Source organism: Grampus griseus (genome assembly GCF_964374135.1).
Source record: "Grampus griseus genome assembly, chromosome: 3".
Taxonomy (NCBI): domain Eukaryota; kingdom Metazoa; phylum Chordata; class Mammalia; order Artiodactyla; family Delphinidae; genus Grampus; species Grampus griseus.
This window is the reverse complement of record NC_139019.1, coordinates 117286172-117430350: the sequence shown is the minus strand read 5'-3', so window position 1 is coordinate 117430350 and position 144179 is coordinate 117286172. Positions and strand designations below refer to the sequence as shown.

At 40.2% G+C, this 144179-nt stretch overlaps 7 protein-coding genes across 14 annotated transcripts; all 7 read right to left on the bottom strand.

The window, feature by feature from the left end:
• Window positions 1–10649: 10649 nt before the first annotated feature.
• On the bottom strand, window positions 10650–13046 carry LOC309819596 (protocadherin beta-15-like; the record flags this gene model as incomplete). The annotated part of the gene is made up of 1 exon (XM_082649933.1): window positions 10650–13046. Exon 1 carries the CDS (start codon window positions 13029–13031, stop codon window positions 10650–10652), a length of 2382 nt encoding a protein of 793 aa, XP_082506059.1. The 5' UTR covers window positions 13032–13046.
• Window positions 13047–15654: 2608 nt separating this feature from the next.
• Window positions 15655–27394, bottom strand: LOC309819878 (uncharacterized protein; the record flags this gene model as incomplete). The annotated part of the gene is given in 3 exon segments (XM_082650329.1): window positions 15655–15687; window positions 15691–18104; window positions 25000–27394. Coding segments are annotated over 3 exon segments (4842 nt in total).
• Window positions 27395–36542: 9148 nt separating this feature from the next.
• On the bottom strand, window positions 36543–116569 carry LOC309819610 (protocadherin beta-3; the record flags this gene model as incomplete). Of its 8 annotated transcripts, XM_082649954.1 has the most annotated exons (3): window positions 36543–38857; window positions 69346–69578; window positions 116430–116554. In XM_082649954.1, the coding sequence occupies 3 exons, from the start codon at window positions 116552–116554 to the stop codon at window positions 36801–36803; spliced, it is 2415 nt and encodes an 804-aa protein (XP_082506080.1). The 8 variants fall into 8 exon arrangements, with proteins under 8 accessions (XP_082506080.1, XP_082506074.1, XP_082506075.1 ...); XM_082649948.1 differs by lacking the exon at window positions 69346–69578 and having other exon boundaries at window positions 36543–36925; window positions 114280–116569; XM_082649949.1 differs by lacking the exon at window positions 116430–116554 and having other exon boundaries at window positions 36543–36915; window positions 67404–69700.
• LOC309819611 (protocadherin beta-7-like) lies at window positions 48758–51140 on the bottom strand (the record flags this gene model as incomplete). Its single annotated transcript, XM_082649956.1, is given in 7 exon segments — window positions 48758–48802; window positions 48804–48865; window positions 48868–50241; window positions 50244–50306; window positions 50309–50501; window positions 50505–50870; window positions 50874–51140. Coding segments are annotated over 7 exon segments (2370 nt in total).
• On the bottom strand, window positions 72301–74725 carry LOC309819625 (protocadherin beta-6-like; the record flags this gene model as incomplete). Its single annotated transcript, XM_082649975.1, is given in 2 exon segments — window positions 72301–72978; window positions 72981–74725. Coding segments are annotated over 2 exon segments (2394 nt in total). The 5' UTR covers window positions 74697–74725.
• LOC309820932 (protocadherin beta-4-like) lies at window positions 86534–103786 on the bottom strand (the record flags this gene model as incomplete). The annotated part of the gene is given in 4 exon segments (XM_082651996.1): window positions 86534–86629; window positions 86673–88625; window positions 101336–101392; window positions 101394–103786. Coding segments are annotated over 4 exon segments (4455 nt in total). The 5' UTR covers window positions 103743–103786.
• Window positions 116570–120084: 3515 nt separating the features above from the next.
• Window positions 120085–122481, bottom strand: LOC309819627 (protocadherin beta-2; the record flags this gene model as incomplete). The annotated part of the gene is made up of 1 exon (XM_082649978.1): window positions 120085–122481. Exon 1 carries the CDS (start codon window positions 122476–122478, stop codon window positions 120085–120087), a length of 2394 nt encoding a protein of 797 aa, XP_082506104.1. The 5' UTR covers window positions 122479–122481.
• Window positions 122482–144179: the final 21698 nt, after the last annotated feature.

The following is a 144179-nucleotide window of genomic DNA, read 5'->3' as shown; positions in this document are numbered from 1 at the left end:
ATCATTTAGGAATTTCATTCCGTTTTGACTAACATAAAACTCCCACAAATCAGCAAGGGGCTTATTTCTCTCCTGGGAGAGTCTAGAAATAGGCAACACAAGGACAGTATGGCCACTCAACAATTGCAATAGGGGAGCAAACTTACTCATTTGTTTGTTTTCTTTTGCTGCAACATGTTATGACTCAGGAAAAACAGAGTCACTGGAAGTATTAGGAGAACTATGTGCTCACTATAGAAATTAGACCTTTCAAAAGTGTGGAGAAGAGGTAATCAGAGGATTGGAGAAAGTCTCTAAACACAATATTCTGAAACAGTGGTATGAATGGACAGTTTTGAGTTTTCAAGGAAATTCAAACAGCTGTGCACATCTATCCACCAAAGTAGGACCATGAAGGGTGAGCTCATGGAGATGTTTGTGGAAACTGCTACCTCTAAGGTGACTAAAGTGCTTGTGATTGGCTCAGGGTTGATGTTATTCTGCAAAGACAGTAGTCAGGAAGATAAGCTTGAAGTTTGGAACTTCTGAACAGTTCTGGATCTGTCTGTCAATCTGTTACTTCCACATCATTTTGAGATTAATGGCTTCTTCATTTTTGCATTTCAAATCTCATGTAGCTTCCTCTTTTGTCTAATTCTAACCATACAGCAAGAGGATTCTAGACAATGTAATTCTAAGCTTCATATAACATAATCCAGCACAACCATCATTACCGCTAACTTTCACCCTCATGGTTCCAAGTTCTCTCTTTTCAACTTGAATTGTTGTGTCCAACTTAAAGGAGGAGCAAAGTACAAAAGGTTAAATTACTGAGTCTGATGAAACCATCTTTTTTTGATAATTTTGAACATTTTTTATGTATATCAACTACTTATTAACCAAAACAATTGTTATATACTACACTAGCCACAAAAATGCTGAAGATACACCTCTCAACAGTTAAGGTCAATAACCTGAAAATTTCTAAGTTTTCATGGTAAGGAAGAAGGGTAGAATAGCTACCAGGTAGGCAAATCCCAGTGTCTGCCACAGTAGGCCAGAAAGAAAATCCCAACAAGTACCAAAGTCAATATCCCGAGGACCACATGCATTGCATATAGTGGAAATTAATTAGAAACAATAACAAAGCTAATTTCAAATACACTTACTTGCATGTTAAAAAATACACTTTACTTCAGTCTGAGATTTCACAATGGAAATGAGACAATATACATAGGTGAACCACAATGAAAATAATACCTTTTGAAAGTTGTGTGAAATAGCTGAAAGAGTACTGGGAGCAAGTTATTGCCATAGAGGTTTATATTAGAAAATGAAAACTATAAAATATGAGCTAGGGGATCACTTCAAAGATGAGAGACACACTGATAAAGCAATTCCGTATTTATAACATTTGAAACATTTCTCCTCTGTTATTGCTTTCCTTATGCCTAACAAAGAAGAGATGCATCTGAAGGTTTTCCCACATTGATTACATTCATTGGGTTTCTCTCCAATGTGAGTTTTCATATGTTTTTGGAGTATTAGGGAAAACTAAAGGATTTTCCACATTCTTCAAATTCCTATCTCCCAGTATGAGTTCTCACAAAGAATGAGAAAGACCTGAAGGCTTTCCCACATTCTTTACATTTATATGGTCTCTCTTCAGTGTGTGTTCTCATATATGCCCTAAAGTGTTAGGAATTATACTCTCCCACACTTATTACACTTATATGGTTTCTCTCTAATATGAATTTTCACACAGGTTTGAAAGAATTAGATACAAGTTAAGATTGTCCTACACTTCAAATACTAATAGGATTTCTTTTCAGTGTGAGTTCTTACAAGTTTCCTAAGTGATGAGGAACAGCCAAAGGCATTCCTGCATTTCGTATATTCACAGTGTTTCTCTCCAATTTGTGTGATCATATGTACAGTAAAATATGAAGAATAAAAGAAGGACTTGTCACATTGTTTACAATTATAGGGCCTCTCTCCAATATTTGTACTCATGTGGTTACTAAAAGAGGAAGGGAATTGTGCATTCCTTACATGTGTAGAGCTCATATCTGGTGTTTTCTCATTTGTAGAGTAATCTTTGAAGAATAAGTGAAGGTTTTCCCACATTCCTTACATTCATAATGCTTCTCTCCAATTCGAGTTCTTATGGGTACTTTAAGGGATGTAGAAGAAATAAAAACTTTCTCACATTCTTTTACATTCATTGGGTATATTTTCAATATGAGTTCTCACATTTGCAACTAAAGGATGAGGGACAATTGAAGATTTTTCCACATTTTTTACCTTCATAGAATTTTTCTCCAATGAGAGTTTTCACATTTTCTTAGAGATGAAAGAAATGGAACGCTTTTTCACATTATATAAATATGAAGCCTATCTCCACTGTGAATTCTTACATGTATAGCAATGCATGAAGAATGAACAGAAGCATTCTTACATTTTATATATTCACAGTATTCTTCTCCAGTGTGAATTTTCACATGAGTCCTAAGATACAAAGAATAGCTGAAGAGTTCTCTACATTTCTTACATTGTTAGCATTGTGTCCAGTGTGTCTTAACAAGTGAATGATTAATGAAGGCTGTCACATAGCTAGTGAATTCACAGGATTTCTCTTCAGTATGAGTTCTCTTGTGCACATTTAAGTGCAAATTAAGAAACAGGCTGAAGGCTTTTCCATATTGATTACTCTCATTATAGTTCTCTCCAGTATGAAACACCTTCCACATAGTAGATTTTAACGTCTTTCTGAAATATTTTCCAATTCGATTTTATTCACAGAGATTCTCCACCATAAGAATTCTTAAATATCTCTCCTGTGTCTGAAACTGATCTGTGCCATGGCAAAAAGGATGATAATTATGTAATAGGAAGCTTTTCACATTGTAGATGAAGTAGTATAATACTAAGTTAAGGTAGACCATGATAAGTAAAGGCTGTATATTCTTATTCGTAGGGGCAATACCTCCCAAAATGTTACAGGTAAAAAGTCAATTTAGGACATAAAATGGAATACCAAAAAATACAGAATTAAGCCAAAAGAAAACAGAAAACAAACAAAAAAAAGGAGTGAAAACAGAGAGTGTGAATTAAAAAATTCAATAGACACAATTATATAAATAATTATATTAAACATAAATAGAATGCACTCTCCCATTACAAGGCAGAAATGATAATACTGGAGAAAAAAAAAAAGATCCAACTCTATGTAGTTTACCAAAGATGAACTTAAAATATAAAGACAGGATGAAAGCAAAAGGATGAAAACAGATATATTATACAAACCCCAAGCATAAGAAATATGGATAACTCTATTAATATCAGATTTAAAGTATCACTAGAAACTAAAAGGGATGTTTCATAGTGCTTAATGTCAATTCAACAAGAAGATAAAATAATCCTACTGATGTACACATCTAACAACAGAGCTTCACAATACATGAGGTTTAAAAAAATGCTAGAACTGAAAGAAGAAACAGACAAATACACAGTTATAGTTGAAGAATTAATATTTTTCTCTCAGTAATTGATAGAACATGTAGGAAAATGTGGTAAGGATAAAGAATATTTAAACAACATTATCAAAGCAATTTGGCTTAATTGATATTTACAGAACACTACACACCACAACTGTAGAATACGCATTTCCTTCAAGTACACATGCAAAACTTATCAAGGTAACCCATATGTTAGATAACAAAAACAAAACAGCAAAACTCAATACATTTCAAAGGATTGAAATTGTACAGAGTAAGTTCTCAGACCAAAACAGAATTATTTTGGATATCAAAAATAATATCCCTGGATATTTGGAAATTAAGCAATACTTCTAGTTAAGCAATAGATCAAAGAAGAAATCAACAGGGAAACTGTAAATAAATTCAAACTTAATGGTAATAAAATCACAATGTATCAAAATTCATGAAATGCAGCTCAATTAATGCATAGAAAGAAATTTATAACTTTAAATTATATATTTATATATTTTAATCTGTATTAGAAAAGAGTCAACGATCTAAGCTTTCAGAGAAACTAGAAAAAGAATAGAAAACTAAATCTGAAGTAGGTATAAGAAAAGAAATAAAAACGTATGAGTGGAAATCAATGAACCAGAAAACAGAAAGTAATAGGAAAATAACAAAGACAAGGTTGGTTTAAAAAAAGAAAGATTAATAAAATTGATATACTCACTGCAATACTGATAAAGGCAAAAGGAGAGAAAACATGTTTACCAATAACTAGAAGGAAAAAGGGGTACCACTACAGATCCTAAATATATTGAAAAGATAATAAAGGAATATTATAAATAACTTCATGCCAGTGTATTAACATCTTGGGTAAAATGGACAAATTGTTTTAAAAACACAAGTTACCAACTGACACAAGAGGAAATAGAAACCTGGAATTGCAGCATATCTATTTAATAAGTTCACTTTGCAATTCAAAATTTCCCCACAAAGAGAACGGTAGCCACACATGGCTTCTGGTAAATTCTATCAAATACATAAAGAAGAAATAATAAATATCTTACACAACCTCTTTCATAAAAGAGAGGTGGAATAAACAATCGTCAACTCATTTTATGAGACCAGTATAATCCTGAAACTAAACCTGACAAGGGGATAACATGAAAAAATATAGAGAGACAAATATCCCTCATGAACGTAGATGCAAAAACTCTCAACAATGAAGTGGCAAATGTTATCCCCCAATAGATAACATTTTTCACACTGCTGCATGCCACCTGGAAGAAAAACATATGAACAGTTTGCCTGATGAATCACAGCCATACAGGTACTCTTCCGTTCCCAGTCTGCAGGACTCCAGTTTGTCAGATCTCCTTGGATCTTTGTATTCTTCTACTGTTGCTGCTGCTAGCTCATATTCAGAATGGAGATGGACTTGATTCAGATCTCACCACTCAGATTTCAGCTGTGACTACCAAAACTACTGCTATGATGGCCATTTGAACTGGCAAGATGGAAACTACCAAAAGGACCAGGACAAGGGTAAGGCGTCTCAGAAGCAAAATTAATGGGTCACCCAAAAACTTAGTAGTAAAGATAGATACTACTTAATGCAATATTCTAAAAAGTCAAACTTAATGAAATAATTCATGATGAACAAAATATTAATATTTTAAATAAAGACAGGATCCAACCCTACACTTGCAGAACTTGGCCTCACCCTAATTCCAGCCCTGACACATCCTGACATCAACTTTATTGTTTCCTGAGCCCACTGGGGAAAAAAGGACCAAGTCTGGGCTACACTTCCCTCCCCTGGGCTGCTCCTTCAAGTCCAAGAGGGCTACTAAGCTTCTAGATCCAATAATTCTGGCATTGTTAAATTTACAAAGAGAAACATCCTTCACTTCGCAAATATAATCTATTTTAGGATATGTTAGTAATGGCAATTTTATTTATTTTCATTTTATTTATTTATTATTTTTTTTTTTGCGGTACGTGGGCCTCTCACTGTTGTGGCCTCTCCCTTTGCAGAGCACAGGCTCTGGACGTGCAGGCTCAGCAGCCATGGCTCACGGGACCAGCCGCTCCGCGGCATGTGGGATCTTCCCGGACCGGGGCACGAACCCGTGTCCCCTGCATCGGCAGGCGGACTCTCAACCCCTGCACCACCAGGGAAGCCCAGCAATTTTATTTTTTAATTTTTTAAATCACATTTCCTTTTTCCATGCAAATTTTTATTTTTTAAAATTTTATTATTTTTTTTGGCTGCGCTGGGTCTTCGTTGCTGCGAGTGGGCTTTCTATAGTTGTGGCAAGTGGGGGCTACTCTTCGTTGCAGTGTGTGGGCTTCTGATCGCGGTGGCTTCTCTCTTGTTGTGGAGCATGGGCTCCAGGCATGCAGGCTTCACTAGTTGCAGCATACGGGCCCTAGAGCACAAGCTCAGCAGTTGCAGCACGCGAGCCCTGGAGCGCAGGCTCAGTAGTTGTGGCACATGGGCTTAGTTGCTCTGTGGCATGTGGGATCTTCCCGGACGAGGGATCGAACCAGTGTCCCCTGCATTGGCAGGTGGATTCTTAACCACTGCGCCACCAGGGAAGTGCCAGTAATGGCAATTTTATGACATACACTTATGCACTAAAGGGAAAAATATCTTTACAGTGTGGAAAAGCTATGGAAAAGCATTGTTAATCTGGTATATCTCTCTGCATATATACTAGAGATGCACCTCTACCATCTGCTAAAGCTACTCCCCTAGACACACACATACACACACACTCAAATGTACACATATACAAACATACACAAATACACAAACACTCTGGGTGAAGCTAAGGCGTTCTAAAACTTCTTGAGGCAATTCCATCATGTAACATGATAGATTTTTATTGATTTTTCATGATTATGCTGATAACCTGGAAGGAATGCTCTTTTCAAGGTATTCCAGATCAGTCCAAGAAAGACATAAGTAGGAAGACTTTGGAGATGCCTTTAAATTCTACACTTTACCAATATTTGTAAAGTAAGACAGGAAAGGAGTAATGGCTCCTGACACACTGAGGCCTCAAAACACACATCTCTGTGTACTGAAAATGTTAGGAATTTCTGATCCTTCCATCAGGCATATTCTACCAAAACATGTAGACTGCTGATCTTCTTATGAAGATTTTCAGGACTCATATTTAGTCAATTTATTTTACTAAGTAAAATTTTTGGCTGTGCCACTTCCCTGCCAGAGAGGGAAACAAGTGTTCTAAACTTCCAGTCGTCTTGTAAGGACACCACTGATGCAGGTTAATAGTATAGCTGGCATTTATCAGGTCACTTTCTCATTCTATTTTCCAAAACTCAACTTTTTGGGTTGCTACCAACTAGGAAGATTCCTTTGAAAGTTCAATTATCTGTGTGTGTTTATATTAGTTAAATTGAGAAATGACTGAATAAAGATATAAAGTCAGCCATAGTAACTCAGAGTACTGTCCCTTGATAACACCTAAGGGAAGGTAAAACTATTTTTCTGACAAACATCTCATACATCTTAAACAGACAACATAGGACCTAGTCAGACAACTGTGTAAATCAACCTTACTCACGAGGAGGAGAGATGTGTCAGCTTGGAATGCATTTGTCTGTAATCAACAGAAAACCTGACTACAGTTGTTTAATCACATAGGGGTTTATTTATAAAGTGCAACATAAAGCCTGGGAGAAGGTAGCACAGAGGTGTTGCAGCAGCTTGACAATGTTGTAAGAAATTCAAGGGCTTTCCACCTTATCATACTTAGTATATAACCTTTGTTCTATGGTATTCATCTCATGGTTGCAAGTTGGCTGCTTCAACTCAAGGCTTACTCATCAGTACCCATGCCAGTTAAGAAAAAGGAAAATGGGCAAAGTCCTAAGGAACATGCCACCTCAGATTACCCCTTTCAAAAATATTTCCCTTAATCCCAATTCCCAATTATACTTTTACATCAGTAGCAATAACAAAGTTATATGACACTCCTACCTGCAAGAGATTATGGGAATATGAATATTTTGGACTAGAGTAGGGGAAGGAAAAGAAAAATGGGCTTGGAAATGGCTTTGTTGGTAGCCATTTGTATTCATGTCTTATAGCTGCTGTAACAAATTACCATAAACTTAGTGGCTTAACAACACAAAATTATCTTACCGTTCTGGAGGTCAGAAGTTAAACTGGGCTAAAGTTAAGGTAGAACTATATTCCTTTCTGGAGTCTTTAAGGGAGAATACATTTTCTTGCCTATTCCAGCTTCTAGAGACTGTCTGCATTCCCTTATTTTTGGCTCCCTTCTATCTTCAAACTCAGTAATGGCTGGTTCAGTCTTTTTCACAGAACATCACTCTGATACTGACTTTTCTGTTTCCCACTTCCACTTCTTATTAAAGGCTCTTGTGACTACACTGGACCCATTTGGATAACCTAGGGTAATCTCCTTATAAGGTTAGCTGATTATCAACCTTAATTCTATCTGCAACTTTAATTCCCCTTTGCCACATAACATAAGATATTCACAGGTTCCAGAGATTAGGACATAGATACTTTGTGGGGCCATTATTCTCCCTACCACAGTCCACCCTCTTGTCCCCAAAGATTCACATCCATCCCACATAAAAAATATATTTAAGGTCCTCAAAGATCACATCTCATTATAGTATCATCTCAATGTGTATGCCTAGTACAAATATTGTACACCTGTGACATCACTGGCTTTCTCTTCAGAACACACTTTCCTAATTTTAGCATCTTTTACAATCTGAATAGGCTGAGAATTTCTCAAATCATCATATTCTGGTTCCTTTTTGCTTAACAGTCCTTCCCTCAATCTATTTCATTCTTCTCACATTTTACTATAAGCAGCAAGAAGAAACCACATTGTACTTTCAACCCATGCCTCCTCAGCCCAAATCTCCTCAGCTAAATATCCAATTTCATTGCTTACAAGTCCTTTTCCTCCCACATTTCCACTGCAGGACACAATTCAGCTAAGTTTTCAGCCACTATGTAGCAAGGATTCTATTTCCTCCAGTTTCCAATAACATTTTCCTCATTTCTTTCTGAGCCCTCATCAGCAGTGACTTTAAACTTTTTTTTTTTTAATTATTTATTTATTTATTTTTGGCTGTGTTCGGTCTTTGTTGCTGTGCATGGGCTTTCTCTAGTTACGGCGAGCAGGGACTACACTTCGTTGCGGTGCACAGAGTGCGTGGGCTTCTTGCTGCGGTGGCTTCTCTTGTTGCAGAGCACGGGCTCTAGGCACCCAGGCTTCAGTAGTTGTGGCTCGAGGGCTCTAGAGCGCAGGCTCAGTAGTTGTGGCACACGGGCTTAGTTGCCCCGCGGCATGTGGGATCTTTCTGGACCAGGGCTCGAACCCCTGTCCGCTGCATTGGCAGGCTGAGTCTTAACCACTGTGCACCAGGGAACATCCATATTACTACCAAGTCTCCTAAGGTTTTGATTTAGGTAATCTATAAGGCAATATATGTTTTCTCCACCATACTCCTTACTTCCCTCTGAGTCTTCGCTAGCAGAGTTATTAACATCTGTATTTCAACTAACAGTCTGTCCAAAGCAATCTAGGCTTTTTCCATCACGTGCTTCAAAATTCTTCCAGCCTATGCCTGCCGCTCAATTCCAAAGCAATTTCCATATTTTTAGTTATTTGTTACAGCAGCACTCCACTTCCAGGTACCAACATCTGTATCAGTCAGGGTTCAACCAGAGAAACAGAACCAGCAGGAGATATATATTAAGAGATTTATTGCAAGGAAGTGACTTACTTGGTTGGGTGAGCTGGCTAGGCAAGTCCAAAATCTGTAGAGCAGGCAATTAGAAAGAGCAGGCTGGAAGTCTGGGGCATGAGAAGCTGCTGCCCACAGTCAGCCTTTCTTCATCTCAGGGAAGACTCAGCTCTGCTCTAAGGCCTTTCAACTGACTGAATCAGGCCCATCCAGATCATCTAGGATATTCTCCCTATTTTAAGACTAACTGATTAGCAACCTTAATTCCTCTGAACCTTAATTTCCTTTTGCAATACAACACAGAATATTCACAGGTTCCAGGGATTAGGATGTGGATGTCTTTAGGGGCCATTACTCTGCCAACCACACCATTCTATAGTATCCACTTATGAGGCTCCTGGAGATAGAGGAGTCCTGACAACAGAGCTGATTATTTCTTCAAATCATTCAACTCCCTCACCAACATATCCTTCACTAAGCTTTCTTTGGTTAAGTAATATTAATTCTACAATGCATTTTCTTTCAAATTCCCTATTAACCAGAACAATGTCATCATCCAAAGGCAAGCAGATATTGGAATACTGTGTCATCAAAAGCTCCTCTAGGCCCAGAATTTGGAGCTCACTTGAGAATTCATCTACAATAGCAAGGGACAATTGCAGGCAATGCATTACTTGGTCACGTCTAAAGAACTCCTTAAACATAGTCAACCTGGTATCAGTAAACTCTTTAACAGGATCACAACTTCAGTTAGATATAAGGAAGAATTTACAAGTATTTTCAACATTAATTTAGATGAGAAAGAATAGATGATAAATATATACTTGCATGAGATAACATATGCAATGTTTCAGAGTAAAAGTCCAATGATTACAAGTGTGATTTTTGAAATAAATAGCATGAAATTATACATATTGCTGCCTATTGGTAAAACAAAAATCCAAACAGAGCTTGGAAGAAATTGGACATAAGTAAATATAAATTGATTCCTCTCCAAACAGAAGACGGGTTATAGACAAGTCTAACTGTGTAAATAATAAAAACTTAAAAAACTTCCAGTAATTAAAAAATGAAGTATGATAAAAAGGGATCAGACATTTTTATGTAGTGTCATATAGTGAGAAATGTACTTTTAAACTTAGAATTACTTTTATTCTGAGAGGCTAACTTTCATATTATCATTTAGAAATAAATACTAAAAGTTTAATCAGAAATATGAAATTTCCTGATATAAAATTTTTACTAACAATAATTGTAAAAATAATTATAGGACAAACAGGCCAACAAAACAATGAGTAGTATTACTAAGAAAAAACAGAAAAGAAGACAGACAAGTAGCATTAAAGATTACTACTAGGTTAAAAAAGGGAAAGGTGTAGGAGACAAAACTAATGTTTGCATTGGGGAAGTTTTAGATACCTAACTATTCTGGAAGGTTGAACTTCTTTCTGACTTCCTCCCAAGGTCCGATTCCAGAATATTGGGGAAGACAGGCTTCAAGAATTTGAACTCATTACTCCCAGAGCCTCCCGTCAGACACACCTCGTACTGGTAGCTCTGGGACAGGGTCCCCGTGCCGCTGACGTCCACCAGGTGGCCCGGAAAGGGACCCTCGGGCACCGAGCAGCGACCCACCGAGGCCGTCCCGCCCCTCCTGCACAGCCGCGCCGCGACGAACACCAGCACCGAGAAGACGAAGAGCGACGACACCGACGCCAAGGCCACCACCAGGTAGACGGTGAGCGGGGCGGCCGGGGCCGCGTCCGCCGCTTCCGCTTCCGGGGCCGGCAGGTAGGGCTGCGAGAAGCCGTCCACCAGCAGCACGTGCAGCGTGACGCTGGCCGAGAGCGGCGGCTCACCGTTGTCCTTGACCAGCACCAGCAGCCTGTGCTTGGCCGCGTCGCGCTCGCTCAGCAGCCGGGCCGTGCGCACCTCGCCGTTGTGCGCCCACACGCCGAACAGGCCGGGCTCCGTGGCCTTGAGCAGCTGGTACGACAGCCAGGCGTTCTGGCCCGAGTCGCCGTCCACCGCCACCACCTTGGTCACCAGGTAGCCCGCCTCGGCCGCCCTGGGCACCAGCTCGGTGCAGGGCGCCGAGGCGTTCTGCAGCGGGTACAGCACGAAGGGCGCGTTGTCGTTGTCGTCCGCCACGAGCACGCGCACCAGCGCCTGGCTGCTGAGCGCGGGCGAGCCGCGGTCGGCGGCGCCCACGCGGAACTCGAACGCCCGCAGGGCCTCGTAGTCCAGGGACCTCAGGGCGAACAGGTGGCCGTTGTCCGGGTTGATGGACACCAGGGAGGCCAGGGGCACGTGCGCGTCGAGGGGCGGCAGCAGCGAGTAGGTGACCTGGGCGTTGGCGCCCGCGTCTCTGTCTGTGGCGCGGACGCTGCCGATGTGCAGGGCAGGACTGTTGTTCTCGCGGACGGACAGGGTGTAGGAGGTCTGGTTGAAGGCGGGGGCGTTGTCGTTGACGTCGGACACCAGCACGGTTATGTTGTGCTCGGTTTTCAGTCTCGGTGTCCCCATATCTGTGACGGTGATAGTGATATTATATTGGGCTTTACTCTCTCTGTCCAGCGCCCCATTTGTTACTAGGGTGTAGAAGTTCTCTGCAGATGGTTTCAGGAGGAAGGGGAGATCATCCTGGATGGAGCAAGTCATCCTTCCGTTGTCCCCTGAGTCTCGGTCTCGAATCCTAAACAGGGCCACTTCTGTCTCGGGGGAATTTTCAGGAATGGGGTTGGTAAGTGATGAAATAGTTAGTTCTGGGGAGTTATCATTAACATCCATCACCTCAATGGAGACAGAGCATTTTCCAGAAAGTCCCCCACCATCAGACGCATCTATATACAGCTCATATGAGGATATTGTCTCAAAATCTAGTTTTTTAATTAGTCGAACTTCTCCTGAAATGCTGCTTAGCTCAAAAGTTGTGCTTATCTCTTGAGAACTATCAAAAAGGGAATATGATATCTCTCCGTTTGTTCCGGTGTCCAAATCCCTAGCTGAGACCTGGACAACTAGGGTGCCTACAGGGCTGTTCTCTGGGACCTGCACCTGGTAGTGCGTCTGTGCAAACTCAGGGGCGTTGTCATTAACGTCCAAGACCAAGATTCGGACCTGGGCGGTGCCAGACCTGGGCGGAGAGCCGCCATCCAGCGCTGTGAGGGTTAATCTGAGCTCGGCCTGCTCTTCGCGATCCAGCTCTTTGTCCAGCACCAGCTCTGGGTATTTCCTGCCGTCCCCCCAGTTGCGGGTGGAAACATGGAAGTAAGAGTTGTGACTGATATTGTAGTTTTGTATGTTGTTGTTGCCCACGTCCAAATCCTGGGCTGTTTTCAGAGGAAACACGGTCCCAGGAGGGCTAGTCTCTAGGATTTTCAGCGTCATTTCTCTTTCAGGAAACTCAGGAGAATGATCGTTTATGTCTCTCACCAGTAGCTCAGCTCGAAATACTCCCAGTGGTTTTTTCAGTAACACTTGGAAATGCATTACACATGGATCTGTGGGGCCGCACATCTCTTCCCGGTCCAGTTTCTCACTTAATATCAACTCCCCAGTCTGTAGATCAAGCTGCAGCCAGGGTTCGTTGTCCTCGGAGACCACCCGGGCTTCTCGCGCAGCTAGCTCCTCCACTCCCAGCCCCAGGTCCTTAGCAAGATTGGCCACAAAGGAGCCGCTCTCAGTTTCCTCCATCACGAAATAGCGACGGGATTCCCAGCCTGCCAGAGCCACTCCCAGCAAGAGAAAGAGAATCAGGACTTGCCTTTGTTTAGGAAAGCGCTCCCCTCCGGCCTCCATCTTTACTCCCACAAACGCCTTTCCAGGAACAGGGGCCAGCTCTATCTTAGGTAGCAATGGGACTGAGACAGTGGTGAATCTCCCAGTGGGTAACCTGTCCAGAAATGTCGGCGAGCAGCATTCTCTGGAGTTTTTGGTGCTGAGCTTTGCTTACAGGATTTTTTCTTCCGCTGGAGATCTGAGGTAGAGTTCGTAGCATTTCCTGGGCTTTTTTTTTTTTTTTTTTTTTTTGACGTCTTAGCCTGCAGCGCCATCATGCGTTATTTTCGAAAAGAATTGCTGCAATTGCATTCTCTTGGTATATAATAATCTAGATGGCTATTGGGAGTTTGGAAATGGTTTGGGGGAGATGATGTAATCAGAAAACCATGCAATTATAACTATTCATTCCTTCATTCAAAGGAGTGTGACTGATATCTATGTACTGGGCTCTGAAATACATCAGTAAGCAATCCAGACATTGTCCCTATCTTCTAGAACCTGTCGTCTGGGTGGGGTATTCTGAGGAGAACTGAAAGAAGACTTAAAAGTGATCAGTCATCTTGTAAAAATAACAATATATACCTATGTGATTTCTTAAAGTTCTCTCAGCAAAAAGTTTGAATTCCTCTAGATTTCCTTTCAAATTCTAGGCACCCTATGTGCCAGAATTGTGGTTTCCATTGGTTGAATCACATCAAGGAAAAAGCTATTAGTTCATTCCAATTTATAATACCCTTTCTATATAAGGTCAGAGATTTTATGATTTTATGAAACTTTCAAACTGTGGAAAAATGCATATGAGGGCACTTCCCGTATCTCCTCCTGCTTTTTCTCCCTAGCATTGGTCACCATCTTATACAGCATATATGTACACATTTAATTGTTTCTTTTCTGTGTCACCCTTGAGTTTAAGAACTTTGTTTTGTTCACTTCTACATCCATCAAGATCTACAATAGTTCCTGGCACCTAGTAGATACTCAACAAATATCTGTTAAATAGATCAATGAATAAATTAATTTTACAATTCTGATAGATGGATTCTCCTCCTAATGTAGAAGCCCCCTGTTTTGCTAACATCCTAGTTCATTGTATGAGCTAAATAAACAAGACAGCATGTTCTCAAGTGACTTTTTTTCTATGCTCCTTTGAATAGTAACTTGAAATAATTCAAAATGATCTAAAATGTTTTTTCACTGAATGACAAAATACCCTGGTTCCCCTAAGCAAAGGAATATATTTTAAAAAAGAAAGAACATAATAACAAGGCTATAATGAGCCTACAAATAAGGCATACATCTCTTAGACCACATTTTTACATTATCAGTGTTATTTTGCAGTAAAGCTATTATGACACTAATGATATTCAAAAACTTATATAATAGAATTTGCTAAGAATTTCTAATTTCTATTAAACACTCCAAAGACTGTACAGTTTGGATATATCCATCAATTCTTCTCAAAATTGTATATTCTAACAAACGCTTGTTCTTGTCCCTTACAGACTACTAATATTCCACAACCTTTTGATCCTAAATATTACATTAATATGAAAACCATAATTTTTAACATCTCAAATTAATAGTAAGGTCCAATCCATGCAAGCATATCTAAAAGTGCTTTTGATAAGAGAACAAATCCACTTAGCTATCTTATTTAGAGGGAAATTTATTTAAAAATTTCATATTTATTTCCAAAAGCTCAAGAGAGAAAGTACATTTGGGAGCGACTGGAAAATCCACAATGAGGCATCTCCTTCCTTTTTGTCTCTAAGTAGATTGGCTTTCTGTGCTTCTTTCATGTATTTAGCCAACATGGTATCACTTTCTTGCTAAGTTTCTAACAGAGATACTATAACCAGTTTCTAAAGTCATTTTTTTAAGCATAGATAATGAGATTGGGTCAGTTTGGATCAGTAATGTCTACCACCTTGTCTTGTTGTTTGAAATCACAGAGGGAGATGGGTCATATAAAATAAACATGGCTGCAACAGTACATTTTTACTGAAGAGAGAAGTTTCCAGAAAAAGATGGGGTGGGCTAGACAGACACCACAAAAGGAATCTATTATTTAAATATCCTAAAATAACCTAATAATCTTTCAATACTACTCATATATTATATACTGCAGGTTGATAAAAAAAGAGAAAACACCTTTAAGTATAGGATAAATTGTAGTCTTTTCCATTTAATACTACTGTGAAACAAAAACATGCCGTTTTTTCAGATATTTCTCCATTTAAAAGTTTAAGACAAGGAGGCATAATATCAGATTAAACAGCAGATTTACTAATAATTCATTATATTTGTATCATGCTCATGTCCTAAGTAACCACAACATCAAAAATTTAGAAAAAGTTTCTGGACAACAATCAGAGAATGGGTTTGGGGCCATCTTCAAATCAATAGTGCTTGATGATGAAAAGTTGAAAAACTAACAAATATTCATGACTTTTCAGTAATGAAGTAAAATTGAAAGTTCTTTGTCTCCATCAAAATAGAAATAATAGAGTAAGTATGAGTATATTCTCAAATAAAATTTCTAATCTCCTTAACTAGCAAAATGAAATCAGAAAAAAAAATCAAGAAATTCTTTATGGCCCAAAAGGCTAATGGAAACGGTATATTTAGAGAAAACTAACTTTCATCCCGAATGCTCTGAAAAACCAAAAAATTCCTAATTGAATCCAAAACCATTTATAAAGTTTGAGTTTTCCTCTACATCATTTACAGACTCCTGGTGATTGGAGGCAACAGACTTCAGAAAGTTGAACTCGCTGGTCCCAGAGCCCCCCTTCAGACACACCTCGTACTGGTAGCTCTGGGACAGGGTCCCCGTGCCGCTGACTTCCACCAGGTGGCCCGGAAAGTGGCCCTCGGGCACCGAGCAGCGACCCACCGAGGCCGCCCCGCCCCTCCTGCACAGCCGCACCGCGACGAACAGCAGCACCGAGAAGACGAAGAGCGACGACACCGACGCCAAGGCCACCACCAGGTAGACGGTGAGCGGGGCGGCCGGGGCCGCGTCCGCCGCTTCCGCTTCCGGGGCCGGCAGGTAGGGCTGCGAGAAGCCGTCCACCAGCAGCACGTGCAGCGTGACGCTGGCCGAGAGCGGCGGCTCGCCGTTGTCCTTGACCAGCACCAGCAGCCTGTGCTTGGCCGCGTCGCGCTCGCTCAGCAGCCGGGCCGTGCGCACCTCGCCGTTGTGCGCCCACACGCCGAACAGGCCGGGCTCCGTGGCCTTGAGCAGCTGGTACGACAGCCAGGCGTTCTGGCCCGAGTCGCCGTCCACCGCCACCACCTTGGTCACCAGGTAGCCCGCCTCGGCCGCCCTGGGCACCAGCTCGGTGCAGGGCGCCGAGGCGTTCTGCAGCGGGTACAGCACGAAGGGCGCGTTGTCGTTGTCGTCCGCCACGAGCACGCGCACCAGCGCCTGGCTGCTGAGCGCGGGCGAGCCGCGGTCGGCGGCGCCCACGCGGAACTCGAACGCCCGCAGGGCCTCGTAGTCCAGGGACCTCAGGGCGAACAGGTGGCCGTTGTCCGGGTTGATGGACACCAGGGAGGCCAGGGGCACGTGCGCGTCGAGGGGCGGCAGCAGCGAGTAGGTGACCTGGGCGTTGGCGCCCGCGTCTCTGTCTGTGGCGCGGACGCTGCCGATGTGCAGGGCGGGACTGTTGTTCTCGCGGACGGACAGGGTGTAGGAGGTCTGGTTGAAGGCGGGGGCGTTGTCGTTGACGTCGGACACCAGCACGGTTATGTTGTGCTCGGTTTTCAGCCTGGGGGTTCCCATGTCAGTGACGGTGATGGTGATGTTGTACTCGGCTCTTTTCTCTCTGTCCAGAGGGCTCTCTGTTACCAGGGTGTAGAAATTTTTGAAGGTAGGCTTCAAGAGAAAGGGGAGATTGTCCTGAATTGAGCAAACCATCCTCCCGTTGTCCCCAGAGTCTCGGTCTCTTAGGCTAAAAACAGCGACTACCATGTCAGGTGACGAATTTTCCGGTATGGGGCTGGTAAGAGATGTTATGACTATTTCTGGTGGGTTGTCATTCACATCTACAACACTAACTAAAATTGTTGATTTTCCTGAAAGGCTCCCACCGTCAATGGCCTGAATATTTATTGTATAAGACTTAATTAACTCGAAATCCAGAAGTGCTTTTAAACGGACTTCGCCAGAAATGGGATGGATTTCAAATGTTTTCCGTATGTCTCTGGAGACGTGGGAAAATGAATAAGATAGTTCTCCATTTAGTCCTGCATCTAAATCTGTAGCAGACACCTTGACGACCAAGGAGTCCAGAGGGCTGTTTTCTGGTACCAAAACCTCATAGACAGACCTCTCAAACTCTGGGGCATTGTCATTGATATCTGAGACCAACACACGCACCAGTGCAGTTGCAGACCTGGGCGGAGACCCACCATCCAGGGCTGTTAGTGTTAATCTAAGTTCAGGCTCCTTTTCTCGATCCAGAGGTTGGTCCAGCAACAGCTCTGCGTATTTTCTACCCGCCTCACTGTCTTGCAGTTTAAGATGGAAATGAGGATTGGGGCTTAATGTGTAGTTTTGAACAGCATTCTTTCCTATATCCAAGTCCTGAGCGCTATCCATTTGGAATGAGGTTCCTGGAGTAGTACTTTCTGAGATTTTCAGAAGTATATGTTTGTCTAGAAACGTGGGAGTGTGATCATTTATGTCTTTGACCCTAAGCTCAGCTCGAAAAAATTGCAAAGGATTTTCTAATAATATCTGGAAATTCAATATGCATGGCTCGGTGAGATCGCAAAGCGCCTCCCGGTCCAGTTTCTCATTTAAGATCAAGTTGCCAGTCTGCCGATCCAATTGCATGTATGGTTTATAGTCATCAAAGATGACTCTGGCCCCCCGCGCAGCCAGGTCTTCCACGCCCAAACCTATGTCTTTCACCACGTTGCCTATAAAAGAGCCGACCTCCATTTCCTCTGCCACAGAATAGCGCCAGGTCTCTGAACACACCAAAGACCCTCCCAGGAAAACAAAGAAAAGCAGCGCTTGCCTTATCTGCTGAGGGCTTCTTTCTCCCGGCTCCATGGCTCCCTGGCTCCCTAGCCGAACGTCTTTCCGCGGAAATATTTCAATTCAGTCTCAAACTGCTCCTCTCAGCTATTAGCCTGGACCATTGAGAATCTATAGACTTGCAATTCGGTGACGAGGGCGTTGTTGGCTCCCTAGCTTTCTCTTGAAAGCCTCTTTTTATCACCACTGCTTCTCTGGAGCTCTCAGTTCCAGTGGTTCACGGTAACCAGAGCATCTGATGGTACAAAAATTTCCCCATCTTATCCTGCAGCGCCACCACGCGACTCTGCGGAGTCTCAGGTTTTAAACAAAGCCAAATAAGTTTGAGACAAAATATTAGTTTATCTTGCGTGTTTGTTGATGACTCTGAATTATACTTTCTCCTATATTCCTATTTTCTTTTCTCAGTTTTGTTCTTGTGATGCTGTTACTATTCAGTCTTTAACACAATAAACCACAATCTCTAGAGCTGTGGTGGCTATAAAAAGCATATTTAAGATATAGTCCCAACCTCAAATAAGATATGCAATCTCTGTGAAGACAACACAACTAAACAACTAAAACAACTAAAAATAGTTAAGAGGACCTTTTTATGTAATTGACTTAGTGAGCAAGAGGTTCCCAGGAAAATTGGAAATGGGAACCAAAGATCTTAGTCTTCTTTAGATATCAGCAAATATGCTTTGAAAAGACAATAAAGATAATGTCATGTATTTAAAACTGAACTGGTATGTACAAATAATTGTTTTGGAGAGGCTGGACATTTCAGGCTGAGTAAATGGTACTGTTTATTTAGGGATACTCCATAAGTGTAGTCGAAAGTAAGTGCTCAACAGTAGTGAATAATGTAAGACATGTCCAGTTTCTGTCGACATTTTTAAAAAGTTGAACAAACTAGAACCCAGTTTAGTTGTGGAACTGAATTCTGTTTTGTAGACCCAGGACTTCCAGAGACATAATTCTAAGTATATTATCATCCATTCATTAATTTTTTCAGCAAATATTTATTGAGCATACACTTTGTGTTAGGGATAGAGTGGTAAACAGACAGACATAGTTTCTGTCCTGAAAGATGGAGGCAGAAAAGTGGTCACACATTTAAAATAGAGCATAATGAATGCCATGATAGCAAAAGTTCATGCTAATATAAGAGCATAGACGAGGGTCATCTAACCTGGATTTGAAGTAGAGGAAAGACTTTTCCGGAAAAAGTTAATTCTAATTTGATACATGAAAAACGAGTCTGAGTAATCCAAACAAAAATTGGGTGTGGGGTAAAATTTCCAGCAAACTAAAAACATGATTGTGCAAATCCAAAAATGAAAGAAGTATTTTGGAAGAACTGAAATAGGATCAGTATGGCTGAGCCATAGAGTAAGAGGAGAGAAATGGTGAGAGTTGAGATTGGAAAGATCAACAAGTATTTTGTAAGCCATGCCAGGTCATTTGGAATCTACATCAATAGAAATGTAAGATTATTAAAGTGTTTTTTTTGTTTTGTTTTGTTTTGTTTTGTTTTGTTTTTTGCGGTACGCGGGCCTCTCACTGCTGTGGCCCCTCCCGCTGCAGAGCACAGGCTCCGGACGCGCAGGCTCAGCGGCCATGGCTCACGGGCCCAGCTGCTCCGCGGCATGTGGAATCTTCCCGGACGGGGGCACGAACCCGCGTCCTCAGCATTGGCAGGCGGACCCCCAACCCCTGCGCCACCAGGGAAGCCCTATTAAAGTGTTTTAAATAGAAAAGTGACATGACCGTGTTCTTGTCTTTCAAGAAGATCATCCTGTTTCAGAGTTGAAGATAAATCACAGAGGAGTTGAGACTAGAGGCAAGGGATGGATTAGAAGTTGTTCCATTAATACAGGTAAGAGATAATATTGCTGTCACCTAGAAATGCAGTTATAGAGTTGTATTAGAATGATAAAGATAAAATATACAGGATATGGTGATTAGACACAGAGTAGAATAGGAAGGAGTAAAAGTCAATGTACTTTTTTTCAGGCTTAGGGAACTGGGAGAGTGTTAGCGCTATTAACTGATAGAGTAAACACAGGAAGAGGAGAAAAGAGGAACATGTTTAGAGCTGGAGAAGACGTTTAGTTTTGAGGAATAGAAAATTTTAATTTAAAACATGTTGAGATTGAGGTGTCCATAGAGTATCCATATAAATTGTTAACATAAATGATCTTACATTATATAAATTAAGTTGAGGAAAGAGGTTTGGGCTGCAGAGACAAATGTGGGATTTATTGGTATGAGTGATGATTGAAGCCCTTTGAGAAAGAATGTAAGTTGTAGATTGAGAGAAGTACGTTTGAATTTGTGATTTCAGAGGTGCAGCTCTAAAAGACTACCATCTTCAGAAATTGGCCATGGTCATATAGATCTACTAGACTAAGGTAAAATTAGATGTCACTAGGGATGAAGAAGGCTAGAAACAGAGTAGGTCAAACTCCTGGACTCAGAACTGTGGCAAGGGAGGGACAGAGTAAAACTATAAAGTTATATTTGAAAAATAGCTTTATACCACTTCTTTCCCATGATCTTAATTAATTTAAAACCAACTGACATCCAGTTGATTTGATTCTCTCATTTGATGACTCATATGCAGAGACTATTTAGGCAGGAAGGTTTACTGATTTCTTTCAGCACTTGGAAGGTATCTTTCTTTTAGTTTCCATTAATACTGTTGAGAAATTGTCAACATGGAACATAGCTTTCAGTCTGTCATGTGTTTAAAAATTAAGTGTCTTTTTCCTATGACTTTTCTTTAAAAAGAAAAGTCTTTTGAAATTTGTCTTGTCTTTCTGAAATTTCACAATGATGTTTCCAGGTATGGTTATCTTTCATTTATCCTGTTAGGTTTACTTGGGTCTATTGAATCTGTGCATTAAGGTTTTCATCAATTCTGGACAATTCCCAGCCATTATTCTTTCTCATCTCTCCTGAAATTCTGGTTAAATATATGTTAAACTTTTTTACTCTGTTCTGCATTTCTAACCACATCCTCCATATTTTCCACCTTATTAACCCTCTGAGCTATATGTGGGATAAGTTATAGTCTGACCTATCTTTCGCTCCACAAATTCTTTATTTCACTGCATCTAGTTTTCTATTAAACCTTTTATTCAGTTTAAAATTTTGATTATCATATTTTTCAGTTCTAGGAGCTCTATTTGGTTCTTTCCTAATCTTTCACATTTTATTGTTTCTTGTTCCATGTACATTTTCAGGTGTAACTTTTATTTCAGTTAAAGTTGTTAGCTTCTTATAGACTGTTTCTGATAATCAAAATATTTGAAGTGTTTGCAAGTTTATGTGTGTTTGCAAGTGTTTTATGTTTTCTGCTGGCTCTCACTCATGGTGTCATGTTTCCTTGTGCGTGCAGTTATATTTATGTTCAAGTTAAGAACATAAAAATTATTTATATGAATAATTCTAGGATTAAGATGAATAAACCTTCTTTCATAGAAGGTCTGCATTTGGTTCTATCAGGATCTGGGAGCGCTATTTGTCAATGACCACCTTAAATCAAGTTCAACACTAAAACTCAAGTTCAAGCATACAAGGGCTCATCCATGTCGTTCTGAGGATTCCGTATTTATTAAAGTGAGGGTCTTCTATCAGCTTCTCAGTTTGTCAGGCTTTGATTTCCTCCCCCATATACACCATCAAAATAGAGGTTCACATATCCCAGAATTCCAATTGTTCCCAAGGAAAAAAGTGGATTTGGGGCTGATTTTCTCTCTCTGAGTTACCTTTAAACATTAACTGTGACCTGACATATATTAGTGTTTTATTAGCTATTTTTTTGAGTGGAAGTGTTGGTGTACATAAAATGTATACCACCCTTATTAAAAAGGTAAATTCTCAAGGATATTGTTATGTCTTAAAATGACAAGCAAATTTTTAGCTTTCATGGAGTATGGGAAATTGATCTTATTGAGAGAATAGAGAAATAATGTGTTTTTTTTAAACCAACTTCATCTGATCAATACTAAATCAACTCTATAATGCTGCAATCAATTTAAACAATGTCTTATCATTGACATTGGTATAGCTCACACTTCTGTCTGCACTCCTATGTAGAAACACACATCTTCTTTCCTACATTTGTTCCTTCTTCTCTTCTTCCAATGTTTATATATTTGTATATTTCTATAAGTTTAAGATATTATGTATTATATGGATGTATATGGTATGTACAATAAATCTCAGGCTCTTTCTTCCTTTTGAAACATTTGGAATTTATTCATGTGGTCGTCTGTACACCTAGTTCACTCCTTTTGATCACTGCATAATAATCCTTCACAAACATGTTCCACATTTTATTTATCAATTGCTTTACTGATGGATATGTAGATAGACTCCTATTCTTTGCTTTCCCAAGATGAACATTATCATTCACTTCATTTTGTAAAGCTGTGTAAGAATTTTCTGGCTTATATGCCCCAAAGTAGAATTGCTGGATCATAAAGTATGTACATACTAAATTTCATTAAATACTATTGAAACTCCTTCAAAATGGGGTGTATATGCAATTTCCTATGGTTCCACTTGATGGAAATTTGTCATCTTTACTAATGCTATGGGTATAAACTGCTGTTTTATCATGTGTATCAGCAACTAATGAGGTTGAGTATCACTTCATGTTCTTCTCAGACTTTCTGTTTTCCCCTCTTTTGAATTTCCTTTCCCTTTTGTCCTTTTAAAAATATTCTATTGGCTCTCCCGACTTTCTGACTTTTGCTATCTGTAAGACTTATCTGAATAATCTAAATATTAATCCTTCTCAGTGAAAATGCTGCAAGTAGCTTCTCCCTGTCTGTCATCTGCTAGCTTGTCTGGGCTATCCTCTAGTTTTGAGGTAGTAATATTTGTCAATTTTTATCCTTATTGTTGGCACTTTTAAAACCTTGTTTAAGAAATCGAAATCAATAATAAGGTCATAAAGACATTTTTACTTAGACTTGTTACATTTTTTCCAATTAAATATTTCAAATTCACCTCTTAGATCCACATGAAGTTTATTTTTATATCACATGAGATAAGGATTTTGTTTCTTTATATAGTGAGCCAGTTTTCCCAATAACATTGCTAAGTAATCAGTCTCTTCCCCCCCACCCCAAGTGATTTTGACACCTCTTCAATCATCACCAAATCTTCTTATATAAAATATCTGACCTTGAATTCCATTCTATGTGGTAGTGTACAAGTTTGTTTCTGTATCATTCAACTAGGATATTTTGTTATCTACTCTTACTCTTATGCATAAGAAGCATAAGCTTTGCTTCTAATGACTCTGAGAGATAAAGAGGGCCCAAACATTCTTTTTCAGGATTGTACTGCTTAAATGTCTATTTAATAAAATTCTCAAAACTAGTAAATATCTGTTGCAACACAAAATAAGACCAGTAAAAACTGCATGAAGCAAATAAAAAAATTCCTAAAAAACTGGAATTTGTTTTACCCATTTCACAATGTCAAGCAAAAGTGCATTTTACTACATCATCTAGTCTATAATATTTAATTTTATGAGAGAAATCACAGAAATGTATATGTACAGTAGCTCTATATCCACACTACATTCTAGTTACCAAAGTGTCCACTGAACTGTACACTTATAGATTGGAGACATTATAATTTGGAACACCATGAGACATCTATAAACCATTAATATAGACCCATTCCTTCTTTATGAACATCTGAGAGAGGCCACAAAGTATTAAGGATGTTTTTATATTTACTTTTTAAAATCAATAGAAAAGTGAACCTAATTTATTTCTCTACCAGTTTGAATTTTCATTTTAATTTCTTAAGAAGTTTTTATCTGTACTCTTCTGATGGAGGAGTATTTACTCAAGATGATACCATGAACGTATGAGTTACGTAATGAACAACATAAAATAATACAAATTTAAACCAGCAAATGTGGTATATTGAAAGAAAACAAAATAGCAACATAAAATCCTGGAACATTATAAGACTCTTCCCAAAACAGCATCAATGACAACAGTAAAAAAAAGGAAAATTACTTAAGAAATCAATAATTTTCAGTGTGGTCACTTTTATCTTGTCATAATGTGAATTCTTGAAAAACACTATATAACAAAAAACAAACAAATAAGATACCCTACTACTGAATACTGGAGAGGTGGCACTTTTACCCTTTGTGATGAAAATTTTCAAAGGGAATAGTGCAGTAAAATCCAATATACTTTCCACCCAGCTTCAAGAGCACTTTTTTTTTTAACATCTTTATTGGGGTATAATTGCTTTACAATGGTGTGTTAGTTTCTGCTTTATAACAAAGTGAATCAGTTATACATATACATATGTTCCCATATCTCTTCCCTCTTGCGTCTCCCTCCCTCCCACCCTCCCCATCCCACCCCTCCAGGCGGTCACAAAGCACCGAGCTGATCCCCCTGTGCTATGCGGCTGCTTCTCACTAGCTATCTACCTTATGTTTGGTAGTGTATATATGTCCATGCCTCTCTCTCGCTTTGTCACAGCTCACCCTTCCCCTCCCCATATCCTCAAGTCCGTTCTCTACAACAGCATTTTTAATTTTTGCTGTATCTATGCTTTGATGAAATGTCTAGAAGTAAATTCATTGTGGCGTTTGCTCTTAATACTTGAGTTTGCACCTCCAAATAATAATTTCGTCTTGCATAACTATGCCATTATCAGAACAAAAAATTAGCAATAACTCCATTAATATGACATTTTGACCAAATATATGAAAAAGCAGAACAGATTATTTTTCCATGTCATTATAGCCACAAATAAAGATTTTTAAAGCAACTGAGGAGAACATGAGGAATGATAATGCATGCAACTACCGTCCAACGTAAAATCTATTACAGATTGACAAAATGGATCCACAGTTTGCCAAGAATGACAAAATATTATAAGTTTAAAGTAAATTATTTTATTGAATGTTGAATCCAAAGCTATTCCTAAAGTTCTCATTTTCTCCTATATGCCGACCGGTGTCTTGGACTGGAAGATTAGGGATAATCGGCTTCAGAAATTTAAACTCATTCGTCCCAGTACCTCCCATGAGACACACCTCGTACTGGTAGCTCTGGGACAGGGTCCCCGTGCCGCTGACGTCCACCAGGTGGCCCGGAAAGGGGCCCTCGGCGACCGAGCAGCGACCTACCGAGGCCGCCCCGCCCCTCCTGCACAGCCGCACCGCGACGAACACCAGAACCGAGAAGACGAAGAGCGACGACACCGACGCCAAGGCCACCACCAGGTAGACGGTGAGCGGGGCGGCCGGGGCCGCGTCCGCCGCTTCCGCTTCCGGGGCCGGCAGGTAGGGCTGCGAGAAGCCGTCCACCAGCAGCACATGCAGCGTGACGCTGGCCGAGAGCGGCGGCTCGCCGTTGTCCTTGACCAGCACCAGCAGCCTGTGCTTGGCCGCGTCGCGCTCGCTCAGCAGCCGGGCCGTGCGCACCTCGCCGTTGTGCGCCCACACGCCGAACAGCCCGGGCTCCGTGGCCTTGAGCAGCTGGTACGACAGCCAGGCGTTCTGGCCAGAGTCGCTGTCCACCGCCACCACCTTGGTCACCAGGTAGCCCGCCTCGGCCGCCCTGGGCACCAGCTCGGTGCAGGGCGCCGAGGCGTTCTGCAGCGGGTACAGCACGAAGGGCGCGTTGTCGTTGTCGTCCGCCACGAGCACGCGCACCAGCGCCTGGCTGCTGAGCGCGGGCGAGCCGCGGTCGGCGGCGCCCACGCGGAACTCGAACGCCCGCAGGGCCTCGTAGTCCAGGGACCTCAGGGCGAACAGGTGGCCGTTGTCCGGGTTGATGGACACCAGGGAGGCCAGGGGCACGTGCGCGTCGAGGGGCGGCAGCAGCGAGTAGGTGACCTGGGCGTTGGCGCCCGTGTCTCTGTCTGTGGCGCGGACGCTTCCGATGTGCAGGGCGGGGCTGTTGTTCTCGCGGACGGACAGGGTGTAGGAGGTCTGGTTGAAGGCGGGGGCGTTGTCGTTGACGTCGGACACCAGCACGGTTATGTTGTGCTCGGTTTTCAGCCTGGGGGTTCCCATGTCAGTGACGGTGATGGTGATGTTGTACTCGGCTCTTTCCTCTCTGTCCAGTGCTTTTTCTGCAACTAGAGTGAAAAAGTTCTTGAAGGTCCGTTTCAGAAAAAATGGGAGGTCATCTTGAATAGAGCAAACGACCCTCCCATTTTCCCCAGCGTCTTGGTCTCGGACACTAAAAAGAGCCACAAGGGTCTCTGAGGCGTTCTCTGGAATTATCTTTGTAATTGATGACATGGTCACTTCTGGTGGATTGTCATTTATATCTATTACTTTAACCAGAAGAGTGCATTCTTCCGAAAGACCCCCACCATCTGTTGCCTGAATATTTATAATGTGTGACTGTATTGCTTCAAAGTCCAAGTGTGATCGCAAATGAACTTCCCCAGATAGTGGATTGATTTCAAATGTTTTACGAATATCTTCTGATGCATGAAAAAATGTGTAAGATATTTTCCCATAGTTTCCTGCATCCAAATCCTTAGCAGAGATGGTGATAATCCAAGAGCCAACAGGTGTGTCCTCCAGGACCTGCACCTCGTAGAGCCTCTGAGGAAACTCTGGGGCATTGTCATTGATGTCCAAGACCTTGATGAGGACCAAAGTTGTCCCAGACCTGGGCGGGGATCCACCATCCAGTGCTATGAGTGTTAATCTGAGCTCAGGCTCCTCCTCATGGTCCAACGCTCTGTGCAGGACTAGTTCAGGGTATATCTTTCCATCACCACTGTCTTGAATTTTAATGTGGAAATGAGAATTCGGGCTAACTGTGTAGTTTTGGAGACTGTTGCTTCCTACATCCAAATCTTGGGCACTCTCCATTAGGAATGTGGTTCCAATAATGGTACTCTCTGATATTTTAATAACTATTTCCTTGTCAAGAAATGTAGGGGAGTGATCATTTATATCTTTGATATGCAGCTCAGCCCGAAAAAACTGTAAAGGGTTTTCCAGTACCATCTGAAAATGCAGAACACAGGGCTCCGTGGAGTCACACAGCTCTTCCCGGTCCAGTTTCTCATTTACGAGCAAATCCCCGGTCGGCAAATCGAGGTGCAAATGCTTTTCATTATCATCACACACTACCCGCGCCTCCCGCGAAGAGAGCTCCTCCACCCCAAGCCCCAGATCCCTTGCCAGATTGGCCACAAAAGAGCCAATTTCTGTTTCCTCTGCCACAGAATAGCGCACAGACTCAGGACCTGCCTGAGACAATCCCAGTAAAACAAAGATAAACAGAACTTGCCTTTTCCGCAGAACAAGTGCCCCTTTGATCTCCATGGTTTCTTCAAGAAACCTCTTTTGTAGAAAAATTTAAGTTCAACTCTAATATTGCAAGCTGAGGCTCTGATTCTTTTTTTAGTTGGAAACTTCTAGAGAGTATATAAACCTCCAGCAGGTCTGTAGGTGAAACTCCTTAATATCTCTCTTTTCAGTGGGTTGGATGTTCTCTGTTCCCGTGAATAATGGAGCCCACAGTGTTGTAGAAGCACTCTTTTCATCTTATCCTGCAGCGCCACCATGTGTCTCTATGAATTTTTTCAGTAGAATTTTTTTTTTTCTCTTTGAACAAGTAATTCATAAATTCATCTGGAGTATTTTAAAGCAAATCCCAGACATCACGTATTTTTACCTCTAAATACTTCACTAAGTATCTGTAATAGATAAAGACTTTAAAAATATATACTATACCACTATCACAATCTACAAATTTAGTGCTGGTAGCTTAATATAATTTATATTCAATCTGTGTTTGTTTTTACACATTTTCCTCCAAAATATGTTTTACTGTTGGTTTGTTTGAATCAGTATTTAAACAAGGTTCATGAAGTGCACTGAATTATCACTGTTTTGAATGCCCGACAAGAGGAACCATTAAAATGTCCTGAACTGAAGAAATTATATTTTATTCAGGCCATTTATTAATTGCAAATATATCCTCCCCTACACTCTTGTAAACACTTACAGATTTCAGTCGATTATAGTTAGTAATGTCATTGCTTTTTTCACTTGTATATTTTTAAAAACACATATGTGCGTCTTTATGGAGCTCACAGTCTAGAAAATTTGTCAGGCAAGTAATTAAAATATGCCAGAATGTATGCACAGGTAAATAGTAATATATAAATACCAAGAACGGACATCTTATACCTAGGAGACAGCATTGCATAGTGGTTATGAACATGGATTCTGGAACCAAAATGTCTACATTAGAATCCTAGTTCTCCTACTCACTATCTTAAGTCTTGGGCAAGTTATGTACCTCTGCTTCCTTAACTGTAAAATAGGGGTAATAATAGTGTTTACCTCGTAGGATTATTATCATAGGAATCTAATGAGTTAATTTTTACAAAGTGGCTAGTAAGTGCTTGTTAAGTGCCTGTTAAAGTAAGTAAAATCTAATCCATATTTTTGGACATCACTGAAACCTTTCCTAAGGTATTGAACTACAAGTTGTGATCTGGAGGAGCCATTCAGGAGAAGTTTTTTTTTTTTTTTTTGCGGTACGCAGGCCTCTCACCGTTGTGGCCTCTCCCGTTGTGGAGCACAGGCTCCGGACGCGCAGGCTCAGCGGCCATGGCTCACGGGCCCAGCCGCTCCACGGCACGTGGGATCCTCCCGGACCGGGGCACGAACTCGTGTCCCCTGCATCAGCAGGCAAACTCTCAACCACTGCGCCACCAGGGAAGCCCAGGAGAAGTGTTTTGAACGGATATTTTAAGGAAACTGGGAAGTTAAATATGCCTCAAGCTTTAAACCATGGAAGGGGGAGAATGTTAAAATGAGATTGGGGCAAAGAAGCAGAGTAAGGACATAAACAATTATATGAGTTATAGCATGCATTTTAAAATTTATCCTAAAGGCACTTATAATACAATGTAGGATCTTAAACAGTTGATTAACATAATTATACCTGCAGTTTTGAAAAACCAAAATTGGCTGAAGTATGATAATCAGTTTCAGGGGGAATAACTGGAATCAGAGAGACCAGTTAGGAGGTGATGGTAGCCTGGATGAAGGTAATACTAGTGTCGATAAGGAGAAGCGGGGTGATTAGAAAGATATTTAGAAGATAAAAATATTTAAGACCCAGTGATTGATGGCTTGCATGGGGAGAAAAAGTGGAAAGACTCAAGGATTATGAACACCTCTCTGGGTTGGGTACTGATGGTTAGTGCGTCATTCACTAAGACAGGGAATGCTGGGAAAAAAACAACAACCAAGATTGAAATAGAAAAAGATAAAGTTAGTTTGGGACATGTTGATATTGAGGTAAGTGCCTGTGGAATGTGTGTGTGTGTGTATGTGTGTGTGTTTGTGTACATATATAACTGAAACACAGAAAACAAATCTGGGCTGGAGATACGGACTTTGAGATTCATCAGCATGTACAGGCATATCCCAGAGATATTTTGGGTTCCATTCCAGACCACTGCAATAAAGCGAGTATCTCAATAAAGTGAATCACTGAATAAAGTGAATTTGATGTTTGGTTTTCCAGTGCATATAAAAGTTATGTTTACACTATACTGTAATCTATTAAGTGTGCAATAGCATTATGTGTAAAAATAAAATGTACATACCTTAACTTAAAAATACTTTATTGCTAAAAAATGTTAACTATCATCTGAGACTTCAGCAAGTCGTAATGGTTTTGCTGATGGAAGGTCTTGCCTTGATGTTGATGGCTGCTGACTGATCAGGATGATGGTTGCTGAAGGTTGGAGTAGCTGTGGCAATTTCTTAAAATAAGGCAACAATGAAGTTTGCTGCATCGATGGAGCCTTCCTTTCATGAACAGTTTCTCTGTAGCACGTAATGCTGTTTGATAGCATTTTACCCACAGTAGAACTTCTTTCAAAATTGGAGTCAATCCTCTCAAACTCTGCCGCTACTTTATCAACTAAGTTTATGTAATATTCTAAATCCTTTATTGTCATTTCAGTAATCTTCACAGCATTTTCCCCAGGAGATTTCATCTCAAGAAACCACTTTCTTTGCTCATCCATAAGAAGCAATTCCTCATCCATGAGAAAGTTTTACCATGAGATTGCACAGTTCAATCACATCTTCAGGCTCCACTTCTAATTCTAGTTCTCTTGCTATTTCCACCACAACTGAAGTTACTTCCTCCACTGAAGTCTTGAACCCCTCAAAGTCATGAGGGTTGAAATCAATTTCTTCCAAACTCTTTAATATTGATATTTTGATCTCTTCCCATGAATCATGAATTTCTAATGGCATCCAGAATGGTGAATCTGTTCCAAAAGGTTTTCAGTTTCCTTTGCCCAGATCCATTAGAGAAATCACTATCTTTGGCAGCCAAAGCCTTATGATATTTATTTCTTAAATAGTAAGACTTGAAAGTCAAAATGATTCCTTGATCCATGGGCTGCAGAATGGATGTTGTGTTAGCAGGCATGAAAACAACATTAATCTGGTTGTACATCTCCATCAGAGCTCTTGGGTGACCAGATGCATTGTCGATGAGCAGTAATATTTTGAAAGGAATCTTTTTCTGAGCACTAGATCTCAACAGTGGGCTTAAAATACTCAGTAAACTATGTTGTAAACAAGTGTGCTGTTACCCAGGCTTTGTTGTTCAGTTTAAAGAGCACAGGCGGAGTAGCTTTAGCATAATTCTTAAGGGCCCTAGGATTTTCGTAATGGTCACTAAGCATTGGCTTCAACTTAAAGTCACCAGCGGCATTAGCCCCTAACAAAAGAGTCAGCCTGTCCTTTGAAACTTTGAAGCAAGGCGCCTACTTCTACTCTCTAGCTATGAAAGCCCTATATGGCATCTTCTTCCATATTAAAACTATTTCATTGACATTGAAAATCTGTGATATAGTGTAGCCAACTTCATGAATTATCTTAACTAGATCTTCCTGATAACTTGCTGCAGCTTCTACATCAGAACCTGCTTCACCTTGCACTTTCACATCCTAGAGACAGCTTCTTTCCTTAAACCTCATGAACCAGCCTCTGCTAGCTTCAAATTTTTCTTCTACTTCTTCCTCACTTCTCTCAGCCTTCATAGAATTGAAGAGAGTTGGGGCCTTTTTCTGTATTAAGCTTTGTTTTAAAGCAATGTTGTATCTGGTTTGATGTTCTATCCAGGTCACTAAAACTTTCTCCATATCAGTAATAAGGCTGTTTCACTTTATCATTCATGTGTTCTCTGGAGTAGCATTCTTAATTTCCTTCAAGAACTTGTCCTTTGCGTTCACACTTGGCTGTTTGGTGCAGGAGGCCTAGCTTTCAGCTTGTCTTGGCTTTCAGCATGCCTTTTTCACTAAGTTTAATCATTTCTGTCTTTTGATTTAAGGTGAGAGACATATGACTCTTCCTTTCACTTGAACACTTAAGGCAAATTGTAGGATTATTAACTGGCCTATTTTCTTTAAAAATTTTTTCTAATTAATTTATTTTATTTTTGGCTGAGTTGGGTCTTCATTGCTGCGCGAGGGCTTTCTCTAGTTGCGGCGAGCGGTGGCTTCTCTTGTTGTGGAGCAGGGCTCTAGGCACGTGGGTTTCAGTAGCTGTGGCTCGCGGGCTCTAGAGCACAGGCTTAGTAGTTGTGGCACACAGGCTTAGTTGCTCCGTGGCATGTGGGATCCTCCCAGACCAGGGATCAAACCCGTGTCCCCTGCATTGGCAGGTGGATTCTTAACCACTGCGCCACCAGGGAAGTCCCTTAACTGGCCTATTTTCAATATTGTTGTGTCTCAGGGAATAGGGAGGCCCAAGGAGAGGGAAAAAGATGGGGAACATCTAGTTGGTAGAGCAGTCAGAACACACATTTATCTATTAAGTTCACTGTCTTATATGGGTATAGTTCATGGTGCCCCCCAAACAATTACAATAGTAACATCAAAGATCACTGATCACAGATCACCATTATATTTGTTTTATTATAACAAATATAATAAAATGAAAAGTTTGAAATATTGTGAGAATTACCAAAATGTGACACAGAGACGTAAAGTGAGCAAATGCTTTGGAAAAATGGTGTCGATAGATATGCTCATTGCAGGGCTTTGAATTTGTAAAAACTTTCAATTTGTAAAAACACACAATATCTGCAAAATGCAATAAAGTGCAATAAAATGAGGTATGCGTGTGTATGGTGTTTGAAACCATGAGATCTCTACGAGAACCAAGCAAAAGTGTGTCAAATAAGAATAGAAGAGGCTTAGCACAGAACTCTGAGAAACATCTTCATTTAAAGGAGAGGTAAGGAAGCATTTTTTTTTTTTTTGCGGTACGTGGGCCTCTCACTGTTGTGGCCTCTCCCGTTGAGGAGCACAGGCTCCGGACGCGCAGGCTCAGCGGCCATGGCCCACGGGCCCAGGCGCTCCGCGGCATGTGGGATCTTCCTGTACCGGGGCACGAACCCGTGTCCCCTGCATCGGCAGGCAGACTCTCAACCACTGCGCCACCAGGGAAGCCCAGGAAGCATTTTTTAAAAAAAGACAAGGAAGATGCAGAGTTCAGAATCATCAAACTAAAAGCAAATAGCATTTCAAGGAGATGAGGAAGATCAACAGTAGCAAATCCTTCAGAAAACTCAAGAAAAATAAGTATTAAAATGGTCCATTGGATTTAAGAAGATGGTCATTGTGGAGGAGTCTGATAGATGTCTGCCAAAATCTGTTCTCCTTTTCTATATAGTAATAGAACTGTACCCAGGCACATGGTGACTCAGCCTTCCTTGTAGTTAGGTGTGGCTAATTAAGTTCTCACAGATTGTGAACAGAATTTTTATTTGCTATCTCTGGGTCTGGAATGGAAGACATCTGTATGTGTCTCTTCCCTCCTAGCCAGCTAGAACCCAGATGTGGCAGTGACCCAGCTACAAGTCATGTAGATTATACACTGAAACAGGGAATGTAAGAGGAATTACTTGGAACAAATTTTGGTTCCAGAAGGACCATGAGGAGCAAAGCTGCCCTATCTACCCAATCATTTACATTGTGGCTGGTACAAGAAAGAGATACATACTTTTACAAGCCACTGTGTAGTTGTGCTGCTCTATTTCAGTAGTGTAACCTTACCTAACTTATACACAAATCTTTGATGAGCTTTACAATAGCAGTTTTCAGTAGAGTGGTTGTGATAAAAATTAGATTTCACTGGGATGAAAAGTGAGAGGGATAAGGAAATAAAAATGTCAATCCTTTTGAGAAATTTAGCTGCAAAAGAAAGAAGTAGATTGGTATCTGGAGGAGAATTTAGACTCAGGAGGGTTTTTTAAGCCTAGAGAAATGTTTTTAAATGCTAATTTGCAGTATTGAGTAAAGAGGCAGAAAATTAAGATACACAAGAAAGGATGTAATCAATGTGAAGCCCCTAGAAAGTGGTCAAAATAGGATCCAGGGATCCTATATATGAAGGGGTTGGACTTAGGTGGAAGGGACCTCAGCAGAGGAAATTTTCCAAGTACATATGCTATCAAGAGTATAGGTTTGGGGACAGGAAATTGAGATAATTCCCATCTGATGGATTCTGTTTTCTCTTTAAGGTATTAAGCAAGTTCGTCTGCTAAAAGGGGTGTGTAAGTAGTAGGGTGAGTAGTTTAAGGTAAGATAAGTAGGTTTGAAGTAGTTGTTATGGAGAATAAAAGAGAAAGCTGATTAGGAAAATACAAAAAGATTTCTTGATCTTGAAAGCCCAATTAAGTTTGGGTGTGATAAACTTAGTGGCAATAGTATTGATAATTTTCTAAGTTTGTCTTATAGAGTGCAGCATCCCGGGTGTAAGAGAAAAGAGATAACTATATTCATCTCACGTGGAGTTTCATCAGGTGGTGAAGGAAATCCTAGAGTGAAGGCAAGTTGAACAAGAGAATTGAGAATATGAGCATGAAGTGATTGGGAGTGCTAAACAGGGAGTCAGCTGGATGGGAAGGAAATTACAACAGGAGGGGGTTGATAGGTGGTAGTAGCATCATGGAATGGAGGTCATGACAAGGTCAAAGACAAGATGTGATAGGAGTAGCAAGATGAGAGGGCTAAAGGCATAGAAGGTTGTGTTCTCAGAGGGAGAGATCTGAAACCATATTTCATAGAAAGAACAGTTCTGGGTAGTGAAAAAGTACAGCATGTAGCCAAGGCACTAATGACAACTGGAACAGAGGACTGAGAGGCCATGTTAGATTAATCAGTGGATGCAGGAATGCAGTAGTAGGATAGGGACTTGAAGTAGAAAGGAAATGAGGAAAACAATGTGTTTGTAAGTGAAAATGTCCTTATGTCCTTTCTTTCCCATACTCTTGGCAAATTCCAACCTAAAGTGTTATTTTGTTCTTATTGGTAAGGGTTTTCAAGAAAATCATTTCTGGGAGGCTGAGCAGTCTCTTGCATCTCCGTTTTGTAAGTGACCTCTTCCCATTGGACAACTTATAGTCCTTTAATATAAAATTGGCTGATACAGTTGGATTCCTATGCACTGGTTTATATTTAACTATAAATAAGGTATCTGAAGCATAAGAGCAAAATCTATTTTTAGCAATACATTGTAAGATAACTGGTTGGTTTACTTATATCTGGGCATCTGAGCTCCTGAAGGCCTGGCCTCTCTCCATTAGAGTCAGGAAACACATAGTTCTTTCCAGAAATAGGCAAGTCCTCCTGTTCAGATAGCTGGAAAAACTCTAAGCAAGAGGACAAGTACCTCGTCCTTTTCTCTGCTGTTGTGCCTGTTAGATTTTCTGCCTGAGCTGTTTAAACTGCTCTTTCCCCTTCCCCCATTATAGATGAGAGAGACCAAGCTTACTGGGGAAACAAGCTGCTAGAACACTCCCACCTTGGTTGTTGACAGCTATAACTGTATATCTCTTTAAGCTAGTAGTCCTCCATCTTTTCCCCACTAAGAACAGTAAACACAGGAGGTAACCTTAATACTTAATTTTGATTAATTAATATGAGTTTTTGTTCTCTATGTAAGGAAGCTTTCATTTAGGGAAGAAGAACTTACTCCAAGTTCCACTTCTGAAAATAGAAAATTAGAATTTAGTTAGCCTGCATGGAGGGACTTTTGTTCCCTCCATTTTTCTTGAATTCAAAGAGTAATTAATCAGTCCACACAGTTCAAAAGAACTGGTGGTGAAATTTTAGCATTCAAGGGCTGTAAACATTAGATTATTTTGGATATGTTAGAGCAAGAGGTTTGACTTCCAGGCATTATTAACTGACTAATACCCAGCCCCTCTATAATGTTAAGATTAGAATATCTTCAAGAGGCAGTGCGTGGCATTGACTCCAGTCTGTGGTCCCACCTCAGGCATAAAAGCAATCATTTTACTCACCCTCATGCACCTCCTCTTTCTCATGCCTACTCTCTCTCTCTCACACACACTTCCTTTCCTTCTATACCCTTACTCATTTTGCTCATCTACATTTTCCTTCCACAACACACAGACTTTAGACTTTTTGATGAAATTCATTGGAAAGATCCTCCCCCAACAATGAAGGCTTTCTCTTCTGTAATATAGTCAGGTTACTAAAGGCAAGAGTGGTTGGTTGGTGCTTGTACAGCATGAAACAAAACTTCCTCCTACAATGACTTGAAAAAAGTTCGAAAATTAGAATGTTAAAGGACTATCTTTTCATACTTTTCAATACTCTACAAATATCTGAGAAAAGTGGTTTTGAAACTTTGGATTGCTACCCATTAGTAGGTCATGAAATCAATTTAGTGGATCATGACCACATTTGAAAATTAAACAGAATGTGATAATACAGGCAATTTCAGATTGTATCACAAAAAAGCTAAGCACTGTTCACAAAACATTTCTTTCATATAAAACATGTATGTTATATAATATATTCAATATAATTTTTCAGTTGCCTGTGATTTTTTAAAGTTTGAAAATTAGTGCCCAGTGTATATATATTAAATTCTGGGATAACACAGGAGGCAAAAAATTATACACATTAGCAAACAAGTCCACTCTACAATAAACAAATGATTACTTGGGAGCCTGTATTCAACTAGGTTGCATCATACCTTTGTAACATTAATGAGACATCTGGAAAATTATAACTTCATATTCCAGTATTCTGTGGGTGACCACAATATTAATGTGTCTTCAGAATAACCCTCCAGGATGAGTAAAGAAGAGACACTAAGAAAATTGCCTTCTGCCCCATTCTAACAAGGTGTTTATGATTGTATCATAGGACATGATTTTTCAGGTATATTTTCAGCAGTAATAAACATTTTAAAATGTTAACTAAAAGAGTGGTGAATTTAAAGAAAGAATGACATTTCTGAATAGCAACCATTATTCAACCACAAGAAAAACCGCAAGAAAGAAAGAAAATGAAGAAATACTTGAACCCTTGAAATACTTTGAAAGTGGTCTGCTTTATTTTATCATAAGCATAATTGTGAATGAAAGTTCAACTGGAGAGAGGGCCATGAGCAAAAACTGATTTGGTGTTATTATTTAAGGAGGCAAATTAATTACAAATTAAGACCTCCTTGGTTAGAGAATAAATTGCTATCTAACTACAACCACAGGTAAAGATAAACATTCACTTAAAAGTAAAGGTGGGTAGAACATGCGAAAATATAAAACTAACATCAGTAAAACTTCAAACACACACATTTTGGGGGAAATAATGTTGGTATGGAAGTGCCACAAAACAACATACCTATGAGATATAAAAGTTAATTATGGTCACTGAATATTGAACCCAAAGCTGTTGTAGAAGGTACGATTTTCTTCTGTTTCCTTCCCAGGGCATTGGGGCGGGAGGTTGGGGAGAATCGGCTTCAAGAATTTGAAGTCATTACTCTCAGAGCCTCCCGTCAGACACACCTCGTACTGGTAGCTCTGGGACAGGGTCCCCGTGCCGCTGACGTCCACCAGGTGGCCTGGAAAGGGGCCCTCGGGCACCGAGCAGCGACCCACCGAGGCCGCCCCGCCCCTCCTGCACAGCCGCACCGCGACGAACACCAGCACCGAGAAGACGAAGAGCGACGACACCGACGCCAAGGCCACCACCAGGTAGACGGTGAGCGGGGCGGCTGGGGCCATGTTCGCCGCTTCCGCTTCCGGGGCCGGCAGGTAGGGCTGCGAGAAGCCGTCCACCAGCAGCACGTGCAGCGTGACGCTGGCCGAGAGCGGCGGCTCGCCGTTGTCCTTGACCTGCACCACCAGCCTGTGCTTGGCCGCGTCGCGCTCGCTCAGCAGCCGGGCCGTGCGCACCTCGCCGTTGTGCGCCCACACGCCGAACAGCCCGGGCTCCGTGGCCTTGAGCAACTGGTACGACAGCCAGGCGTTCTGGCCCGAGTCGCCGTCCACCGCCACCACCTTGGTCACCAGGTAGCCCGCCTCGGCCGCCCTGGGCACCAGCTCGGTGCAGGGCGCCGAGGCGTTCTGCAGCGGGTAAAGCACGAAGGGCGCGTTGTCGTTGTCGTCCACCACAAGCACTCGCACCAGCGCCTGGCTGCTGAGCGCGGGCGAGCCGCGGTCGGCGGCGCCCACGCGGAACTCGAACGCCCGCAGGGCCTCGTAGTCCAGGGACCTCAGGGCGAACAGGTGGCCGTTGTCCGGGTTGATGGACACCAGGGAGGCCAGGGGCACGTGCGCGTCGAGGGGCGGCAGCAGCGAATAGGTGACCTGGGCGTTGGCGCCCGCGTCTCTGTCTGTGGCGCGGACGCTGCCGATGTGCAGGGCGGGACTGTTGTTCTCGCGGACGGACAGGGTGTAGGAGGTCTGGGTGAAGGCGGGGGCGTTGTCGTTGACGTCGGACACCAGCACGGTTATGTTGTGCTCGGTTTTCAGCCTGGGGGTTCCCATATCTGTGACGGTGATGGTGATATTGTACTCGGCTCTTTCTTCTCTATCTAGTGTTTTCTGGGTTACTAAGGTGTAAAAGTTCTTGACTGACGGTTTTAGAAGAAAAGGAAGGTCATCCTGGATGGAGGAAATAGTTTTCCCATTGTCCCCAGAGTCAGGATCTGAAACACTGAAAACAGCAACTACAATGTCAGGGGAGTTCTCTGGGATGGGAGTGGTGAGTGCAGACACTGTCACTTCTGGAGGATTGTCATTCACATCCACTACTTGCAGGAGAAGAGTGCATTTTCCTGAAAGACCTCCCCCATCAGTGGCCTTGATGTCTACTTCATAAGACAGAACTGTTTCAAAATCAACTTTTTTTCTCAGTCGAATTTCACCTGTCATAGGATTTACCTCCAAAGTTTTACTAATATCTTCTGAAGGCTGAAAGAATGCGTATGATATTTTCCCATAGACTCCACTGTCTACATCGCTGGCAGAGACAGTGACAACCAGGGAGCCTACGGGGCTGTCTTCGGGAATATGCACCTTGTAGAGGGACTGCTCAAACTCAGGGGCGTTATCGTTAGTGTCCACCACTTCAATGCGCACCTGGGCTGTTCCATACCGAGGCGGAGAGCCGCCATCCAGCGCTGTCAGGGTTAATGAGATTTCAGGCTCCTCCTCCCGATCTAGCTCTTTGTCCAACACCAGCTCAGGGTATTTTCTGCCATCGCTGCGATTTTGGGTTAGAACCCGGAAATGGGAGTTGGGGCTGATTTTATAGTTCTGAACATTGTTGCTGCCTACATCCAAGTCCAGAGCATTACTCAGAGGGAATGAAATTCCTATAGGACTGTTTTCCGGTATTTTTAGAAACATTTCTCTTTCAGTGAACACGGGGGAATGGTCATTTATGTCTTTCACTCTCAGTTCTGCCTGAAATATCTCTAACGGTTTTTCCATTAATACTTGGAAATGTAGTATGCAAGGCTCACTCGGACCGCATAGCTTCTCTCGATCTAGTTTGTCATTTATGAGCAAATCCCCAGTCTGAACCTTGAGCTGCAAATGCTCTTTGTTCCACTGGGAAATGATCCGGGCACCGCGGGTGGACATCTCTGTCAACCCCAGCCCCAGGTCTTTTCCTACATTTGCCACAAAGGAGCCTCTTTCTGTTTCTTCCACTACTGAATAGGGCCCCAACTCTGCGCTCGCCCCATACATGCTCAGCAAAACAAAGAAAACTAGGACTTGCCTTTGTCTCGGATTGTGCATCCATCCAATCTCCATTGCTCTTTCCTGAAAACTGAGTTCGCAGGAGCTTCATATATGCCCAGGATCCTGGTAGTCCGGTCCTGCAGTATAGCAGGTCAAAACTATGTCTCTAAATACAGTTTTAAAGAGGTTTCACGCACATTGTGCTCTGACTGAGAAAGCTGTTCTTCAGCTTCCAGGCAGTGTGAAACTGGCTGGATCCTGGAGCTACGTCTGCAATTCTGTTTCTCACCACCTTAACCTGCAGCGCCACCATGCGTTCTTACTATGTCTTATCTTTTCTGGTTTAACGTTGGATGCAAAATTCTCCTAAATGTAACACATAGGCTGTGTCAACCGTGTTCTGTAATATGAAACACTTAGTTCTATTTTCTTGTGGTTTTTATGAGTTCAGAGAGAGCTGTGTTGTTACACAGGAAGAGTACTAAGAGCAAACTTTCATTATGTTGACTGTTTAAAGCTGTTCAGGGTGAATAATTAAATAAAATAATTTAATTAACATTTAAGCTGAGAAGAATATAAATTTAGAAGCAAAATATTTCTGAAATAATATGGGAACAGTTTCACAAGTACATTATTTTCATGGTACATGTTATAGAATTACAGATGAGTGGACACTGCAAAATTGCAATCAGTGATGGTTCTAAAGAGAGTATTTTATCAACGCCTTATTAAAGAGTAGATTACTTCCTCTTCTTTCCAACACCTAAGCCTGAGGACATGTGTTTTTGAAACTTTCAAATTATTGGAAAGTTATTTCCCAAAAAGGCAGTCTAAGGGTTATTAGGCCTGCCATGTTTTGGGATTTTTTTTATCATGACAAGAATAATTTCTGTTTTATTCCTTTTAAAAGACAGGTTTAATGAGATGTAATTCACATACCATACAATTCACTCGTTTAAAGTCTACAATTCAGTGACTTTTAGTATATTCACAGAGTAGTGCATCCATCACCACAGGCAATTTTAGAACATTTTCATCATCTAAAAAAACCCCCAAATACTCTTTAGTTCAGATTTTCCATTTTTAAAATTTAAATTGAATTCCAGTAAAGATTCATAATGTTTTTATAAATCCAGTGTTTTTGCTAACAATCTGTAGAACAATTTTTGATAAATACCTTGTCTGGGGTTAAAGCATTCAATCAATGGGGTCTAAACTTCTGTTATAAAGGTCTTTGTATGCCTTCCTTTGGCCACAGGTCGTCCTGCTAGACCAGATAATTTTCTTCCAAGCTACCTGCGGTAGGCAGAATAATGGCCACCCACCGAAAGATGTTCATGCCCTAATTCCCCAAATCTGTAAATATGTTATCTTACATGGCAAAAGAGAATTCACAGATATAAGTAAATTAAGGACCTTGTCGGGGGTAGGTTATCCTGGATTATCTGGGAGGGACAGAACCTTTCCTGGCTATGGTCAGAGGGGTGATTACACCCCTCTGTGATTACAGAAGAAGTGGACTAAGAGAAACAATGTTGCTGCCTTTGAAGATGGATGAAAGGGGCCATGAGTCAAGTACTGTAGGCAGCATCTAGAAGCTGGAGAAGAGAAAGAAATAGATTCTCCTCTAGAGCCACCAGAAGAGAATGCACCCTTGGTGACATCTTGAATTTAACCCAGTCATACCCATATCAGACATCACATCTACAGAACTATACAGTAGTGCATTTTTATTGTTTTAAGCAACCAAGTTTGTGATAATTTTTAATAGTAGAAATAGAAAATGAATACATAAGCATGAAATTTCATGCACCCAGCATCTGAGTCAACAAAAATTCATCACTCTACAAAATTGGATTATCACAGCAAATGCTGAAGAATGTCTGATTCGGCTCTTGTGAACCATCCTTTCAGAATAAAGTCATTTATGACCCTCTAAATCTTTTTTCGGCATAATTTTTAAGAGGCGTTGTCAAAGACATATGGTTAGTTTTAATAGAAAATAACTGGAGCCTATCTTTATTTCTATTTAATTTCCAGAATCTCTAAATTATTTAGTGATAAAAATTCCTCCACATCATTGCCTATACTTTTCTGAAATTAGTTATTTCATTTAGAGCTAATACTAGAATAGCAACTGCTTTCAAAGAAATAGTGCGCTAAAATGAATACAGTATATTTAATTTGAATAAGGGACTTACAGAATGTATATAATAAACTTTCAAAAAAAAGAGAAAATATATATTAGGACTGACAGAAAAAGACTGAAGGAATAGTACAAAAAAACTCAAGAAATAAAACCATAGGGTAATTCTACTCCCTGTTTAGGGCCTTCATTTCTGCAATTATGAATGTGATATGTTGAGAAGGTACAGGAAGGTAATCAGGCTGATAAGATCATGATGAAGGTCAATTGTGGTACCTGACCCAGCTTACTTAGGTCAGTGCTTCTGTAAGAACTTTGGGTTTATTGGTCCAGAGCAGTGTGATCTCTGGTATAGAAACAAAATCAAGCTACAGACTAAAAGTTACATTTCTATATAGGAGTTCAATTCATGCAATAGAAGGATTTCACTTCCTTGGTTAGGAAGACAATGCCACCAGTTAATGCCTGCTGTGATAGCGTACTGGTTAAGAACTGGAATATTCCATTCAAGTAGACTTAGAATATATTCCAAATTTTTCCTTTTATTACTTCAGAATTGTGAACAAGTAAAAGAGGAAATAACATGCCAACTTCCTTAGGGTTTGGCAGAGGATTAAAAAGATAATGGGGCTTCCCTGGTGGCGCAGTGGTTAAAAATCTGCCTGCCAATGCAGGGGACACGGGTTCGAGCCCTGGTCTGGGAAGATCCCACATGCCGCGGAGCTACTAAGCCCATGAGCCACAACTACTGAGCCTGCGCGTCTGGAGCCTGTGCTCCACAACGGGAGAGGCCATGACAGTGAGAGGCCCGCGCACCGTGATGAAGAGTGGCCCCCGCTCGCCGCAACTGGAGAAAGCCCTTGCACAGAAACGAAGACCCAACACTGCCAAAAATAAATAAATTAATTTAAAAAAAAGATAATGAATGTAAAGCACTCTGTACTCTTAAGTAAATTAGAAATCAAGGAAAACTTGACAAAGATCAATTAGATCAAACTACACACTTAAGATCTGTCCATTTTACCGTATTATATAACATTTTAACAAAAAGTCTTACTGTGAAAGCATTAGGATTGGATTCCACTGGAGGTAGCACAAAACTAAAATGATGGTGGCTTAAATGAGATAGAAGTTCCTTTATTTCTTATGTAGAAAAAGCTCAGAAGTGAGCAATCCAGGGATGACATGGTAACTGTGATTATCAGGGGTCCTCATCTCTTTAAAGTTTATTCTATACTGACTGTCTTGGTCCATTATTTCCATCCTTAGTGTTGCTTTATGGCTCAATATGACTGATTGTGTTCCAACCAAGACTCCCACATTCCAAGCAGCAAGAAGCAGGTAGAGAAGGACAAAAAGGGACCCCTTCCTAGATGAGTCACCTCCCTTTTAATGGCCTTCTTGGAAGTCTCTAACGACATTTGCATATACATGTAGTCAAATGTCCCGTTTTAGCTGCCAAGGAGCCTGGGAAAACATTCTTTTGACTAAGCACACTAATGCTCTAAATGAAATTTGGAGTGTGTTACCAAAGAAGAAAACATGAATGGAGATTGGATAGCTACTGCATTTTCTGTCACAATATGACCAATGTTTCTCAAGTGGGAAAAGCCAATTTCCTTCTATGCCCTTTCATCACACTGGATAAACACAGTGTAGCTTTTTCTCCCCTTTTACACCAGGGAAACTAAATGGAAAGCAATTACAATAACTATATTAAAACTAACACTGGTATATTAATGAATATACAATTAATAAGAGAAAATAAGAATAAAGTGCTATGAGAGCAGAATAAAGTAAGAGCCAAATTCTCACTGTACCAGTTCTCTCTCCTTCCTGATTGGGCATGCTTCAGTGTGTTAGTGCAGTACTGCTCTTATGTACTTAATGGTTTAAAAACTAATAAGAAAAACTCAAGGAAATATAACTGATTATATAGAATTAATTTCCCACTGTTTTTTTTCATAACACATTTCTAAGCTATGCCAGAAAGAACCTGTACATTTATTGACTTCAACAGTGTTTTGAGAGGCAAGATTTAGGACCATTAATCTTCTTACAGTAATGAAGAAAAGATAGCTTTCTTTAAAACAAAATTTGCAAGCAAGTTTAATGTAGTTTAAAAGTTCATGATAGGTTGCCAGAAAAACCATCACCTTGAAGTATCATCAATTTAAAATATATGGAACGTGAAACACAATTGCTGTCACTGAATACTGAAACCAAAATCTTTCCTAAAGTTGGGGGTTTCTTCTATATCTGGGCCAGGGGAATGGCCCTGAAAATTGGTCACAATTGGCTTCAGAAAGTTGAACTCGCTGGTCCCAGAGCCCCCCTTCAGACACACCTCGTACTGGTAGCTCTGGGACAGGGTCCCCGTGCCGCTGACGTCCACCAGGTGGCCCGGAAAGTGTCCCTCGGGCACCGAGCAGCGACCCACCGAGGCCGCCCCGCCCCTCCTGCACAGCCGCACCGCGACGAACACCAGAACCGAGAAGACGAAGAGCGACGACACCGACGCCAAGGCCACCACCAGGTAGACGGTGAGCGGGGCGGCCGGGGCCGCGTCCGCCGCTTCCGCTTCAGGGGCCGGCAGGTAGGGCTGCGAGAAGCCGTCCACCAGCAGCACGTGCAGCGTGACGCTGGCCGAGAGCGGCGGCTCGCCGTTGTCCTTGACCTGCACCACCAGCCTGTGCTTGGCCGCGTCGCGCTCGCTCAGCAGCCGGGCCGTGCGCACCTCGCCGTTGTGCGCCCACACGCCGAACAGCCCGGGCTCCGTGGCCTTGAGCAACTGGTACGACAGCCAGGCGTTCTGGCCCGAGTCGCCGTCCACCGCCACCACCTTAGTCACCAGGTAGCCCGCCTCGGCCGCCCTGGGCACCAGCTCGGTGCAGGGCGCCGAGGCGTTCTGCAGCGGGTAAAGCACGAAGGGCGCGTTGTCGTTGTCGTCCACCACGAGCACGCGCACCAGCGCCTGGCTGCTGAGCGCGGGCGAGCCGCGGTCGGCGGCGCCCACGCGGAACTCGAACGCCCGCAGGGCCTCGTAGTCCAGGGACCTCAGGGCGAACAGGTGGCCGTTGTCCGGGTTGATGGACACCAGGGAGGCCAGGGGCACGTGCGCGTCGAGGGGCGGCAGCAGCGAGTAGGTGACCTGGGCGTTGGCGCCCGCGTCTCTGTCTGTGGCGCGGACGCTGCCGATGTGCAGGGCGGGGCTGTTGTTCTCGCGGACGGACAGGGTGTAGGAGGTCTGGGTGAAGGCGGGGGCGTTGTCGTTGACGTCGGACACCAGCACGGTTATGTTGTGCTGGGTTTTCAGCCTGGGTGTCCCCAAGTCCGTGACGGTGATGGTGACGTTGTATTCTGCTCTGGTCTCTCTGTCTAGCGGTCTCTCTGTTACTAGGGTATAAAAGTTTTCCATGGAAGATTTAAGGAAAAAAGGTAGATCGTCCTGAATGTAGCAACTTATTTTCCCATTCTCTTCAGAATCACGATCTGAAACACTGAAAACTGCAACCATAGTCTCAGGAGAGTTCTCGGGGATCTGCCTATTAAGTGCAGACATGGTGACTTCTGGAGCATTGTCGTTCACATCCATGACTTGAGTCAGAACGGTGCATTTCCCAGAAAGACTTCCAGTATCTCTGGCCTCGATATTGACCTCATAAGACTGAGTTGTTTCGAAATCAAGTTGTTTTTTCAGTCGAATTTCTCCTGTCATGGCGTTGATCTCAAAGGTTTTGCTAATCTCTTCTGAAGCCTGGAAAAGTGAATAGGAAATCTCTCTATTGACTCCTATGTCTATATCCGTAGCAGAGACTTTGACAATCAGGTAGCCTATGGGACTGTCCTCGGGGATCTGTACCCTATAGAAAGGCGGCTCAAATTCAGGGGCATTATCGTTGATGTCCACGACTTCGATGGAGACCTGAGCGGTGCCAAACCGGGGTGGAGACCCGCCATCCTGAGCAGTGAGGGTTAACCTGAGCTCAGGTTCCTCCTCCCGATCCAGCACTTCGTCCAGCACAAGTTCCGGATATTTCCTGCCATCGCTGCGTTTGCGGGTGAGGACCCGGAAATAGGAGTTGGGACTGATGGTATAGTTTTCAATATTGTTTCGGCCTACATCCATGTCCTGAGCGTTCTTCAGAGGAAACTTAGTCCCAGGAGGACTGCTCTCTGATATTTTTAGCAACATATCTCTGTCCATGAACACCGGAGCATGGTCATTTATGTCTATTACCTGTAGCTCAGCTTGAAAAAACTCTAAGGGATTCTCTAGCAACACCTGGAAACGCAGCATACAGGGCTCTGTCTGACCACACAGTTCTTCGCGGTCCAGTTTCTCATTTAGCAGTAAATCCCCAGTCTCCTGATCGAGCTGCAGATACAGTTTGTTTCCTTTGGAAATGACCCTAGCTCCCCGCCTGGAAAGTTCCCCCTGCCCCAGACCCAGGTCTTTTGCTAAATTGGTTACAAAAGAGCTCCCTTCAGTTTCCTCCACCACAGAATAACGCCTAAATTCAGAGCCCGCCTGAGCTAAGCCCAAGAAGAAAAAGAAGAAAAAGACTTGCCTTTGTCTGCAAATGAGCTTCCTGACAACCTCCATTGTTCTTGCTCGGTATAGCCTCTGGCGAGGGTGGTTCCGCTGAGCTGTAAAGGCCTCAGTACGTTTCTGAGACTGTAGTTATTCCACAAGGTACTTCAGAAATATTCCAGTGAGTAGTCCTTTACAGAGGACCCAGTCCTCCTTCTGTGGCATCCAAGCTTCTCATGGGCTTCCAGGCTCTGCTGTTGAGTTTTGCCTGTTAATGGAGACGCAGCTGCGGTTCCGGTTTGTACCTTATCGTGCAGCGCCACCACGCGTCCTCAGAGAATCTTACATTTTCTGGGTTGAAAATGGATGCAATGTTCCCAGCTCTTTTTGTTTTGCTTTTTTAAATTTTGGCTGAGCCGCGTGGCTTGCGGGATCTCAGTTCCCCGACCAGAGACTGAAGCCGGGACCACCAGGGAACTCCCCAATGTTCCCAACTCTTGCCAGTACGTATCACCGAGCTATGTAAGGCTACAATACTGTTTTTACTATCTCTGAACCTTAAGGTTGAGGCAATTGTCTGAGGGCCATACAGGAGAAAAGATATTAGTAGAGACTACTTTCAATAATGCTAATTGCGTTTGTAGCAAAAAGAAAATATTTATGTAACAGTTTGCCTGAGAAGAAAGACTATATGCAGAAATTTAAATATATATATAATAACATAGAAAACTTTCAGAATTATATACTTTTATTGCCATGAACTATGGGAATAATTAGTAGCTGTGAACCTTGGACACGTTATTTAACCTCTGCCTCAGTTTTCTCATCTAAGGTGGAGATATTAATGGTACTTACTACATAGGGCTGCTGTGAGTTCCTCACCTTACAGATGGGGAAACTGAGGCAGAAAGATTCACACACACACACACACACACACACACACCAGGCATGTAATGTGATGCCATCAGGTAGCTCAGTTTGCATTAATCCATTGTCATGACTAAAAAAACCCCCAAGATTCACGTGGTAGAATAATTCATGAGCAGCATTATTTCAGAATGAAGTTATCATATCAAACGACGAAACCGGAAAGGCTGGAGAATCTTTCTAATACATGTATAATCTGTGATGGTAGTGATGATTCTGTATCTCAGAAGGGTGTCCTCTTCTCTTTTTACAGTGTCAATTTTTAAGAACCTTTTATTTTGAAAATTTTCAAACCCCATAATGAAGGAGAATAGTACGATGAACCCCCAGGTACTCAAAACTAGCTAGAACAATTATCAATATTTTGCTACAATTGTTTACCCTGTCTCCCCAACATTGTCACATCCCAAACTAAATTTTTACCCATAAAACTTCATTATAAATCTCTAACTTTTAAAGTCTTAAAAAACCCACTACAATGCCCTTACCACACCTAAGAAATTAAGTTAATATTGTTTAATATCCCATCTATATTCAGATTTTTCCAATTATTTCAAAGTCGTTATGATTGTTTGAATCAAGATTAAACAAGATCCACTATCCATTGCATTTGGTTGGTATGTCTTAATTTCTCTCATTGTGCAAGATTCCCTCCTCCCCTTTTCCATGCCATTAATTTGCTTGAAAAACTAAATAATTTTATCCTAACGCTATGGAAACAACTTAAGATTTTAATGCTGTGTGGTTCTTTCTTTTTTTGTCATTAGACTATATCCCATTAGTAATGCACAGTAATATTACTATTTTAAGAGTTATCAGCACTAGCTTATGATATATTCAGAATACAGCTCTGCAAAAATGATCTGGATAACTGTTAAAGAAAAAGCAGTTACAGATTATTATAACAAACAAAGCTTCTCCTTAACTCTCCAGAATCTTTAAGTAATTCAGTGATAATTTGTTTCTCTTTAATATTGCATATTTAAAAGTATTCTTTTTCTTATAGTTTTCCGATTCAGCACTGAAGTATATTGAATAGAAACTTTAAAAAATAAACTTTCAAATTAAAGGAGAAAAACGTGTTAAAAAGGTAGGGACTACTGTAGGAAAATTACTGCAATGTGAGGAAAATAAACAAATGAAGCGATCAAAATTATGTAATATTTCTATTCATGGTCATTAATCTTTTCTATGAAATGAAGGTCGCATATTCAGATAACAAGGAGAAAGCACAGATTGATCTTTCATTTTGTTGTACTTGAGATGTGGATAGATCAGAGCTTTAAAAATAATAGTTGAATAATTGATACAGAAAAACTGGATTATTAGTTTATAAGAAAATAAAACCACAAATACATATCTGATTCTTTGCAAATACACGAAACACTGAACAGGAATATGAGTATGAAAAAAAGATTTCTCCTTAATTAGGGAGAAACTTGCCAGGTGATATCTAACAAGAGAAAACAGTATAGCATCACAGCAAGGCCCCAGAATCAGAAGATTTAGGAGAGATGCTTAGCTCTGCCATTAATTAGTTGGTGACCTTAGTGAACTCACTGAACGTCTATGAACATCTATTTGCTCATTTCTAAAATACCTCTCATCATAGAATTACTTCTAAAATTAAAAGTGGTAAAATAGTGTATGATGCATAGTAAGTGCTTTTTTTAAAAGTTAGGGTAGGTATACTTGTAGAGCACTCTAATCAACTTACAAAATAAAACTAGCAATAATATTTGAAGACAGTGAATTCCAATTTAAAAACATCTCAAATAAGATGTGTCATGTAATAGACTGCACACAAAGCATAATTGAGACAAAAGGTGACAGTAAACAATCCATGCTTTTTGGAGTGTTCTTAGGGCTGAAGCTGAATCCTTTTCTGTCAAGAAATTTATTCTATGACCCTAAGAATACTTGCAATAATGTGAAAGCACTCCTCTACAGGTAAATCGAGATAAATTTCTTAATAGGAATATATTTACAGATATAATACCGGCATTTATTTTTCATTCTTTATCAGAAACCGAAATCATTCTGATATGAGGGATATTCTTCCACTTTTCCTGCCTATGCTCTGGGATGTGAGATTGGTGATAATCGGCTTCAGGAACTTGAACTCGCTGGCCCAGTACCTCCCCGCAGACACACCTTATACTGGTAGCTCTGGGACAGGGTCACCGTGCCGCTGACGTCCACCAGGTGGCCCGGAAAGTGTCCCTCGGGCACCGAGCAGCGACCCACCGAGGCCGCCCCGCCCCTCCTGCACAGCCGCACCGCGACGAACACCAGAACCGAGAAGACGAAGAGCGACGACACCGACGCCAAGGCCACCACCAGGTAGACGGTGAGCGGGGCGGCCGGGGCCGCGTCCGCCGCTTCCGCTTCAGGGGCCGGCAGGTAGGGCTGCGAGAAGCCGTCCACCAGCAGCACGTGCAGCGTGACGCTGGCCGAGAGCGGCGGCTCGCCGTTGTCCTTGACCAGCACCACCAGCCTGTGCTTGGCCGCGTCGCGCTCGCTCAGCAGCCGGGCCGTGCGCACCTCGCCGTTGTGCGCCCACACGCCGAACAGCCCGGGCTCCGTGGCCTTGAGCAGCTGGTACGACAGCCAGGCGTTCTGGCCCGAGTCGCCGTCCACCGCCACCACCTTGGTCACCAGGTAGCCCGCCTCGGCTGCCCTGGGCACCAGCTCGGTGCAGGGCGCCGAGGCGTTCTGCAGCGGGTACAGCACGAAGGGCGCGTTGTCGTTGTCGTCCGCCACGAGCACGCGCACCAGCGCCTGGCTGCTGAGCGCGGGCGAACCGCGGTCGGCGGCGCCCACGCGGAACTCGAACGCCCGCAGGGCCTCGTAGTCCAGGGACCTCAGGGCGAACAGGTGGCCGTTGTCCGGGTTGATGGACACCAGGGAGGCCAGGGGCACGTGCGCGTCGAGGGGCGGCAGCAGCGAGTAGGTGACCTGGGCGTTGGCGCCCGCGTCTCTGTCTGTGGCGCGGACGCTGCCGATGTGCAGGGCGGGGCTGTTTGTTTCGAGGACGGACAGGGCGTAGGAGGTCTGGGTGAAGGCGGGGGCGTTGTCGTTGACGTTGGACACCAGCATGGTTATGTTGTGCTCGGTTTTCAGCCTGGGGGTTCCCATGTCAGTGACGGTGATGGTGATGTTGTACTCGGCTCTTTTCTCTCTGTCCAGAGAGCTATCGGTTACCAGGGTGTAGTAATTCTCTACAGGTGGCTTCAGGACGAAGGGGAGATTGTCTTGGATGGAGCACACCATCTTTGCATTGTTTCCTGAATCTCTGTCTCGAATCCTAAAAACAGCTATGACTGTCTCAGGTGAATTTTCTTTAATTGCTGTAGTAAGTGATGACATGAGTAGTTCTGGTGGATTGTCATTTATATCTGTTACCTGAACCACCATCGTACGTTTTCCAGAAAGTCCTCTGCCATCTTTGGCCTGAATAGTTAATGTATAAATTTGCATTGCCTCATAGTTCAATTCAGCTTTAAATGAAGATTGCCAGATGTTGGATTGATTTGAAACGTTTTGAGAATTCTTTCAGTAGCATAAAAAATGCATAAACTATTTCCCCGTTACTTCCGGTATCTAAATCTCTAGCTGACATGGTGACAACCAGAGAGACAACAAGGCTATCCTCAGGCACCTGCACCTTGTAGAGAGACTGTACAAATTCATGGGCGTTGTCATTGATGTCCAAAACCAGGATGCATACCAGGGCAGTTCCAGAGCTGGGTGGAGAGCCACCATCCTAGGCGGTGAGGAGTAAACTGAGCTCAGGCACCTCTTCTTGATCCAGTAGTCTATCCAGCACCAATTCAGGATAGATAATCCCCTCCCCACTATCATGGACATTAATGTGGAAATAGGCATTGGGGCTGATGGTGTAGTTTCTCAGGTTGTTTGTTCCAACATTTGAATCCTGTGCACTTTCTAGGAGAAATGCTGCCCCTGGAGTGGTAACTTCTAATATTTTCAAGGGAATCTCTCTATCTAGAAATACTGAAGAATGATCATTGATGTCTCTGACCCATAATTCAGCACGGAAAATCTGAAGAGGTTTTTCCAGTAACAACTGGAAAGGCAGCACACAAGGCTCTGTGGGGCCACACAGGTCCTGTCAGTCTAATTTCTCATTTAGAAATAAATCACCAGTAAACGGATCGAGTAGTAAAAATCCTGTATTCTGGTCTGAAATGATTCTAGGTCCCCGGGCTAAGGATTCCCCCAACCCCGGGTCATTTGCTAGGTTGGCCAGAAAGGTGCCTTTTTCAGCTTCCTCTTCCACAAAATACAGTAGTGGTTCCCCACCAGCCCAAGACACTTGCAGAAATACACAAAGAAACAGTACTTGCCTTTGCTGCACAGCACGCTCCACTCTGGCCTCCATTCTTTGTTTAACCAGTCTTCAAAAAACACTTTTTCTCAGCCTCGAGCAATTCAGAAATGGCATCAGCTGAATCCTTAGAAATGAGCTGGATCATAGCAATGCTTGTGGGGAGGGATCCCCACTTTCTCCCAACACCTATTACCACGGCTTCCTTTCCTCGACTTTTCTAGTCTGGTCAGCTTTCCTCTTAACACTGGAATCTGCAACATTCTTTATGCGAATATTTTGTTCTCTTTTTAGCCTGCAGCGCCACCTTGCGTTTTGTGGATGTTACTCCCAATTTCAGGAATAGAACAAAAAGATGGCGGATTAAAAGAGCTGGAGTAGGATTTTTTTTTTCCCCTTAGTGTCTTTGCTATTTCATTTCATATTTTCCCTCAACTGGCCACAGTAATCCTAGTTTGTAAATGCTTACATCGTATCCGTCTCTGTGAGTCTACATTCGCAGAAAAATAAATCAGTCTTTTTCCTTAATTTAGGTGCACAAAATTAAACTCTGGCTTCCCACCAGCAGTTAATCCTAAGAAAACCTTTTCCTGTTTTTAAGATTGATAGTAAAGAATATATAAGAAAATGAAGTCTCCATCAAAAAGTCAACATATATTGGTTGAGAGCCTTTTGTTTATTTGTAAACTGCTTACCAATAATGCTGTACACCCTTCAGAGTAACTGGCCTTTTTTCAGTTTCTTGTGAATTAAATAATCCTTCCAGTTTCAAGGTCTTCACCCTTCACCCGCAATATTTTTTGGAACATTTTCTACCCCCCATCCTCCACCCTTCACCTGATTTAAGTACTATGTATATGTTAGTGTTCACATGACTGGCATTTCCAAGAGTATGCAATGAATACTCTTAAAATTAATAGTAGCAAGTAGGTGTCATTCTTGTCTTTGTGGAAGCGCTCCTAGTATTTCATCTTTAACTATGATGGCTGACCTCAGTTTGGGGTAAATGCTCTATTTTTTGTATCAAAAAAGTTTTCTTATTTTTCTTTATTCTTTAATATTTTAGAGTAATTTTTGACATCTGTTGAAATTTATTCTTTAGCTTTTTAATTCTTGAGTTCTTGATATAAATGACATTTAACCATTACATATTATTGTTTTAATGTACAGATGGATTTGATGAGCCAGCATAGTTTTAGGATTTTTCTGGCCCTTGCTGCTCTGTGTGTATACATGAATGTGTGTGTTTAGCTTCTATGGTTTTGGTATTAAACTATCCTGGCCTTGTAGTATGGATTAGGAAGCTTTCTATCTATTTTTATGTAACAGAATAGTTTTTATAATTATCATCTGTTTCTACATGCTTTATTGCAACTTGCCTTTTAAATGGGTTGGGTTTGGATGGTAAATCTATGATTATCTTTTCCATTTTACTTTTGGTTATTAATCTGTTCGGGTTTTATTTCTTTTTAAAGTAATTTGTAGTTTATTTTTAAAAACCATTTATTTTATCTGGATTTGCAAACATTTTGGTATTATGTTTTCGATTTACAAACATTTTGGTATTATGTTTTCATTGCATTATTTATCTCTAGTTATAACTCTATTCTTATTAGTAATATTTAGTACTTTATCTCCTTTTTATTCTTTTTTTTGTTTTTGGCAGTATAGGACATTTAAAAAATTTTTTTATTATTTGGCTGCACCGGGTCTTAGTTGTGGCACACGGTATCTTTAGCTGTGGCATGCGGGATCTAGTTCCCTGACCAGGGATCGAACCTGGGCCCCCTGCATCGGGATCGTGAAGTCTTAACCGCTGGACCACCAGGGAAGTCCCCTCCTTTTTATCCTTGAGGAGACTTGCAAGATCTCTATTATACTGATCTTTTAAAATACACTTTTTTCAAATAATCTTTGACCTTGATTCAAAATCAAATAGTACTAAAAGGTTTATAAGAAAATACAGTAGTTTTCTGCACTTTCCCTCCTCATTTTCCTAGTTCCCTTACCAATAAGGAGACTTTTTTTTTTTTTGAGGTAACATTGGTTTATAACCTTATTTAAGTTCCACGTGTACATTACATTTTGACTTCTGTATACACTATGATGTGTTCACCACCAAAAGTTTAGTTTTCAACTACACAGTTGACCCCCTTTACACATTTCATCCTACCCCTACACCTCTTCTCTGGTGGCCACTACTCTGTTCTCTATATTTTTTTGTAATTAAAAAAAAAATTTTTTTTGCCACGCCACGTGGCATGTGGGATCTTAGTTCCCCGACCAGGGATCAAACCCACACCCCCTGCATTGGAAGGGCAGAGTCTGAACCATTGGACTGCCAGGGAAGTCCCACTACTCTGTTCTCTATATCTATATGTTTGTTTTTGTTTGGTTTGGTTTGTTAGTTTATTTTGTTTTTTTGGTTTTTTATATTTCACATATGGGTGAAATCATACAGTATTTGTCTTTCTCCTTCTGACTTATTTCATTTAGGATAATATCTTCAGGGTCCATCCATGTTGTAGCAGATGGCAAGATTTCATCTTTTTTGTGCTGAGTAGTATTCCATTGTATGCGTGTGTGTCACATCTTCCTTATCCATTTATCTGTCAATAGGCACTTAGGTTGTTTCCATATCTTTGCTATTTTGAATAATGCTGCAATGAACATGGGGTGAATATATCTTTTTAAATTAGTGTTTTCATTTTCTTTAGGTAAATATCCAGAAGTGGAATAGCTGCATCATATGGTAGTTCTATTCTTAGTTTTTTGAGGAATCTCCATACTGTTTTCCATAGTGGCTGCACAAATTACATTCCCACCAACAGTACATGAGGATTCCCTTTTCTCCATATCCTCTCCAACATTTGTTATTTCTTGCCTTTTTGATAATAGCCATTCTATTGGGTGTGAGATGATATCTCACTGTGGTTTTGATTTGCATTTCCTTAAAATTAGGGATGGTTGAATATCTTTTGATGCGGCTGTTGGCCATCTCTTTGTCTTCTTTGGAAAAATCTCTGTTCAGATCCTCTGTTCATTTTTAAATCAGGTTGTTTTGTTTTTGTTGAGTTATATGAGTCTTTATATATTTTGGATATTAACCCCTTATTGGATATATGATTTGCAAATATCTTCTCCCATTCTTTAGGTTGTCCTTTTGTTTTGTTGATGGTTTCCTTTGCTGTGCAGAAGCTTTTTAGTTTGATGTAGTCCCATTTGTTTATTTTCATTTTTGTTTCCCTTGTCTGAAGAGACATATCCGGGAAGAAATTAAGACCAATATCAAAGAGCATACTGCCTATGTTTTCTCCTGGGAGTTTTATGGTTTCGGGTCTTACATTCAAGTCTTTAATCCATTTTGAGTTGATATTTATGTATGGTGTAAGATAGTGGTCTAGTTTCATTATTTTGCATTTGGCTGTCCAGTTTTATCCCATGTCCCCTGCATTGGCAGGCAGATTCTTAACTACTGCATCAACAGGGAAGTCCCACTTTTTTTTTTCTTGAAGTTAATGATTGCCTTGCCTTTTCATTTGCTTGGTTTTCTTTAGATATGTGTCACCTATTCTTCTCACACTTCCAATTCCTCTCAATACAATTTTCCACATGGTCATTCCCATGTCTCCTGAGATATCAATTCTCCTTAAAATTGAGTGGTTGCTCCCTACATCTGCTGCATAGGTCTCATCCTGGAACTTTCCTTTGCTGTCATTCTTGGAATTCCCTTTGCCTTTTATTCTGATTGGGTTTCCTATTTCAAGGATTTTATTCTTCCTCTTTTTTGGTTTATTCTATAGCTTTAAGAGATCACATCCTCCAAGAGTTTCATCTGATTGAAGATATGTCAGGGGACTTGCTGATGATATCCTTTGAAATGCCTGTCTCTTGAGTCATACAGCTCCAAACTGGACTAGTTGTTCACTATACTGGAGACAAGTGTCATCCTGGGATCATCCTTCAACATCATGTGGAGATTCATTTTACTTGTTCTGCTTTGGTTTTTGTTTGTTTGTTTTGTTTTGTTTTAATATTTATTTATTTGGCAGCACCGTGTCTTAGTTGTGGCACGTAGGATCTTCATTGCGGCATGTGGGATCTTTAGTTGCAGCATGCGGGCTCTTAGTTGTGGCATGTGGGATCTAGTTCCCTGACCAGGGATCGAACCTGGGCTTCCTGCACTGGGAGCATGGAGTCTTAACCACTGGACCACCAGGGAAGTCCCTCACTTGTTCTGCTTTGGATCATCTCTTTTCGCTTTCTTCTTACTTCCTCTCTCCTAGATTACGCTCACATTTTGATAGATATCTTCTAGTAGTTTCTAGAGAACAGTGTATGAGAGGTAAATTTTGTTGTGACCTTGAGTGTATTAAATTATCTTTATTTTACTCTCAAACTTGATTGTAAGTTTGACTGATTATAGAGTTTTAGGTTGGAAATAATTTTTCTTCAGAATTTTAAAATATTTTGTCCATGAGCTCTAAACCAACGTGTTTGTTAAGAAGTCTAAAGTGAATTTTATTTTATATCTTCTTTTTGAGACCTGTATTTTTAGTTCTTCTTGTAGTATATTGTCATTGTCCCAAACATTTGAAAATTAAACACTGATGTGTCTTTGAGTTTATTTTCATCCATTGTACAGGACAATTGGTAAGCAGTTTCATCTAGGAAACTAATTTCCTCCTGCTCTTAGAAATTTTCTATTTTCTCCAGTTTACCCTATTTTTTTTGCTTTGCTTTGTTTTTATTTCTTTTTTTTCCATTGAGAAAAGGGTTTTAATAAAGTTTTTTATCAATTATGTAACTATTTGGAAAAAGATAAAATTAAGATCTATTCCTTACACCATACTGCTTTGTTTTTATTTCTATATTTCTTCTTAGAAACTTTCTTTAGGAGTCTCATTCAGGTGTCTGTTCTTGATTTTTTTGGGAGACTAAAGAGCTCAGTAATAGTTTTGAGCGTGTTATCAGGGCTTGTCCATTCTGATTATTACTCTAAGGTGAACTGGGAGCTCTTGTTGTTGGAGAAACCTCAGTGTCAGTGTGATTAGGTCTTTTCACTTCGACTGGTCAGATTCCCCAACTCTTTAAAAATCTCCTACCCAGGAGAAAAAGGTATGGATTGAAAAGGTAAAGGATTGAATAGCAGAAGTGGAGTGTAGGCCTGCATTATTCAGGATAGGTTAGGTTATGCTTCAGTACTAAACAGTTACTCCAAATCTAAGTGATTTAACACTATGAAGGTTGATTTCTTTCTTGCACTACATGTCCCATACAGTTCAGCATAGGACCTTCCTCATAGCTGTCAGTGAGGGATCCAGGCTTCTGGAGACTCCCATCTCCACAAAGGCTTTCATGATCACTATAGTGGGCAAAGTAAATGTGTTAAACCATGCACTGTCTCCAAAAGCTCCAGCCCAGAAATAATGTATTTCACTTCTCCCATTTTAATGGTGAAATGAAATTACATAGCCACATGTATTTTTTTTTTTTTTTTTGCGGTACGCGGGCCTCTCACTGTTGTGGCCTCTTCCTTTGTGGAGCACAGGCTCCACACGCGCAGGCCCAGTGGCCATGGCTCACGGGCCCAGCCACTCCGCGGCATGAGCCACATGTATTTTAAAGAGGAAATAGAATTGAAATTCTACCATGTGTCTGAGGGGAGGAAAACTGAAATATTTGTAATTGGTCCCAGTGACTAAAATAGCATTTTAACAATGAACATTCACTGTTTAGATGGTCACCTATTTCCACTACGCATATTACTCTTGCCCTCAGTTTTGACTGTGGACCCTCTAATATGATGACTCTCTTTGCTTCAGTCATCAGAAAACAAAACTCCAGACTTACGCTAGGGATGGGAAAGTAGGTTACTCCATGACTGGAGTCAGGGAAAGTGATTTGACCATTAGAGATTTAACTGATTCTCAGGCAATTTTAACACAATTCTCCTTATTTGGCACCCTGTCATGATTTCCAGAGTGTCTAGGGCTGATAGTTCTGATATCCAATACTTCTGAAAATCCTGCAGTCTAACCATGATTGGTTCTCAGCTTTTCCTACTTCAGGATGGATAGTTGGTTTATCAGTTCTACTAAGTTATCCATCTGCTTTCCAGCTACTAAGATTTTTATCTGCTGTCTTATACCTTATTCTCTCCATCCTTATAGATTTATATTTTTGAAAATATCTCTTCACTTTTGTGTTAGTGCATTTTGAGAGAGCCAAATTAAAGGCGCATGTCCAATCCACCAATTTATCTCAAAACACCCTTGAATTTTTCAGAGAAATAGACTTGTGTTTAATTGGTCAAATCTATGTGATTTTTATTCTATTTAAGTAATTTATGCTTTTATATTTAAAAATTCCATTTCTTTTATTGTCTTTATTTTTAAAATTGTTTTTCTTGAATCCTGAGTTGTTTGCTTAGCCTATTTGTTCTCAATAAATCTTGATTTCTAAGAAATGCATGTAAGTCTCACAATTTTCTCTATTCATTCTTTGGTTCTTACCTTAAATATCACTTATTTAAAAAGCTTATTATATCAGCTAGAATTATGTTCTATATAATTTTAGCCTGAAATAATAGAAAAACCCTAACAACAACTGCTTATACAAAATAGAATTTTATTTTTCTCTCATAAAATAAGGCTAGTGGCTGAAATGCATTGCATGATATCTGGGACCCAGTCCCATTCCACTTTGTTGCTTTACCATCTTCAGGACATGACCTTTACCTCACAGTCCAAGACAGCTGCCTAATATCCAGCTATTACATTGCCATTCAGACCAGCAAATAGGAGAAAGGGAAAGCTGTGCCTTCCTTTTTAAAAGGCTGCTTCTAAGAAGTATTCCATGGCACTTGTGCTCATGTCTCACTGGCCATAACTTAGTTATAAGACCATACCCAGCCACAACAGAAGTTGGAAAGTATAATCTATAGCCCACATATCCACATGGGCAGCTAAAAATGAGAAGTCTGTTAATAAATAATGAGAGAACATATATTTGGGTGAAATTAGTAGTCTATGCCATACCCACTCAGATCACAGCTGTAGCCCCCACTACCCACTAGGAGGAGATAGGATCAAATAAATTGCCTGATTGGATTGGTTTTTAGAGGAGCATATGATTGTATTTCTCCATATTGGTGGTGTGTTTTATTTATTTATTTATTTATTTTAAAAATTTATTTATTTATTTATTTTTGGCTGTGTTGGGTCTTCGTTGCTGTGCGCGGGCTTTCTCTAGTTGCAGTGAGTGGGGACTACTCTTTGTTGCGGTGTGTGGGCTTCTCATCCTGGTGGCTTCTCTTGTTGCAGAGCACAGGCTCTAGGCGTGCAGGCTTCAGTAGTTGCGGCACACAGGCTCAGTAGCTGTGGTTTATGGGCTTAGTTGCTCCACGGCATGTGGGATCTTCCCGGACCAGGGCTCAAACCCGTGTCCCCTGCATTGGCAGGCGGATTCTAAAGCACTGCACTACCAGGGAAGTCCTGGTGGTGTGTTTTGTAGCCAAAAAATTCTTGTTCCACTGAAAGTTTAGCCCTCAAAGCAATTAAGTACTAAATTCAATTTCTGGGACAAGATTCTTTGAACCAGTGATGCTTCCCTAGTGTGCTATTGGCACCTGTCATCCATTCCTACTTCTTTTTATTAACTTTTAAAAAATTTAGGGTCTGCAAAGCTTAAAACTCCATTTTACAGACTCCTTTGAATTATTATTCTGGATGTAAATTAGATTTTACCAGTGAGATGCCTTCACATGAGCCTTTGAAGACAGGCAAAGGTCATCTTCATGTTGTCATTGCTGCTGACCAGCAGGTCAGAAAGATGTGAGTGCTTGCAGCCAAGTCAGCATTTCTGTGTCTAGCCATCAGTTTCATGGGGAACTGGAGGCCATTGCGGCAGCCAGACTCTATGTTCCACTGTGTAGTCACCAATTTTGGAGGTGGGAGAGGAGAGGCCGTTGTGGGAGTAGCAGTTTGGGTAGTAGCAGCAGCAGCAACTTCCTAATTTCTCTATGGCAACAATGGTAGTATGCCTTCAAAACCAGTAGTTCAGTGTTGATTCTCGCTTCTGCTTGTCCAGTTCTTCTGATTTTGTAAGCAACTAATTCCCTCTATAAAATTTCTTTTTTTTCCTTTAGTTAGATGTACGTAGAATGGTTTCTGTTTTTTTTGTTTTTGTCTTGAACTCTGAATAATTCAGTTTTATACCTTCACTTGAATTATAAGGAATAGGAGCTTCTCAATTAGAGTTTGTAAAGGAAAAGATGTAAAATATAAACTCATTAAGCAGTTAAGGCACTATTCTCTTAAGCTAACATGTCTTGGTTTAAGAATAGGGAAGAATGAAAAATTATGGGTGCACTCCTGAGAGACTAAGGATGAAAATTTTAATAAATTTAATGTGTATATTTTTACAAAACAGAGCATGGTCTAAAAGTGAGCCATAAACACTTTCTTTCGCCCCTCACAGGCAACATGGTAGATAAAAATTACTTTTAAAATTTAATTATCTGTGGATAAATAAGAAAAGGGCTCAACATCACATACATTTTAAAAGATGATAACTGGTTCACATTGTTTTTTTCTTTTTGGCCACACCACTCAGCATGCGGGATCTCAGTTCCCCCCGGCCAGGGATGGAACCCGTGCCCCCTCCAGTGGAAAGATGGGGTCTTAACCGCTGGACCACCAGGGAAGTCCTTGGCTCACATATCCTAAATGATACATAGTTAGGTGAATGAAGCAAGTATCAAATAGTGTAAATAGTATATAAGCATTTTATAAATAAAATATTTTGTTAGTTTTTTAAAAATAAATTAATTTTTTTTATTTTTGGCTGTGTTGGGTCTTCGTTGCTGGGTGCGGGCTTTCTCTATTTGCGGTGAGCAGGGGCTATTCTTCATTGCGGTGCACGGGCTTCTCATTGTCATGGCTTCTCTTGTTGCAGAGCACGGGCTCTAGGTGTGCAGGCTTCAGTAGTTGTGGCACGTGGGCTCAGCAGTTGTGGCTTGCAGGCTCTAGAGCTCAGGCTCAGTAGTTGTGGCGCACAGGCTTAGTTGCCCCGTGGCATGTGGGATCTTCCCGGGCCAGGGCTTGAACCTGTGTCCCTTGCATTGGCAGGCGGATTCTTAACCACTGTGCCACCAGGGAAGCCCTTGTTATAGTTTTTAAGTTTATAAAGCCAGACAATAAAATAACAGATTGAAATTTATTCATTAATTTATTCAATACTCATTCATCCATAATTACTTCAGTATGTATTTTTCTAAACACAGTAGAAAAACAGCTCTCTCCATGAGGAGCTTATAATTTAATAGGGAAGGGAGATCATTGATTTGACTGGGCAGAATACCCAATGAATGGAACATTATATTCAATGTATTCAAAGAAAAAATAGCCTAATATGTCATTGAAATTATGGCAAAATTGAATCTTCAAATTGAAAAGACATTAGGCAGAGCTTTTTATTTCTGAAACTGATGAAAATTCAGATGAACCTCATGTGGAAAACAATAAAAAGTGATGGACAAGACTTTTTAAAAATCACTTTAGGGAATTCCCTGGTGGTCCAATGGTTAGGATGCTGCACTTCCACTGCCAGGGGCCTGGGTTGGATCCCTGGTTGGGGAACTAAGATCCCGAAAGCCCCATGGTCCAGCCAAAACATGAAATAAAATAAAATAAAATAAATCACCTTAAAATATTAAAGAGGTGAAAATAGCCTAATTTTTTTTTTTTTTTTTTTTTTTTTGCGGTACGTGGGCCTCTCACTGTTGTGGCCTCTCCCATTGTGGAGAACAGGCTCCACATGCACAGGCTCAGCGGCCATGGCTCACGGGCCCAGCCGCTCCGCGGCATGTGGGGCCCTCTCAGACCGGGGCACAAACCCGTGTCCCCTGCATCGGCAGGCGGACTCTCAACTACTGCACCATCAGGGAAGCCCAATAGCCTAATTTTTGATGGAAGCCTGTAATAGAAGGGTAAACAGTATATCAAAACAACAAAACTTATTATTCTTTCAGGGCATGTGAAAACATTTTCCCTTGGGCTTTGATTTGAAGCGATGTGAGATCAAAGAAATACAAATCAAGTCTCAGGGCCAGCCAGAGGTGCAGCATATTATATGAAGATCCTGCCCATTTTAAGGGACCCCACAGGGCTACATCCACAATATAAACACAGTGTAAACACCAAAAAAATCTAAACCTGCTCCCTCCCCTCAACTCCAGGGAATTATATAGAAGGCTCCCTGGTGTTAAGTAGAGCAGAAGAAAGAGAAGAGAAAACATGCGGGGGAAATTGTAGCTACAGAGTGGGCCTCATGTGTGTTTGTATTTTGAATCTGCATAGGTTGACTTGCAAGAAACCTTAAGCTATAACTTGGTTTGTGATGGTCCCCTATTTATAGTGTTTCTATCCTGGCTAAAACAAATGAAAACCACTTTTGAAAGATGGAACATGCAACCAAGGCTTTGAGGACACCCTACAAATAAATTTTCAGGTGCAGTCAACCATATAATTCACACGAACAAACAGACAACATAAATGAGAAGAATAAGAAACAATACAGCAGAAATAGACCCATACAAACTTCAGATGTGGGAACTATCAGCGTTAAAAACCATTTATACTTACCATATATAAGTAAATAAGTGACATACTTGAAGCTGCACAGAACAGATTGAAAGGGTACACTGAGCTTCAGGGAAGACAATACAGAAGTATCAAACTTAAGACATAACCTGATAAAGATAATGAATTTCAAGGGTAGAAAGCAAGTCATCTACAGATGAAGAAAATAGCCTCAGACTTCCGCTCATCAACATTTAATACCAGAACATAATGGAAATGTCTTCAGGGTTCTGAGGGAAAGATATTATGGCTCAATAATGTTATACCTAGCCGAGATGTTCAAGTACAAAGATAATAATGCAGCAAACAGGAAAGAATTTATAAAACATTGCATTAGCATTCATGAGTGCTTATTTTGAAAAAAACTACTTAAGGATAAAATTCAGTCAATTTATAGATGAACTGAGAAACTGATGAAAGGGTTAATGTAATATTTGGTATCAACAAATCTCTGAAGAAAGTTGACTGAAGAATTTTATACCCAGCTAAATAACACTTCTCAAGCATGTGATAATTCAAGAAATACAGCACCTATAAACTCTTCTCTAAAGGATTACACCTGATGAAATCCAGTAAACCAAGAGATGATGCACTATAAATAATTCAGGTTTGGGGAAGCTGGGATAAAATAACTGAGAGTAAGGATGGCATTATCATTTCCAGTTTGAGCATACCAGTTTATATCAATTCCCCCCTGAAACTTCATTTAAACAATAGAGAGCAAAGGTTTAACATAAATGAACCTATGAAGACAAAAAAATAGAAGAGTAAACAGCAGGGGAGAAAAGTCACTAAAATTTTTGGAAGATGCAAAGTATACAGACAATTGGTTATGGACAGATTTTACTTTTTTCTGTTGTCAAATGAGAGTAGAAAGTAGGGGTGCAGGTGGGTAGGATTAATAAGAAAATCAAATCCAACCAAAGTAATGATTCATATTGAGGGTCCAAGGAGAGGCTGAAAACAACAGTGGCTGAAAATCTGTACAAGGACTATATGTATCTGAGAATTCCTTCCCCAGTCACTGAAGCAAGGTGCCCTCCCTTTTCTCTTAGTGGCAGGAAATGGGAGGTACACTATTTGTAGATGTTATATAGACAAGGCTGGACTGAGGGACACTAGCACAACTGAGGGTAGGGCTGAGACCTTATTGAGAAGAGTATTAAAGAAATTCTACATACTGATTAAGACCCCATTTCCAACCAATGAGCTCTCAGAGCGCTGAGTGCCTTCTTTATAATACCTTCCACCACTACTCCCATTCTTACTGAATTCTTCTCTGGAAAACAACATAGGCCCAAGAGAAGAGATTTACAGATATTAACTTTTGGTCCCCAAGCAAAATGTTTTTTCCTATTTAATTATTCTAAGGTGAGATCCACCACTCAACTAGTCCCACCCAAACATGCAGTGCCTAATCAGCTTTTTATTGTCTCATGGAAAAAGAACAAAAACAAAAAACAGACAGCCAAGCAGCATAATACATAAAAAGGAAAGTCTCTAACATGAGAGTGGAGAACAAAGACAGAGAGGATAAAAGTAATACTAAAGAAAAATGAAATGCTAGGATTAGAAGAAAAATTTTAAAAACCTTAAAATTAATTAAAATTAATATCTTCAGAAGTATAAGAAAAGACCAAGCCTCTGTGATACAATAAAAGGCTGCCATTGATTGATAAAGACCTAAGTGTAAGGGCTAAAACTATAAAACCCTTAGAAGAAAACATAGGTGTAAATCTTCATGACTTTGGATTAGGCAATGATGTTTTAGATATGACACCAAAAGCATAATAAGCAACCAAAGGAAAAAATAAATAAATTGGGTTTCATTAAAATAAAAAAATCTTTTGTGCTTCAAAGGATACTATCAATAAATTTAAAAGACAAACCACAGAATAGGAGAAAATATTTGTAAATCATATGTCTAATAAGGGTCTAGTATCCAGAATAAAGAACTACTCCAACTCAACAATAAAAAGACCAAAATCCTATTTTTAAATGTGCAAAGCATTTGAGTGGATATTTCTCCAAAGAAGATATTCAGATGGTCAATAAGCAAATGAAAAGATGCTCAACATCATTTGCCATCTGGGAAATGCAAACCAAACCACAATGAGATACTACTTCACACCATCTAGGATAGCTATAATCAAAAAGAAAATAACAAGTGTTGGTGAGGAGAAACTGGAACCCTCCTACACTGTCAATGGGAATGTTAAATGGTACAGTTACTTTAGAAAACAGTTTGACATTTCTTAAGAAGTTAAACAGAGTAACTGTATTTATGACCTAGCAATTCTAATTCTGGGTATATGCCCAAGAGGATCAAAAACATACATCCACATAAAAACTTGTACATGAATGTTCACAGCAGCATTATTCATAATAGTGAAAAAGTGGAAACAAACCCAAACGTCCATCAGCTGATAAAATATGGTACATCAATACCACATTAATATTATTTGGCCATAAAAAGGAATGAAGTATTGATATGTGCCACGACACGGATGAACCTTGGAAACATGCTAAGTGAATGAAGACAGACCCAAAAGGCTACATGTTGTATGATTCCATTTATATAAAATGTCCAGAACAGACAAATCCATAGAGACATAAAGTTGATAAGTGGTTGCTGAAGGCTAGAGGGAGGAGAGAAGGGAAAGTAACCACTAATGGGAACGAGGTTTCTTTCCAGGGTGATGAAAATGTTCTGGAATTAGACAGCAGTAATGATTGTACAACTGTTTGAATATGCTAGAAACCACTGAACAGCTTTAAAATGTGACTGTTAGGGTATGTAAATCACATCTCAATTTAAAAATTAAAAGCTAAAAAGCTATAGAAAGAACCTTCAGAGAACAAGAGAGCTTTCTGAGAGGAAAACTATACTAGCAAAAGCTTAAAACTCAATCAGAAGTGTTAAAAAGTAGGTTGAGAAAATCTATTAGAATCCAGGGAAATAAAGACAAAAATAGTAAATAGAGAAATGTTAAGAAAAATTAAATATCAACCAAGGAGGTCACTATACAACTAACAAGAGTTACAGAATAAGAAAACAAAGAACACTGAATAGAGGAAATCATTTTTTAAATTACACACACACACACACACACAAATCCCAAATCCTGTCTTAGTCTAAAGAACACATTACACAAGATTGACAAATCTCATTGGGTATTTATCACAATAAACGACAAAATTCTTACACTATGACACATAATTAAGAAATTCTACAACAATGGAGATAATATATGACCTAATTTCATCTTGAGCGAGGTTTCTCAGCTACAACACTATTGGCATTTGGGGCCATATACTTCTTTGTGGGCAGGGGGCTGTCCAGTGCATTGTAGAATGTTTAGCAGCATCCCTGGCCTCTACCCACCAGATGCCACTAGCACCATCTCCTCCACTTGTGACAATCAAAAACGTTTCCACACATTACCAGATGTTGCTGGGTGGCAAATTTGCCCCCAGTTGAGAACCAGGGATCTAGGAAAAAAATAGGTCTCAGAAAAAATGGGTAATCAGAATGTTGAATATCTCAACATTGGAGATTAGAAGACAATGCCTTCAAAATACTAGTAGCAAATAATTCCTCACCTATAATTCCACATCCAACAAAATCAACAAATCAACATTTGATTTTATAGCATCCAAAATTTTCAGATGTTCAAGTTCTGAATAAATTTGTCACCAAATATTTTTCAGGAATTTAGGGGGGTAAACCAATAAAGAGGAAGACATAATAAATGCAGAAAATGAAATCAAACACATGAGAGAGAGAAAAGAAATTTCCAGGATGAAGGGTATAGCAAACCCCAAACTGCCAGCTGTGGAGTAGGTCTAGAGAGAAAATAGTGTACAATTGAGCAGGAGTCTGGGTGGCTCCACAATAGCTCCAAGAAAAAATAATGGAACTGAGAGGTTTTCTTTATGGGCTTAATAATACAATGAGGAGCTTTAGACTTTAGAAAGTATGGGGATAACTTTAAAATATGTACATAGAAAAATTTACACCTATGTTTTCTTCTAAGGGTTTTAAAGTAAAGTGGAAAATGAGGCAATTATTAACTTAAGAGTAAAGAAATAGAAACAAAATCTTAGAGCAATATGAGGTTTGGGTCTAAGTGATATTTACATAGTCATAATTATTTAAACACTATTTAAACAGAATAATGATACAGGTATGAGAGAGGATGGGGTAGAAGAAATGTGCAAGTTTGTGTGTGTGCCCTTTGGAAGTAAATGGATAATATCTAAAACTTAAATTTGAGAAAAAGCATTTTGTAAACATATTATTTAGAAATATGGAGGCAAGTATAATGGGGGAAAAAAACAAAAGGTTCAAAAGTTGTTACCTCTGGACAGACTTGAATAAGCTTGAAAAAAGTAGCGTTATTTGATGACTTAAATATTTGAAACATAAAATGTCTAAACAATTATGAAGATTATCCTTTTAAAACACATTGTAAGTGTTATAAACATTGTTAAGGTAACTACATATAACAAAAGTATAAAGTAAGGTGAGGAGAGGAGGAAGTGTAAGAATGTTTATTTGCTCGTCTTTCAGCAGGCAGTTGATTATTGCTAATATCTTAATATGCACCATACTCCTGTTTGTTAACCTTATAGGGAATATTTACTTAAGCTTAACCAAGTTCTGTAGTTTCATATTATTTTTATTATATTTCAGTAAAATCTGATGGTTTTAATTATAAAGAAGCAGTTTCTTACAGATTCGTTTTATAAAATTATTTCCATCCAGCTAGTAACTTATAAGCATCATAGAAATATTTTAGAATGATGATGACATTGATAATTATTCATGAGTGGGAGAATCATGGTGTTAATTCACTTTCTCTTTTGGTCTTATTGAATATGTTTGAATCATGTGACTACATATTATTTTAAAAGAATGAAAATCATTATTTGCATACTAAAAACCATTTATTATGAAAAGGAAATCATAACTCTACCAACATTTTTTCTATTTAACTGGGATTAAGTCCTTTTAAATTATGGCAGACGGTCTAAATAATATCAATTTTGTAAAAGAGAATACTCAGAAAACATCCAGATAAAATATTAGTTCATTTGAGGAAAGACAATAGTGTTTTCAAAACAACACTACAGAAATCCAGCGATATTCGAGGTCACAAAATTTTTTGCATAGGTGAAAATTATTTTTAAACCTAAAAGCCATCATTTACAATAGCCTGACATGCTATGATAATCGTAAAACATAATTCTCTTAGTCATAACGAGATATCAACGAACAAGCTCAAATATCAGGAATCTGAAAACATTTGTGACTTCCGAAAATCTGACCACCAAAAAACTGAGACCATTTCACCATTTAATGTCTCATCTCACATGCAAAATGTGAAGGGCTTAAAAAAAAAAGAGACAGCAACAATAAAAAACACCTAGAGATTCTGAATGTAAAATACTTCAAACTATAAATATGACAAAACTTACGAATGAGTGAATATGTAAGCTCTATGTGAATGAAAGGGTTGGAAATTAATACATTAGTGAATATGATCATTTATCACGTCTTGTCAAGTGAGATTCTTAATTGAACCCCAAATGGTTTCTAAAGTTCGAGTTTTCCTCGGTGTCCGTACCAACCCCTTCACCCATGATGTTGGGGACAAAAGGTTTCAGACACTTGAACTCCCTGGTCCCGGAGCCTCCCGTCAGACACACCTCGTACTGGTAGCTCTGGGACAGGGTCCCCGTGCCGCTGACGCCCAGTAGGTGGCCCGGAAAGGGGCCCTCGGGCACCGAGCAGCGACTCACCGAGGCCGCCCCGCCCCTCCTGCACAGCCACACCGCGACGAACACCAGTACCGAAAAGAGGAAGAGCGACGACACCGACGCCAAGGCCACCACCAGGTAGACGGTGAGAGGGGCGGCCGGGGCCGCGTCCACCGCTTCCGCTTCCGGGGCCGGCAGGTAGGGCTGCGAGAAGCCGTCCACCAGCAGCACGTGCAGCGTGACGCTGGCCGAGAGCGGCGGCTCGCCGTTGTCCTTGACCAGCACCACCAGCCTGTGCTTGGCCGCGTCGCGCTCGCTCAGCAGCCGGGCCGTGCGCACCTCGCCGTTGTGCGCCCACACGCCGAACAGCCCGGGCTCCGTGGCCTTGAGCAGCTGGTACGACAGCCAGGCGTTCTGGCCCGAGTCGCCGTCCACCGCCACCACCTTGGTCACCAGGTAACCCGCCTCGGCCGCCCTGGGCACCAGCTCGGTGCAGGGCGCCGAGGCGTTCTGCAGCGGGTACAGCACGAAGGGCGCGTTGTCGTTGTCGTCCGCCACGAGCACGCGCACCAGCGCCTGGCTGCTGAGCGCGGGCGAGCCGCGGTCGGCGGCGCCCACGCGGAACTCGAACGCCCGCAGGGCCTCGTAGTCCAGGGACCTCAGGGCGAACAGGTGGCCGTTGTCCGGGTTGATGGACACCAGGGAGGCCAGGGGCACGTGCGCGTCGAGGGGCGGCAGCAGCGAGTAAGTGACCTGGGCGTTGGCGCCCGCGTCTCTGTCTGTGGCGCGGACGCTTCCGATGTGCAGGGCGGGGCTGTTGTTCTCGCGGACGGACAGGGTGTAGGAGGTCTGGGTGAAGGCGGGGGCGTTGTCGTTGACGTCGGACACCAGCACGGTTATGTTGTGCTCGGTTTTCAGCCTGGGGGTTCCCATATCTGTGACGGTGATGGTGATGTTGTACTCGGCTCTGCTCTCTCTGTCCAGCGCTCCTTCTGTTACCAAGGTGTAGAAATTTTCTACAGAAATTTTCAGAAGGAATGGGAGATGGTCTTGGATGTAACACATCATTTTGCCATTGTCCCCGGCGTCTGGATCTGAAATTCCGAAAATAGCGACCACAGTGTCAGGGGTGTTTTCTGGGATATCATTCATGAGTAATGACATGGTCAATTCAGGGGCGTTGTCGTTTACATCCATCACTTCTATGGCTACAGTGCATTTTCCTGAAAGACCCCCACCGTCTGAGGCCTCAATTTCCATACGGTAAGATCGAATTTCCTCAAAATCCAACATTTTTTTTAATCGAATATCCCCCGTTACTGTGTTGATTTCAAAGGCCTGAATGACTTGATTTGATGATTGGAAAAATGAGTAGGAGAGCTCTCCGTGGGTCCCAGCATCCAAATCTCTGGCAGAGACAGTGATGACAAGGGAGCCTATAGGGCTGTTCTCTGGGACCTGCACCTCGTAGAGCTGCTGAGCAAATTCAGGGGCGTTGTCATTTATGTCCAGGACCATGATGAGAACCTGGGAAGTCCCAGTCTTTGGCGGTGACCCACCATCCAGCGCCGTGAGGGTTAACCTGAGCTCTGGCTGCTCCTCACGGTCCAGCTCTTTGGCCAGCACCAGCTCCGGGTATTTCCTGCCGTCGCTGCGATTTCGAGTGAAAAGGTGGAAATGGAAGTTGGTGCTAATTGTGTAGTTCTGAACTGTGTTACTGCCCACATCTAAATCTTGAGCTATTTTCAAAGGAAATGCGGTTCCTGTATGGCTACTTTCTGAGATTTTCAGTAGAATTTCATTTTCCAGGAACTCAGGGGCATGGTCATTTACGTCTTGGAGCTGTAATTCACCTTGAATAAACTGCACCGGGTTTTTCAGTAACACCTGGAAATGCAGTATACATGGATCCATGTCACCGCACAACTCTTCCCGGTCCAGTTTTTCTTTTAGGAGCAAATTCCCACTCTTGTGCTCGACCTGCAAATGCTGTTTATTCCCTTTGGAAAGAATCCGGGCGCCCCGCGAGGCCAGCTCTCCTAAGCCCAACCCCAGATCTTTTGCTAGGTTGGCCACAAATGAGCCGCTGTGTCTCTCTTCTAGAACGGAATACTTAATGACCGCACCACCCACCTCCCACAATAGTAATAGAATAATAATGGCAGTCACTTGCCTTTTTTGCGTCGCTTTGGGTAGCGGCGTCTCCATGGTTCCTCCGGGTCTAAAAGATGCAGTATTTAATCACAAAATAATTGTTTTGCAGCCAACTCTGCTATCTTGGTTCAGTAATCTTGAGTTAGCTCTTAACGTTGACAGGGGGATAGCTGCCTCTCTGAAATCTTCTTTACCCATCAGTGTGAATGTTTCCTTTGTGAGCTGCCAGAAACGGATCGGTTTTTATGGAGTCTGGGAGCATGCAGCGACAGTTTTTCACTCTCTTAACCTGCAGCGCCACCAAGCGTTCTGCTTCACAACTTCAGGTAGTCTTTATTTCAAACAGTAACGTAATAATAGCTAAACTGCATTGAACACCTTTTGGGTCATAGAGTGTTATAAACTCCTTTCCCCCTCACCTGTGATGCAGTTTTGTTCAAGTATCTAACAACAGTTGTGAGAGCAAAGTAATACCTATTTATCTATATATTCATCTTCTCTATAAAGGTACAAGTTCAGTAGACAAAACTGGGCTCAAGATAATTTTATTTATTTATTTAATAAGTATTTCTCTGTGCAGGAATTTTTCTAGCTTCTCAGGATAAAGCGGTAAATTAAACACAAAAATTCTTGCTCTCAGGAGCTTACATTCTATTACAAAAATACGAATTTGTTCTATCGTGTTAGAAGAAGTTATAAAATTTTAAATCCAGTTTCTACTCCCAGTCAAATTGCAGTGTGCCTGTAACTTCTGAAAAATGTGATTTCTTTTCAGTCTCTGTATACATAACCTTGGGGAATTTTTTTTCCTTCATAAACTCATTGTGTGCATAGCTCACTAAAGTTGAGAAGAAATGCCCATTTGTTTTATTGGAAATCAGTAAGTTCTGAATTCAGGCAATGTCTTTCTGCAAACATGAAGAAGGCAATAAAGCCAATGAAGTCAAACATATACTTTCTAGGGAAGGGTTTTGACCTGTCAGCATTGGACAGGGCCCATCCCAGTGTACACCCTCTGGAACTGTGCAGATGGGGTTACTGAAAAAATCCACTGCAACAAGTAAAGCCATGTGGTTGGAGTAAGAAGCAGTTCCCCCAAAGAAGAATGAAGGAGGAGAGGGGAAATATCTGGTAATACAAAACAGTAAGGGTTCCCTACACTCACTGAATTGATCAGTAATCATCCCTGACAAAAGAGCCATGATAGTTCATTTATTTGGACACAGAACACAGCTAAATATAATTTAGTTAAGCCCAGTTCCATTTTAATTAAGGATAAAAAGAAAATATTCACTCAATTGTCACTGCCAGACTTTGATGGGACCTTGTAAAGAGGGATATTTCATAAAATACTACAAATATAACCAACAAAAATAAAATCAAATATGGGTTAAACTGTGAAAGTAAATGATTTTGTGGTTAATAAAGATAAATGGTGCATACACAGGGCTGGAAGGGAAAATCTGACATAAGCTAGTAACCTGCTGCTCATAACTTACTTAGGGCTTGGCAGGTATCACACATATAGAAGGAGGAGGAGTTTGAAAAGTATAATTTGGATTTTACCAAAAATACCTCTGAACTTGCAAACTGTTAGACAAAGACAAGGAGATAAAATGTACTCTCAAGCACTTTATATTCTGTAATAGAGATTAGGGTGAACAAGGATGTTTTCTGTTTAGAAGGAAAGTTAAAACAGTGATATTTAATAATTTCACTTATTGGCAAGGATACTATATTGTAAAGAGAATATTAGTATTACTAATTCCTTGAAAGTTATTTTTTTAAATTCACTATTGGTATGTTAATAACATTTAGCAAATATTTATTAAGCATTTATAATTGGCTTGGTGTTGTTTTAAAAGGGCCAGCATATTCTTATATGAAGCTCACAAACTAATTTAATGTGTTGATAATTTTGTTAAGTCTATATTCATAGAAAATATGTATTGGCTATTGTGGTATACTGAAATACACATAAATATGAATGGCTATTTTAGCATTTAGTCATCTTTAGCGTTTATCTTTAGTTTTCCACAGTTTAGTTACCCTAAACTAATACTGGGAATACAAAACAGTAAGTGTTCCCTACACTTATTGAATTGATTGGTAATCATCCCTGACAAAAGAGCCATGATATTTCACTTATTTGGACACAGAACACAGCTAAATATAATTTAGTTAAGCCCAGTTCCATTTTAAATAATATCAAATACATTCAATAATATCACATTAAAATTTTAAATATTTGATTAAATAATATTAAATACATTAAAACTTTTTCCCTACATAGCAGTAGTGATGACAATTGTCACCACTACTTAGAAATACAATCTTAAGGACTTTGGAATATAATTTTTGTAAAAAGGATAGATTATTCAATTAAAAATTGTTTAAATAATGCAAATAAAAATTTACTTTTGTTCAAATTTTCAAATATACTTGAGTGAGAGTAATTTTTAAAAACTACTAACGATAATATAGGGAAAATACTGTGCATACCCAGTACCTGATTTTTTAAAATTTCACCCTAAGGAACAGTAATAAAATAATCAGGAAAACGGACCGTCAGTATTATGCATTAGTAACATGTAGGTTTAACTTAAAAGAGATTTCTAACTTATTAAGTAGGGTTTAATAGAATAATCCGATACTTAACTGAACAGGAAACTATTCCGAACGGTGGGGTTTTCCTCCATTTCCCTCCTAGTGCCCTGGGGAGGGAAGTTAGGGTGAAGAGGTTTCAGAAACTTGAACTCGCTGGTCCCAGGGCCTCCCGTCAGACACACCTCGTACTGGTAGCTCTGGGACAGGGTCCCCGTGCCGCTGACGTCCACCAGGTGGCCCGGAAAGTGGCCCTCGGGCACCGAGCAGCGACCCACCGAGGCCGCCCCGCCCCTCCTGCACAGCCGCACTGCGACGAACACCAGTACCGAAAAGAGGAAGAGCGACGACACCGACGCCAAGGCCACCACCAGGTAGACGGTGAGCGGGGCGGCCGGGGCCGCGTCCGCCGCTTCCGCTTCAGGGGCCGGCAGGTAGGGCTGCGAGAAGCCGTCCACCAGCAGCACGTGCAGCGTGACGCTGGCCGAGAGCGGCGGCTCGCCGTTGTCCTTGACCAGCACCAGCAGCCTGTGCTTGGCCGCGTCGCGCTCGCTCAGCAGCCGGGCCGTGCGCACCTCGCCGTTGTGCGCCCACACGCCGAACAGCCCGGGCTCCGTGGCCTTGAGCAGCTGGTACGACAGCCAGGCGTTCTGGCCCGAGTCGCCGTCCACCGCCACCACCTTGGTCACCAGGTAACCCGCCTCGGCCGCCCTGGGCACCAGCTCGGTGCCCAGGGCGCCGAGGCGTTCTGCAGCGGGTACAGCACGAAGGGCGCGTTGTCGTTGTCGTCCGCCACGAGCACGCGCACCAGCACCTGGCTGCTGAGCGCGGGCAAGCCGCGGTCGGCGGCGTCCACGCGGAACTCGAACGCCCGCAGGGCCTCGTAGTCCAGGGACCTCAGGGCGAACAGGTGGCCGTTGTCCGGGTTGATGGACACCAGGGAGGCCAGGGGCACGTGCGCGTCGAGGGGCGGCAGCAGCGAGTAGGTAACCTGGGCGTTGGCGCCCGCGTCTCTGTCTGTGGCGCGGACGCTGCCGATGTGCAGGGCGGGGCTGTTGTTCTCGCGGACGGACAGGGTGTAGGAGGTCTGGGTGAAGGCGGGGGCGTTGTCGTTGACGTCGGACACCAGCACGGTTATGTTGTGCTCGGTTTTCAGCCTGGGGGTTCCCATGTCAGTGACGGTGATGGTGATGTTGTACTCGGCTCTGCTCTCTCTGTCCAGCGCTCCTTCTGTTACCAAGGTGTAGAAATTTTCAACGGATGTTCTTAGAAGAAAGGGGAGATTGTCATCTATAGAACAAGTAACCTGTTGGTTATGTCCAGAATCTGCATCCGATACGCTGAAAACTGCCACTATGATCTCAGGCAGGTTTTCAGGGATGGGGTTGGTAAGTGACGACATAGTCAGTTCGGGAGCATTGTCATTCACGTCCAGGACCTTGATGACTAAACTGCATTTTCCTGATAGTCCCCCACCATCTGTGGCCTCAACATCCACCTGATATGATTGAAATTCCTCAAAATCCAATGTCTTTCTCAGTCGAATTTCTCCCGTATTTGCGTTTATTTCGAAGGGTTGGTTAACATCATCGACTTGAAATAGGGCATAAGATACCTGCCCAAAGGATCCTGCGTCTAAATCTCTCGCTGAGACGGTGAGAACCAGAGAGCCCACGGAGCTATTTTCAGGGACTTGGACCTCATAGAATTCCTGAGCAAACTCGGGGGCGTTGTCATTGCTGTCCAAGACCACGATCTGAATTTTTGTGGTCCCAGACCGGGGCGGAGACCCGCCATCCAGCGCTGTGAGGATTAGCCTGAGCTCGGGCTGCTCCTCACGGTCCAACGCCTTGTCCAGTACCAGCTCTGGGGACTTCCTGCCGTCCTTGCGGTTCCGAGTGAGAACGTGGAAGTGAGGATTGGAGCTGATTTTGTAGCTCTGAAGGCTGTTGCTACCAGCGTCTAAATCCTGTGCCATTTTCAAAGGAAATACCTTTCCTGGCATAGTAATTTCTGATATTTTTAGTAGCATTTCTCTAGCGGGGAACTCTGGGGCGTGGTCATTTATATCTCTAATTAGCAAGGCAGCCTGAAAAAACTGCAAGGGATTTTCCAGTAACACTTGGAAGGGTAGCACACAGGGCTCAGTAGAGCCGCAAAGCTCCTCCCGGTCCAGTTTTTCATTTAGCAGCAAATCATAGGTCTCTGGATCAAACTGCAAATACTGCCTATTCCCTTTAAAAACAACTCGGGCGGCCCGGGCAGCGAGCTCTCCCATTGTGAGTCCCAGGTCCTTTGTCAGGTTGGCCACAAATGTGCCACTTTCTGTCTCCTCCAGTATAGAGTACTGAATCGATTCTGAACCTGCCTCCCACAAAAGAATCAATATAATAAAGATCACCACTTGCCTTTTCTTATGATGTACTTTTGTTTGCACCATCTCCATTGTTATGTCTGGTTCCAGAGGAAAAATCCTTTTCCAATCCCAATCACCACGTCCGCCGTTGACCCTCCAAAATGTCTGCTATAAAATTTCAAATTCGTTCTTATAATTTTCTGGTGGCGTCCACTCCCCGAACACTTCTATCTTAGCTTTAGCTGTGTGTTCTGTATTTTTTTCTTGGGTTTCTCCGTGAAATGGAGTCCACTGAATGCAGAGCTTTTATCCACTCTCTTAGCCTGCACTGCCACCATGCGTTCAAATTAATAACTTCGTGGGGTGCTGCAGGTCAACACCACATCCAAAATCTGAGCATTAAAAGGTTTTTTTAAAAGTCAGTGTTTCTCAAACTGTAGTGTGTGAAACACATGCATAAAGACTTACCTGGGAGTCTCGGGGTGTTTTTTCAAAGTCAATTCCTGAGCTCCCCTCTAGAACTTGAATCAAATTCTCTGGCAGTACTAACAGAAATTTGCACTTCAGTCTTACTTCTTAAGTGATTCTGATGCGAACTAACACATTTAAGAATCATTCCCTCAGGTAATGTAAACTTCCTATAACCAACTTTTATTCATTGGCAGTGCAGTTTATCTCTGAGGAGTAGTGTAATTTCTGAATCCAAGTATACTATTTAATTGTCCCATCAACAAACTATACAAAATGTAAAAGTTGGTTAGCAAGACCAATCTTAAAATACACAATCATTCTCTAAATTATATGGCTAATAATATGATATGAACAACATACTTACTTTGTTTTGTGGGCACACCTGCACAGTACAGGGAACAATTAGGCTATTAGGAAAATTGAGGCCAAGAAATACTAACGATAGAAGTATCTAATCAAATTAAAGTATTTAAAAGAGGGACTAGGAGCAATCAGGTATCTGTCATAAGTAAGCATTTTAGGATTCCCTTCATTTTTGTATGGGTAGAAATGGTCATGATTTTATTAGTGGTCTTCATTTTATTGTAACTTTTGGGTTAAATTTCCCTGCTATATTAAGTAATTAATCAAGGTCCAAATATATTGCCCTGTTGTAAGAGCATATGCAATGCAGAAAACAAACATTCAAGAATCACCTCTACCAGTCTCTCACAACAAGGATGACACTAGGTCCTATAAATATAGACCAAATAAGGTAGTGTGAAAGGTGAATTATATTTGAGTGGATACCTTGGAATTCAATGATGGTTCATCATGGCTATATTCATTCACAGCTCACCAATTTCTGCTCAGATAAATTGGAAAATGTATCTCTAAACTTCCTGAGAATACATTAAATGGGTCAGTGCATATCTGAGTACACAAAATACACCAAACATAATTCATTTAAGAATGATTTCATATTTATTGAGAGGTGAAATCAATCGAGTTCAAGCAAAATTCACTTCAGGTAAGGAGTGAATATGGAGGATTAAAAATGATATTTTTCAAAATACTTCAACTCTAGCTAAAATAAATAAAGGTAAATAAATCTAAACTCTGAACAGATGAAGTCATTTTGTAGTTGAAAAGCACCTCTATCTACCCAGAAGGATAAAATTAAGATCATTTTGTTTCACTTGATAAATGTTACTGAGAACTGACTTCCTTGAGGATCTGAATAACAAAATACACTGATGAAGTAAAACCAACAATCATAAACATCTTAGATGGGTTTAGTTTCTTCTCTGAAACAAAATTATTTCTAGCTCAATCCTAAATGCTTGCTCCTTTCAGTGGGCAGTCTGAGTTCTGATTCCAACTTAATGGCATCGCTGGCATCCACAGTGTCCTTTATTCACTCTCTTTGCCTGCAGGCATCCTCGAATACAGCTTATTAAAATATTTTTTCATTTTAAAGCAAATCTTAATTATTAGTACAGTATGTGTAAAAAATCAAGTTAGATCACTGAAGTGTCTGTGAGAGCATTACCTGTTATGATAGAGAGAAAGAAGATAGTATCTTTTTGTTATCTTCTTTGGTTTCCTCTTTTTTTTAAAATTTATTTATTTTTGGCTGCGTTGGATCTTCGTTGCTGCACGCGGGCTTTCTCTAGTTGTGGCAAGCGGGGGCTACTCTTCATTGCCGTGCGTGAGCTTCTCATTGCGGTGGCTTCTCTTGTTGCAGAGCACGGGCTCTAGGCGCGGGGGCTTCAGTAGTTGTGGCTCGTGGGCTCTAGAGCGCAGGTTCAATAATTGTGGTGCACAGGCTTAGTTGCTCTGAGGCATGTGGGATCTTCCTGGACCAGGGCTCGAACCCATGTGCCCTGCATTGGCAGGTGGATTCTTAACCACTGCGCCACCAGGGAAGCCCCTCTTTTTTAAAAAAAAACTTTTTTTTTTTTGGGCTACATTGGGTCTTTGTTGCTGTGCACGGGCTTTCTCTAGTTGTCGCGAGCAGGAGCTACTCTTCATTGCGGTGCACCAGCTTCTCATTGCAGTGGCTTCTCTTGTTGCAGAGCACGGGCTCTCAGGCCTGCGGGCTTCAGTAGTTGTGGCACGAGGGCTCAGTAGTTGTGGCTCACGGGCTCTAGAGTGAAAGCTCAGTATCTGTGGCGCACAGGCTTAGTTGCTCTGTGGCATGTGGGATCTTCCCAGGCCAGGGCTCGAATCCATGTCCCCTGCATTGGCAGGCGGATTCTTAACCACTGCACCACCAGGGAAGCCCCAAGAAGATAGTATCTTAATGTAACCCCAAAAGATATCAGTTGGGTATGTGAAGAAACTGCCTTTTTGGAAAGTGGATTACATTAGATTCCAACAGGAAAATGCTTCTCAGTTGCTTTGATTTGATCGGCTAGAGTTGAATTGACTTTGCTTTTACAAACGTCTCACAAGGAATAATTCATTTCAAGTCTTTATTATGGAAAAAGTTCAACATATACAAAGTAAACAGCATAAACTTGCATGTACACATCACCCAGCTTCACAACATTCTGTCTTGTTTCATCTGTACTTTTTCCTCCACTTTATGCCTCCCACTCAGTGTTTTTTTTTTGTATAGTTATTTTCTTTTTTTAACATCTTTATTGGAGTATAATTGCTTTACAATGGTGTGTTAGTTTCTGCTTTATAACAAAGTGGATCACCTATACATATACATATATCCCCATATCTCTTCCCTCTTGCGTCTCCCTCCCTCCCACCCTCCCTATCCCACCCCTTTAGGTGTTCACAAAGCACCGAGCTGATCTCCCTGTGCTATGCGGCTGCTTCCCACTAGCTATCTATTTTACGTTTGGTAGTGTATATATGTCCATGCCACTCTCTCACTTTGTCCCAGCTTACCCTTCCCCCTCCCCGTATCCTCAAGTCCATTCTCTAGTAGGTCTGTGTCTTTATTCCCATCTTGCCTCTAGGTTATTCATGACCATTTTTTTTTGTTTTTTAGATTCCATATATATGTGTTAGCATACGGTATTTGTTTTTCTCTTTCTGACTTACTTCACTCTGTATGACAGACTCTAGGTCCATTCACCTCACTACAAATCTCAATTTCGTTTCTTTTTATGGCTGAGTAATATTCCATTGTATATATGTGCCATATCTTCTTTATCCATTCATCTGTTGATGGACACTTAGGTTGCTTCCATGTCCTGGCTATTGTAAATAGAGCTGCAATGAACATTGTGGTACATGACTCTTTTTGAATTATGGTTTTCTCAGGGTCTATGCCCAGTAGTGGGATTGCTGGGTCGTAGGGTAGTTCTATTTTTAGTTTTTTAAGGAACCTCCATACTGTTCTCCATACTGGCTGTACCAATTCACATTCCCACCAGCAGTGCAAGAATGTTCCCTTTTCTCCACCCCCTCTCCAGCATTTATTGTTTGTAGATTTTTTGATGATGGCCATTCTGACCGGTGTGAGATGATATCTCATTGTAGTTTTGATTTGCATTTCTCTAATGATTAATGATGTTGAGCATTCTTTCATGTTTGTTGGCAATCTGCATATCTTCTTTGGAGAAATGTCTGTTTAGGTCTTCTGCCCAATTTCGGATTAGGCTTTTTGTTTTTTTCATATTGAGCTGCATGAGCTGCTTGTAAATTTTGGAGATTAATCCTTTGTCAGTTGCTTCATTTGCAAATATTTTCTCCCATTCTGAGGGTTGTCTTTTCATCTTGTTTATGGTTTTCTTTGCTGTGCAAAAGCTTTTAACTTTCATTAGGTCCCATTTGTTTATTTTTGTTTTTATTTCCATTTCTCTAGGAGGTGGGTCAAAAAGTATGTTATAGAGTGTTCTGCCTATGTTTTCCTCTAAGAGTTTTTTTTTTTTTTTTTTTTTTTTTGTGGTACGCGAGCCTCTCACTGTTGTGGCCTCTCCCGTTGCCGGACGCGCAGGCTCAGCGGCCATGGCTCACGGGCCTAGTCTTTCCGCGGCATGTGGGATCTTCCCGGACCGAGGCACGAACCCGTGTCTCCTGCATCGGCAGGCGGACTCTCAACCACTGCGCCACCAGGGAAGCCCCCTCTAAGAGTTTTATAGTGTCTGGCCTTACATTTAGGTCTTCAATCTATTTTGAGTTTATTTTTGTGTATGGTGTTAGGGAGTGTTCTAATTTCATTCTTTTACATGTAGCTGTCCAGTTTCCCCAGCACCACTTATTGAAGAGGCTGTCTTTTCTCCACTGTATATTCTTGCCTCCTTTATCAAAGATAAGGTGACCATATGTGCATGGGTTTATCTCTGGGTTTTCTATCCTGTTCCATTGATCTATATTTCTGTTTTTGTGCCAGTACTGTATAGTTCTTTTCTTAAGAATGTTTACACAAATTGAAATGCACCAATCTTAACTATCATTTTTAACAAATGGATCCATCAGTGTTAAAGATAATGAACGTTTCCATGATTCACTGGGAACTGTCTTAATTATATTTTCCAGGTTAATTTTAATAATTATGTGGCAAAATATTGGTCTCCTCTGGACACAACACAGAAAGGTAAACAATGTAAAAAATCACCGTGTCCCATGCTCTTTCTTGCTTATGTATGCTAATTTGAAGTGACCATTTCAAGATTAATTTAGTTGTATTATTACCAGTGAGTTGAAATAGTACTTTAACTGATGAAACATTGTAAAGTGTGTTAAACTTAATTTTATTTAGTTAACTTATAACTGTTGCATAGCTGATCAAGCTGATTTCCATTTATATGCCACATGTGTTTGTTTTCCTTTCATTCCATTATAACATTTAAAAAATCTTCAAGTTATTAAAAATGAAAGATAAAGACTAAACTTCAAGGATGGATTGAACCTCTTGGAAATCTTTCTAAATTTAGTTATGTGCAAGGAAAAACACAATTATTCAGGGAAAAGACAGAAATGATATATAAGCCAATAACTTATGAAAACCTTTCAACTGATGTGATATATGCAGCAGAAAAGTTTTAAAATATAAACAGTTTGATGCTAAACACATTTGAAATCTGAAATGGTTGGGGAAGATCATTCACTTCAATATATTTGAAAATTTTCCCTTGAGACTTTGTGTTTGACCCATGGATTAGTTAGAAGTGTGTTGTTTAGTTTCCAAGTGTTTGAAGATTTTCCTGTTATTTTTCTGTTGATTTTTAGTTTGATTCCATTGTGGTTGGAGAATGCATGCTGTATGATTTCAATTTTTAAAAATTGGTTGAAGTTTATATTATGGACTTGTTTAAATGGTCTGTCTTGTATATGTTCTCTGAGCATTTGAAAAGGATGTGTATTCTGGAGTTCTTGGGTGGGTGTTCTATAAATATGTTGGTTGATGGTATTGAGTTTTCTGTACTCTCGCTGATTTTCTGCCTAGTTGTTCTGTCAGTTGAGATAGGGTTGAGAGAGGGTGTTTAAGTCTCCAACTTTAATTGTGGATCTATTTCTCCTTTCAGTTCTATCAGGTTTTGCTTCACATATTTTTCAACTCTGTTGTTTGGTGTGTACATATTTAGGCTTTCTATGTCTTCTTTTATCATTATATAATGTCCTACTATATCTCCAATGTCATTTTCTTTGCATAATATATTTTTCTATCTTTTTATTTTCAATTTGCCTGTATCATTATATATATTTTCTAATTAATTAATTAATTAATTTTTGGCTGCATTGGGTCTTCATTGCTGCGCATGGGTTTTCTCTAGTTGCGGCAAGTGGGGGCTACTCTTTGTTGTGGTGTGTGGGCTTCTCACTGCAGTGGCTTCTCTTGTTGCAGAGCATGGGCTCTAGGTGAGCAGGCTTCAGTAGTTGTGGCTCATGGGCTCTAGAGCGCAGGTTCAATAGTTGTGGTTCACGGGCTTAGTTGCTCCACAGCCTGTGGGATCTTCCCAGACCAGGGCTCGACGCTGTGTCCCCTGCACTGGCAGGAGGATTCTTAACCACTGTGCCACCAGGGAAGCCCCTGTATCATTATATTTGAAGTGAAGTTTCCTATAGACAGCATATGGTTGGTCATTTTTAAAAACCCATTCTGCCCATCTCTGTTTTAATTGGTGTGTTCAGACCACTTACATTTAATATAATTACTGATACGTTAAAGCTTAAGTCTGCCATTTTATTTTTTATTTGTCTATCTTTTCTTTCTCCATTTTCTTTTTCCTGTCTTCTTGTGGGTTATTAGAATGTTTTTTAGAATTCTACTTTGATTTCTCTATAGTGGGTTTTAGTGTATCACTTTGTATAGCTTTTATAGTGGTTGGCCCACACATAACTTATCACAGTTTACTGGTTGTCATTTTACCAGTTCAAGAGAAGGGTTGAAAACCTTCCTCCCTTTACTCTCCCCCATTTATATTGTCTTAAATATTTCCTCTACATACATTTTGAACTATATCAGACAGTATTATAATTTTGGATTCAACCGTGAAACATAATTTAGAAAACTAAATTCTAAAAAGGAAAAGGAAAGTCTATTGTGATTACCCATATTTTTGTTTACTGTGTTCTTCCTTCTGTCCTGATGTTCCAAGATTCCTTTTTTTATTGATTCCTTTCTGTTTGGAGAACTCCCTTTAGCCTTTTTTTTTAAATTTTTTTTTTAGGGTAGGCCTACTGGCAACCAATTTCTTCCAGGAGGATATTTTCACTGGACATAGAATTCTGGGTTAATTTTTCTTTTCTTTCACCACTTGGAAAATACACCATTTTCTTCTGACATCCATGGTTTCTGATGAGAAATCTACTCTGATTCAGATAGTTATTGCCCTATGGGTAATGTGTCATTTCTTTCTTGCTGCTTTTAAGATCTTTTCCTTCTTTTTAGTTTTCAGAAATTTGACTGTGTCTTTTGGTATAAATTTTTTGTTTGTTTGTTTATCTTGCTTTGGATTTGTTTGACTTCTTGAATCTCTGGGTCTCTATCTTTTGCCACATTTGGAAAGTCTTCTCCTCTCCTTCTGGAATTCCAGTGACACAAGTATTAGATCTCTTGGTATTGTCCAACAGGTCCCTGAGCCTCTGTTAATTTTTACACTCTGTTTTCTCTCTTTTGCTCAAATTGGGTACATAATTGCTATTGTTCTATCTTCTAGTTCCCTGACTCTTTGTCTTCCTGTTGTTGAGCTCATCTACTGTTTTTCATTTCAATGATTGTATTTTTAATTTGTAAAAATTCCATTGGTATTCCTTTATATTTCTTTATTTCCTTGCTGCCACTTTACAGTTCTTTTCTGAGAATATTTTTTCTTTTGTTTCAAGCATGTTTATAATTGCTCATTGAGGCATTTTTCAGTCCACTTAAAAATCATTCTCAGATATTTCCAACATCTCTTTCATCTTGGTGTTGGCATCTTTTAATAGTCTATTTTACTCACTTCGATATCTTTCTAGTTGTTGTTATGACCCAGGTAGTACCTTCCTAGATGTGCCTGTACCCAAAAGGAACTCTTGCTCAAGTGCATGAGGAGATGTATTCAAGAATGCTTATAGCGGTATTATTATGGTAACAAAACTCTTGGAGCAACCCAAAAGTCAATCAACATTAAAATGAATTTAAAGGTGAAGGTGTATTTATATAGTGGAATACTGTAGAGTGGTGTAAATGAATCAACTGCATTAACATGGATGAATTCAATACCATAATGATTGAAAAAAGCAAGCCCACAGATGATCCATACTACATGAATCCATTTATATAAATTTCAAAGACAGACAAAAATCAAACAATGTATTATTTAGCTATATATGCATATCTGATATAATTACAAAGAATAACAAGTAATTAATTAAAAATTCAGGATAGTGGTTGATTATAATGAGGGTGGAAGATGTTATCATGGAGGCACACAGGGATTTCCAAGGTCTTGGTATTGTTCTAATTCTTAAGCTGGGTGATGAACATTTTATTATTTTTATTTTAAACTGCACATATACATTGTATACACTTTTTGGAATGTTTAATAGATTTCAAAATAGAAAAAAATAAAAACAAAAAAGTAATGTCTTTAGGGTCAGGCTGCCTGGACTCAAATCCTGATTCCACCACTTACTAGCTAGGTAGCCTTGGGCAAGTTACTTTAATTCTGTATGTCCAGTTTGTTCATCTCTAAAATTGGCATACCAATTGTACCATTATTTTGAGGATTAAATGAGATATGTGTAAAGAATTTAGAAAACAGTAAGGTGCATAGAAATTGTATAATAGTAATAATAATAATACATTGTATGTAACATATAATTTTAATAATTATTAGTTTCCCTCCAAACCTTCCTTCAAAAACATTAAGGCTCATTTCTAAAGAAATAAAAGAAAATTTTTTGGAGAACACTAGGATATTTATTCCTGACACTTGCCGGGCCACATCCTGAAAAGAGTTCTTTGCCCATTCATCACAATGCCCCTTAAAGTAAAGTCTGATATTTTATAAACCTGGCTCTGCACTACCTCACATGGAGCACCATGTCAAAATTTCCACTCAGGACAGAAACTTGGGTGCAGACCACCTTATCACACAAAAGCAGAGAAGACTTGGGACTTCCCTGGTAGTCCAGTGGTTAACACTTCACCTTCCAATGCAGGGGATGCAGGTTTGATCCCTGGTCAGGGAGCTAAGAACCCACATGCCTCACAGCTGAGAAACCAAAACATAAAACAGAAGCAATACTGTAACAAATTCAATAAAGAACTTAAAAATGGTCCACATCAAAAAAAATCTTGAATAAAAACAAAGCAGAGAAGAGAAAACAGCAATTGCTACACACCAGCTACTCAGTTTCTTTTTCTTACATATGAACAGATAATCTATCACCAGACATATGAAAACCACAAATGACACAGAAACACAAAAAGAGAAATGCAACCTCCAGGAAACAGATCATTCAGGAAATAAAGTGAACTTTGAAAATCCCAAGTGCTACTATGGAAAAGACACAATCAGATAATAAGAAAACTCTTCGGGATTTAAATATGCCACTAAAATTAAAAATTCAATAAAAATACTCAAAATAAAGTGAGGGACTAACTCTAAGTTAGGATATAGAGGAAAAACCAAAGATGTAAAAGAGAAATATAAGAAAGATAGAGAAACAATTTAACATGTTTAATATCCAACAAGTACAAGTCTCAGACAAACATAACAAGCTAAAGTTAGGAATACAATTATTAAGGAAATAATACTAGAGATGAAAAAATCCCAGATATGAAAAGGCATGAATCGTTAGAATGTATAAAACATTGAATGACATAAGTAACATGTAAGACATTTATGAAGTGGAAGTGAAAACTAAATGCATTTTCAGATATGCAGAGACAGAGAAAGTTTATTTTTGTGCACTCTCTCTTAAGAAGCCACTAGAGGATATACTGTAGCAAAGAGAAGGAATTAAAAAAAAAAGAAGGAAAGAAGCAGACTTTCTTGAACCCTACCGCAATCACCAAATCCTCTAACTCCTTTGTAGGGCACTGTTACTTAGTTGACCCATGGTTCCCCATGGTGTGCAGTCTCCCTCATTATAAGTCAGTAAACCCACCTTTACTGACTATAATGTTCTGATATAATGTGTTCCTGGTGATCTTTACCTGCAGGGCATTCATAATTTATATGGTCATTAAAAGTAAAATTTTAACATTGCTTTTCAGGTTTTAAAACATCTATAGACAAAAAAGGAATTCTTAGCTACAGTTGTAGAATGGGTCATTAACCCTAACTATATAAAAGTAAAAGCGCATTTTTGAGAGGTTTGAAAGTATAAGGGAAAAACAAGTAACAGGAAAAATAAGAATTCTATTAGTTTCTTTCATCCAAGAAAATCAAAAGAAACTGTTGTTAGTGGAACAATAAATGGAGCTTTCAGTTTGAGCAGAGAAGTAACAGAAAATAGTGAGACAGCTATATGTGAAGGATGTATGAGAGAAATTTTAAGTACCAGATACCAAACAACAATAGCATGAAATTAATTGTTTAAAGTTTACGAAAAAGTTACAAACATATTCTTTAGTGATAAAAAAGTGTTTAAAAAGTTAGAAAATGAAGGTTTAAAAGTGCTTTCCAAAGGGATAAAATGAAAAACAGATAATACCAGGTGTTGGCAGGAATGCTGAGGAACTGGTATATCCAGACACTGCTGAAAGCAATGTAAACTGGGACAACCACTTTGGAAAACGATTTGGAAATATCTACTAAAAGTGGACATGCACTTACTAAATGAGTAGCAATTCCACCCTTAGGTATATACCCAACAGAAATGCATATACATGTTTGTTGAAGGACATGTAAGAGAATGTTTATAGCAGCATTATTCAAACAGCCAAACGTTGCACCAACCCCAATATCCACATACAGTAAGATGGGTTATAAATTGTGACGTATTCATACAGTGGAATACTATACAGCAACAAGAATGAAGAACTAAAATTAAAAGCAGTATCACGGATAAATGTCATAAACATATTGTTGAGAAGCCAGATGCAAAACAGTTCACACTCTACTATTCCATTTATATAAATTCAAAACAGGCAAAACTGAACTATAGTATTGGAAGTTGAGATATTTGTTATACTTGAGCTGGTAGTGATTTTAAGGGGTAATTTGTGTGGCACCTGGGATGCTAATAATGTTTCGTTTCTTCAAGATGCTGATACCAAGTATGTTCACTTTCTGAAAATACAGTGAGCTGTGTTAAGGATTTTTCACTTTTCTGTATTATGTTATAATTGAAATAAAATATTCATTTAAAGAATTATTTGCCAGTAGGATGAGAGCTAGGAAAGAAGTGTAAATAGAAGTGTTGGTTTTCATCATGCTTTCTCACGTATTATATTTGTTATATGAATGTATTCCTTTGCAAACAAAATGAATATTTAAACATTTTAAATTTTTGCTATTTAGCATCAAATAACTTAGAGCGTGATGAAACAGAATGAATATAGAGAAAACAATATTTTATTAAGACAGTTCAACAAGTACCAACGGAAGGAGCAAAAATTTCAGGAAAATCAACAGCATGCAAGGATTTGGAATGGCACACTATAAATAAATGCAATGACAACAGAATTTAGTTTTCAAAAATTGGACAAGGGAAAGTTAAATGGACTGATTCATTACAAAAAGGAAATCAAGGCTATATCGGAAGATGGAATTTTTCTCCATGACGCCCTCAAATTCGGTATCTGGGGAAATTAGAGATAAATGACAAATACCTTGCATCATGATGAGATCCCTAACTGAATCCAGAGCTATTCCGGAAGTTGGCGTTTTCCTCTATTTCTTCACCAGCGCCCTGGGTCGGGAGGTTGGGGAGAATCGGCTTCAAGAATTTAAACTCATTTAACCCGGAGCCTCCCGTCAGACACACCTCGTACTGGTAGCTCTGGGACAGGGTCCCCGTGCCGCTGACGTCCACCAGGTGGCCCGGAAAGTGGCCCTCGGGCACCGAGCAGCGACTCACCGAGGCCGCCCCGCCCCTCCAGCACAGCCGCACCGCGACGAACACCAGCACCGAGAAGACGAAGAGCGACGACACCGACGCCAAGGCGACCACTAAGTAGACGGTGAGCGGGGTGGCCGGGGCCGCGTCCGCCGCTTCCGCTTCAGGGGCTGGCAGGTAGGGCTGCGAGAAGCCGTCCACCAGCAGCACGTGCAGCGTGACGCTGGCCGAGAGCGGCGGCTCGCCGTTGTCCTTGACCAGCACCAGCAGCCTGTGCTTGGCCGCGTCGCGCTCGCTCAGCAGCCGGGCCGTGCGCACCTCGCCGTTGTGCGCCCACACGCCGAACAGCCCGGGCTCCGTGGCCTTGAGCAGCTGGTACGACAGCCAGGCGTTCTGGCCCGAGTCGTCGTCCACCGCCACCACCTTGGTCACCAGGTAGCCCGCCTCGGCCGCCCTGGGCACCAGCTCGGTGCAGGGCGCCGAGGCGTTCTGCAGCGGGTACAGCACGAAGGGCGCGTTGTCGTTGTCGTCCGCCACGAGCACGCGCACCAGCGCCTGGCTGCTGAGCGCGGGCGAGCCGCGGTCGGCGGCGCCCACGCGGAACTCGAACGCCCGCAGGGCCTCGTAGTCCAGGGACCTCAGGGCGAACAGGTGGCCGTTGTCCGGGTTGATGGACACCAGGGAGGCCAGGGGCACGTGCGGGTCGAGGGGCGGCAGCAGCGAGTAGGTGACCTGGGCGTTGGCGCCCGCGTCTCTGTCTGTGGCGCGGACGCTGCCGATGTGCAGGGCGGGGCTGTTGTTCTCGCGGACGGACAGGGTGTAGGAGGTCTGGGTGAAGGCGGGGGCGTTGTCGTTGACGTCGGACACCAGCACGGTTATGTTGTGCTGGGTTTTCAGTCTCGGTGTCCCCATATCTGTGACGGTGATGGTGACGTTGTATTCCGCTCTGCTCTCTCTGTCCAGTGGCCTCTCGGTCACTAGGGTGTAAAAGTTTTTGAATGTGGGTTTCAAAAGAAAGGGGAGATCATTCTGGATGGAGCAAACCATCCTACCGTTGTCCCCGGAATCTGGATCAGAAACACTGAAAACGGCCACCACAGTCTCTGGGGAGTTTTCTGGGGTAGAGCTGGTAAGCGTCGACATGGTCAGTTCGGGGACGTTGTCGTTCACATCCACCACCTCTATAACTACAGTGCATTTTCCTGAAAGGCCCCCGCCATCTGTGGCTGCAATCTCCACGTTATAATATCGAGTTGCCTCGAAATCCAATGCCCTTTTCAGACGAATTTCTCCTGTTATTTCGTCTATTACAAATGGTTGAGTAGCTTCATCACCTTGGAATAGAGCGTAGGCTACATTCCCATTCGTTCCTGCATCTAAATCTCGGGCGGAGACAGCGACAACTAAGGAGTTTAGGGGGCTGTTCTCCGGAATCTGTACCTCATAGACCGACTGTAAAAACTCAGGGGCGTTGTCATTGATGTCCACGACTTCAATGCGGACTGCAGTGGTCCCGGACCTGGGCGGAGCCCCACTATCCAGCGCCGTGAGGGTTAAAATGAGCTCAGGCCCTTCCTCCCGATCCAGCGGTTTGTCCAGCACCAGCTCTGGGTATTTTCTGCCATCTCCGCGATTATGAGTGACAACATGAAAATGGGAGTTGGGGCTGATTGTGTAATTCTGAATAGTGTTGCTACCTATGTCAGAGTCCTGAGCTATTTTCAAAGGAAACACAGTCCCTGTCTGGACGTTTTCTGGGATTTTTAGGAGCATTTCCCTCTCGAGGAACTCTGGGGAATGGTCATTTATATCTGTGAGCTGCAGATCAGCTTGAAAAAACTGCACCGGGTTTTCCAGTAATAGTTGGAAATGCAGTATGCAGGGATCTGTCGCCCCACACAGCACCTCCCGGTCTAGTTTTTCATATAGAAGCAAATTCCCGGTCGTTACATCCAGCTGCAAGAGCTGTTTATTTCCTTTGTAATGGATTCGCGCGCCCCGAGTGGCCAGTTCCCCCACCCTGAGCCCCAGGTCTTTTGCCAGGGTGGCCACAAAAGACCCACTTTCAGTTTCTTCTGGCATGGAATACCTAACTGCTTCAGAGCCAGCCTCCCACAAAAGCAATAATATAGCAAGAAAGATAACTTGCCTTTTCTGTAGCGTTTTTGCTGGTGCAGTCTCCATTGTTCAGACCCGGTTCAAGAACTTGCAGTTTCTTCAATTCCGTATGCAATCAACCCAGATGATTTGGTTAAATAAACTCGAATTAGATCTTTCTGACTGACCTGCAGTAGAACGATGCCCTTCTCTGGAGATCTCTGCCTCTAGATCTTATGTAAAATGCTTCCTTCTTTTAGAAAGCATTCAGAGTTCTGATTCCCAGCTTAATGGCTTCCCGGGTATCCACAGAGCCATTCATTCCTACTCCTAGCCTGCAGCACCACCAGGCGTCCTTATTTACTATTGCATATAGTATTTGCCGTCTCTTTCCAAGTTAGAAAGTCACAGAAGTGTTCCCAGTTGTATCTCCACTTCTCAGTTATTGTAAGTTCTAAATAAACATGTGCTAAGTTAACTTCCAGCGAAAGAATACTATTCAGAACAAACTAAAACACTAGTATTCCTCATAAAATATCTTCTGAGTACTTGAAGAAACTTTCTTTTGTGTGATTCTTATTTGATTATATTCACGAAATAAGCAATAATGGATGTTTACAAAAGTTTACACTATTAAAGTTATTTTTATTTTAAAATATTACATATTAGAAAAGGGCATAAATCATGAGTGTACAACTCAAAAAATTTTCAGGAAGTAAACACACTCATAAGCAAAACCTAAATTAAAATTAAAATGTTACAAAAACCCTAGAAGCCCCCTCCTCTCATTGCCCCCTCCCCCCAAAGGTAAGCACTCTCCTGATTTCTATTATCATAGAGCATTTGAACTTTTATACAAATGGAGTTATAGAAATATAACTATGATTTCTATGATAATAGAAATAGATATAGATATAACATAGAAATATATATAGAGAGAGATATATATAGAGATATATATAGAGAGATATATATATAGATATAACATAGAAATAGATATAACTATGATTTCTATGATAATAGAAATCTCCTGATTTCTATTATCATAGAGCATTTGAACTTTTATACAAATGGAGTTATAGAGTGTTATGTTTGTCTTCTTTCACTCAACATTACCTTTGTAAAATTCATCTGTTACATATTGTTCTAATTTATTTTATTCTCATTGCTTTATGGTATTCTATTGTATGACTATACCACCATTTGTTTTTTTATTCTCCAGTTGATGGACACTGGGGTTTTTCAGTTTGGGAATATTTTGAGTAGTGCTGCTATGAACACTCTTGTATATGTCTTTTGGTGTCTATGTGTGCATTTATATTTACTATATTCCTAGGAGTTAGACTGTTGTGCCTTAAGATGTGCACATATATATATCTTTAATAGATATTGCAAAACAGTTTTCAACTGTGTTTTTACCAAAACCAGCAGAGTGAGAGTTCCAGTTGCTCCATATGCTTGTCAACATTTGATAATATCTTTTAATTTTAACCTTTCTGATGAGTGTGTAATGATGTCATATTGTAATTTTAATTAGCATTTCCCTGATGATTAATTAAATTGAGCACATTTTCCACGTTTATTTTTATTAGTGTATATTCTTGTGAAGTACATAAGTTTTTTGTCTATTTTTCTATTTAGGGTATTTGTCTTTTTTTCTTATTAATCTTTAGAAGTTCCTTATATATTCTGGGTATAAGTACTTTTTTAGAAGTATGTATTGCAAATATTCTCTCCCATTCTATGGCATGCATTTTAACTCTCTTGTGGTATCTTTGAAGAACAAAACTTCTTAACTTTTACTCTAATTTTTCAATATTTTTTATTTATGGTTAGAACTTTTTGTGTTTTCTTTAAATCTTTGCATACACTAAAGTGAAGAAAATATTGTTGTATGGTGCTTTTGAAAAATTAATTACTTTACTTTTCACATTTAGAGCTATAATCCTCCTGAAATTATTTTTTCATGTTAATGAGGTTAGGGTCAAATTATTTTTTTTTCATATAAATATCCAAATGACTGCACCATCTATTGAAAAGAAGTTCCATTCCCAATTGTTTCTGACGTGCCATTTTTTTCATAAATCAGGGGTCCATACTTTTGTTCAAGAGCCTTTTTTTCCCATTTTTCTCTTTGTTTATCCCACAATACAATATTATCTTAATTACTGTACTTCATAATAGGTTTTAGTATCTGATTGCTAAGTCCTCCAGTTTTATTCTTTTTCTTTAAGACTGCTTTGGTTATTATTGTCCCTTTGTATTTCCATATAAACTTTACCTTTCTCTTTTTTTAAAGTTTTTTTTTGATGTGGACTATTTTTTTTAAGTCTTTATTGAATTTGTTACAGTATTACTTCTGATTCATGTTTTGGATTTTTGGCCACAAGGCATGTGGGATCTTAGCTCCCCGATCAGGGACTGAACCCACATCCCCTGCATTGGAAGGCGAAGTCTTAACCACTGGATGACCAGGGAAGTCCCCATATAAACTTTAGAGTCAGCTTGTCAGCTTCCACAAAGAAATCTGAAGTTTTGTTTAGGATTTTATTGCATCTCTAGGTTGAGAAGAACTGACATATTCCCAATATTGAGTCTTCCAACTATTGAACATTATATATTCCTCTGTTTATTCAGATATTTAACTTTTCTCAATAATATTTTATATTTTTCAGTGTAGAAGTCTTATGCATATTGTTATGTTTGTTTCTAGATATTTGATGTTTCTGAAACTATTGTAAATGATGCTTGAAATTTTTAATTTTCTGGGTTTTGTTGCTGTATAGAAATACAATTATTATTTGCATGTAGACCTTATATCCAGTGGCATTACTTACTTCATTTATTAATCCTAATAGTCTACAGATTCTTTATGACTTTTAATGTATACAATCATGTCATTTTTAAAAAAGACTTATTTCTTCTCTTCCAATCATTGTGTCTTTTATTTTTTCTTTGCTTTATTCCACTGGTTAGAACCTATAGTAAAACACTGAAGTGAAATAGTAAAGGCAAGCATTCTTGTCTCATTATTGATCCCTGAGGGAAAGTTTTAAATAATTTACCATTAAGGATAATGTTTACTGTAGGTTTTAAAATACTTTCTGAAAGTTCCCTTCTGTTTTCAGTTTGCTAACAATTTTACCATGAGTGTGTGCTCACTAGTGACTTTTTTCTGTATCCATTGACGTAATCATATGATGTTACTCCTTTACCTATTAATGTAATGTAGTATATTGATTGGATTTGCATTCCTAAAATAACACAGTTTTCTCATAATTTATTATTTCTCTTTTATATATTTCTGAATTTTATTTACTGATATTTTGTTTAGAATGTTTCCATCTGTGTTTGTAAAAGAGATTGGTCTCTAGTTTTCCTTCCTTATGATGTCCTATTCAGGTTTGGATGTCATAATCCATTGAAGTCATGCTGGTACCCAGATAATCTGGGAAATATTTCCTGTTTATCTGTCTTCTAAAAGATTTTGTATAAATTGGTGTTAGTTGTTCCATGAGTATTTAGAAGAATTCACTAGTGTGAACTGAAGTGGCAAGGTTTTTAATCACAAGTTTAATTTACTTAAGATATGACTAATCAGATTTCTTCTTGTTTCAGTATATTGTGTTTTTAAAAGATGTTTTCCATTTTACATAAATTACCAAATTTATTGGCATACAGTTGTTCATAACATCCTCTTTTATTTTTTAATGTCTGTAGGATTGGTAGTGATGTTCCTTTTTCATTCCTGATATTTATGATCGATGTTTTCTTTCTTTTTAACATTAGTCTTATGAAGAGTTTTTTTTTTTTTTGTCGGGGGGGGAGTTACGCGGGCCTCTCACCGTTGTGGCCTCTCCCATTGCGGAGCACAGGCTCCGGACGCGCAGGCTCAGCGGCCATGGCTCACGGGCCCAGCTGCTCCGCGGCATGTGGGATCTTCCCAGACCGGGGCACGAACCGGCGTCCCCTGCATTGGCAGGCGGACTCTCAACCACTGCGCCACCAGGGAAGCCCCTTATGACGAGTTTTTAATAAGAGTTATTAATTATTACATGGAACCAACTTTAAGTTTTGTTAATCTTCTTGGTTGCATATTTGTCAGCTTTGTATTTATTTATGTTTATATATATATATGTATTATTTTCTTCCTTCTACATTGGTATTTGATTTGTTCTTTTTCTAGCTTCTTCAGATGAAAGCTTAGATTATTGATTTTTAACCTTTCTTTTCTAACCTGTGCATTTAAAAATTTAAAATTTCCCTGTAAAATCTGTTTTGATATATCAGATCTTAACTTTTACCCAGTTCAAAATATATGTAAATTTCTTCTGTGATTTCTTCTTTGACTGATGGATTATATTATTTAATTTTGAAGCATTTGGGTATTTCTTTTAAATTTTTATTTCTGCCTTAATTTCATTGTCAGAGAGCATATTGAGTGATTTCAATTCTTTAAAAAAAATTAGAGACTTGCCTTATGACCCAGAATATGGATAATTTTGATATATGCATGTGCATATAAAAAGAATGTGTACTCTCCAGTGTACTATGTATGTCAGTTTATTCAGATATAATTATTGTGTTGTTCAGATTTTTAATATTAGGTGTGTCTTCTTATTCTATCAGGGGTTGAGAGAGTTGTAATACATCCTCTTCCTATGACTGGATTTATCTATTTCTTATTTATGTTCTTTCAGTTTAACTTTCTATATTTTGTAATTATGGGGATATATTCAGTCTTAGAATTGACATACTTCTGGTATATTTACCTCCTTATCATTATGAAATATCTCTCTTTATCTCTAGTAATGCATCTTTCCTTAAAGTCTCCTTTGTCTTATGTGCATATATCTATACTTGGTTTATTTTGGTTAGTGTTTGTGTCATGTATCTTTTTCTATTTTTAAATTTTCAAACTTTCTGTCATAACACACACACAGAGACACACACAGTTATGTGACAGCATATAGTTGAATTTTTCTTAAACCTAATCGGACAATATTGGTTGTTTAATTGGATTATTTAATCCAATTGCAATTAATGTAATATTTGATATCTATCCACTTATATATACCATCTAAATTTTTGCTATTTGTCCCTAAAGTTTTTTCTTCTTTTTAATTATTTAGATATTTATTTTTTTCCTTCGATTAATTTTAAAATTATTTTCCTTGTGATTATCTTAGAGATTACAACATCCATCTTTGATCTACAAGAGTCTAATACAAATTATTTAATTTTACTACTCCCATGATAATGCTTAGAACCTTAAAATTCCTTAACTCTGTTTATAGCACCTGCCTTTTACATTATTATTGTCATGAATTAAAATTTTATGTATATTTTAAATCCTTTAAGAAACTATTATTTTTGCCTTTAATAATCAATAGCAATTTATAGTTACCCTTATTCTTGTTCTTCATTTCTTCCTGCAAATCTGTGATTCCTTCAGGACTGTTTTCCTTCTGCCTAATGAATTCCACAAAAAGTATTTCTTTTAGTGCAGATGCGACTGTGATTAATTCTTGCAGTTTTTGTTTGTTTGAAAGCTTCATTTTTGAAAGATATATTTTCTGGTGATAGAATTCTAGTCTGGTAGTTATTTTTTTTCAGGACTCTGAAGACATCATTCCTTTGTCTTTTGGCTGCTTGATAGTCAGCTCTCCATTTTATTGTTGTTCCTTTCAAAGCAATATGTCATCTTCATGTGATTGCTTTTAAGATTTTCTCTTTGACTTTAGTCTTTAGCAGCCTTCCTGTGATATTTCTAGCTGTGCTTTGTTTTTCATTTAACATCTTTATTGGCGTATAATTGCTTTACAATGTTATGTTAGTTTCTGCTGTATAACAAAGTGAATCAGCTATATGTATACATATATCCCCATATCCCCTCCCTCTTGCATTTCCCTCCCACTCTCCCTATCCCACCCTCTAGGTGGTCACAAAGCACTGAGCTGATCTCCCTGTGCTTTGCAGCTGCTTCCCACTAACTGTTTTACATTTGGTAGTGTATATATGTCAATACTACTCTCTAGCTTCGTCCCACCTTACCCTTACTCCTCCCCGTGTCCTTAAGTCCATTCTGTACATCTGTGTCTTTATTCCTGTCCTGCCCCTACGTTCATCAGAGCCTTTTTTTTCCTCTTAGATTCCATATATATGTGTTAGCATACGGTATTTGTTTTTCTCTTTCTGACTTACTTCACTCTGTATGACAGACTCTAGGTCCATCCACCTCACTACAAATAACTCAATTTCGTTTCTTTTTATGGCTGAGTAATATTCCATTCTATATATGTGCCACATCTTCTTTATCCATTCATCTGTTGACGGACACTTAGGTAGCTTCCATGTCCTGGCTATTGTAAATACTGCGGCAATGAACATTGTGGTACATGACTCTTTTTTTAAAATAAATTTATTTATGTATTTATTTATTTTTGGCTGTGTTGGATCTTCTTTGCTGCACACGGGCTTTCTTAAGTTGTGGCGAGCAGGGGCTACTCTTCACTGCGGCGCACAGGCTTCTCACTGCGGTGGCCTCTGTTGTCGCAGAGCATGGGCTCTAGCTGCGCGGGCATCAGTAGTTGTGGCACGCAGGCTTCAGCAGTTGTGGCACATGGGCTCAGCCGCTCCGGGGCATGTGGGATCTTCCTGGACCAGGGCTTGAACCTGTGACCCCTGCATTGGCAGGCAGATTCTTAATCACTGTGCCACCAGGGAAACCCATGACTCTTTTTGAATTATGGTTTTCTCAGGGTGTATGTCCAGTAGTGGGATTGCTGGGTCATATGGTAGTTCTATTTTTAAGGAACCTCCATACCGTTCTCCACAGTGGCTGTATCAATTTACATTCTCACCAACAGTGCAAGAGGGTTCCCTTTTATCCACACCCTCTCCAGTATTTATTGTTTGTAGATTTTTTGATGATGGCTATTCTGACTGGTGTGAGGTGATACCTCATTGTAGTTTTGATTTGCATTTCTCTAATGATTAGTGATTTGAGCATCTTTTCATGTGTATGTTGGCAATCTGTATATCTTCTTTGGAGAAATGTCTGTTTAGGTCTTCTGCCCAATTTTGGATTGGGTTGTTTGTTTTTTTCATATTGAGCTGCATGAGCTTCTTGTATATTTTAGAGATAAATCCTTTGTGAGTTGCTTCCTTGGCAAATATTTTCTCCTATTCTGAGGGTTGTCTTTTCATCTTGTTTATGTTTTCCTTTGCTGTGCAAAAGTTTTTAAGTTTCATTAGGTCCCATTTGTTTATTTTTGTTTTTATTTCCATTTCTCTAGGAGGTGAGTCAAAAAGGATCTTGCTATGATTTATGTCATAGAGTGCTCTGCCTATGTTTTGCTCTAAGAGTTTGATAGTGTCTGGCCTTACATTTAGGTCTTTAATCCATTTTGAGTTTATTTTTCTGTATGGTGTTAGGGAGTGTTCTAATTTCAGACTTTTACATGTAGCTGTCCAGTTTTCACAGCACCACTTACTGAAGAGGCTGTCTTTTCTCCATTTATATTCTTGCCTCCTTTATCAAAAATAAGGTGACCATATTTGTGTGGGTTTATCTCTGGGCTTTCTGTCCTGTTCCATTGATCTATAATTCTGTTTTTGTGCCAGTACCATGCTGTCTTGATTACTGTAGCTTTGTAGTATAATCTGAAGTCTGGTAGCCTGATTCCTCCAGCTCCATTTTTCTTTCTCAGGATTGCTTTGGCTATTCAGTGTCTTTTGTGTTTCCATGCAAATTGTGAAATTTTTGGTTCTAGTTCTGTGAAAAATGCCAGTGGTAGTTTGATAGGGATTGCATTGAATCTGTAGATTGCTTTGGGTAGTATAGTCATTTTCACAATGTTGATTCTTCCAATCCAAGAACATGGTATATCTCTCCACCTGTTTGTATCATCTTTAATTTCTTTCATCAGTGTCTTATATTTTTCTGCATATAGGTCTTTTGTCTCCTTAGGTAGGTTTATTCCTAGGTATTTTATTCTTTTCGTTGCAACGGTAAATGGAAGGAAACAATAGCAAATATCAGTAAAACTAAAAGCTGGTTCTTTGTGAAAATAAACAAACTTTATAAACCATTAGCCAGACTCATCAAGAAAAAAAGGGAGAAGACTCAAATCAACAGAATTAGAAATGAAAAAGGAGAAGTAACAACTGACACTGCAGAAATACAAAGGATCGTGAGAGATTACTACAAGCAACTATATGCCAATAAACTGGACAACCTGGAAGAAATGGACAAATTCTTAGAAAAGCACAACCCTCTGAGACTAAACCAGGAAGAAATAGAAAATGTAAACAGACCAATCACAACCACTGAAATTGAGACTGTGATTAAAAATCTTCCAACAAACAAAAGCCCAGGACCAGATGGATTCACAGGCGAATTTTATCAAACACTTAGAGAAGAGCTAACACCTATCCTTCTCAAACTCTTCCAAAATATAGCAGAGGGAGGAACACTCCCAAACTCATTCTACGAGGCCACTATCATCCTGATACCAAAACCAGACAAAGATGTCACAAAAAAAAGAAAACTACTTGCCAATATCACTGATGAACATAGGTGCAAAAATCCTCAATAAAATACTAGCAAACAGAATCCAGCAGCACATTAAAAGGATCATATACTATGATCAAGTGGGTTTATCCCAGGAATGCAAGGATTCTTCAATATATGCAAATCAATCAATGTGATACACCATATTAAGAAATTGAAGGATGAAAACCATATGATCATCTCAAAGATAGAGAAAAAGCTTTCAACAAAATTCAACACCCATTTATGATAAAAACTCTCCAGAAAGTAGGCATAGAGGGAACTTATTTCAACATAATAAAGGTCATATATGACAAACCCACAACCAACATCGTTCTCAATGGTGAAAAACTGAAACCATTTCCTCTAAGATCAGGAACAAGACAAGGTTGCCCACTCTCACCACTATTACTCAACATAGTTTTGGAAGTTTTAGACACAGCAATCAGAGAAGAAAAGAATAAAAGGAATCCAAATCAGAAAAGAAGAAGTAAAACTGTCACTGTTTGCAGATGACATGATACTATACATAGAGAATCCTAAAGATGCTACCAGAAAACTACTAGAGCTAATGAATGAATTTGGTAAAGTAGCAGGATACAAAACTAATGCACAGAAATCTCTTGCATTCCTATACACTAATGATGAAAATCTGAAAGAGAAATTAAGGAAACACTCCCATCTACCATTGTTTTTTATTCTCCTAATTGGGTTTCATTGAGCATCTTGAGCGGTACATTTTGTTCACCATTTTTGGAAAATTCTTGGTCATTATTTCTTTAAACATTGCTTATTCCCCATTCCTAGTCCTTCTAGGATTACAATCATATGTGTGTTGGAGTTTTTCATTATGTTCCACATGTCACTAAATATTCTTGTCTGTATTTTTAATTATTTCATTCCTCAGTGTTTCTATTTGGATATTTAATATCGGCCTGTCTTGCATTCACTAATCCTATAATCCTTTAGAACTACTATGCCATTACACAATCTAATATTTTAAAATTTCAGTTATATTCTTCAGTCCCAAAATTAATTTCCATTTTATTCCATTCTCTTGTGAAATTCTCTTCTACCTATTTTCTGTATTCCTTATTTTAACGTATCAGTCATACTTATTTTAACATCACTGTCAGTAAATTCTAGTATGTATTTTATCTGTAGGTCTTCTGTATTGTCTATTTTTCCTCTAGGTTTTATTCATGTCAACCAGCCTTTTTGTATGTGTGCCTCATAATTTTTTATTGAATGCTGAAGATAAATGTAAAAAGCTGTCCAGGATCCAGATGATATTATTTTCTTCCAGAAAGAGTTCACCTTTTCCTCTGTTAGCTTGATAGAGTCATGTCTAATCAAAGTGCCTTAATTCAAACAAGCACTGTGCTTAGTCAAGGTTCTTTGCAGTCCTGAAAAGCACCTGACCCTTCAGAATTTTCAGTTCAGAACTCAGTGTATTCTCCACAGCCTTTCCCATGGCAGATCACAAACTCTAATTTTCATGCATTAAGACTATTAAAACTTCACTCTGCTTTTCTGAAATTTTCCTTCAAGTTTTTAGTCTTCTTCCCTGGAATGTCCCAGAATTTGACAAGCATCATGAGGGGGAAAACTGGCCTTCAGCTTGAATCTTCCAGTTTGCCAAAGGCTATTGAAGTTACGCCATCCCTGGCAGAAGCCTTTTGTCTGTTCTTTGAGTTTGCAGATTTCCTTAGGGCAAATTGACTGTAGGAGTCAGTTCAGAACTCCAAGGATTTTCCTTTTCAGGAATCTTAGCCCCTTCAGTTCTTTTTATATCATCTGCTCTCTGTTGCTTGAAACTGGTAATTTCTGAATTTAAAACAGGTTTTATTGTTGTTTTCTGCTGTTAGATAATCCATCTAACCGGGAAACAGAATTCCACCAAATATGTGCATAACTTATAATTTAAGACTATTTAAAATCTATATTTTGTAATTTCTGGTAGTAAGAAATAGAGGGTCTTAAAGTGATGTGGGTTATATTGCCTTCAGTAGAATTTCTGTGCCTAAAACAGCATGTGTTAAACTCACTATATGCTATGCCTAAAAACAACAACAAAGGAATTGTAAAAAATGCACATATAATAGAAGCTCTTGAGAAACTATGATTGAAATGGGTATTATTATCCATATATTTGGCCTCCGTTCTCTATTTTTGTTTTGCAAAAGTAGAACTGGCCTGTTTTTCTTAAGGTATTCATTTTGTGGAAGTTATTTGGATTATATTTACTATTAAATTATAATCATTGAATTTTAAAATGTTGATCTGTTCTACACCAAAGACTGGTGGTTATCCCCAGCTAGTAAGGAATGATCCATCCTTTATAAATACACACAGTAATTTATAAAGTAATACACAAAGTAATTCATAAATTTACTCATATAAATTCATAAATGTGGTTCTGAGTGTTTGGCCAGTCTCATTTGGGTGATTATATAAATTGGACTTTCCTGGCATAAACAAAAACATGAACTTAGATGTTCATAATTTTGAAATATATTGCTGAAAACTTTAATCACATTTCTTTTCATCATACATAAAAACTATTTCATTTAAATATCTAACAGTAAATGGAGAAGTTAAAGTAAATGGAGAAGTTAAAGTTGACTACCGTATTTATGTCATATATTTGTTTGTGTTTAATTTTGTTCTCATTTTTATCACTTTCTAGTTTCAAGTATTAGATTGGATGAAGGCTAATAGCTATGTTTCAATAATAACTTAAACAGTAATTTTCCTTTTTTATTTCATTATATCCTTAGAAAAAATGTAATTCAGAGAAAGTTGCAAGTAATTAAATTCCAGGAGGATGACACAATATCTAAAAATAAATACTTAGGTTATAAAGCAGGCTCTTTAATTACTCACATTGTGCCAAAAGTTCAATAACTGGTCTTATAGTTACATCCATATAAATTTAGTTGGAAACCACATAATCGTCTTGCTTGGCTTAATGAACACAACATGAAACAATTATAATTCAGATAAGTTTATCTTAATTTCTATTTCTATTCTTGTTGTCTTAAAAGAAAAAACAATGCTTGTTTCTTATTACTAAAAGTTAGCATAATTGAAAAAGTAAATTTATGCAAAATACCCAAACGCTACATTGAAGGACGAAACAAGGTGACTTGGAGATCAAAAATAAATCATTATTTTGTTCATAAAAGCTGCCCATGTTTGCAGAGTAACTTAAAATGAGCAATCAGACTAGAACATAATAACCAAAACTGAGAAGAAATTCTGACTCTTGAAACATGCAGGGAAGCTGCAGGAAAACCAAGAAAAACACATACGTTAAACTACATTTGAACTTCTGTTAATAGGGCAAAAGGAAGGACAAGAAAGTATATGCCCTCTACCTCTTGAGACCTTTTAAAGGATTTAGGGTTTACTTAAGATTCTAAGATTTTAAGTATTTTACCAAGTAGTGACTTAGTTTTATTTTAGTGAAGTGACACCAAGTTATATAAGATTTTCTCTTTGTTATTTATAAATGAGAATAATTTTTATTATAATATCAGTGAGTATTTATGGAGCAATTACAATGTGCTACGTAAGTAGCAAACAAGATAATCTCTAGCATATACGGTGCTCACAATGGGATATGGTCACAACTGTAGTGTATCAATAATTTAATAAAGTGCATGTTTAGGTACAATTTGGGAGAAACAAGTATGCTAATTTATATGTTCATGGCTATTCAGGGGGGCATAGCCTGGTAGAATAGTGAACAAGAAAGGTCTTAGGTAGCTACAAAGAATTTCAAACATTCTGGCCTCGCAAATATAAAGCTATGTGGTAAAGACAAGTACCAAAAATATATAGAAATGTAAGATTACACAGAAGCTTTAAAATGTTTCCCTGAAAAGACATTAACCAAGAAGTTCCTTTAAATAAAATTTCTTCTTACACTACTTGAGTAATTTATAGTTATGAAAGATTAATCACCAAGAGAAGGTCAAATATGAAGAAATACATAATATCAAGTGTAACTAAAAATGCTAAATCCAATCAATATTAATAAAAGGAAGATTTAGCACAGAGACATGCATAATTTGCAATAGAGATATACATATTTCTATAACAATACAATCTCAAGAGAAAGTAACGCAATGTGAGTCAGGTTTAACAAAATTGAGAGGCTCACTTGACCAAATACGACACTTAACCGAACAAAATTATTCCTGCAGTTGGGGCTTTCTTTTAATTTCTCTCTCTCTGTTCTGAACCAAGAGTTTGGGAAATACTGGCTTCAGGAATTTGAACTCACCAGTTTCATGGTCTCCCGTCAGACACACCTCGTACTGGTAGCTCTGGGACAGGGTCCCCGTGCCGCTGACGTCCACCAGGTGGCCCGGAAAGGGGCCCTCGGGCACCGAGCAGCGACCCACCGAGGCCGCCCCGCCCCTCCTGCACAGCCGCACCGCGACGAACACCAGCACCGAGAAGAGGAAGAGCGACGACACCGACGCCAAGGCGACCACCAGGTAGACGGTGAGCGGAGCGGCCGGGGCCGCGTCCGCCGCTTCCGCTTCAGGGGCCGGCAGGTAGGGCTGCGAGAAGCCGTCCACCAGCAGCACGTGCAGCGTGACGCTGGCCGAGAGCGGCGGCTCGCCGTTGTCCTTGACCAGCACCACCAGCCTGTGCTTGGCCGCGTCGCGCTCGCTCAACAGCCGGGCCGTGCGCACCTCGCCGTTGTGCGCCCACACGCCGAACAGCCCGGGCTCCGTGGCCTTGAGCAGCTGGTACGACAGCCAGGCGTTCTGGCCAGAGTCGCTGTCCACCGCCACCACCTTGGTCACCAGGTAGCCCGCCTCGGCTGCCCTGGGCACCAGCTCGGTGCAGGGCGCCGAGGCGTTCTGCAGCGGGTACAGCACGAAGGGCGCGTTGTCGTTGTCGTCCGCCACGAGCACGCGCACCAGCGCCTGGCTGCTGAGCGCTGGCGAGCCGCGGTCGGCGGCGCCCACGCGGAACTCGAACGCCCGCAGGGCCTCGTAGTCCAGGGACCTCAGGGCGAACAGGTGGCCGTTGTCCGGGTTGATGGACACCAGGGAGGCCAGGGGCACGTGCGCGTCGAGGGGCGGCAGCAGCGAGTAGGTGACCTGGGCGTTGGCGCCCGCGTCTCTGTCTGTGGCGCGGACGCTGCCGATGTGCAGGCCGGGACTGTTGTTCTCGCGGACGGACAGGGTGTAGGAGGTCTGGGTGAAGGCGGGGGCGTTGTCGTTGACGTCGGACACCACCACGGTTATGTTGTGCTGGGTTTTCAGTCTCGGTGTCCCCATATCTGTGACGGTGATGGTGATGTTGTACTCGGCTCTGCTCTCTCTGTCCAGAGGGCTCTCTGTTACCAGGGTGTAGAAATTCTTTAAAGTCGGTTTTAGAATGAATGGCAGATTACCTGGAATAGAGCAAACCATCCTTCCATTGTCTCCGGAGTCTCTATCTCGAATTCGGAAGATGGAGACTACAGTCTCAGGAGCATTTTCTGGGATGGAGCAGGTGAGTGAAGGTATGGTAAATTCAGGGGCGTTGTCATTCACATCTACCACCTCTATGGCTACAGTGCCTTTTCCGGAAAGGCCTCCTCCATCTGTAGCCTCAATTTCCACGTGGTAAGATTTAATTTGTTCAAAATCCAATTTCTTTGTCAGTCGGATTTCTCCTGTGACTTCATTTATTGAGAAAGTTTGTTTAATTTCCTCTGATGCTTGGAACAAACTGTAGGAAACAGTCCCAAAGTTTCCAGCATCTACATCCCTAGCTGAAACAGTAAGTATTGGGGAGTCTAGGGGGATGTTTTCCAGAACCTGCACCTCATATGGAGTGTGCACAAACTCAGGAGCATTGTCATTGACATCCATGATCAGGATTCGTAACATGCTGGTGCCAGACCTAGGTGGAGACCCGCCATCCAGCGCCATGAGGGTTAAGCTGAACTCAGGTTGCTCCTCTCGATCCAGTGCTTTGTCCTGCACCAAATCTGGATATTTATTGCCCTCACTATGATTTCGAGTGACAACGTGAAAATGAGAATTAGGGCTGATAGTGTATTTTTGAAGACCATTGCTGCCCACATCCAAATCCTGAGCTAATTTCAACGGAAAAACAGTCCCTGGCTGGCTGTTTTCCGGTATTTTCAGGAGCATTTCCCTATTCGGGAATACTGGGGAGTGGTCATTTATGTCCTGGATTAATAGTTCCCCTTCAAAAAATTGCACCGGAGTTTCCAGGAACACTTGAAAATGCAGCACACAGGGTTCAACGGGGCCACATATATCTTCCCGGTCTAGTTTCTCCCTCAAAAGCAAATCTCCAGTCTGGCGATCTAGCAGCAAGCGCTGCTTGTCATCGTCACACACCACCTGGGCCGACCGGGCGGCCAGCTCCCCAATTCCCAGGCCCAGGTCCTTGGTCAAATGGGCTATAAAGGAGACGCTCTCTGTTTCTTCCAGCACAGAATAACGAATAGGCGCAGGGTGAGCCTGAGATAAGAATACTATCAAAATAAATGTCATCACTTGCCTGTTTTGTTGAATTCTCTCTAGCGTCTCCATGTTGGCGCCAGAGTACTTACATCCAATCCCTTCAGCAACCACAAAAAGACCCGAGGTATTAAATTCTGACTTCTTGCTTGGTAGAATCTTCACAAAATTGCCTTTAATCTTAAAGTCGTTTAGTATATCGCTACCCAAACTCGTTGGTAACCCAGCACGGCTGGCAAAGCTGCTTCTGTGTGGTGTTGATTTCGTCTGGCAACAAAGGAACACGGGAGCTTTTTAGGGCTCCTTATTCACAGTCTTAGCCGGCAGCGCCACCCTGCGTCCTTACTGAGAAACTAATACTGTAGTCTCAAGTCAGCCTATTTTGGAAGTGTCCAAATGTAAGCCCTTTAAAAAAGTGTATAGAACTTTTTTTTTTTTTTTTGCGGTACGCGGGCCTCTCACCGCATACCGCCGCGGAGCACAGGCTCCGGACGCGCAGGACCAGTGGCCATGGCCCACGGGCCCAGCCGCCCCGCGGCATGCGGGATCCTCCCGGACCGGGGCAAGAACCCGCGCCCCCTGCATCAGCAGGCGGACCCCCAACCACTGCGCCAAGAGGGAAGCCCTAGAACTTTAAAAAGTTTTGTTATTCCATTAAATGGCTTAAGGTATAGGTTATTCCATTACATTGCATGAGCTAGAATAATTGTGAGCACAAAGCAAGGGGCTATCTTCCTCTCCCCATACCCTTACAAGTGGAACTTAAAGAACTCCATTTCCCCTTTGTCATGATCTAACCAGGGGAGATAAACTCTTATAAAATTATAATTAATAATAGTTTTATCTGCTTATTTCCAAGTATGTGAGAAATTTATGATGATGCAAAAAGTTTGTGTAAGGTGTTCTGTACCACTTGGTCTCAGGTTCTATTTTTTTACACTGGTGTGCAAACAGTAATACAGTTGAATAAAGAGGCATCTTGCTTTGTTATAAGTCCTTTTACAGTGTGAACCCACATTAAAATATTAAGGAGGTCAAATAGTATTAGAATCAGATTCTTAGATCCAGAGAGGAAATGAAAGGATTTTTACAGATAAAGAAACAGAAGCTCAGAGGGTGATAGGACTTGATTATTCTACTTGACTATCATCAGGATAATATCAAGACAAAATTGAGTGAAAACCATAGAATTTTATTAAGGTAAAGCCTTTAAGTTTAAGCTGATTTAGCTAGATATCTGTATTTAATAATGAGTTTGCTTCTTACCACATTGATCCTTTGTAGCCCAGATATCACATTCCTTGACTAGCCAATTTGCGGGAAGACAAGAAGCAGTGATTTAAAACATTTTAATGTGTGAGCAAAGGGTACCTCAAGCTTTGCCTACTTATATATGGTGAAGAGGAGAGACTTGTTTATAAAATGGATTTCAGTGCAGCATGCAGCTATTGTGATTTCCCTGGTATAGTAAGTTAACTGAGACACAGTTAATCAGTTTACTGGTTACAATTAGTATATTGAATGGAGTACCACTTATCTTGGTACATATGGGATTTCTCCTCCTTAAATATCTTATAATTTAATTACTTAATTAACTTCATAAACTATGATTCACATTTAATGAATTATTTTAAAATCATGTCAGTAATCTTAGATTCTGATAATGATAGAAAATATTAGGAAAAATTATTATTATTATTATTTACTTTTTTGGGGCTATGCTGCGCACATGCGCGGTCTTAATTCCACAACCAGAGATCGAACCCGTGTCCCCTGCAGTGGAAGCATGGAGCCTTAACTGCTGGTCCGCCAGGGAAGTCCCAGGAAACATTATTTTTGAAAGAAGACTGGACTATAGTAGTCATTCAGTAAATATCATTTGGATAAATTAATTAACCCACTCTAATGATCATATTTCTAGCTATAGTAGAATATTACTGTGAGATCATGCATTCAGCCATGAACATGTCTGACACTGAATACAGAATTCTGAGAGATGAGAGTATAATACACGCTAAGCACTGTTCAAATAAATTTACTTTTATTCTAGCTCTGTTAATTCCTGTTGTAAGAGATCTAGTAATAGCAATAATAGTAATATTAATATGCTGTAGAGAAATATATGTCAATATTAAGTGAAATGATAAAAAATAATAAACATACTGAAAAGAAAAAGAGAAAGAATATTATTTTAGATATAAATGGAAAGCAAATTTCCTGAATGAAACAAAAAATTGTTTCATACTGTATTAACTGAGCTCTAGTTAAAGTTAAAGAGTTCAGGACAAAATTCAAACTAGATTTTGTTTACTTATTCCTATATGCTGACATAGTAATAGTGTTGCAGATTAGCTCTTTTCGATCCCTTTTGTCAATCCAAAACAAATGAAATCTAGGTAATATTAACATATATGTGTCACTATATGCCAGATAGTACTCTAAGCATTTTACATACACTAACTCATTTTATCCCTCAAACAACCCTATGAGGTGGGCACTCTTATTAGGCACATTTTATACACAAAGACATTGAGGAATAGAAAGTTTAAATAATCTGCCCATAGTCACGCACCATGTGAAAATGGCAAAGGTAGGATTCAAACTGTTACAGAATGGCTCCAGAATCCATTCTTTGATCTAAGTGGAATTAGAGAGGTGAACAACATTTTAGGTAATTTAGATCCAAACTTCAGCCTTGCCTTGGGTACACAGATATCATGGGTGAAATATATTTCTATTCAAATTTTCAATTAATATAAGAATCTTTTAAATAGTTTGTCTCCCTTTAGAGATAGGTACCAGCAAAAAGACGTGCTTACAAAATTTAGAAATTGAAAGGAAAACTAAGAGTCTTTTGTTGAGATCATTAATTAGGTTTAAAAAAAAAAACTAAGAGTTACATGAATAATGAATTCCCTGTAGCCTTAAATATATATATATATATATATATCTATGTATAGATCTTTTGAAATGTTATCAGTGTGTAAAGTTAAAATCAAGAAAGGTGGCCTAAGATGATAGTTTAACATTGCATCATGGATTATTTTGCCAAACTGCCAAACTTATCAGAAAAAAACTATTATATCTGCATGGAAGAGGCAATAATGATAAAGAGAATGACTACCTGCAAAACCATTCCATTCCAGTCAGGAAAGCTGCATTATCCATTCTGAAGGATTCATACAACAACTTACACAGTTGGTTGCCAGACCTGAAGCACAATATTTAAAACATTTCTTCCATTTTGAATACACAAAGAGAGATAGAATAGTTAGAGGGATACTCTGGTAATTAAATATCAGTTTTAATTCCTCCTTGGTAAAATACAGGCAAGAACTTTAAGTATCATTGAGGGAAAGATAAAAATCATTTTAAAGGAATTTGAATACAAGAAGTCCTGAAGTTCAAATGCTAAACACATACTTTGAAGTTTTGAGTAGTCTCACTTGTTTAAAAAAAAAGAGAGAGAATGTTTTTTTAAACTTCATGATGACTTGAGGGCTGTTTTGCTCTTAACTTGGAGGGGGAAAGTACAGAGGGATATTAAGCAATAATTGTTGAAAGGAGAGATGAATTGGTGAAATATGTATTAGATTTTAAATAGTATTTTTAGTTACTGAAATCACACTTCAAATACTTTATTTCAAAATATTAAGCAGCATTGATAACTGGTAATTATAAATGGTTTGTAGATTTTACTAGAAATTCTTATAAAAGGAATTATCTTGTGGAATTTTCTACTAAATAGATAAATTAGATTCATCAGCTGGCCATTCAAATGAAATAACCGTAAAGGAAACAATACTTGTCACTGGTAAAAGCAAACTAAAATTTAATATCTTTTAACCTTTTAATATCTTATAGCTAAACTGAAGCTATGTTTTTAAAAAAATCACACTAATTGAAATGCAAATTTAGAAAGGAGATATTTGAATAATTAGAGTGTTTGGCCTTAGAAATTTGTGATGAAATCCAATATAATTTCTAATAATTCCTTGTATTACATACTATATTAAAAATAGGGGCTTCCCTGGTGGGGCAGTGGTTGAGAGTCCGCCTGTCGATGCAGTGGACGCGGGTTCGTGCCCCGGTCCGGGAAGATCCCACATGCCGCGGAGCGGCTGGGCCCGTGAGCCATGGCCGCTGAGTCTGCGCGTCCGGAGCCTGTGCTCCGCAACGGGAGAGGCCACAACAGTGAGAGGCCCGCGTACCGCAAAAAAAAAAAAAAAATAGTATTTGTATGTTTAATTTTTCAAGATTGTTTTGGCTACTTGCATTTCCAAGTGAATTTTACCTTCAATTTGCTAATTTCTGCAAAAAACAAAACAAAACCAAGCCTGCTGGGATTTTGATACGGATTCAGCTGAATCTGTGAACCAACGTTAAATCTTCCAACACATGAACAATTTTCCATTTACTTAGGTTTTCTTTAATTTCTTTCACTGATGTTTTATACTGTTTGGCATACAAGTCTTGCACTTATTAAATTTATTCCTAAGTATTGTATTATTATTATTATTATTATTATTTTGCGGTATGTGGGCCTCTCACTGTTGTGGCCTCTCCCGTTGCGGAGCACAGGCTCCGGACGCGCAGACTCAGCGGCCATGGCTCACGGGCCCAGCCGCTCCGCGGCATGTGGAATCTTCCCGGACTGGGGCACAAACCCTCATCCGCTGCATCGGCAGGTGGACTCTCAACCACTGCGACACCGGGGAAGCCCAGCTGTGGGTTTTCATAGTTGCGTTTTATCAAGTTGAGGATATTCCCTATAATTCTTAGTTTCATGAGTGTTTTTATTATGAAAAGGTATTGTATTTTGTACAATGCTTTTCCTGCATTTATTGAAATGGTTGTATGGTTTTCCTTTTCTTTTAATACGGTATATTGCATTGATTGATTTTCATATGTTAAATCAACCTGTATTTCTGGGACAAATCCCACTTGGTCATGTTGTATAATCGTTTTCACACGTTGCTGGAGTCAGTTTGCTAATATTTTGTTGAGGATTTTTTATACCTATATTCACAAGAGATATTGGTATTTAATTTCCTTTCCTTGTGTTATCTTTGGTTCTGGCAGCAGGGTAATACTGGCCTCATAAAATGAATTGGGAAGTGGTCCCTGCTCCCTTTTTTTAAAAACAAGTTTGTGAAATACTGGTGTTAATTCTTTTTTAAAAAAAAATATTTATTTATTTATTTGGCTGCACCTGGTCTTAGTTGCAGCACTCGAGATGTTCGTTGCCACATGCAGGATCTTCATTGCAGCATGCAGTATCTTTAGTTGCGGCATGCGGGATCTTTAGTTGCGGCACGTGGGATCTTTAGTTGAGGCATGCGGGATCTAGTTCCCTGACCAGGGATCAAACCTGGGCCCCCTGTATTGGGAGCATGGAGTCTTAGCCACTGGACCACCAAAGAAGTCCTTGGTGTTAATTCTTTAAATGTTCAGTACAATTCACCAGTGAAGCCATCTAGTCCTGGCTTTTCCTTGTGGAAAGTTTTCTGACTACTGATTAAGTCTTGTTGAATAGGATGAAACATTCAGGATGAAGAAATCCATTTCCCCAGAGATAAATATAATGGGAAAAAAACCCTCAAAACACAATACGTAGAGAAGACAATTTTAATTTTTGATAAACTTCTAATTTTTTTAGAAGTTCAGTTTCTCATCAAAATCTTTCCTCATGGACAGCCCATATTAGTTGGACACGATTGACTTCAAATATCTGAACCCATGGGCTTCCCTGGTGGCGCAGTGGTTGAGAGTCCGCCTGCCGATGCAGGGGACACGGGTTTGTGCCCCGGTCTGAGAGGGCCCCACATGCCGCGGAGCGGCTGGGCCCATGAGCAATGGCCGCTGAGCCTGCGCGTCCGGAGCCTGTGCTCCTGAGCTGGAGAGGCCACAACAGTGAGAGGCCCGTGTACCAAAAAAAAAAAAAATCTGAACGCATTTGTCTCTGATATTCCAATCAGAAACCTCTCATATTAGTAGTTCTGGAACTAAGTCTTAGTGATGTTGACATCCCCAGAATGCTCAGAAGGTGGCCTTATGAGCAGCCCTCCACTGAAAGCTCCTTGTTCATCCTCCACATTTGAGTATTATTGAATGGGAGCAGAGAGAATTGGAAGAGGAAGATGGCTAAATCAAATTAGTGATCAAGAGGATAGAGCATGTGTTGGCTTGAGTAAACTTCTGTGGGTGGTTCAAGGAACAGAAGGTAGGGCTGGGATAGGTCCTAGACCAGGTATAGCATGATTATGCCAAATAGAAGGTGGCTTCTAGTTGTCTTTAATAACAGCACATGTTTGTGCCTGGCTGTGTCTGTCTCTTAGGAGCCTAGATATGCTTCAGTGCTCTATACTTCCAGGTTGTGGGTCCATGTGCTAAACATTAAGTACTTTGAGGCTTTGAATCTTTGATAAAATAGTCATGAGTTCTAGCTCATCACCATCCAGGATACCACCTTGTTCTACCTGGTACCAACTCAGTACACAATATAGGATTGCTTAGCAGTGGGTTTTCTTTGTCATCCAGCAAGTTGGGTGTGTCATCCAGGACCACCATATGCAGCACTGTCATGCATATGAATCAAGACCATGTTTTTTCCCTGTAGGTAATTCTCATGTATCAATTACTTCAGTTACAACTCATTTTCCTCAAAATCAGCTTTATTCTAAGATTAAATCAGCTTGTTTACTCTAAAGATTGAAAAGTAAATGATGTCTTCATTAGCTCTCATGTCTATAGCCTTATCAGACATCATGACAGCCAAGAAGCAGAGAGTGACAGTCCCTAAGATTTTGCTTCATAGAGCAAATGCAGAGCAGTGCCACCCAAGGGAGACTGGGGCCCAGCTCAAACACATCATTAGGTGTTGGTCCAGAACTTCTACTTGTGTGTGGCAAAGTTGAGCTAAGCTTCTTAATTAAGGCTTGGATTTGTAGAGCCTGAGGCTGTAACCACTTTGAGACTCCTTCCTCCCTTTGCAAGACTACCAAAACCAGTAATGGTATGAGGGAAACCTCCAACAGAACATGAGTTCTCAATAAAATATCACCAACTAACAAGACTAACAGTGTGAAAAACAGACTCAACAAATAAAAGATGTATACAGAAGAAACAGAGATTGGAACAATATGGAAAGAGCTTAAAAGTAAAAGATATTTAATTTCCTCCAACAAAAAAGAAGGAAATGGCAATTGTTTAAAAAAAAAAAAAGAACAAATTGTTGTGAAAACCTGCCAAATGGAAATTTTGGGGGAAAAAAGCCCACCAAAAACTATAGTTAATTTAAAAAAATTCAGTATATTGGGTGAATCTCAGGTTTGGACCTAGCAAATATCAGAACATCAAGAATAAAGAAAACATCTTAGAGAAAAGAAGTTTACAGATAAAAGAATGAGAACTAGACTGATAGACTGTTCATCAACAGTCTTCAATACCAAAAGAGGGAGAAGGAAAATTAGCTTACATGTTATTTTTTTATATAAATTTATTTATTTTTTTGCTGCGTTGGGTCTTCGTTGCTGTGCACAGGCGTTTGCTAGTTGCGGCGAGCGGGGTCTACTCTTCGTTGCGGTGCGGGGGCTTCTCATTGAAGTGGCTTCTCTTGTTGCAGAGCATGGGCTCTAGGTGCGTGGACTTCAGTAGCTGTGGCTTGTGGGCTCTAGAGTGCAGGCTCAGTAGTTGTGGTTCACGAGCTTAGTTGCTCCGCAGCATGTGGGATCTTCTCAGACTAGGGCTCGAACCCGTGTCCCCTGCATTGGCAGGCGGATTCTTAACTGCTGCACCAACAGGGAAGTCCCTAGTTTACATTTTAAAATCTATGACCAACCAAGCTATTGGCTAAGAACATGAGGATTAGACATAGAAATAACTGAATTATGCCTAATAGGTTGCCAGCTTTAAAACATGTAACAATCTACTCTAAAAAGCAAAATATAGTAGTGGAATATATGTTTAAAAACTGTCATTTTTTAAAGTCCCCATTTGCAAGGAAGCCATATTCAAGGATTAAGGAAGATTTATTAAAAGTGTGGTAAGTTAGTTCACTAGTTTTAATGAGTGATATTTGAATATAGTTTAGTCTTTTAACAACTCTACATAAAAGTTTAAAGTTCATTTTCATCTCTTTGCCTTTCAGTATTAAAAACTAGATTAGAATATTAGTAAGAGATCAATCTGGAAATAATTCACAGTAATGAATTTGTCCATCCTTTAAAAGAAAAACTACTGGGAAATTATTATGAATGTAGAAAGTCATCATTTTTACCTAGTTCTGGACTTTCGGTTGGGGGAGTTCCAAAAAGTGGCAAAGATACTTAGTACTATACATATAGTGCCCTCTCTGTCATGTACTTAATAAAATATCCAGGTAAAGAAGTTTCTGAAAGTTGTCTTCAAATAAAAGGGTAAAAGGTTTCCAATAGCCAAGAAATAAAAGCAACTTTGAACCAAGAGTAAGGTATAATTTTTTCCTATCTTCAAATTTAGTCCATATGATCTTTTCTGGCTTTACGAAACTCTGATCACTTCTCAACAATATGTGAATTCAGTGCATCTATCAACTAAGATATTATTAAGTATCTGTCTTCTTATGTCTGGGTCTAAATAACTCCCCGGTTATATAGTGCCTCCAATTTGAGTCCAAAATCATATACCATATTGGCCAAAAAAGACCTGGCCTCCATGTTTTCTGTAGTTGAAAACTTCCCTGGTTCTCACATGAGCTGCAACTAAGCCAGCCAAATACAGAGAAGTCTTGATCAGAATTCTTTGCCTTTTCTCTGATCTTCATGAAAATTCAGCTAAGTATGAAAAGAAGAAAAAGAAATCTGACCAAAGATTCAGATTCAATATCTCTATAAAGTACTTAATGAGTGAAAGGAAATACTGTCTTTCCCCTGATTAGTAAGGATTCGTGTATTTCACTCTCATACCTAAAATAACACCATTTTAATATGATTATAACTTTATGTGTGATTGAAGACATGTCAGTATTAAATTTTTTTTTAACAGTCATTAGGCATTTTAAATTTTTGAGCTGTAATTGACATGTAACACTATATTGGCTTCAGGTGTGACAATGATTTGATATTTGTGCATATTGCAAATGATGACATAAGTCTAGTTAACATCTAGTTAACAACATTCTTTTTCTCTTTTGAGAATTTTCAAAATCTTTGAGAAACTTCAGTTCTCTTTCTTCTAGTCATGAGTATTCAATTTCTGGAAAGTTCTATGCCTCTGGATGAGAAAATGCCTATGAGGAGAAATTTTATTTTTTCCTAATCAGATTTTTAAATTGGGGACTAAATATTTTGTACTTTAAAATAAGGTTTTTTTCTATTTCATTCAAATTAGACATAAAAATTGATGTTTGGTTGCTTCAAGAGTTTATTCTTAGTTGTAGTTAATTTAGACTTTCACAGTGATATCGCTCTCTCCCCTTTAGAACTTCCCATTCTTCTAATCTTCTTTTAATTACTCTATAGGAGGTAGAATGCTGATGTGGTTGGGCAGTGTTTATCCCAAAGTACAATACATAATCCTAAGTCATGTCTAAGGTTGAAATCTGAAAGAGGGAACTAAGAGAGGAAGCAAAGAAAATATTTCCTTCATATATCACCATATAAATGCCAAGTAGATATTAATTTTTTTAAAGTAGGATTGTATGGGACACCACTTTTGCTATAAAGCATTTAGAGAACATATATACATGTACTTTCTTGAAATTTTTTTAAAATGGCCCTCAGGTTGATAATACTTACATCTCAGAAGTTAAAAAACAAATTGTCATTCCACCAGATGCTTATTAAATAATCTTTTCATGCCAAACGGAAAAGCATGATCAGTTGTTCAAAATGCCTGTTTAATTTTTTTTCTCAGTCATCCATCATAAATACACTTTAGGCAAATCTAAGAGTAATCTGACCTATTAACCTAATTTTTGTCCATTTTTAGCCAATATAAGCATATACAGTGTTGAAATATTAATTGCAAATGTCAAAACAGAAAATGAATTATATGTGTAAGTTGTATTTGAGTACTAAGCCCCTACAGGATGATACACCTTAAAATGGTACATATTAAAACATTTTTAGTTATCCACTTCATTAACCACAGACAAAGCTGCTTTAGGAGTATTATAAAGAATATTACCTGACTATATTCAATAGGGTAAATTATAATATTGGTGGTTCAGAACTCTCTCTACATTGCTTTGGATAGAGAATTTGAAATGACTACCTTAAATAAACCTATTTGAAATCATCATTAAAAGATAATGCATTTATTTTTACTCACCTATTAGAAAAAGAAAGAGACATTAATACTGGATTGAAAAGGTAGGAAGCAGATGAAAAAAGAACATGCAGGGTTAACTAGACAGAAAGTAAAATCAAGATACAAACAAAATACTGTATCAACTCAAGAGCCTTGACTTAAAAGAAAGCATTCGTAGCCAGACAACTTTCTGATTCTTCTGTTAATGAAACCTACGCTATTCTTGCAATTGCCTTTTTGCACTAGTCCTGCCCAGTGTCTTGAACCAGACCACTAGGGAGAATCGGCTTCAAGACGTTAAACTCATTGAACCCGGAGCCTCCCGTCAGACACACCTCGTACTGGTAGCTCTGGGACAGGGTCCCCGTGCCGCTGACGTCCACCAGGTGGCCTGGAAAGTGGCCCTCGGGCACCGAGCAGCGACCCACCGAGGTCGCCCCGCCCCTCCTGCACAGCCGCACCGCGACGAACACCAGCACCGAGAAGAGGAAGAGCGACGACACCGACGCCAAGGCGACCACCAGATAGACGGTGAGCAGGGCGGCCGGGGCCGCGTCCGCCGCTTCCGCTTCAGGGGCCGGCAGGTAGGGCTGCGAGAAGCCGTCCACCAGCAGCACGTGCAGCGTGACGCTGGCCGAGAGCGGAGACTCGCCGTTGTCTTTGACCAACACCACCAGCCTGTGCTTGGCCGCGTCGCGCTCGCTCAACAGCCGGGCCGTGCGCACCTCGCCGTTGTGCGCCCACACGCCGAACAGCCCGGGCTCCGTGGCCTTGAGCAGCTGGTACGACAGCCAGGCGTTCTGGCCCGAGTCGTCGTCCACCGCCACCACCTTGGTCACCAGGTAGCCCGCCTCGGCCGCCCTGGGCAGCAGCTCGGTGCAGGGCGCCGAGGCGTTCTGCAGCGGGTACAGCACGAAGGGCGCGTTGTCGTTGTCGTCCGCCACGAGCACGCGCACCAGCGCCTGGCTGCTGAGCGCTGGCGAGCCGCGGTCGGCGGCGCCCACGCGGAACTCGAACGCCCGCAGGGCCTCGTAGTCCAGGGACCTCAGGGCGAACAGGTGGCCGTTGTCCGGGTTGATGGACACCAGGGAGGCCAGGGGCACGTGCGCGTCGAGGGGCGGCAGCAGCGAGTAGGTGACCTGGGCGTTGGCGCCCGCGTCTCTGTCTGTGGCGCGGACGCTGCCGATGTGCAGGGCGGGGCTGTTGTTCTCGCGGACGGACAGGGTGTAGGAGGTCTGGGTGAAGGCGGGGGCGTTGTCGTTGACGTCGGACACCAGCACGGTTATGTTGTGCTCGGTTTTCAGCCTGGGGGTTCCCATATCTGTGACGGTGATGGTGATGTTGTACTCGGCTCTGATCTCTCTGTCCAGCTCTCCTTCTGACACTAGGGTATAAAAATTCTCTACAGATGGTTTCAGGATGAAGGGGAGATCGTTCTCAATGGAACACACCATTTTCCCATTGTCTCCAGAGTCTAGGTCGGAAACACTGAAAACAGCCACCACAGTCTCTGGCGAGTTCTCTGGGATAGGGCTGGTAATTGAGGACAAGGTCAGTTCTGGTGGGTTGTCGTTCACGTCAACCACGTGAACTATCACTGTTGATTTTCCTGAAAGGCCTCCACCATCCTTGGCTTCTATGTCCACTTCGTAAGTATGGATCGCCTCAAAATTCAAATATTTGATTAGTCGGATATCACCAGTAATTGGATTTAGTTGAAAAGTTTTTCTAATTTCTTCAGAAACATGAAAAAATGCATATGATATTGTCCCCAAATTTCCCGTATCTAAGTCAGAAGCTGAAACAGTGACAATAAGAGAGTTAACGGGGCTGTTCTCTAGAACTTGAACCTCATAGAGGGACTGTGTAAATTCTGGGGTGTTGTCGTTTATGTCTAAGACCAGGATGTGAACCTGGACGGTCCCAGACCTCCGTGGGGTCCCGCCATCCAGCGCAGTGAGCATTAACCTAAGCTCTGGCTGCTCCTCACGATCCAGTGCTTTGTCTAGTACTAGTTCTGGGTACTTCCTTCCATCCCTACGACTGCGTGTGAGAACGTGGAAATGGGAATTAGGAGTGATCGTGTAGTTTTGGAGACTGTTTCTTCCCACATCCAAGTCTTCAGCATTTCCCAAAGGAATTACTGTTCCTGGTGGAGTGTTTTCTAGGATTTTCAGCTGCATTTCATTTTCAGAGAATGCCGGAGAATGGTCATTTACGTCTATCACCTGGAGCTCATTTGTAATAAACTGCAAGGGGTTTTGCAGTAATATCTGAAACTGCAGTATGCATGGCTCTGCGGAGCCGCATAGCTCCTCCCGGTCCAATTTCTCATGCAGGAGCAAATCACCGGTCTGGTGGTTGAGCTGAAAATACTGTCTGTTCCCTTTAGACACAACTTGGGCCCCTCTCGCGGCCAGTTTCCCTACACTTAGCCCCAGATCCTTTGCTAGATTGGAGATGAAAAACCCCCTCTCTTTTTCCTCAGCCACAGAGTAGCGTCTCGACTGGGACCCCGCCAGAGACCCACCCAGAAGAACAAAGAGAAACAGGACTTGCCTTTGTCTAAGAAAGCGCTCTCCTCCGGCCTCCATTGCATTTTCTGCCATGTTCTTCCGAGAATTATGGTCAAGCTAGCCTCCAACAGCACTGGGAAACGCAGTCTTTTGCCTCCTAACCTTTGAAGAAAATCTAGCGAATAATCCTTACCAGAGTCTTAGATTTGCTTGCTTAAAAATCTGCTCCGGCTCACAACCCCTAGTTTACTGCACTGAATCGTTGTTACAGACTATATACGCAGTGCCTGCGGTTTAATTCTCCTTCTTAGTCAACAGCGCCACCGTGCGTTCGCTCACAGTTTCAAAATCTTGGAGAAGGTGATGTTTGCTGGGCTTTTTGTTTTGATTTTTTTAATCGCTTATTCCCTTTTATCAAACCGAGTTGATGCTACTGTAGGAATTCCTTCTGTTATATGGTTCAAATAAACACAATCTAGGGAGAAGAAATGCGCTCTTATCTAAAAGAAGTGACTGTCCCTGGTAGAGTCCCATTTCCATGATTTTGCGGAAGTGGGCACCTGCTAGAACTATTCACCCCACCTCCTGTAATTATTACAGAAAAAGTTTTACAAGATTTTGCTCTAAGTGATGAAGTTTCGCTTTCCTACTTGTGTTTTTCTTTATTTTCCAAATTTTGTAAAATGCACACGAGTTGCATTTATAGTCAGAAAAATGCTACGAAAAGACAACCTCAAGCAAGGTGATAAAAAATTATAATAGATCATGTCAGGGGATATATCCAGAGACCACAAATGCCTAATTCCCTCCACATTTTCGCACTCACTCAAGGAACACAGAGCTTTCTCCTCTTCCTATTTCACAGTAATTCTGTGATTACTGGTTTCATCTGTATTAACTCTTTAATCTGCATAACTGTATTTCACCTGTGGAAACCCATATTTATTGCGTTTGTAGAAGTTAGACGTATTGTGGTAATAAGACAGACTATGTCTGTATATCTTATAGAGTTTCCCATCTAATGGGGTGAACAGAATTTAAACAGATGTTTAAACAGTACTATACAGGAAATGTATAATGAGTGCACTGGAAGTATACAATATGGAGACCTAACTTAATTGGGGGGATTCAGAAAGTTTCCCAAAATTGTCCCATTTAATCTGGAATATGAAGGATGAGAAGAAGTTTGCCAGGCTAAAACTAAAATGGGAAGATTCCATATATAAGGAATGCAAAGGCCCGGGGACAGAAAAGCATAGCTATTCTAGATAATGAAGGTAGGACAGTGTACCCAAAGTTTAGTGTCTCAAGAGTAAGTGGGGGGCTTCCCTGGTGGCGCAGTGGTTAAGAATCCACCTACCAATGCAGGAGACACGGCTTCGAGCCCTGGTCCAGAAGATCCCACATGGCGAGGACTAAATTAGCCCGCACGGCCTAGAGCCCGTGCTCTGCAACAAGAGAAGCCACCACAATGAGAAGCCCGTGCACCACAACGAAGAGCAGCCCCAGCTCGTGGCAACTAGAGAAAGCTGGTGCGCAGCAACGAAGACTCAGCGCAGCCAAAAATAAATAAATAGACATTAAAAAAAAAGAAACATAAATATCACCTATTAAAAAATAAAGAGTAAGTGGGAAGACAAGGCTGGACAGGGAGGCAGGGGCCAAATAATAGGTGGCTGGATTTTATTCTAAGAGTGAAAGGAAGCTATTGCAAGGTTTTGCGCAGAGCAACGAAACAGCACAAATATCATGTGTTCAATATAGCTTCTTCACAATTATAAGTAATGTTATATGAAGGACCATTTATTAAATTTACTCTTAATATTAGTGATACTAAAAATAACAAAATTACACTTCTTATCCTTATGTTATCTTATTTGGACATAACTGCAAGCTATTTAAATAGCTGTTATCATTTCTGGGGGTACAGAAATTATATGACTTATACAAGATCCAACAGGTAATAATTTGATACCAAGATACTTCTCTATATGAATGCTAAGCTCAAAATGAGACCTTTAAATTTTATATTATAATTTTAATAGTATGTTCAAATAAACATAAAATAATATAAAAATTTAAAGATAGTCTGAAGAACATTAAAAATTAAAATTCTGTTTTAATGTGTGGATCAGAAATTGAACTGCAAGAAATAAATAAGAATAAAGAAAGTTAAATGAATCATTTAAGGACTTATGGAAGGAAAATATACATCATAAAATTGAAAACACAATTTCCCCATGTGGATTCCTTAAGCTAGTGGGCAGGAGAGGAGATTAAAATTAAGGAGAAAAAGAAAAAGGAAAACTATCTTGAAGGAAAGAGACACCAAGCACTAGTAAGTGCATAATGTTTGAGTAACAGTGAAGTTCTGTTAATAACCAAAAATTAAATCTGAGAGCATTTAATTCCAGCAAAATTTGTCCTGTGAGTATTTTAATGTATTTGAATGTCAGTATATCACAGATGAAATAAAGACATTTCTTTCCTTCAATCAGTCATTTAAAATTTTTATGAAGAACCTAGTGTTGCAGTCATTGTGCTAATCATGCAGTAAATGGAGAGCTACTGAGAAACGTAACTCAAGCACTAAAAAGGAAACCAAAAAGCATTGAAAAGTCTAGGAAACTGAAAGGGGGAAAATGGAAGTAGTCAGTGAAAAAAAAATAGAATGAGCAAACCAAGATAAATATTTTTTCCATGGGCTTATTTCCAATTGAATCATAAATGCTCCAGATATTATTTTAAAATGCAATGCCAAATTACATATGAAGTTTCTAAAATTTGGTCATAGACAAAAACATGTACTCTCTCACATCTTTTGGATTTTAATGAAGTACTCAAAGAATAGATGGTTTTAAATAATTAAAACAGATTTTTAAATGGATTGAAACAATCAGAGGTTTTAAAATTTTTAATAAAAAGCATGAATAATTAGCATGTCTGAAAATGACTGGACATTGCTATTTATTTAACTACATTTTAGAATATTGGTAGTTGATTTATTGAAGACTTTTAATGTGGATGATTTGTAGAATCCAACAGTCAAGGTTTTCACAATCTCTAAAGAATCATAATTATCAGGTATGAACATTTTAAGGAAGTATATATTTAGAAAAGTGTGAGAGGGTGCTTTGTTATTCATGAATGTACCTATGTTAATGGTTTTAGCCAATGTGAGTTGACAGGAAGGAAGTTTAAACTAGCCTAAGAGAATACTCTATACAAACACAAATATTCTGGGTAGGAAAAAAGAGTAACCCTGTGTACTTATTGCAAACTTTCAAAAATGTAGGAATGCAAAAATTACCTAGGGACTGTGGAAGGCGAATTTTGAAAAAAAAAGTGCTCTAAAAATTAAAGACTTCAGAAAATACAAAATATACTTTCACACATTAAATCGAATTAAGTTACAGTGATATTAACAATAAGAAAATTTGCATTCATTATACCACAGAGCAGCACATCTAGAAACACCAGTAACATGCGCTGATTTGGAATAAGATAGTTACATTTCAAATACAAAGAAAACAACTCCAATGGGCAAGGCAGTAAAAAACGACTTTGCACAATTTAACTGAGACGGCATCATAGACCCTTACTAAAATTTAACTGAATTCAAAACTATTCCTGAAACTGGGGTTTGCCTCACTAACCCTCTCCTCATCTTGAGTAAGGAAGTTTGGGATAACCGGCTTGAGGAACTTGAAAGTCCCAGAGCCTCCCGTCAGACACACCTCGTACTGGTAGCTCTGGGACAGGGTCCCCGTGCCGCTGACGTCCACCAGGTGGCCCGGAAAGTGGCCCTCGGGCACCGAGCAGCGACCCACCGAGGCAGCCCCGCCCCTCCTGCACAGCCGCACTGCGACGAACATCAGCACCGAGAAGACGAAGAGCGACGACACAGACGCCAAGGCGACCACCAGGTAGACGGTGAGCGGGGCGGCCGGGGCCGCGTCCGCCGCTTCCACTTCACGGGCCGGAAGGTATGGCCGCGAGAAGCCGTCCACCAGCAGCACGTGCAGCGTGACGCTGGCCGAGAGCGGCGGCTCGCCGTTGTCCTTGACCAGTACCACCAGCCTGTGCTTGGCCGCGTCGCGCTCGCTCAGCAGCCGGGCCGTGCGCACCTCGCCGTTGTGCGCCCACACGCCGAACAGCCCGGGCTCCGTGGCCTTGAGCAGCTGGTACGACAGCCAGGCGTTCTGGCCCGAGTCGCCGTCCACCGCCACCACCTTGGTCACCAGGTAGCCCGCCTCGGCCGCCCTGGGCACCAGCTCGGTGCAGGGCGCCGAGGCGTTCTGCAGCGGGTACAGCACGAAAGGCGCGTTGTCGTTGTCGTCCGCCACGAGCACGCGCACCAGCACCTGGCTGCTGAGCGCGGGCGAGCCGCGGTCGGCGGCGCCCACGCGGAACTCGAACGCCCGCAGGGCCTCGTAGTCCAGGGACCTCAGGGCGAACAGGTGGCCGTTGTCCGGGTTGATGGACACCAGGGAGGCCAGGGGCACGTGCGCGTCGAGGGGCGGCAGCAGCGAGTAGGTGACCTGGGCGTTGGCGCCCGCGTCTCTGTCTGTGGCGCGGACGCTGCCGATGTGCAGGGCGGGGCTGTTGTTCTCGCGGACGGACAGGGTGTAGGAGGTCTGGGTGAAGGCGGGGGCGTTGTCGTTGACGTCGGACACCAGCACGGTTATGTTGTGCTGGGTTTTCAGTCTCGGTGTCCCCATATCTGTGACGATGATGGTGATGTTATATTCGGATCTTGTTTCTCGGTCCAGGGCTGCGTTTGTGACTAAACTGTAAAAATTCTCAACAGAGGGTTTAAGAATGAAGGGAACATCATCTTGGATGGAGCAAACCATCCTTCCATTGTCTCCAGAGTCAGGATCTGAAACGCTGAATACAGCAATTACAGTCTCCTGCAAGTTTTCTGGGATCTCAGTGATAAGCGTTGACATGGTCAGTTCTGGCGGGTTGTCATTCAAATCCATCACTTGGACAAAGACCACACAACTGCCAGAAAGGCCCCCACCATCTGTCGCCTGAATATTTAATGTATAAGTCTGAATAGATTCAAAATCCAGTTCCTGTGTTAAAAGGAGTTCTCCCGATTTTGCATTTAATCCAAATGTTTTCCGAATATCCTCAGATGCTTGGGAAAGTACGTAAGATATTTCTCCATAGGTTCCAATATCTAAATCTCTGGCAGAGACAATGGCAACCTGGGATCCAATGGGGCTGTTTTCTAGGACATGCGCCTCATAGTGCAGCTTTGCAAACTCGGGGGCATTATCATTGATGTCTAAGACTTCAATGCGGATTAGGGCGGTCCCAGACCTGGGTGGAATCCCGCCATCCAGCGCTGTGACGGTTAATCTGATCTCAGGCTGTTCCTCTCTATCCAGTGCTTTGTCCAGCACCAGCTGTGGTAATATTGTGCCGTCGGCACTGTCTTGTAATTTAAGATGGAAGTGGGAATTGGGGCTGACTGTGTAACTTTGGAGACTGTTGCTTCCTACATCTAAGTCCTGGGCACGCTCTATTAGGAAAGTAGTTCCAGGAGTGATACTTTCTGAAATTTTCAATATTATTTCTTTGTCTAGGAAAACTGGAGAATGATCATTTATGTCCCTAATCCGTAGCTCAGCCTGGAAAAACTTCAAGGGATTTTCCAGTAACATCTGGAAAGGTAGTACACAGGGCTCGGTAGGGCCACACAGCTCCTCCCGGTCCAGTTTCTCATTTAACAACAAATCCCCGGTCTGCCTATCAAAATACAAACGCATTTTTTTCCCGTTGGAAACGACCTGGGGGGCCCGAGCAGCTAGATCATCTACCTCCAACCCCAAGTCTTTCAACAGATTGGCCACAAAGGAGCCACTGTCCATTTCCTCGGCCACTGAATAACGCCTAGGCTCAGAGCCAGCCTGAGCTATGCCCAGCCAAACAAAGAATATCAAGACTTGCCTTTGTTTCAGAAAGCATTTCTTCCTCTCTCCTGCCTCCATCGCACTCTCGTCTCCCAGCAAACTTGACGCAGCTCGGATTCACGTTGTCGCTGATCTATCTCCCAGTATCACTCAGACACTGGGATAAGTGGAGATGCCTATGGCCCTGATTTCCCGGAGCAACTGCCTTAGAAAGCCTCCTTTTCCTGCTTGCTTCTTTAGCAGAGCATCTAGCTAGAGGAACGCAGACTGGTAGCTTTCTTCCTTCTACTTCTAATGCTGCAGCGCCACCCAGCGTCCTTTCCGAGTGTTTATTTTTATCAAAACATTAAGGAAATCCCAATCCTTTCTTTCAGACTGATGGCAAACTAAATGGAATATTTTCAAGTACTGTCTCTCAATGTACCGAAGTAACAATAATTCCATATTAACTAAAATCCAGTCCCTAATAACTTTTTAAAATTATCCTTCCATTATCCTCCCCCAGTTTTCTTCAACTTAAATAAGACTTCTATTCACACTTGAATTCCTTTTATAAATGCACTTATTTTCTTAACCACTTGACATAAGGAATGTCTTAGAAAATTTGTTTTTAAACCAAGTTTTATGATTGTATTGGTGTTACATCTGTTTATTCTAGAACAGTCCCCTGTATTTTATTGATATTGAATTTTTTGAAGTGTCCAGATCAGTTGTCTTATAGGTAAACAAAAGATAAAAATAGCTAAGGCATTGGTACTTGTGACTATAAATTAACAATTAGCTATGCTTCAGAAGAAAAGAAAACACTACTGAAGATAGAGCAATAAAACAATAACTATAGCATTATTCAGAAAGGGGGTGTTTCCTCTGCTTTCTACCCAGAGCCCAAAAAGCAAGAATGCCAACGGTCATAGCTATCTCCACATACTATCTTGTTCTTAGCTTCAAAGAACCTAATTTAATTGGAGATAAGGTGATGTTAAAGAGATGTATCTCCCGTTTCTCTGTCTTGCATTAGGTTGGCAGAATATGGGGATTTTTTTTTTTCACATTCAATGGAAACAAAATTCTGGAAGGAAGGACCAAGGCATTTTTTTTTTTATTCCAGAGTTCTGAGATAATCCTTAAAGAGGTGAAGTCTTCTTCTGGAAGTACTTGTAGGATGAGCAGGTAAGTGTCAACATCACCAATTTTATGGAATTGTCATCCAACATCTTTTACATGAAGAAAGGTATTTCTGAAACTATTTCCTATGTAAATTGCCTGAATGTTTGCCATGTAGCCATGAAGTTGCCTGGTAATTTTCTTGCAGTGGATGTTTATAATGCACAGATATGAGTGGTATTTAAAATGTGTGATGAGTACGCACCAGAGATTGGAGAATTCAGTGAGACTGGAAAATTCAGTGAGTCTGGAGAATTCTGTGAACAGCTCCTTAATATACTGAGACTAAATCTTGAGCAGGCTTTGACAACCAGGTTGCTGAGGAGCATGCATCTCAAAGGTTGCCATTGATTGTCACGATCTGGACCTTAGGAGGTCTGCGACTAGTGTTGATACCTACCATTTTCTTCTGTGAGAGTTAAACTTACCATAGGTTGTTCTTCATCCAGTGATTTTCCCCCAAGAATGGGCAAATTACTCACCCCACTATTGCATCGCATATTATTGTGAAATTAAACTCCCTGTGTGGTTTCCAATGGTGGAAAATTCGACCAAATCTCATGCACATCCCCATGCACATTCTGAAACATTCACAAGAATTTTTCAAAGGGGCAACATCTCAGATTCATAGATTTTTCTCAGAAAACAAAAAAGTTTACAGGTAATACTTGGAAATGTATAGTTTCTATAGGTCTGGCTTCCTATTCAGGAGGAAAGGCTCTTCTGTGGGTGTATCTAAAATATTCTTTGATCTCTTAATAGTTTAGATCCACCCACAGAAGAGCCTTTACTCACGAATCTTTGGTCAGTTTGGAAACCACCTTGCTCAGGTCTGTCCGCCCGCCGCTACGCAGACACTCCCCTTTCCGCTGCGAGGCCAAATCTCCAGGAACCGGCTATAAAAAGCAGCCTTCCTTTTCCTGGACTGCTTACGCTACGCCCAGGAAGAAAAGGAAAACTCACCACTTGCCTTTTTCTGCTAGATTTTCTCTCAGTTTCCAGCATAGCCTCTTTGACTGCGTTGTCTTTAATGAAAGAAGCCTTCGGAAGTCTTCCAGTAGGGATAACATCAACATATATGTAGTTCCTATTTGCTTGAAGAAAGGTCTAAAATCTCAGCTTGCTGCCGACGTTTTCCAAGGCGCGTCAACCCCCAGCCCCTCTCAGTTTTGTCTTTTGTAAAATGGAGTCTGTGGCAAGCGCCTGGCTCCACCTCCATTTTTAGCCTGCAGCGCCGCCAGGCGTCTGAACTGAAAACCTGGTTTGTACAGCGCTTTCCCTCAGAAACTGTCAAAAAACAACAAAAAAAAACAAAAAAGTGTTCGTGTCACGTGGTCTAGTGGCACAATTCTTACCTCCTGATAGTTTAAATTACTTCTCCGACTTTTGGTTTAGCTAATTACAATTTTTAATTAGTATACGGTTTTATTATCAGCCCGCTGTACAATTTCTTTTGAGTAGTTTGAATTTGATTTCTTCCATTTTAGACAGGCCAGTCGTTTGGCTGTACATTCACTGAGTTTTTAAATTCATCAGCAGGTGCTTATTACACACAGCTTAATTTCAGGCACTGTGAAAGACATTAGGGATATAAAATGGAATAAAGCCTGGTACTTACACCCCAAGAGGTTACAGCCTAGAAGTAAAGTAAAGCGATAATTACTGTAGTGAGTCATAAGTGCTAAGACAGAGATTTGCACAGGCACTCTGAAGTACTCAAAAGGAATATTTAAGCAAGAACAGAAATGGGGTATCAGGAAAGATTCTCAGAGGAGGTGAGGTTCGAGCTAAGTTGAATTTTATGGTACCAACTTAAAAAGAAACCCATTGAAATAGTTTTCTACTGCAGATAAAGTAGATAAAGTAGTTCTGATTTTACAGGAAAGAAGATTTACTCAAATGATGGGAACATCATGGCTTATTTGGGATACAGTCTTTTACTCAGTCAACATCACAGAGTACTGTATGACGTGTTGTGGGGTGACAACTAACTAAAAGACTAGGGCTGGGCCCTTGTTTCCTATTTCAATTTGCTCACCTATCTAATACTCAACTTAAAGGAGAGTCCTAAGCATGAGTATGTGTGTGTATGAGTGGCTTGTTCTGTTAACAGTATCTTTAGGAGATATTTTTGAGTGGTGATTAAGAGCACAGACTTTTATGTCAGGAAGACTCATATTCAAGTACTGGCTCTGCTACATCCTGTATGTTAAGTTAGGAAAATTCTTTACTCTCTCCAGACTTCAGTTTCCTCATCTGAAGAAAAAAAAAAAAAAAAAGGATGTAAGGATGGTATCTACTTCATGAATTTGTAAGAACTAAGTGAAACAATGCTTATGAAATAGTCAGCCTAGTTCTTGGAACATCATAGTGTTTCATAAGTGCTAGCTATTTTAAGTGGTGATACAGTGAAAACAAGGAACTTATCTACATAGTTCGGTTTACTCCTACCAACAAATGTAAGTTTAAATGACTCCCTTGTGTATGTTGGTGGGAATGTAAATTGGTGCAGCCACTATGGAAAAGATTATGGAGGTTCCTCAAAAAAAGAACTATCATATGATCCAGCAATTCCACTTATGGGTATATATCTGAAGGAAATGAAATCACTATCTCGAAGAAATATTTGCACCCCTATGTTCATTGTAGCATTATTCACAATAGCCAAGACATGGAAAAAACCTAAGTGTCCACCCATGGATGAATAAAGAAAATGTGGTGTGTATATATACATGGTAATTATGTCAGAAAAAGGATATGTTAACTGACCTTACTGTGGTAAACATCTTGCAGCAGAAAGTGGCAAGAGGACAGACCCAAGCAGGGTGGTTTACAAAGAAACCAAAGAATATCTTAGATCCACCCACAGAAGAGCCTTTGGTTCCAAAGGGAAGGCAGATGTATAGAAGCGCTACATTTCCAAGTATTACTTGTAGACTTCCTTTCTGTATTCTGAGAAAAATCTATGAATCTGAGATGTTCTCCCTTTGAAAAATTCTTCTGGAGTACCAGAATGTACATGAGGAAGTGCATGAGATTTGCGTGAATATTCCGTCATTGGAAACTACACAATCAGTTCAATTTCCGTTTTGTTTTTGTAATTATGGTGACAATATTGAGCTCTCCTCTCATAGCAACTTTCTATTATTGAAGTATAGTTGATTTACACTATCATGTTAGTTTCAGGTGTAGAGCAAAGTGATATAGAAATATATACATATATATATTTTTTTCAGATTCATTTTCATTATAGGTTATTACAAGATATTGAATATAGCTCCCTGTGCTATATAGTAAATCCTTGTTGTTTATCTGTTTTATATATAATATTGTATATCTGTTACTCCAAACTCCTATTTTATCTCCTCCCCCTTCCCCTTGAGTAACCATAATTTTGTTTTCTGTCTGTGAGTCTTTCTAATTTGTAAACAAGTTTATTTGTATTATTTCTTATATTCCATATATAAGCGATACCAGATAATATTTGTCCTTCTTGGTCTGACTTACTTCACTGTCTATGATAATCTCTAAGTCCATCCATGTTGCTGCAAATGGCATTATTTCATTCTTTTACATGGCTGAGTAACATTCTTTTTGTACATGTACACCACATCTTTATCCATTCATCTGTTGATGGACATTTCCATTGTTTCCATGTTTTGGCGATTGTGAGTAGTGCTGCTATGAGCGTAGGGGTGCGTGTATCTCTTTGAATTATAGTTTTGTCTGGATTATGGCCAGGAGTGGGATTGCTGGATCATATGGTACTCTATTTGTAGTTTTTATAGGAATCTCCATGCTGTTCTCCATAGTGGCTGCACCAATTTACATTCCTACGAACAGTGTAGGAAGGTTGCCTTTTCTCCACACTGTCTCCAGCACTTGTTATTTGTAGACTTTTTTTTTTAACATCTTTATTGGAGTATAATTGCTTTACAATGGTGTGTTAGTTTCTGCTATATAACAAAGTGAATAAGTTATACATATACATATGTTCGCATATCTCTTCCCTCTTGCGTCTCCCTCTCTCCCACCCTCCCTATCCCACCCCTTTTAAAGATGGCCATTCTGACCGGTGTGAGGAGGTACCTTATTATAGTTTTGATTTGCATTTCTCTAATAATTAGCAATGTTGAGCATCTTTTCATGTGTCTGTTGGGCATCTGGATGTCTTCTTTGGAGAAATGTCTATTTGGGTCTTCTGCCCATTTTTTGATTGGATTCTTTGTTTTTTGTTTGTATGTTTCTTTTTTTTTTTTTTGGTATTAAGTTGTATGAGCTGTTTGGATATTTTAGAAATTAAGCCCTTGTTGGTCGCCTCGTTTGTAAATATTTTCTCCCGTGCTGTAGGTTGTCTTCTTGTTTTGTTGATGGTTTCCTTTGCTCTGCAAAAGCTAATAAGGTTGATTAGGTCCCATTTGTTTAATTTTGCTTCTATTTCTTTTGCCTTGGGAGACTAATCTAAGAATATATTGCTGTAATTTATATCAGAGAATCATTGACCTATGTTCTCTTTTAGGAATTTTATGGTGTCATGTCTTATATTTAAGTCTTTAAGCCATTTTGAGTTTATTTTTGTGTATGGTGGGAGGGAGTACTCTAACTTCATTAATTTACATGTGGCTGTCCAGAGTTCCCAACACCAGCTGAGAAGAGACTGTCTTTTCTCCACTGTTTATTCTTCTCTCCTTTGTCAAAGATTAATCGACTGTCGGTGTGTGGATTTATTTCCGGGATGCTTATTCTTTCCCATTGATCTGTATGTCTGCTTTTGTGTCTATATCACACTGTGGTTTCTTTTAATAACATTTTAAAAATTTTGGATTGCACATGGGCAAGGGCGAGGGATCTGATGTGTGTTTGTGTGTGTGTGTGTGTGTGTGTGTGTGTGTGTGTGTGTGTGTATGTGTTTTCCACTCATTGTTTTCAGAGCTTGGGACTGCTAAGGTCTTTTCTTTTGTTAAGACCGTGCTATGTGGCATAGGGGATCTTAGTTCCCTGACCAGGGATCGAACCTAAGTCCCCTATATTGGGAGGACAGAATCTTAAACAATGAATCGCAAGGGAAGTTCCCACACTGTGTTTTTTGTAATTTATTTTATTGAAGCATAGTTGAGTTATGATGTTGTGATGATTTCTGATGTAGAGGAGAGTGATTCAGTTTTACATATATACAGATACTTTTACATATTCATGTCCATTACTGTTTATCATAGGATATTGTGTATAGTTAAATGTGCTCTACAGTAGTACCTCGTTCTTGAAAAATTCTCGATATAATAGTTTGCATCTGCTAATCCCAAACTCCCAATCCATATCTCTCCTTCTTGGCAACCACAGATCTCTTATCTATGACTCTGAGTCTGTTTCGATTCTGTTTGCAGATGAGTTCCTTTTTGTCATATTTCAGATTCCACATGTAAGTGATACCATATGGTATTTCTCTTTGTCTTTCCGACTTCCTTCACTTAGTTTTGGTAAGTGGTAGTGGGAAGATATTTTCCATACCATGTCACGGAAAGACCAGAATGAACTTTTTGGCCAACCCAATGTGATAATCTCTTGGTCCATCCGTGTTGCTGCAAACGGCATTATTTCAGCTTCTTTTATGGCTGAGTAGTATTCCATTATATATGTACATATACACCATATCGTCTTAATCCCTTCATCTCTTGACTGACATTTAGGTTGATCCCATGTCTTGGCTATCGTGGGTAGTGCTCCTGAACCTAGGGGTGCATGTATCTCTTTAAATGATAGTTTTGTCTGGATGTATGACGAGGAGTGGAATTGCCGGATGATATGTTAATTCTAGTTGTACTTTTTTGAGGAACCTGCCTACTGTTTTTTATAGTGGCTGCAACAATTTATATTCCCCCCCACAGTGTAAGAGAGTTACCTTTTCTCCACACCCTCTCCAGAATTTGTTATTTGTAGACTTTTTAATGATGGCCATTCTGACCCGTGTGAGGTGGTACCTCACTGTAGTTTTGATTTGCATTTCTCTACTAATCAGTGATGTTGAGCATCTTTTCATGTGTCTATTGGCCATCTGGATGTCTTCTTTGGAGAAATGTCTGTTTGGCTCTTCTGTGCATTTTTGACTGGGTTGTTCATTTTTCTTTTATACATTTGTTTGTATGAGCTGTTTGTATATTTTAGCAGTTAAGCCCTTGTCGGTCACATGCTTTGCACATCTTTTCTCCCATTCCGAAGGTGATCTTTTTGTTTTGTTGATGCTTTCCTTCGCTATGCAAAAGCATATAAGGATGATTAGGTCCCACTTGTTTATATTTGCTTTCATTTCTTTTGCACTGGGAGACCGATCTAAGAAAATATTGCTACAATGTATGTCACAGAATGTTTTGCCTATGTTCTAGGAGTTTTATGGTGTCCTGTCTTACATTTAAGTCTTTAAGGCATTTTGAGTTTATTTTTGTATGTAGTGGGAGGGAGTGTCTACCTTCATTGATTTTCATGTGTCTGTCCTCATTCCCAGTACCACTTGCTGAAGAGACTGTCTTTTCCGCATTGTATATACTTGCCTCCTTCACGGAAGATTAATCGTCCATTGGTCTGTGGATTTCGTGCCGGGCTCCTTCATCTGTTACAGTGATGTATGTATCTGTTTTTTGCCTATACCACATTATGTTTCTTTCGATGTATTTTATTGAAGTATAGTTCATTTACAGTGCTTTATGCTGTACAGCACAGTGATTCAGTTTTATATATATATATACTTTGCACATTCCTTTTTAGTACAGTTTATCAGAGGATATCGAATGTAGTTCCCTGTGCTGTACAATAGGACCTTGTTCTTTATTTATTCTCCATAGAATAGTTTGCATCTGCTAATCCCAAACTTCCCGTCCATCCCTCTCCCAGTTCCTCTCCCCCGTGGCCACCACAGTTCTGTTTTCTATGTCTTTGAGTCTGTTTCTCCTATGTAGGTAAGTTCATTTGTGTCCTATTTCTGATTCCCTGTATAAGTAATATCACATGGTATTTGTCTTTCTCTTTTTGACTTCCTGCATGTAATATGATAATCTCTAGGTCCTTCCAGGTTGCTGCAAATGGCATTATTGCATTATTTTTTATGGCAGAGTAGTACTCCACTGTATACATGTACCACATCTTCTCTTTTTTTCCAATTTTTACTTTATTATTATTATTGCACATCTTTATTGGACTATAATTGCTTTACAATGGTGTGTTAGTTTCTACTTTATAACAAAGTGAATCAGTTATACATATACATATGTTCCCATATCTCTTGCGTGTCCCTCCCTCCCATCCTCCCTATCCCACCCCTCTAGGTGGTCACAGAGCACTGAGCTGATCTCCCTGTGCTATGTGGCTGCCTTCCACTAGCTATCTATTTTACGTTTGGTAGTGTATATATGTCCGTGCCACTCTCTCACTTTGTCACAGCTTACCCTTCACCCGCTCCATACCCTCAAGTCCATTCTCTAGTAGGTCTGTGTCTTTATTCCTGTCTTACCCCTAGGTTCTTCATGATATTTTTTTTCTTAAATTCCATATATATGTTTTAGCATTCGGTATTTGTCTTTCTCTTTCTGACTTACTTCACTCTGTATGACGGACTCTAGGTCCATCCACCTCGTTACAAATACTTCAATTTCGTTTCTTTTTATGGCTGAGTAATATTCCATTCCATACATGTGCCACATGTTCTTGAACCATTCATCTGTCGATCGACACTTAGGTTATTCCCATATCTTGGCTTGAGTACAGTGCTGCTGTGAACATAGGGGTGCGTGTATCTCTTTGAATGATAGTCTTGTCTGGATATATGCCGAGGACTAGGATTGCTGGATCATAATGTAACTCTTTTTGAACTTCTTGGAGGACACTGCTTACTGTTTCCTCTAGTTGCTACACCCATTTACATTCCCACCAATAGTGTAGGAGGGTTTCCTTTTGTCACACCCTCTCCAGCATTTCTTCTTTGGAGGCTTTTTAGTGATGGCCGTTTTGAGTGGTGTGAGGTGATACCACTTTGTAGTTTTGATTTGCATTTCTCTAAGAATCAGCAATGCTGAGCATTTTTCATGTGTCCATTGGCCATGTGGATGTCTTCTTTGAATAAATCTCTAAGTCTTCTGCCCATTTTTGGATTGGTTGTTTAGTTTGCTTGTTGGTTTGTATTGAGTTGTATGTGCTGTTTGTATATTTTAGAAATAAAACCCTTGTTGGTCGCATTGTTGAAAACATTTTCTTTCATTCTGTAGGTTTTTTGTTTTGTTTTGTTTTGTTGATGCTTTCCTTTGCTGTGGAAGAGCTTCTAAGGTTGATTAGTCCCGTTTGCTTATTTTTGCTTTTAATTCTTTTTTGTTGTCCAGCTGATCTAAAAAAGCATTGCTAGGATTTTTGTCAGAGGATGTTTTGCCTATGATTTCTTCTAGGTGTTTTATGGTGTCATGTCTTTATATTTAAGTCTTTAAGCCATTTTGAGTTTATTTTTGGGTACGGTGGGAGGGAGAGTTCTAACTTCATTGATTTACATGTGGCTGTTTATCTTTCCCTATACCACTGGCTGAAGAGACTGTCTTTTCTTCATTGTACATACTTGCTCCTTCATCACAGATTAATTCACTGTCGGTATGTGGATTTGTTTCTGGGTTCCTTATTGGGGTCCATTAATCTATATGTCTGTTGTTGTGCCAATACCACACCGTGTTGTGTTTTTTTAACATTTATTTCAATGAAGTGTATTTGATATACGATGTTGTGTTAATTTTCTGCTCTGCAGCACAGTATTTAGAATTAGTATGTGAAGATCCTTTTTCATATTCCTTTCTGTTACAGTGTATCACAGGATGTTGTTTATAGTTGCCTGTGGTATACAGAAGGACCTAGTTGTTTGTCCACTCTCCATGTAATTGTTTATATCTGCTAATCCCAAACTCCCAATCCATCCCTTCCCTGCCCTTCTGCCCCTTGGCAACCACTGGTCTGTTCTTTATGTCTCTGAGCCTGTGCAGATGAGTTCCTTTTTGTCATATTTCAGATTCCACATGTAAGTGATACCATATGGTATTTCTCTTTGTCTTTCCGACTTCCTTCACTTAGTTTTGGGAAGTGGTAGTGGGAAGATGTTTTCTGTACCATGTCACGGAAAGAACAGAATGAACTTTTTGGCCAAGCCAATGTGATACTCTCTTGGTCCATCCGTGTTGCTGCAAATGGCATTATTTCAGCTTTTTTTATGGCTGAGTAGTACTCCATTATATATGTGTATATATATATATATATATATATATATACCATATCGTCTTGATCCCTTCCTCTCTTGACTGACATTTAGGGTGATCTCGTGTCTTGGCTATGGTGGGTAGTTGTCCTCTGAACCTAGGGGTGCATGTATCTCTTTGAATGATAGTTTTGTCTGGATGTATGACCAGGAGTGGAATTGCAGGATCATATGGTAATTCTAGCTGTACTTTTTTGAGGAACTGGCCTACTGTTTTTTACAGTGGCTGCAACAATTTATATTCCCCCCCACAGTGTAAGAGAGTTACCTTTTCTCCACACCCTCTCCAGAATTTGTTATTTGTAGACTTTTTAATGATGGCCATTCTGACCCGTGTGAGGTGGTACCTCACTGTAGTTTTGATTTGCATTTCTCTACTAATCAGTGATGTTGAGCATCTTTTCATGTGTCTATTGGCCATCTGGATGTCTTCTTTGGAGAAATGTCTGTTTGGCTCTTCTGTGCATTTTTGACTGGGTTGTTCATTTTTCTTTTATACATTTGTTTGTATGAGCTGTTTGTATATTTTAGCAGTTAAGCCCTTGTCGGTCACATGCTTTGCACATCTTTTCTCCCATTCCGAAGGTGATCTTTTTGTTTTGTTGATGCTTTCCTTCGCTATGCAAAAGCATATAAGGATGATTAGGTCCCACTTGTTTATATTTGCTTTCATTTCTTTTGCACTGGGAGACCGATCTAAGAAAATATTGCTACAATGTATGTCACAGAATGTTTTGCCTATGTTCTAGGAGTTTTATGGTGTCCTGTCTTACATTTAAGTCTTTAAGGCATTTTGAGTTTATTTTTGTATGTAGTGGGAGGGAGTGTCTACCTTCATTGATTTTCATGTGTCTGTCCTCATTCCCAGTACCACTTGCTGAAGAGACTGTCTTTTCCGCATTGTATATACTTGCCTCCTTCACGGAAGATTAATCGTCCATTGGTCTGTGGATTTCGTGCCGGGCTCCTTCATCTGTTACAGTGATGTATGTATCTGTTTTTTGCCTATACCACATTATGTTTCTTTCGATGTATTTTATTGAAGTATAGTTCATTTACAGTGCTTTCTGCTGTACAGCACAGTGATTCAGTTTTATATATATATATACTTTGCACATTCCTTTTTAGTACAGTTTATCAGAGGATATCGAATGTAGTTCCCTGTGCTGTACAATAGGACCTTGTTCTTTATTTATTCTCCATAGAATAGTTTGCATCTGCTAATCCCAAACTTCCCGTCCATCCCTCTCCCAGTTCCTCTCCCCCGTGGCCACCACAGTTCTGTTTTCTATGTCTTTGAGTCTGTTTCTCCTATGTAGGTAAGTTCATTTGTGTCCTATTTCTGATTCCCTGTATAAGTAATATCACATGGTATTTGTCTTTCTCTTTTTGACTTCCTGCATGTAATATGATAATCTCTAGGTCCTTCCAGGTTGCTGCAAATGGCATTATTGCATTATTTTTTATGGCAGAGTAGTACTCCACTGTATACATGTACCACATCTTCTCTTTTTTTCCAATTTTTACTTTATTATTATTATTGCACATCTTTATTGGACTATAATTGCTTTACAATGGTGTGTTAGTTTCTACTTTATAACAAAGTGAATCAGTTATACATATACATATGTTTCCATATCTCTTGCGTGTCCCTCCCTCCCATCCTCCCTATCCCACCCCTCTAGGTGGTCACAGAGCACTGAGCTGATCTCCCTGTGCTATGTGGCTGCCTTCCACTAGCTATCTATTTTACGTTTGGTAGTGTATATATGTCCGTGCCACTCTCTCACTTTGTCACAGCTTACCCTTCACCCGCTCCATACCCTCAAGTCCATTCTCTAGTAGGTCTGTGTCTTTATTCCTGTCTTACCCCTAGGTTCTTCATGATATTTTTTTTTCTTAAATTCCATATATATGTTTTAGCATTCGGTATTTGTCTTTCTCTTTCTGACTTACTTCACTCTGTATGACGGACTCTAGGTCCATCCACCTCGTTACAAATACTTCAATTTCGTTTCTTTTTATGGCTGAGTAATATTCCATTCCATACATGTGCCACATGTTCTTGAACCATTCATCTGTCGATCGACACTTAGGTTATTCCCATATCTTGGCTTGAGTACAGTGCTGCTGTGAACATAGGGGTGCGTGTATCTCTTTGAATGATAGTCTTGTCTGGATATATGCCGAGGACTAGGATTGCTGGATCATAATGTAACTCTTTTTGAACTTCTTGGAGGACACTGCTTACTGTTTCCTCTAGTTGCTACACCCATTTACATTCCCACCAATAGTGTAGGAGGGTTTCCTTTTGTCACACCCTCTCCAGCATTTCTTCTTTGGAGGCTTTTTAGTGATGGCCGTTTTGAGTGGTGTGAGGTGATACCACTTTGTAGTTTTGATTTGCATTTCTCTAAGAATCAGCAATGCTGAGCATTTTTCATGTGTCCATTGGCCATGTGGATGTCTTCTTTGAATAAATCTCTAAGTCTTCTGCCCATTTTTGGATTGGTTGTTTAGTTTGCTTGTTGGTTTGTATTGAGTTGTATGTGCTGTTTGTATATTTTAGAAATAAAACCCTTGTTGGTCGCATCGTTGAAAACATTTTCTTTCATTCTGTAGGTTTTTTGTTTTGTTTTGTTTTGTTGATGCTTTCCTTTGCTGTGGAAGAGCTTCTAAGGTTGATTAGTCCCGTTTGCTTATTTTTGCTTTTAATTCTTTTTTGTTGTCCAGCTGATCTAAAAAAGCATTGCTAGGATTTTTGTCAGAGGATGTTTTGCCTATGATTTCTTCTAGGTGTTTTATGGTGTCATGTCTTTATATTTAAGTCTTTAAGCCATTTTGAGTTTATTTTTGGGTACGGTGGGAGGGAGAGTTCTAACTTCATTGATTTACATGTGGCTGTTTATCTTTCCCTATACCACTGGCTGAAGAGACTGTCTTTTCTTCATTGTACATACTTGCTCCTTCATCACAGATTAATTCACTGTCGGTATGTGGATTTGTTTCTGGGTTCCTTATTGGGGTCCATTAATCTATATGTCTGTTGTTGTGCCAATACCACACCGTGTTGTGTTTTTTTAACATTTATTTCAATGAAGTGTATTTGATATACGATGTTGTGTTAATTTTCTGCTCTGCAGCACAGTATTTAGAATTAGTATGTGAAGATCCTTTTTCATATTCCTTTCTGTTACAGTGTATCACAGGATGTTGTTCATAGTTGCCTGTGGTATACAGAAGGACCTAGTTGTTTGTCCACTCTCCATGTAATTGTTTATATCTGCTAATCCCAAACTCCCAATCCATCCCTTCCCTGCCCTTCTGCCCCTTGGCAACCACTGGTCTGTTCTTTATGTCTCTGAGCCTGTGCAGATGAGTTCCTTTTTGTCATATTTCAGATTCCACATGTAAGTGATACCATATGGTATTTCTCTTTGTCTTTCCGACTTCCTTCACTTAGTTTTGGGAAGTGGTAGTGGGAAGATGTTTTCTGTACCATGTCACGGAAAGAACAGAATGAACTTTTTGGCCAAGCCAATGTGATACTCTCTTGGTCCATCCGTGTTGCTGCAAATGGCATTATTTCAGCTTTTTTTATGGCTGAGTAGTACTCCATTATATATGTGTATATATATATATATATACCATATCGTCTTGATCCCTTCCTCTCTTGACTGACATTTAGGGTGATCTCGTGTCTTGGCTATGGTGGGTAGTTGTCCTCTGAACCTAGGGGTGCATGTATCTCTTTGAATGATAGTTTTGTCTGGATGTATGACCAGGAGTGGAATTGCAGGATCATATGGTAATTCTAGCTGTACTTTTTTGAGGAACTGGCCTACTGTTTTTTACAGTGGCTGCAACAATTTATATTCCCCCCCACAGTGTAAGAGAGTTACCTTTTCTCCACACCCTCTCCAGAATTTGTTATTTGTAGACTTTTTAATGATGGCCATTCTGACCCGTGTGAGGTGGTACCTCACTGTAGTTTTGATTTGCATTTCTCTACTAATCAGTGATGTTGAGCATCTTTTCATGTGTCTATTGGCCATCTGGATGTCTTCTTTGGAGAAATGTCTGTTTGGCTCTTCTGTGCATTTTTGACTGGGTTGTTCATTTTTCTTTTATACATTTGTTTGTATGAGCTGTTTGTATATTTTAGCAGTTAAGCCCTTGTCGGTCACATGCTTTGCACATCTTTTCTCCCATTCCGAAGGTGATCTTTTTGTTTTGTTGATGCTTTCCTTCGCTATGCAAAAGCATATAAGGATGATTAGGTCCCACTTGTTTATATTTGCTTTCATTTCTTTTGCACTGGGAGACCGATCTAAGAAAATATTGCTACAATGTATGTCACAGAATGTTTTGCCTATGTTCTAGGAGTTTTATGGTGTCCTGTCTTACATTTAAGTCTTTAAGGCATTTTGAGTTTATTTTTGTATGTAGTGGGAGGGAGTGTCTACCTTCATTGATTTTCATGTGTCTGTCCTCATTCCCAGTACCACTTGCTGAAGAGACTGTCTTTTCCGCATTGTATATACTTGCCTCCTTCATGGAAGATTAATCGTCCATTGGTCTGTGGATTTCGTGCCGGGCTCCTTCATCTGTTACAGTGATGTATGTATCTGTTTTTTGCCTATACCACATTATATTTCTTTCGATGTATTTTATTGAAGTATAGTTCATTTACAGTGCTTTCTGCTGTACAGCACAGTGATTCAGTTTTATATATATATATATATATATATATATATATATATATATATACTTTGCACATTCCTTTTTAGTACAGTTTATCAGAGGATATCGAATGTAGTTCCCTGTGCTGTACAATAGGACCTTGTTGTTTATTTATTCTCTATAGAATAGTTTGCATCTTCTAATCCCAAACTTCCTGTCCATCCCTCTCCCAGTTCCTCTCCCCCTTGGCCACCACAGGTCTCTTTTCTATGTCTTTGAGTCTGTTTCTCTTATGTAGGTAAGTTCATTTGTGTCCTATTTCTGATTCCCTGTATAAGTAATATCACATGGTATTTGTCTTTCTCCTTTTGACTTCCTGCATGTAATATGATAATGTCTAGGTCCTTCTAGGTTGCTGCAAATGGCATTATTGCATTATTTTTTACGTCTGAGTAGTACTCCATTGTATACATGTACCACAAATCTTTTTTTTTTCCAATTTTCTTTTCTTTTATTATTATTATTGTACATCTTTATGGGAGTATAATTGCTTTACAATGGTGTGTTAGTTTCCACTTTATAACAAAGTGAATCAGTTATACATATACATATGTTCCCATATCTCTTGTATATCCCTCCCTCCCATCCTCCCTATCCCACCCCTCTAGGTGGTCAGAGAGCACTGAGCTGCTCTCCCTGTGCTATGGGGCTGCCTCCCACTAGCTATCTCTTTTACGTTTGGTAGTGTATATATGTCCATGCCACTCTCTCACTTTGTCACAGCTTACCCTTTCCCCGCTACATACTCTCAAGTCCATTCTCTAGTAGGTCTGTATATTTATTCCTGTCTTACCCCTAGGTTCTTCATGATATTTTTTTTTCTTAAATTCCATATATATGTTTTAGCATTCGGTATTTGTCTTTCTCTTTCTGACTTACTTCACTCTTTGTGACGGACTCTAGGTCCATCCACCTTGTTACAAATACTTCAATTTCTTTTCCTTTCATGGCTGAGCAATATTCCATTGTATATATGTGCCACACGTTCTTGAACCATTCATCTGTCGTTCGACACTTAGGTTATTCCCCTATCTTGGCTTGAGAATAGTGCTGCTGTGAACATAGGGGTGCATGTATCTCTTTGAATGATAGTCTTGTCTGGATATATGCCGAGGACTAGGATTGCTGGATCATAATGTAACTCTTTTTGAACTTTTTGGAGGACACTGCTTACTGTTTCCTCTAGTTCCTACACCCATTTTCATTCCCACCAATAGTGGAGGAGGGTTTCCTTTTGTCACACCCTCTCCAGCATTTCTTCCTTGTAGGCTTTTTAGTGATGGCCGTTTTGAGTGGTGTGAGGTGATACCACTTTGTAGTTTTGATTTGCATTTCCTTAATAATCAGCAATACTGAGCATTTTTCATGCATCCATTGGTCATCTGGATGTCTTCTTTGAACAAATCTCTAAGTCTTCTGCCCATTTTTGGATTGGTTGTTTAGTTTGTTTGTTGGTTTGTATTGAGTTGTATGTGCTGTTTGTGTATTTTAGAAGTTAAACCCTTGTCGGTCGCATCGCTGAAAACATTTTCTTTTTTCTGTAGGTTTTTTGTTTTGTTTTGTTGATGCTTTCTTTTGCTGTGGAAGAGCTTTTAAGGTTGCTTAGTCCCATTTGCTTATTTTTGCTTTTAATTCTTTTTTGTTGGCCAGCTGATCTAAAAAAGCATTGCTAGGATTTTTGTCAGAGGATGTTTTGCCTATGATTTCTTCTAGGTGTTTTATGGTGTCATGTCTTTATATTTAAGTCTTTAAGCCATTTTGAGTTTATTTTTGGGCACGTTGGGAGGGAGTGTTCTAACTTCATTGATTTACATGTGGCTGTTTATCTTTCCCTATACCACTGGCTGAAGAGACTGTCTTTTCTTCATTGTACATACTTGCTCCTTCATCACAGATTAATTCACTGTCGGTATGTGGATTTCTTTCTGGGTTCCTTATTGGGGTCAGTTAATCTATATGTCTGTTTTTGTGCCAATTCCACACCGTGGTGTTTTTCTAAAATTTATTTTAATGAAGTATGTTTGATATACAATATTGTGTTAATTTTCTGCTCTGCAGCACAGTATTTAGAATTACTATATAAAGATCCTTTTTCCTATTCCTTTCTGTTACAGTGTATCACAGGATGTTGTTTATAGTTGCCTGTGGTGTACAGAAGGACCTAGTTGTTTGTCCACTCTCCATGTAATTGTTTATATCTGCTAATCCCAAACTCCCAATCCATCCCTTCCCTGCCCTTCTGCCCCTTGGCAACCACTGGTCTGTTCTTTATGTCTCTGAGTCTGTGCAGATGAGTTCCTTTTTGTCATATTTCAGATTCCACATGTAAGTGATACCATATGGTAATCGTCTTTCTCTTTCCGACTTCCTTCCTTCCTTAGTTTTGGGAAGTGGTAGTGGGAAGATGTTTTCCGTACCATGTCACGGAAACACCAGAGTGAACTTTTTGGCCAAGCCAATGTGATACTCTCTTGGTCCATCCGTGTTGCTGCAAATGGCATTATTTCAGCTTTTTTTATGGCTGAGTAATAGTCCATTATATATGTGTATATATATATATATACCATATCGTCTTGATCCCTTCCTCTCTTGACTGACATTTAGGTTGATCCCATGTCTTGGCTATTGTGGTTAGTGCTCCTGTGAACCTAGGGGTGCATGTATCTCTTTGAATGGTAGTTTTGTCTGGATGTATGACCAGGAGTGGAATTGCAGGATCATATGGTAATTCTAGCTTTACTTTTTTGAGGAACCTGCCTACTGTTTTTTATAGTGGCCGCAACAATTTATATTCCCCCCTACAGTGTAAGAGGGTTACCTTTTCTCCGCACCCTCTCCAGCATTTCTTATTTGTAGACTTTTTAATGATGGCCATTCTGACCGCTGTGAGGTGGTACCTCAATGTACTTTTGATTTGCATTTATCTACTAATCAGTGATGTTGAGCATCTTTTCATGTGTCTATAGGCCGTGCAGCAGCATAAGTCTTGGGTTCTGCGTTTGGAGGCTGCCGCGGAGCCATTACTGTCTTTTGTAATGCATTAAGGATTTTAGCACACACTGCTTTTTATTTTTAATTCTCTGCTTCTATTTTTATGCTTGCCTCTCCACTTCTCTTTGCCGTGTGGAGTGAAAGCTGAACCACGTCGATAAGAGCCTTGTACTATATCCAAGTCTGTTAGTGTGAAGAACTAGGCAGGAAGTCTCCTTGGTTTCAGGACTTTCAGTCCTTGAGAGAAGGTCTAAAGGCTTGGTTGAGCTTAAACATTTTTGGCAAGAATACTTCATTGGTGATTCTGTGTGCTTTATATTCTCTCACATGTGCTGTTTTGTTTTATTTTTATACGGTTGGACCTCAAGTTCACAGAATTGGATTATGCAAAACTGTCATCATTAGTCCATACCTGACCTGCATTGTTTATTTACTTACCTATCCAGTATCATTTAGCTGTATATCTATATATGCAGTTATCTATCGAAATAGTAATAAGAATTTGTGAACACAGTACCTCCCCACAAATGCCAGGACCTTGGTAGTGATATACATCTGATCGTACAAATGGTCCCTCCTACCACTCCCTGGACCCAGCAGATCAAGGTAACTATCATCCTGAATTCTATGTGCATCATTCTTTGCTCCTCTGAATTTTTTTTTTTGTATTATATTTTACTCCCACGTATATATTTTTCTAGTTGTTTTAAATTTTATAGTAAGGGTAAAATACTGTATGTGATACTTTGGTACATTTTTTTCTCTAATATTTATTTTTAAAATCCAATCATCTTGTGTTCCTGTATTTCATTTATTTAGACTACTGTAAAACATTCCATTTTGTGAGTATGCCGTAGCTTATTCATTCAGTTGATAGGCATATGGATTGCTTCCTGATTTTTGCTCCTGTTGCCCACTGTCAATATAAACATTCTTATATATACCTCCTGATGCAAATGTGCAAGAATTTCTTTTGGGTATATAACTAGGAATAGAAATTCTGGAACTCGCAAGTATTTAGGAGTAATCGTTATATTTAATAGCTAATATTCAACTATTTGGCAAAGCAGTTGTACTGATTTTTACATGCACTTGCAATATATAGGCCTGAACCTCTTGTATCCACAGGCTTTCCAACACTTGGCATTGTCAGGCGTTTAAATTTTTATCAAACAAAAAAATCTACCTGATCTTGGTTTTGATCTATATTTCTCTAATTACAGCAAAAGAACATCTCTTTGTGCATCTATTGGTTATATGTTTCTTCTGTGAAACGTTTGTTCATGTCTTTTACCATTTTTCTATTGTTATTTTTATTTATATTTGTAGGAGTTTGTGGTTTGTAGGAGTTCTTTATATATCCTTGATATTAATTCTTTGTCAGTGTGCATATGTGAGTATCCTCTACTGGTTTGTACCTTTTCGCATCTTTAAGATGTGTATTGATAAATGAAGTTCCTTGATTTTATTACAAATGTATTAATCTTTTATTCTATGGTCAGTGTCTTTTTAAAGAAATTATTTCTAGCCCAAGGTCTAAAATCCATTAACCTGTATTTTCCACTAAGACCTTGAACGTTGTTTTGGGTTTTGTTTTTGTTTTTGACATTTGAGTCTTAGAACCATTTGAAGTTGATTTTTAAATTAAGACCCAATTTAATCTTTTTCTCTTTGGATAACCATTTTTAACTGAACATTTCATCTTTTCGCATTGATGTGTGTTATGAACTGAATGTTTGTGCCCCACCCCCTACCCTAGTTCATATATTGAAGCCCTAGCCCCTACTGTGATAGTGTTAGGAGGAGGGGCCTTTGGGCACTAATTAGGTTTAGATAAAGTCATGAGGGTGGAGCCCATGATGAGATTAATGTCTGTATAAGAAGAGGAAGAAATATCAGAGCTGCTTCTTTACACCATGTATACATACACGGTGTATGTATACATTAATGGTGTATGTATACATACATGGTGTATGTATACATACACCGTGTACGTATACATACATGGTGTATGTATATGTACATGGTGTATGTATACGTACATGGTGTATTTATACGTACATGGTGAGGAGGCTGCAGCCTGCAAGCCAGGAAGAAGACCATCATTAAGAAACCAGCTGCTACATAGACAATGGACTTGAGGACACGGGGAAGGGGAAGCTGGGACGAAGTGAGAGAGTGGCATGGACATATATACACTACCAAATGTAAAATAGATAGCTAGTGGGAAGCAGCCACATAGCAAACGGAGATCAGCTCGGTGCTTTGTGTCCACCTAGAGGGGTGGGATAGGGAGGGTGGGAGGGAGGGAGATGCAAGAGGGAAGAGATATGGGGATATATGTATATGTATAGCTGATTCACTTTGTCATAAAGCAGAAACTAACACACCATTGTAAAGCAATTATACTCCAATAAAGGTGTTATAAAAATTCAAGAAAATTAAAAATTCATTTCCCTGGGGTTTGCCTGGCAGTGTAGTGGTTAAGAATGTGCCTGCCAATGCAGGACACACGGGTTCGAGCCCTGGTCCGGGAAGATCCCACATGCGCGGAGCAATCAAGCCCGTGAGTCACAACTACTGAGCCTGCGTGCTGCAACTACTGAAGCCCCCGCTCCTAGAGCCCGTGCTCTGCAACAAGAGAAGCCACCACCATGAGAACCTCACGCAATGCAATGAAGAGTAGCCCCAGCTCGCTCCAACTAGAGAAAGCCGGCGCGCAGCAACAGAGACCCAATGCAGCCAAAAATAAAATAAATAAATAAAATTCAGTTCCCCAGTCAAAACAACAAGAACAACAACTGGATTTATCAATAGACATTAAGGTAATGGTGATGTGGCAGTGCCCTTAGCTTTAAGATCAGTGTAACTACCCCTCAAAAAATAGCATTCAGAAAATGTATTAAACTCAAAAACAGAAAATATGTTTCAGGATTGAAGGAGGTAGATACTTTAGGGGACACTTCAGTTGATCCTTTTAATTAACTCTGACAACCTTCCATTTCAAGGTTTAATAACTAAACTACACTATAATTTTGGCAAATCTGAATTGCCCAGAATTTATCTCAAGTTATTTTCTGTGAAAAAGATATTTGAGCATCATAAAACTCATAGGCAATTAAAATGCAAAGCAATATTTGGATTATTTTCACGTATAAGCATGGCCTCACATTTTATAGGGTTAAGTAAAGCAGTATGCAAAGGCTAGCATGCTAAACTCATATCTATGAAGTAAAATCAGGTACAATTAAGGGACAAGCACATTGGAAAAACTTCTTCAAAAAGAGGAAGTAGATCATCCTGGAAATTACATATACATCAGCTAACGTTCTTCAACACATTACAGAACAAAGAACTAAAGTACAGTTATGTAGAAGAGCATAATTTTCCTTCAAACTTAACATAAAAAACCAGACTGGTACCAAACCATTTAAATTGCACACGGTAGCACAGTGTACGAAACAAAAGGGGTCACATTCACACACGCTATTTGCAAACTTCTGGCCTCATAACAATTGGCACCGTCCGTGACTGGAGAGGAAATGTATATATAAAGTGGCTCTATCTCATTTTAAGGCGACACAGAATGTATTTTCTGACAAATTAT